This window comes from Centroberyx affinis, unplaced genomic scaffold (genome assembly GCF_046629955.1).
Source record: "Centroberyx affinis isolate AG114_WGS23_722 - 3 ecotype Tasmania unplaced genomic scaffold, CSIRO-AGI_Caff_v1 ptg001095l_1, whole genome shotgun sequence".
NCBI lineage: Eukaryota > Metazoa > Chordata > Actinopteri > Beryciformes > Berycidae > Centroberyx > Centroberyx affinis.
The window spans coordinates 860,565-973,176 of NW_027279640.1; the positions used below are offsets into that span (position 1 = coordinate 860,565).

Consider the following 112,612-nt stretch of genomic DNA (forward strand, 5'->3'; position numbering starts at 1 on the left):
TTAATGCAGAACTGTAGGTACAGTGCAGACAGAATGGTTGCACCCAGGAGTTTGTGGATGGAATGAAAATCATCTGAAAGGGGATCAGAGGGGACAGAGTGCAGTTAGAGTCAAATTCTTCCAGATAATCTAAAGCTCTGTGGGATGCTACAGATTGAGAGGAGAGCATGGGTATGTGAATCCATCTGAGATACTTTGAGCTGCAGTGTACAGCCAACATATACAACAGCAGTGTCTGTACAGCCCGCAAATGGCTGTGAAAGATTTTGCCAATATACAGAGAATATGGTGATCTCTGCTTTCTGCATCACCGCATTACTCATCCTAAGTGAATGTGAAAGCAGTAAAAACCTCATAGGAGATTGTCTTTGGTAATGAGATGATATTACATTTGCGTGCCTCCCTCTCCCCCATAAACACACTATTACTCTCTAACTCCCCTGAAGACACAATCACAAACTATTCTAAAAGCTCTGTGATTCTTGTCTGCACGCCCAGCAGCGCTTGTCACGCCAAAAATCAAACATACTTTTAATATAATTGAGTCATTTAGGCCTGCCCCGCTGTGCTGCACGATCTCTGTGTGGCTGTCCTCCTAATCAACATTGGATCTCCAGATGAGCGGTGCGGAGAGACGGATCATGACTGGGCTTGTCAGGAGTCAGAGGAGAATGCTCTGCTGGAAAACGTCTGACAGCTGGAGGACCTGTGTGATGAGAGAGCAGGATAGCAGAGTGGGGGGAAATAGGACAGTCACCGCACGACTCTGATGAATAAAACTGTTGACTCAAATACATGAGAGTGCAGGCTATTTAGTAGGGTGAATTCTGTCTGGAGGAAATGCATATTGCTATTGGGATTGACTGCATTGCATTGGACAGCGGATATTCAGTCAGATTCCTGCAGTGCACATTCAGTTCTTCCTCTCACACAGTTCTGGTGGCAACAGTGCTGTTTGCTATGCAGTCTCATACATTAAAAAGCAGCTATAGTGACTTTACTCCATTATGATATGTGCTCCAGGCAAAACTATGCACAGCTTGTCTGTCAGACAATGCAATGCAGACCCTGCTTGACATGAGAATCTCAGCATAGCCAGAGTTCAAAAGGAAAAAATATACCAGGAGAAACTGTGCATAGCATGCAAGATAGTGTATGAGTTGGTCCAGTAATGTATGGTGTGTGTGTGTGTGTGTGTGTGTGTGTGTGTGTGTGTGTGTGTGTGTGTGTGTGTGTGTGTGTGCGTGCGTGTGCGTGTGTGTGTGCAGGGCATCCTTCTTCCTCAGCGGGGAACACCACGAGAGGGAGCTGCAGACAAAGCTTGTCTGCATTTAGATTACACATCATATAACCTCTCCAGTATCATAGCTGTACATCTCATTCCTTTCCTTCATTGTTGGGAATAGCCTGATTTACGCTGCGGCATTCTTTGGTGAGGAAAATAATATAGATAATATAAATAAACAACATCTAACAGGTAAAACCGCTTTACACGGGTTCAACAAAGCAAATGCAGCATTATTTCCATTTAAGGACCGTCAGTCCAATCTGGTCAAAACAGGGAATATGTTTAAAATATGCCGTATGGCCAGGTAAAACATCATAATATTTATTTCTCCCCCACCACCTTATCCAACCTGCTGAAGTCCAACCCACGCGGTATCGTTTTGTCTCCGCAGAATGACACGAGCCACGTCCATTTAAAACCTGACAAACGCATTCCAACGGAGACATCAGCCAATCGCCTGAAAAGAGGGCGGACCTCTCCTTACTCCGGCTTTGCGGGAGTATGAAGTTTAGGTTATCAGTGTACAGCTGCTGCGAGAGAATGGTGCACCTCAGTACGCATAGGTGCGTGATATTTTCCAACTCCGATGGTATATTCCTACAACTTTAACCGCCGCACTTAGTTTATTAGGGTTTGTGCGCAAAGTTCAAAGCGTCTCCTCTGCGGCTTCACACTACAAATGGCTTGGATTACTCCCCCGCATCTGCATGGGACTGGCGCTGCTTTTATTCTGGTTGCGGTAATTCTGACAGGTGATGCAGTTGCGCAGGTTTTTGACAGCTATGGATTATCGTACGCCTTGAGGTCCGAGCTGTCAGAGGATGCGATATTGGTTGCCAACAATGGGATACGCGTGCCTTTCGGGAGATCAGTCTTCATTGATCCCATCAACGATTTGGTCATCCAAGTTCAGCCCGGCGATAGATGCAGCATAACAGTCCTGGACAATGATCCGTTGTCTCAAAGGCCTGGACACCTGTCTCCGAAAAAGTTTCCGTGTGAATTTGGTCCCAACGATGTTAAGTATTCCCACTTTGGCTCCAGGAGTCCTCCAAGGGACAGGGTGAGGTTACAACTCAGGTATGACACTCAAACGGACACCATTATAATACCTTTTATGATGGAGGTGGAAGTCATTTTCACCCAGTTGGAAGTGCTAACCAAAAACATGCCACTCACTGTTGAGAAACTGCTTGGCACAAGTAACCCCATCGACAGGAAAATTTTAGAGTTCACCTTTGATAGGAGCGCACAGCAGTGCAAAATAGCCTCTCTCTCCAGCGGCAGCGCGCTACCCAGGTACGGGAAACTTGTGGATGAGGGCAGTCTTGGAAAAATGGTGGACTGTGATGAATTTATTACAATGAATATCCGCTATCAGCACACTTTTGCTTTGAAATCACCAAACAGAGATTATATTCCAATGCTTGTGGAATTACAAGATAAGGAAGGCAATTTGCTCAAGCAGGAATTTTTCCAAATTTTAGTGCGAATTAGAGAGGGGGAGGAAAACACAGCTCCTAAACCCAGTTTTGTGGCAATGATGATGATGGAAGTGGACCAGTTTGTAATGACAGCGATTACCACTGATATGCTGGCTGCAGAGGATATTGAGTCTAATCTTGATGACTTAATTTTCAATATCACATCCCCCCTGTCGTTTGAGGAGGGGTACATAGTAAGCACTGACGACAGGAATTTGCCAATAACCTCATTTTACCAAGGAGACCTCAAAGACTTGAAAATAGCCTACAAACCCCCTGCTGTGGATTCAGACACTGAGCGGATTTTCCAGATTGAGTTTGAGGTTGTGGACACAGAGGGGGCTGTGTCAGACCCTTTTGCTTTCATGATTGTTGTTAAGCCTATGAACACGTTGGCCCCCGTGGTGACCAGGAATACAGGCCAGTTACTGTACGAGGGACAGTCCAGGCCTCTGTCCAGTTCACACAATCTGGAAATCAGTGACGAAGACAATTTAGACAAAGTTAGAGTCACTGTAATTGACGGGTTAAGACATGGAGATCTAACCGTTCTGGGCTCAAGAAGGAAGTTTTTCTCCCCAGCTGACCTCGATGCCGGACTAATCATTTATCAGCATGATGGAAGTGACACATACAGTGATAATATTATTTTCAGGATGACAGATGGCAAAAATGAGGTGGAGTTTCTGTTTCCCATCACTGTTGTGCCAACTGACGATGAGCCTCCCATTATCAATGCCAACACTGGGCTGGTTTTATTCAAAAACCAAATGATGCCAATCTCCTCTCTCATGCTCAGTGCAGCAGACATTGACTCAGAGGATTCTACTATTAAATTCACAATCGAGTCTCCCTTTTCCACTGTTGGGCAAGTGCTGCTGCGCCAGTCTGAGGCCCCGGAGGACCCATCAACCTGGAGGTTTAATGCAGAGGATGAAATGTATGAGAAAGTAGTAACTGAATGGCTGCAGCAGGACATTACTGACGGTAAACTGTTTTACAAGCACATTGGGCCTCACAGCACCAGCACAGTCATGGATCAGTTTGTGTTCAGAGTTCAAGATGACAACGACCCGCCTAACCAATCAGGTGAGAGCTCGTTCGTCATCAAGATTCTCCCCGTCGACGACCTCCCCCCCGAACTGTACGCTGGCACTACTCTGCAAATGACTGTGCACGAGTATCAGCTTACTTACTTCCGCAAGAAATTCCTCCGTTACACTGACCTGGACTCAGAAGATAGGGATCTCAAATACACAATCGTCCAGCCACCGACGGATACAGATGAGAATAGTCCTGTTGTGCTGGGAGCCCTCATATTAACTGAAAGGCCAGACACTGAAGTCACAACATTCACTCAGGCACAGATTAACCATCATAAAATATCTTACAAACCCCCTGACCTTGAGCTAGGAATTACTACTCACGTTTTGCAGTTTAAGTACACTGTGGAAGATATTTCTGGAAATAGCGTAGAGGGAGTTTTCACTATATTTTTGCAGCCTGTGGACAACAAGCCACCGCAGATAACCAACTCTGGATTCACTCTGTTTGAACGCGGCACACATATCATTACGAGTGCCGAGCTAGACACCTCAGACACAGACACTGACAGCAGACAGATATCCTTTACCATTACTCAGCCTCCACTACACGGCCATATGCAGTTTACCTTCACTGACATGACAAAAGGCGACACTTTCACTCTGGAAGATATTGGAAATGACAGAATTTCCTACATCCATAATGGAGATGAATCGACGGTCGATTCGATACAGATAGATGTCAGTGATGGCGTCCACGTTGTCCCAATTACTATCAAGATTACAGTGAAGCCCATCGATGATGAGACCCCAACTATCAGTCTCCCAGCTGGCACAATTGGCTCCTTTATAGATGTATTGGAAAATGGAGCAACAGAAATCACAAGTAATGTTATTCAGGGAAGAGATGAGGACACAGATGACCTTCGTTTGACGTTCATTGTGGAGGACCCGCCAGTTTTAGGTGAAATCCTGGTGAACGGAGTCCCATCAGGCCGGTTCACCCAGGCTGATATCATCAACGGCCTGGTGGTCTACGCACACACCAGTGGAGAGGTGGGCCTGGCCACAAAGGAGGACTTCTTCAATCTCACTCTGACTGATATGTCTGATGAGTGGACTGTAGGGGGAAATAAGATTACCGGGGTCAGAGTGCACGTTACTATTCTTCCCTTGGACAGCCAGGCCCCAGAGGTCTTTGTGGGGCCGCAGTTCGTTGTCGTTGAAGGAGAAAAGAATGCCATTGAAATCCTTCACATAAGCGCTGATGATGTTGACACTCCCAATGATGACCTCCTTTGTACAATCATAGTACAGCCAACGTCGGGCTATGTGGAAAATATCTCCCCGGCCCCAGGATCAGAGAAATCCAGGTCTGGCACAGCTATTAGTGCTTTCACCATAAAGGACATCAGACAGAATCACATTTACTATGTTCAGAGTATTCACAAAGGCGTAGAACGACTGGAAGACAGGTTTACGTTCAGGTGCTCTGACGGCATCAATTTCTCTGAAAGGCACTTTTTCCCCATCTCCATAATCCCCTCTAATGATGAAAAGCCTGAGATTTTCATGAGAGAGTTTGTGGTTATGGAGGGAATGAACATAGTCATCGACACACCCATTTTGAATGGTGCTGATGCAGATATCCCCTCCGATGAGCTGACATTCATTATCACCAGACCCCCCAAGCATGGATTTATTCTCAATCAGCTCACTAGCGGCACTGTCCCAGTCACTAACTTCACCTTGGATCAGATCAGGGAGGCCTCCAGCATTGTGTATGAGCACGATGACTCAGAGACCACAGAGGACAGCTTTGATATCGTTCTCACCGACGGAAAGTTCAGCGTAGAGAAAACAGTAATTGTTATGATTATCCCTGTGGATGACGAAACCCCGAGGATGGCAATCAATGACGGCCTTGAAATTGAGATAGGTGATGTGAAAATCATAAACAACGATGTTTTAAAAGCTACTGATCTGGACTCTGAGGATAGCACACTAACGTACATTATCCGCTATGGGCCTGGGCAGGGGTATTTGCAGAAGACGACACCTTATGGGACATTACAAAACATCACAGTTGGGATGAACTTCACACAGAATGAGGTGGACCAGGGTTTGATTGTGTACATCCATAACGGACAAGAAGGGATTCGCGACCTTATCAAATTTGACGTGACAGATGGCATCAACCCTTTGATTGACAGATACTTCTATGTGACAGTGGGTGGCATTGACATGGTTTTCCCTGATGTGGTCAATAAAGGTGTATCCCTAAAAGAGGGCGGCAGGGTGACCCTGACCACCGACCTGCTCAGCACCAGCGACCTCAACAGCCCAGATGAACATTTGGTCTTTACTATCACTAGAGCCCCAATGAGAGGACACCTGGAGTGTACGGACACTCCTGGGATGCCCATCACGTCCTTCACCCAGCTGCAGCTCGCCGGCAACAAAGTCTACTACATCCACACTGCGGACGACGAAGCGAAGATGGATAGCTTTGAATTTGAGGTGACTGACGGCTACAACCCGGTGTTCCGCACCTTCCGCATCTCCATCACTGATGTAGATAATAAAAAGCCTGTGGTGACAGTGCATGGCCTAGTGGTGACCGAGGGGCAGAACAAGCTCATCACGCCTTTTGAGCTAACAGTGGAGGATAGAGACACTGCAGACCACCTCCTGAAGTTCACGGTCACTCAAATCCCAGTTCACGGTCGCCTGCTCTTCAACAACACCCGGCCTGTCACCTCCTTCACTAAGCAGGATCTGAACGAGAACATGATCAGCTACAAGCATGACGGCACAGAGACTGCTGAGGACAGCTTCTCCTTCACTGTCACTGATGGCACTCACACAGACTTCTATGTGTTCCCCGATACAGTGTATGAGACTCGCAGGCCCCAAGTGATGAAGATTACTGTGCTGTCGGTGGATAATGGGGTACCGCAGATTGTGGTGAACAAGGGTGCGCCCACATTGCGGGTTTTGGAGAGTGGTCACCTGGGGTTCTTGATCACCAGTAAGACCCTAAAGGCAGAAGACAGAGACAGCCTACATGATTCTGTGACGTTTAAAATCACAGTGGGCCCAGAGCATGGCTACCTGATCAACCTTGGCAAAGGAAATGCCACTATCACCACCTTCACCCAAGGTAAGAGAAAACTGCATTTCAAATGGCTTTGTAATCCTGTTACATTATATTAGATTTGTAATGTGCTGCGCAGCCATATCACATTGAAGATCATTTTGAATTCCCAGAGGTTTCTGAGCCCTATAACTCTCAAAATCATTATACATTTACTCACTATGCTAATTGCACTACCCTCTGAGGTCTGAAAAAAGCTGAGTTCAAAGACAAAGGTTTTTGTTTTCACTCAGGAGACTGCCTATTTACAGAGATGAAGTATGCCAATGCCTCAGGCTGACCAGATTTCACAAGAGCAGTGCTTTTTCAAACGGCGCCTAATGTATTTCACTCTGAGAGAGAATTGATGGTGACTTGTGCACATCAGAGTAATATTTTCTAACATGCAGACAAGGGGATTATAGACGATGCGAACATGCAAACATGTCAGAATGAGGGAGATATGTTATTATGACTCAGAGCAGCTCACAGGCTTTGCAAAGAGAATTACAGTGTAGTTACATTCTAGTGCAAATGGACCAGAGGGGGGTCTCGGTAAACTCTAAGTATCTGGGTAGCAAGATCAGTGTACAGTCAATATCCATGTACTTCCTGTTTGTATTTACTGAGTCACTCTCTGAGCTGCTTCCCTCAGGAGGCCTGTTCAATATTTCAGGAGTTCTCACAGGGGTAAACAGACAGTAAATAAAGCCACTATCTCCTGGGCATTTGAAAATTGTGGCTATGCATTTTTATGCGTCGGCCTCCTTGAAGGGAAATGTTTTGACATCAAATATTGAAGACAGCGAGGGCTGTAAACTTCACAGTCCCCGAGATCCGGGGCTATAAAGAACGCACTCTTTACACCCCAGTATCAAGAAGGTAAGACAGGCCGCTGTGCTGTAGCTCCTGGAGTCTGGCTATTCTTTATGCTTAGTGTCATTTGTGAGCCCAATAGATATACAGCCCCTGTTACCGGGCAGTTCCTCTTCTCAAATTCCCGCTGATACTAAGCAGTTTACACAATTTATCAAGCAGCGTTGGCTCACTTCTGAAAGCAGGGCTCATGCGTAGTCATTGACATCTGGTCTGTCAGGACCAAATTGAACAAACATGACCATGTGCCATTTTTTAATAGTCAATTGAGGCAACTGAGCAGATGAGAATTTTTATGACCAAGTTATCATGGATGTTTATGTAAATATGGTTTTCTTTTTCAGCTGAAATTGATGACATGAAGATTTGCTATGTTCTGAGGGACGGGGACAACGCTACAAATGACATCTTCTATTTCTCCATTGAGGACTATGGTAAGTTACTTTGGTTAAATGATCAAGTATAGTTTACTATCAGGCTGTTTGGACAACATTATGTCATTCATTTTTTCAATCAAAAGCTAATGTGCACGACACAGTGGAGGATGCTGTTGACATACAGGAGTGAGTGATTGAAAAAAGTCTTGAACTTACCCTCTTGAAGTTGTTATGTAGCAAGCACACCATCGTGGTTGAAGTCGGTCCTTGTTGTGCCGACTTGACCTTTCTGTGTGGCAGAAATACTGAGTTGCTTTATCTTGTTTCGACTTGATCTTCACCAAACTAATCTTTTGCTAGGAAGATAGAGGAAGGTCTTGTATGTATTTGATAACGTGTCTAATGTAGCAGAATTACTATTCAAAATGTGTGTACACGGATAGGAGAGTTTTTCAGAGCCATAACTTATTTGCACAGTTTCTCATTTCAGCATGAAAAAAGGAGAAAATAGGCATGCAGTGAAAATGGGATAGGAAATATATGGGAAATAGTACAAAATAGGCAGAGGGGAAAAAATTGTTTATAGAGGTAACTTTTTCTTAACTTATTCTCCGTCATGCTTTATCTATCTCCCGCTTAGCCATTAGTTTAAAAAAAAACAAAAAAACATTTGGATGTCAGAGCTGCCACATTTATTATCCTTTTATCTGAGCATTCAGGATAGTACTGCTCATAGAGAAATCCTTGCAATACCACTAAGTTGATAATAGAGGGGCTTGTCTTCTGTCTTCACACACAAAGCGACAATCTATTTACTCTGCAATGTACTAGGCAGCTCAGGCCTCCCGACACCTCAACATGATGATCCATTATTTCTCCATGCAAGGGCCTCTTGATTTAGTAAAATTAGTAAAAGCATTAGTAAAGACTTTCACATCTCCACATGTGATCAATTAGAGGCTCGGTGAATGGCTGCTGGTGTTGGCGATTAGTTGAAGTAGCGTGCCTGACAGTGCGTCCTTTCTGCTACCCTTCGGTGGTGATGAGTGAACACAAAGGGCCTCTCTGATAGAGGCCCTCTTTTCCCACAATGCACCTCAGTGGGCCCCTAAACACATTTTCTCCCCTCATGACCTGGGACTAATGTGGCTACGGTGAAAGAATAGGCAGGTTAAGAGCAATGCCAACAGGTGGATAGAATGCTAATGAGAGTGTTGACTAAATTGCATGGGACAACTCTTTATCAAGGAGGTGATGCTGAATGCCAATACTTTATCGGAGCTGCTGGTTGACGGTCAAGCCCATTCAGACCTTTATTGTTGAGTCAGGTTCAGTCAATCCTCTTATTATTAGCTCAATTGGGTTATTTGTCATGGATCTCTCTCTGGGCTTCTCTCTCTTTCTCTCTCTCTCCCTCCCTCTCTCTCTCTCTCTCTCTCTCTCTCTCTGTTTTCATCCCCCTCTCTTTCTCTAGCACACACACACACACAAAGCTTGAAAATGCTCTTATATCCCACACTGGTAGTTTATCTTCCAGAATTGACAATTAGATTAGCTTGTCTCACCACTCCCTACAATCTTTCATGTCAATTTTAGACTTGACAATTGGATTAAAAACAACATATTTCTAATTCCTCTCCTCAATCCTGGTTGTGTACTCATTCATCAAAACAAAACAAATAAATATATAAAAACGGAACGGCCAGAGACATCACACATCTCGCACATCAGATGTCAAACATGCTTGTGAGTCATTCTCGTCTCTTTGGAAAGACAGCTGAAGTATAAAATGTAATTCTCTGACGTGGGATTCGTGTCACATAATGGCACCTGAACGACTTGACAAATTGATGGGGAGGCTCGTCGGAGGTGACCCATCCATAGGGGGGCTGCCCTGCACATACTGCACTGCAGCTTGTGAAGCAGTCACTGAGCTATTTTTTTTTTTTTTATTTCTTTAAGATTTGAGCAGTGCTGGTGGCTGCCCTAAATCCCCAGACAGAGCCTCCAACTCTTTGAACAGCCGTGTTGGGGAGGAGCTGAATGGTGTACACAGGCACACAGCTGCGCTCTGTCATGTTCAGAAGCGAAAAAAACATTCTCCTCCTCGATTCAGGTTCATTCGGATATTTACCAACTGCACTTGCAATTTTTTTTTATGGTGAACAGTTATTTTTTATGTCACAGCTGCTCAGTGTGATTCCTGGAGTTTGTTCAAATGGCCATGATGAACTATGAATGTGTGCATAGTTTTGAGTATATATGCATATTTACTGTAGACTACAAATTACTGCGGAAAACTCTAGTTTGTGTTTGTGTTTGTGTGTGTATCGTCTTGGCTTCCTGCTTTAGACATCAATAGGCAGGCTTTCAGGCTGGAAGCCCACACTATCTGTTGTCATTGTGGCCTCGCTGGCCTGTGCACTGTACTGGGACCAGCGCCCTGCACTGCTGATTGTTATAGGATTGATACTCTCAGCCTGCGCTCATTAGGGGGGAACGACAGCACTAATTTACTCTTTGCAAATTTTCCTCACAAGTTGTGGAATGCATGGAAAACGCCAAGCCGTTCATTATGCTCTATCCAAATACTTATGGCACTTTGGCATCTGACGACAAGCTTGTTCGCGCTGTTGAAGTTGAGATCTTAGTTTCTCTGATGGATGGATTGTCTTGATAAATGGCACAATGTTGGCCTACTTAGTGAGCTGCCATGGGCCGAGTTCTTCCTGGCAGCGATACACCTGCTGCTTGACGTGTTGTGTGATTTAAACTGTAAAGGGGGCGCTCATAAATAACCACAGGGCCCACATTTAAATCTATGTTGATACTGACATACTCTTGTCCAGTGTTTGGCACAGTTGTATGTGAAAAGCTGGTGCAAGAATGGCCTTCTTTGATTTGAGTGGGCAACGCATTGCTGATTCTTTTTTCTTGAAAAAGGGGGAAAAAAAGGATCTGCTGAGGAGAATGCTAAACCCTTGGTGGACTGTTTTGTTTAGCTTGATAAATTATGCTTATGTAATTTAGACTTGAAGAGAAGTTGCTGTTTCACTCAATTAAGTTGGCTACATAAAGAGACCAGATGGGCTTTTCACCACAAATGGCAATTAGGCTACATCCCAAAATGCTTATCATTTTTAATTGGTGTGTGTCACAATGAATGAAGCTTTCTCACTGTGGGACTAATGTACTGCTACTCTTAACGCCCTTGTAGTGGAACAAATGTCAGATACTTGCAAATACTGTACATTCTTGACATAATTTGTGTACTTGATGTGTCAGTGGAAAAAAGAAGACGACTGGCTGTTGAACCTCTCATTTGAATGAATTTCTCCTGTTATTTAATGAATCTGCCACCGTGTGTCGTTACATCTGCGTTTAAGGTGGTTGTGTCTTGTCAAAAGGAGATGACAACGGCTGTGTTTGTGTGTCTTGCTATTTGTCAAGCTTGTCAAGATTTTGAATGAATCCTCACGGAAGGCTGAAATTACACATATTTGTTTGTGGCTCTCTGTTTACTGTTTGAGAGAAACATCACACCTGGAACACTAGGAAGTCACGCACAGAGGCGTGGATCAAGAACCTCTTTAATTACTTAGAAAGTGCTTCTTTAGAGCAAGATTGGTATCTGTGTGTGTGTGTGTGTGTGTGTGTGTGTGTTGGGGAGGTGGGGATGGTGGGGTTTCTCCTGTCATTTTAAGTCAGTTAATTGTTGTGTTTCGATGGACTCCAGCCCTTGCCTCCTGTCTCCTGAGGACTCTGTTGCATTCAGGTGAGCTTACCTGAGCACACACAAGCCCCGGCATTCCCAGGCAGTTGTTTGTGGAGCTGAATCCCTGTCTGCCTCCAGCCTCTAATCCAGCCAGTCAGTCAGCATCAGGGATGTTCCCACTGACAGACAGACTGCCACTGCCTTTGTTTTTCATTCCAGGTAGACATCCCCCTCCTCCACTTTCTGCTGGAGAGCTAAGGAGGAAGGAAAAGATTGTTGATTGTTCGGTTCATAATAAAAAATGTGCTGCTTTTGAAGTTCAAACTCACACAGTTGCTTCCATTTCCCATTTGTAAAGCGAGAATTGTTTAGTGTCTAAAGGGCAAACTTGTGTAAATCAATAATTCAGATTTGGAGTGGAGGGTCTACAGTGTAGAGCAGAGAGCAAATTCCTGACTGGAACATTTTTTCTTACATGGCAGCACCTGAAACAGAGAGGAATGCTTTTCTGCTCTCCAGTTTCCAATGCATGTCTGCAGCGCCAAGCTCAGCGGGCTTGTTTTGTTTGTTGTTTCTGCCTCATGAAACAAGATAAGTTCAGGTCGCCGATGACTGCCTCGACCCGCCGAATTCTCTCCGAACCATCCGAGTGCTGCAGTAACATCTGCCGCGTGGAGCATCTGCATCTTGGATGTGATCGGTCGTAATCGCTTGTGACACTGAGTGCATACTTGAATCCATCTCCCTCTGCTCCCCTCCTCTCTAATCCCAGGTTAGGAGGGATTATCTTTCTCCCCATAGCGTGCCGGAGCACAGCGAAAGTAAGAGGGAGCATGCACTCACACGCAATTGTGAGGTTAGGATAGTCTTTGTGTATGGTATAATACCCCCATCACAGCCCAGGTGATGACTCTGCAGTTTTCTCAGTGTGTTTCTATCCCATTATTAATGAAATTGTAACTCCTACCCTTTACTTGGGAGGTATAACATTCCTCTGTCCTTGGGAACTATATGGCACAGGTACGGTATGTATCGTATGGTATGCTATAGGCCGCACTGCACGGCTCCAGGTAATTACACAGCCCATCCTGTTGTCCTGTTTTTAAAGAGATTTTTAGGATGTTAAGATTTCCTCACGGCCCATCTGTGCTGCGGCTAATAAAAATATTGGGTAGTCATTTTATTGTTGTGGAAAAGTGTTGTGATAAAACATCTGGGAGCTGATTACAGAGCTATTCCTGGGTAACAGCTGCTTCACTTTGGGGATGAAAACTGAATTACAGAGAGGATTTAGGCTAATCGGTTTAGATGGAGTATGATTTGCCTGGCTCACTGGTTCCTCGTCTCCTCAGTCACTAACTTTGGGAAATATATTTTTCTCACCAGTCTGCACTGCAGGCCTCGGCTGTGTTTATAAACTGGTACCAGTCTTCTCTCTTCAACACATCATAACTCAATGTCTTCGCAAGTTTTGTGTGTGTGTGTGTGTCTGCGTGTGTGCAATTTACATTTATCACACAGATCTTTTTTTTTTAAAAGTGGTATTTTATTTTGGTAGAATACTTACATTTTTTTTTTTTTTTACAAACAAAACTGATACCCTGTAGTAGGCCTCTCTGTCATTGTGTATTTTATATTTACCTCTTTTATAGATTTTTTTACCTTTTGTTTCATAACGAAGGTTGTAAGACTGAAATGTCATGGTTTTATTCTAATCAATAGATGACTATGTCTGTTAGTGTTACGCCTCTTCCTCTGCTTTTTCTACTGTGGTTTTTATTTAAGGTACGGCCTCTTGAAGTTGCTAGAGTGGAGATTATCCCTCCATTGATTTATTTTCCCCTGCAAACAAACAACCATGTTTTGCAGTTAAAAGCTCATCCTCTGCCTTCCACCATGTGCCATGCGCGGATCCTCTTGCTCTGATGGTGCCCTCATTTTCCCTCTTGAAAATATGGGGAAACCCTGCCTGATCTTTCATTCCTTCGGTCTCAGTATGCTGCCAAAATAAGCGTATGGAGCCACGGTTAACATAGCCACAGCAAATTCCCAAGTGTATGGAAACCCCAGGCCCAGGCTTGTTCTCTGGATGATGATGAGTGTCGTCATCTCTGCCTTAGGATGTCGCTCTAGCAGAACAGAGGTTGTTCAAGCACTGATAACCTGCGAAGCACACCGACAGACGCATTCCCTTGACTCACATGAAACCACAAAGGAGTTCGGAGAAAGTCCCCCTTCTCTTCTGTGAAAGAAACTATTTTTTCTATACCTGTTGAGATGATCTCAAAAGTAAACCTCGCAGGCACGACTGAAGTTTCTGTGATCAATTTTCAGGATAGTCAGGACTCCCACTGCTCAGGAAAACATTAAAAAAGGAAAAATGTATAAGCTATAGCTTTCTAGTAATGGCAGCAACAGAAAATGAGAAATGTAAAAAATCGAATGGGAAACTGAAATGACTAGGAAAATGAAAACGTTTCAGAATCCTTTCACAAAATGTAACAGAAATAATCATTTATAAGGCGTTTGGGAAAAAAAAAATCTCTTACGTAAGCATTCCCTTCACCCACTATTAATGTCTTAAAACCTATCCTATTTGGTTTTTGGCCCTAAAATATAGAATAATTTCATAATGGAAAATGATGGAAAATGATTTCTGAAAAGAGTGGGAACTCCGAGAGCCCATAGTGGTAGCGATAGACTCTCTTCTCTCTTCACAGTAGCAGGGCTTTTGCTCAATTTTGCTAAATCACTCTAGATAATGTGTTTTTGGCCCCTGAATCCCAGCAGTGGGCCTGCGCTGCCCCTCTCAGCCTCGCTCTATGAGAAGCTTCTGACAGCTGCAGCGTCACAGCTCTCTCCTGCCGAGCCTGGGTTTCGGGACTCGAGCCCGATGGGTTCAGGCTAGATCTCGACACACGTGCATGCACATACACACACACACATGCACAAACACGGACACACAGCTGCCTGATCCCACACTCACTGATGAAGCTGGCACTGCTAAAATGTTGCATCAAGGAGCTGGGCATCAAGCTGGGCTGCACTTTAATTGATAACTGCTTTGTCTTTGATTTCAAGCTGTTGTCTTTTTTGATTAGTGTGCTGTGATGTAGGCCAGGAAAAATCCATTACTATACCATCAGCTTTAGAGTATGCCAAGGAAATGCATGCAAGGGAAGCGAAAATGTTACACGTTTTGAAGCGAACTCTCTTGAGGAGGCTTTTTCGTTTCATACACTCCCAGTGAACGTGGTAGGAGTGTGTCTTGAGAGTATCAGGGCTCTCATCTCATAAAAGGTGCTGATGAAACCCTTTGGGGATTCAATGTGTGGCTCCAGCTTCCCCTCACCACCACCACCACCACCTGCTTCCTCCCTAAGTGGAGCCTGATAGGCAGGATATGAGAAGTCATCTAGCTGAGAAATGGGAGGGATGAGCAGTCAGAGGGAGATGAAAGGTAGGAGTGCTCTGTTGGTCCCAGGATTGGTGGGGGCAAGGCTTCAAGCTGCTTCCTGTCGCCTGGAGCGATGGCATTAATGCGCTGACGTGCCGCTCACTCTCTAAACACAGCCTGTGTTGACAAGTTTCTGAGGGCTCAAGTGCAGTAGGTAGACCCTGCGGATATGCAGCCTAATCTGCATATGAATGGAAATGATTTTGATATTTGTCACAGACTTGATTAGCTGTAAACAGCAAGTATGGTGTTGGCTGGTGTGTGGAGTGTTTTGCCTACTTCACCACATCTCAGCAAGCTCTAAAAATACACGGCAGCCTAAAACTGTATGGTTATTTAAGTCAGAGAACATTTCTGATTTTAACTTCATGTTCTCTTCAAGCATCTACAGTACATCTCTCAAAAGTCAACTTTTAACAAGGGGCTAAAAAAAGATGGTTTTCAGTTGCAGTGCTTGAGAGAGCTATCATCTGGTGACTAGTAATGCAAGTGAAAACCAGTCGTATTTTGTTGTAAAATCTAGGCAGCAGTCTGTAAATCAGTCAAAGTCATCTGGTCCCCTTTTATAGAGCTGTAGGCGGCACATATTTGACTAAAACAGAGTGTGCTTTTCAACTGTTCCAATTTCAAACTGCACACCACAGTTGATTTTTCAGTTACAGCATTCCAGGTATTTTCATTACAAGGTGTGAATGCTTAAAATGTTTTGTGTTTTCCATTCAAATTGCATTCTCTCTGTATTTTTGCCCTACACACCTCAGAGGGACTGAGGAAACTTGAGATATATATATATATCTATATGAAAGACCAGGGAAATGTCCAGAGCTCAGACCAACCCTTCCCCTATAAAGTATACCAAGGAATGTCTTGCTGTCTGAATTTAACAAGACCTTGGCTTATCTTAGTTTTCCAGGCCATGGGCTGGGAGTGAAGAGTTACATATTAGCAAGCAAATGGGGAGAGAGAAACAAAGAAAGACCATGAGGCACAGGTCTAGACAACTGGGCAATCTGATACAGCTGTTACATTTAGCTTCTCAAATCCCTAAGTAATTGGCTAAAGCCATTCCAATTACCACAAAATTGTTCTGTAATACTTTTAGGGTGATTACTGGTCAGTGAGTCATGTGCTAGGTCAGAAATTAATGGGTTTTTTTCTGCACATTGTGTTTCATTACAGGGCAAGTTTAGAGAGCTGCTGGAGCCCACTGAACCCTGGGGGATAGTTGACTTGTTGACTTAATTTGCAGTTAACTTACCTTCTAAAAGTAAACTGACCATTTTTTTTAAAGGGCATTCAATGTGCTTGAGTGCCTTGAGTTAAAATGTCACAGATAGGGCTGTGCAGTTCCTGCAGATTGTCTCTCATGTTTATGCCCTCTGACATTTAGCCTTTGTCCTGCAGACATGACAGTTTTCATTGTTGGTGAAATACGATTAATCAGATCTTATTACTTTATTTCTTTGCTCAGGGCTCCAGGTTTTGTGCTCCTTACACCAGGTCATGTATCTTTGTGTGTTGGCCTTGGAGACAGTGGTTTCCAAATGACCGCCCTGCCATAAATACATAAAAACACTTTGTGAAGTTCATGATATAAAGTTCTTGTTGAGAAGTTTTTACAGAAATATTAATTAATTTCTGTGGTAATGTTTAAAGCCGGAGTTTAGTGGTGTTTAGCAACTGTCCCGATTAAGTGTCCATCTATCTGTTTGTCTGTTTGGCATATGTTGTCATGATTTTTGAGACTCATTAAATCATTTTGCAGTTTTTGTAACTGATGCTCCTGCAATTTAGGTAGGCTATCGACTCTTCTTATTCTTATGAGTCACATATTGCATTGTTAGTGTTACTACATAATCAGTTACAAATATGCTACATCCCTAATGAGGTACTAATGGCCAGTTAATTTAATTATTACATTATCTGGGAATTTATAGCAGGTTTATTACATTTTCAATCCATTCAGATGAACATTTTAATTCATTTTGACATGTTATTACACTATCTGTCAGTATGAGTTGCTATAACTACATTGCCACACAGAACCATGAAAAAACATCTGACCTGCCAGCTGAGGATCTTTGCTAAGCCATTGCACCAGAGCAGCTTATTTTTTAAAAATTTGAACAATACATATGGAAAAATATAACCTAATTAGGTTTGTGTCCTAAGATTCTGTCAGCAAAGGGTGAAACATTAACAAATTACAAAGATGGTTATAAAAGTTGTTGAGTAAAACACACTGGCAATAGATTGTCCAAATGATAATAGTAATCATGGGTGGCAGTTGTTTTGCCTTGCTTGCTGAATGCCTAACCATTTTAACTAGCATGTACTACACTGTATCACACAGCATAATCCTACACCTTACCGTCAGTTAAATTTCCTGTGTTTTGATTACTTTTCTCATGTGGTTTACCAATTCTAATTCAGGCTATACCAGTAGCAGAAAAATAATGTAGAATTATTATTATTTCTGAATTATTATTAAATTTCATCCAGAATACCTTTCCATATGTATTATTTCAATATGTATTATTTCTGTGCTGTTATCTGCTAATTTCAGCCTGTGTCATGCTGTATACTCCCAGATAGGAGCCAATAGATTGTTTTTTTTTTCATACATCAGTCTGCATATGTCTAGTGAATTCCCTGTACTGTAACCATATGACAACCAGCAGAATGTGGAAATACAATACTTGAGTTTTTTTAATAGACACCCTCATTTTCTATTAATTATTGTATTAATTTTATGTCCACTAAAGTCAGTCAGAGTTTGATTTACATAAAAAAGAATCAATGTCATTATAAATGGATGTCACTGAAAAAAGCTAAAATATTAAATTAGCAAATAAATCACTGCTGTCATGTGAAAACCTTATAACTTCTAATTTCAGTTGAAGGATTACATATTTCGCTATGCATTGAGAATCTTCTACGATTCCTGGGCCTATGAAATGTTTTCAAAACCCATTGGAGAAACTAAAAATACATACAGACAATATAAATCTGAAAACAAAGGCTGGTTTTCTTAGTTGCTGAATAGTTGACATTTTGGAGATACAATGTTTTCAAAATATAAAATAGTTACACAGACACTGACCATTCCTTCACATTAACAGCAGTTCAGATCTTTAGATATATATATATAGATATATCCAAATTCAATATGTATCGTGTGGCAGAAGTGTAGTAATGACAAATGAGACAGCACACAATTTCACAAGCTCTCCATCCAAATTATAGGCTACTATTTGCACTTTGTAATGACAGTTTCAGATTGTTGCTTACATTCTAGCAAGCCAATGCCATTGCTATAAACATTCATGGCTCTGAAAGACTTTGTTGTCATTGAACTTTTATTTATTACATCGAATCGTGAAACCCCATATCGCGTATCGAATCATATTGTGAGATAAGCATATCGTTCCAGCCCTGGTGCCAAGATGGTTTTCTGTTGCACTGTGTAGAACATACAGACTATAAAGCTCTGTCATATAGAGTAGGAGCTTGTGAGCCAATGCATACACAAGCTGTAACTGTGAATGGTGGTGAATGGTCAGCCTATAAAGCACATTAAGATGGTTATTCTGTCAAAACACTTTTATCTCTCACTTCAGATCCAGCCTCCTGCCCTGCCGCCTCTCTCAGTCTACTGACTCAGCCTCACTCTCATTGGATTTGTCAAAATAGGGGGAAAAGTCAAAGAGACACATTACACATTAACCATATTCCCTACGTTAGCCCAATGTTGCTTTCAGTACTATGAATACACAGAAAACTGTTTCTTTAGAATGGCTGACCCCAATGAGAATTTAAGCACTCAAATACGTATGTATTTTTGCACCCTCGGATAATTTGCATTATTGAATATGCGCTATTATCCCCTGTTGAAAGAAATTAGATTCTGTCGGCTGACTCTGACCTCTAGTCTGATATCTCACAGATGTACAGCATGTAGCCCAACTGGGGCTGAATTAGAAAACAAGGAAAATTACTGTTAGAGAGTACTTCTCTAGGCATGTGGGTGTATTTTATCATTCAGTGTCATTGCTAGAAAATAAACATGAGAGCTAAAATGTCTCCAATTACAACAGAGTATGACCAGAGTATGTAGCATATCATTTTGTCTTTCAATTCCACAACACGTCAGTAACAATTTTAATGCTGACCCCTCCTCATTTTTCTGAAGACCTTCTAATACTTACGTTTCTGATGCGAGGACCCAAAAATAAATCTGTTTAGAATTTTGTCCTGTAAGATATTTAATTCTCTACATAAAGTCAGTCCCCCTGTTGATTGACTGTGAGCAGTAGATAACCATCTTGATCCTATCACAGACATTAGACTATCTGTTACAAGCCAGGGACTTGCACATATTCTCCAACGTTGAGTCTTGTGTCACAGAACAGCTAAACTGAAACTTCTCAAATCAAGTGGCAGGCCACATGTTGATGAAACACGAATTTCTATGTCGAAATGAATGATCAGTGAAACTTTGTTTTCTGGAAGGGACGTTAGCTAACACAACGTAAATCTAACTTTACCTCACAGCAAGACAGATGAGGAATTAAAGATGGTGGCTAAAGCTAGCATAGTGTGGAAGAAACATAAAAGTTTGTGACTCAACATAAACTTAAATCCCACTCCTTTTCTTCTAGCTAGCTAACGTTAGCAGGCTAATGCTTGCAGTTAGCCTAGCTAGGTTAACTACAACGACGTACAATCTACATTAGTCATTAGAAACCCAGCACAATGACAGTACTTTGGGTAGCAGATACTTTACTAAACACTATTTAGTGACATTATGACTCACCTGAGGGGATAACATAAAAATCATAACACAAAAAGCAACCAGCTGTTACTGCCCCATTCAATGAACAGTTAGCTAATGGTCAACTAATGGGAGCTGATGCTGCCAACTGTCTGTGTATGCCATGTAACAAGGAAGACCTGGGATGGATTTTCACACAAATAGACACTCTTACACAATACAAGTAACAGATTTAGAGGCTGCCAGGCTCTAGAGGCTCTGAAATTGGCTCAGACAGGCAGGCAATGTGAATATGGTCTGAAAAGGTATGGGGGAGGCAGATCTATAATGGTTCCTACACCCATGGCCTTGTTATATTACAGCTACACCTCTGCCTATGAGAGACCCGGCCAGGGTGTTTGCTGGAGGAAAAGGTGTGAGGACAGCCTTGAGCTAATATGAGATTAATACTATAACACAAGGAGATGCCTGACCACACAGAGCTATAATACAAGTTCTCAGTTCCAATTGTTGTGTTGTGTTCTTAAGGCAAACAGCAAAAAGGCATCACTTCAGAGCACTTGAGTCTTGTAAAAGTCCTTCCCGTCACTCTATGGGAGTCCAAAGGGCTCAAAAGGAAAGTTGCAGAATTCAAATAAATATTATTTGTGTTCTGCTGTTGTATGCCCAAAGAAAAGCAAAAAAAACTAAACAAATAACCACCAATAGCACTTTGACTTTGCACCAAAGTTCTTTGAATTCTCATCTTCAAATGCACATACAATTTCTTGCCTGAATTCATAACATAATCCCTCATTGGTGTCGTAGAAATAACAGACACTCAAGACGTCTTTACTGTGACTCAGCTGCCAGGTAAAATGTTTGCATTGCGACTATTTGAATTAAATTTTGCAAGCATCCTTAAAAGTAATCTTCCTCTAACATGCATATTTTCAAAGCCTTCAGCTTGTTCCAGTGTACAAGTAAAGTATTTTCATTCCATCATTCCCAGAATGGAGATATTAACAACATGAATTCTTCACATTTTCTCCCTGCTTTTTACATATAAGACTAACCATAGACTAGCCAAGCTTATCTTTAACATGCAGGTTTGCATGGTTCTACTTGAAGGCCGCTTTCCACCAGTGATACACAAAGAAGCTTGGGTCATTTACCACTTCTTTAGGAATTACAAATTCTGCTTTTCAGAGAGCATTTTCCTCTAAGGCAAAACCCCTTATATATGTGAGGATTTGCAAGTAACAACTGTGTAATGCAGCTGAAACACGCCGTTCTAAATGAAACCAATGGAGGCCGGCCCTGAGAACAGACTCAACAAACACCCGGCTCTATTAGTATGGAGCTCATGAGTCTGTGGGACCGGGATGGGGTTTTATATTCTATGGCCTCACACTGCTGCTTTCAGCAAACAGTCCACCATTATTCGGCCCGACAAGAGAGCAAACACTGTGCATTGAGAGGTCAAGAAAAAGCACGTCCCTCTCTCTTTGTCGAGTCCCTTTATCCTTCATCCTTACGTGGCTTTGTTTCCTCCCCCCATTTTCACACTTCCCCTTGTATCTCCTTGTTATATCCCTGCCTCTGTTCTTTTCTATTCAGTCATCCGAGTCACCAGCGCCATTGGAGAGTTGAGGTGTCTTTAACACTTGCGTTAGTCACAATGCAATGCCTTCTTCCCCTGGGATGGAGTCAGCTTTTTGTTTGGTGGGCCTAATGAGTACATTAAGCTCATCTTTACACTCTGGATGGTAACAAAGTGTCTGACATGACATGAAAAATGTTGTTTGTTTTCCAAGCAAACAATCTCCAAAGGAGCGGAACATGTTATTCTGTTCAAACGTAATATCTGGGTAAAGTTTGCCGTGTGTTTGTATCTAATGTGTTAAGTAGCTGTTCACAAATATATTATCCAGCTTCCCCCAGTCAGCAAGGCTTTTTATGCATTCTACTTTATTTCTCTCAGTGGGTCACAGAAGATTTGTTAATGTCACCTCAGTAACTGTGGCCTTGTGGCCGTCAGAGCGGTCATACATAATTGACTGGTAATGAGCGAGAAACTCTCAATATTTAATCCGCAATGACCTTTACATGTGAATGCTGAGGAAAGCCCCGCAGCTGCAGAAGCAGGCTTTTGTTGTTGTTCCCCCTGCTATTGAGAGTTCAGGCTTTTACTATCTAAACCATGAGGCTGCCTGTTAATTAAGACACTCAAGAAGCTGCATCCTCTTTGACAGACAGGAATGCCATTCAAGGGCAATCAAGAAATGCTTTGTCTGACCTCACTTACACAATCGAAACCAGAAGAAGCCCCCAGCAACACATTTTATTCCTATATTGGATGTGCTCCTAAACTAAAGATTGGCTAATTGATTTATTTCCTCACTTGTATAGACATGCTGCAGCCTTACACTTTTAATCTTTTCATTTTTCAGGTACAATAGCAGTCTTCGTCTTGCTGGTTGCCTAAAGAACAAAGCCAGAGAAATAAAGGTTTCTTACAATTTGAATGTTGGCAAAACCTTCAGATGCACCATATGTACTAAATAGTCAGTTGAGGATTTGCTCTTAATCTTTACAAATGCGATTGAGGGTGGTTTCACCTCCTTATCTTGCTAAGGATTGCTGCTTAACAAAAAGGAAGAAACTACTTTCGAATAACTTGTGCCCACCCAAGTCTGAACAGTCTGTTTTGCAGCCCTAACGATGTAGCCGTGACCAGGGATAAGTCCTGACCTTGGGTGCTTGGCAGGACACCCTGAGCCCCTGGTTGGAACCAGCAACTCATGACAGAGCCTATCTTCTGCAGTGTTGTGCATCCAGAGTGGCTCGCTCACTAATCCTAAAGGTGTTCTGAAAGATTCTGCTTGAACTAATATTCCCAGGCAAGACTAATAGGATTATACTTAAAACCCCAGGATTTTTGCATGTACATTATGCCAGTAATTTCCAGACACTGAAATATTGACCTCCTGCAAAGTATCCAAAGGGCACAGTATTGAGCTGTTTTGCTGTTTGGCTGTTTGGGATTTGTTTCACATCTGCACTCTGATGCATATCTTACTTTTCCGTCAAATTCATTTTGAAAGTTCCTCAAGGACAAGATACTCGGAAGAGCTTTAAAAATAGAGTCTCAGCGGCCAAAGCGTTCCCTTATGCTTTTTGTGTAGAGGGTTTTAGCTAGTGGATGAGAAATGGCGTCATCTGTGGCAGTGTGTGAGGGCGCTGGAGCATGGAGCAGACTCCCAGGACAGGACTGACCTTTCCCTACAATCACACTGTATTTCCTCTGCCACTCTCGTCTCCTGGGCCACAAATAAAGGAGCCCCATCTGAAATAAGAGCTCTGGGAATTCCTCACTCGCCTTTCCACACAAGCGTGGGGTTCCTGCTTTGTGATCCAGGAATGAAAGTCACTGAGCGGTTTCCACAACAACCTTTTTCTCCAATTTGGAATCAAAGAGAAAGAGACAAGAAGGTTGTTGCATGTGCTTAAAAGGTTGTTTACTGTCAATCATGCTATGTTAAGAGGAAAGACAAAGTTTATAAGGACACTGAAGCAGAATTTTTGATTCGCAGAGTGCAGCTCTAAGTCATAAACTATAAAGTGAAGTGCTGTACCTTGAATGACTTTCTGTGGGTGCTGGTTAGTGGCGCAGTATGCTGAAAATATGCCCTTGCTCTCATGTGCCTCTCAGTTTTTCTCTGCCCATCGAGCACTCACCATAATGTGTTGTCCTCTCTGTGCAGTGGTGGTTATAGTTTGTCAGTGCTAGTGTCAGCAGCAGCCTACATAAGGCTGAATAGAAGGAGAGGAATCTAGTATAAATGTATATCCACATCTGTAACATATGGTGAAAACCTTTGTTCATTGGAAGATGAGTAACTATGAAGCTTCAAAACATCAATGTCACCCGAATTCAACATAGCCAGCAAAAGAAAATAGCTATATTCCCATAGGAATGAACGGGGGAGTCATGTTTTTGAGCAGAGGTGTAATAAGTAAAGACCTTGCCTTGACATGCTTTCTAAACAGTTTTAACTGTGCCTCTCATTTGGAAAATGTTTCTTTATGATATGGAAAACCAATAAAGCTGACCACAGCCCCTTTGGTAATTGAGAATTTAAGGCAAGAAAGAAAACCCGGCCGTTGTTTTCCAAATTTGGAAAAGGCACTGAGGGTTAAATCACCTCTGTAATGGTGGTTCAGACGTTAAGCTCAAAGAGCTTTCCCTGCTGCGAGTAAAGCCTTGCCTGCTTTAAGCCTTGCATGGCTCTCTGACCCAGCACTTTTGTTCAGAGGAGCCTTTGGCCTTCCTTTCAGGCCCCTCAGATGTCCCTTTAGAGTGGCCGCAGTGTCAGAGCGGCGACAGAGGCCACAGCAGCCAGAATGGACCCTGCAGAGCGGCCAAATTTATGGCTGTCCAGTTCCCTGGAAGGCTGTGCTGGTAGAAAAGGGTTTAGGGCTTGTGAAATCATAACAGTTCTAAATCTTTCAACCCATGGCAACTCCCCACTCGTTACTGCTGATACAAGGCTTAGGGTGATTAGACCATATCGCTCTCTCTCTGCTCTGCCATGTGCTTTCCCTCCTTCAACAGGATTATCATATCCTTTTTCCCTTAATTGGAGAGGTGAAAAGTATGCTGGCATGGTCTGGTACATTGTACAACCCAAAGAACCCTCACTTACACAGTTAATGTAAGTTCTAATGATGGAATGTGTCTTTTTCCCCTCTCAAAACCCTGATCTTTGTAATAGATTTTCCTTGAAACAAAAGGTATGCTTTTTCCTCTCACTTAAATGTTAAGTCAGGTTGCAGTTTTGCCTTGTACTTTCTCTCCAGTAAGGGTCAAGGAGCTAAATGTGAACATCACAAAAGCACTCCAACCACCATAGCAAGAGTTAGATTATAAAAAAAGAACCCTATTTACACATTTTCAGACGACTTTCTGCACTTTACTTAAATGAATAATCACTGTTTGGTAAAGAATAAGGGGTACTCACAAATAATTTATTTATATGAGTGAGTAGGCCTAAATAAGGTGCATTAATGCGCTCCATAAAACAGTGTGGCTCCCAGTGCAGGTGCACAAAAGTCCCTCTCCAGCATTTTGTTATCCAAATTAGTAAATATTTGTATGCATGTGAACAAGTGTGAAGAAAATTAGCTGCTCTTTCACACTTTACGTCCTCTGCATTGATACAATGTTTCCAATTAATCATGGTTTGCTGTAAGCTCTTGCATTATACAGGCAAATCCAAACTTATTGTATTATGATTGGTTATTTTAACAAATCAGTAAGCTTACTGTCACTACAAAAAGACGTCTTATTTTTGCATTTCCCTGACATTTTAGTCTTCCCCAGAGCCTATTCTTTAATTAACTGGGCACACAAAATAACAAGAATAACAACAGGTTAGAATGGCACACATATCGTTAACTTTTCGGCAAATTCATAAAAGGATTGGAAGCTTCAGCCAGCTAACTTGAACAGCTTAAATGGCCACTAACGAGATGAGAGCGTTATAGTACAATCAAAACACACAGAAGACTCCACTCTACTTTCACCGTTGCCTTTAAAGAAGTATGGTAATGAATATGATAGAGAGAGGTTATGCCCGTCCACTGCTCAGATATCATACCTTTGTTATGAAATACAGAGATGGTAAATGGATGCAAATAATGAGATCCTGCAGTTGTGTCTTCCAGACTGGTCTGTTTTCAATGGTATTTGAAAGGAGTGCTTGAGTGTTACACACACAAGACTAAATGAACATCTCTGGCCTACTAGTATTTTGCTGGGTCTGTGCACAATTGTTCATGCCCATGGTATGTTGTCTGCTCGAGCTTTGGCATTTTACTGCTACAGTATGACTGAATCATGGATTACTGTTATTACAGATCGTGGAAACTGTTGGCACACAAAGCCATTTGCAGTACTATACGATCATTAAGTATTTTTAGATGTATTGTCCCCATTGAACAGGGTTCAGAGACCGGTCCCAATTTATCCCGCCTAATCAGTGTGGTGCTAGCTGTATGGGCAGAGGGCCGCCTGTCTGTCTGCCTGGCTGAATGAACAGGCGAGGGTCCATGGGGCATCCTGGCCCCACGGTCCTTGACGGTGACCAAATAAGGGCTGTCTGCAACATGTATGCAGGGAGGAGACTAGGGCACTAAGTTGGCACAGACCGGCCTCTCACATTCTTTGGCCACTCTCAAAAGGCTTCTGTCCCTCATCACACATCCCACTATGTTAGCTGACAGAGTGTCTGTTTAACCGTACGGCTACATGTACGAGGCTTTTTGTACTACCGAACACCTACATGTAAAATGCTTTGTTACGGTTAAAGTGGTTGATGTGATGGAGCACTCACTTACCCTTTTCATTTTGCATTTTACATTTTAGGCATTTAACTGGCACTCTTATCCAGACAGTAGAATGAGCTCCAGGATCAGGAACATTTTGAGCAACCATTACAAAGGAGTGCATGCAAGCAGTCAATTTATTCAGCAGATCAAATAAGACTAGCTATTTCTAGAATTTTTCATTACATTACCGTATGATTTTGATGAGAATAACTGAGGAAATGCATATCTTGTAGAATAAATAATCTAAGTCGATGTACCTATGATGAGCAGCATAATGTGATCCCATTTACTGTGTATGATGTATGGTACTGCATTGAATTTCACAGCAGTGCACATACCCGAATATATAAGATTCCAATATTGTTCACAAAATTCTGCCTCAGTGCTGTGAGCGCTGGTTAAAGATTAACTCTGGTGTTTTCCTTGGGGCCTCTTTGAAGTGGACTTACTTCAACCCCTGCTTATCTTAATTAGAAAGAAATCTGGAGGAGTGAAGTGGTCCTCTGGAAACAAGCACCTCCACTCCGCAGCTCCCCAAAGGCCACACTGCAGCTTTTTCAGGACTTTAAGGCTTCCTAAACCCAATATTTACACATGTCATGGTGGGAATGTATGTTGTATAAATTGTGAACATAAATTATTTTTCCTGACGTTTGAGGGCATTGCTTCGGCCTTTATCCGCCCCGGATCATGCTGGATATGAAAAATGAATAATTGATAGATCCACTTTATATTTGTGGACACTGTTGAAGGCAAACAGGTGTTTGACATGATTCATCTTGAAAGGGAGAGCAGCTTCTTTGAGGCTTAGCTTGATGTCTAGGGTGTCTCTTCAGTGTCATGTAAATAATTATGAAATACACGTCACCATGTGATGTTCTTACTGAAATGTATGGAGCACTTGGTGATAAAACGTACCTATAAATGGTCTTGGAATGTCCCTGCCTGGGTGTTTTGATTATAGAGAGATGATCACATATAATTTATTCTCCCATGTCCTAGAATTATGCTTTACATCAAGTTCGTATCAACAGTCTTATATTAACAGACTATACCAAAGTCAGTGCCACTGTACATCTTCAGATGAATAGCTCAGACGCTCTCTCTTTCCATTACCTCAGCAGAGGCGGGGCTCCTTCACGTCTCAGAGATCACACATGCGGTGTTTACCGGTGGCATGCGTGCCATGCTGCTGGCTCTCATCCAAATGGAGTAGGGAGGTCCTGTCATACACAGGTCCTCTGTCTGCACAGGAGTGATGTGGAACACACAGGAGGCACAAATCCTCCTCTCAGACAGACCCACTCAATGTACTGACTTATTAAATGGATTATTTGTGACATTTTTTAAACATATTTCCATTTTGCTACACTCAATTGCCGATTGATGTAACACAATTGTGACTCAAATTATATCCAAATAATGAAAGCATTTACATTTGTTAAATTTGCAGTTCTAAACATACAGTGTTGGGTAATTGTTTCCCGGTGTTGTGCCAAAATTTGTTTCCCCTAAAAAATAAAATGCATTTACCCTGGACACATCATTTAAATTTCTGTGGATGGTTTCCCTTTACTGGCTTTTCAAACAATGAAAGAACCGGTTTTCCAGAACATTTTTCAGGAATGAATGTAGCCAACCGAAAGTAACCTACCTACTGTAGTTGCCTCATAATAAACTGAGATCACGCTTGTTTGTGATCCTATTATCTCAAACCATAAGCCCCCATTGATTCTACAATAAAGTGTTCAGGCTATACAATAGTCTACTTGTCATTTATTAATTTGTCATGTCCCTCGTGTTAATTTCCTTAGGGGATACATTTTGGTGCAACACTGGGACAAACCCTCTGGTGCATAGGAAGTGATAAAGTGATGTGTTTTGCATTACCAGAAGCAGCAACAGCGGTTTGTTTGGAATAAATAGAAGAAGAGCTGGTTAGTTATCATGAGCAGCGAGCAGCATGACTGAACAGACAAAGAAAAGAGCATAAACCTACAGAAACTCAAATTCATCAACAGAAAATCCAAGGAAAAAGGCATCACACTGTTTGATTGACAAGTGATCTCTGCGAAGACCGGTACAAAAAACACCATAGCAACAACCGCACCAAAGATGTCACCAGATTAAAAAAAAAAAAAACAAGAATCTCAGGGATTTCCACTTTAAAGCCGATATTGAGATAAATTCTGCTCATAGTATGAATTGCAAAGAAAATACTACTTGAGGTTTAATGGGGTCAGTGATTCATGAACATTGTTGCACACAACTGTGTTGAAATGGTGAATGATGAAGTCAAATGATAATGCCTAATTTCACAGGGAGAAAGTAATTCTGTGTGTTCATGAGAATTTAATGAAATTTATCCATCTAACTGATTCAACTGATTTATTAATTTAGCAGCGGAGAGAAAAAAGAACAGTTTGCGCTCTCCTTTCTGCTCGTGCTTCACACCGCCTGTGCCCTTCCGTCCCAATTAGGGCTTCAGTATTGACGTCACCGAGTCTGTCTGAAGGCTGGCCTCAGAGCCAGATCTATAAGTTCAAGGAACATCAACGTCTGTCTTCTTCTTTTTCATTCCAACATTGTTGACAAAGCCCATTAGTGTGGACAACCAGAGCTGTACAGATAAACCAGAGGCAGACACATCCCTTTAGTATCTCCAGTCGAAGACGCTCAAAGTACCTTCATATGTGTTCATGATGAATTAATGAAATTTATCCAACTAAATGATTCAACCGAGTTAGTTTTCCACGAGCTGGGGAAAAAAAATGACGCTTTCTGGTCTCCTTCGTCCTTGCGCTTCACACTGACTTTGTCCTTTTGTCCCAGTTATGGCTCAGTATGCTCGAAAACCATAGATGTCATGGGTATTAAGACCCATTTTACTCTATGTAAGGAAATATGTAAAGTATTAGACCAAATGAAAAAGCTCTGAACAGGTGCAAAGGAGATCTCACACACACACACACACACACACACACACACGCACTCAGACACACATGCACACACTCGCAAATGCATGCGCCCTCACACATAATAAAACACCCAGGGTGAATGTGTATAGGTCTCTCCATGCTCATGAGCAAGGAAATGGGCACAGTGGAGCGCTCGGCTGGACGTGACAGATTTACTGACCGTAACAGCCGGGGTGGGGCGGGGCGGAGAGGAGTAGTAATGCCTAACACAAACAAAGGCGGCACTCTGAAACCCCCTGAACAATACCCCCGCAACCTCCCGGCTATTTCTCTTTTTATTCCGCCACTTTCACAACTGCCAGCTGTTTAGTGGGTCAGTCACCTGGATCTCTTCCCCTCGCCAGCCTCACCCAGTACAACAGCAGCTGCTCTCTGTGTGTGCAGTCTGGCTGATTCAGGCTGATTTTTTAGGACCCACTGGTTATGACTTGTGCTTTAGACTCCTTAGTTATGACTCTGCCAATTACTGCATTAACGTCTGGTGTGGTGTATGAGTCAATGTTTGCAGATTTTTTAAGTGTCAATATGTGTGTGTGTGTGTGTGTTTGATGTCTGTGTGTGGCTTTGCTCTCTCTCTCTCTCTCTCTCTCTCTCTCTGTGGTCAAACGGTAGCAGAGATGCCCTCCAGGACTATAGCCAATGCCTTTGAATCCAACTTCAAAAGGCGAGGATAAAATAAGCCAGTTCAGACAGGAAACAGACACCTTTTATCTTAATTAGAAATGAAGCAATTAGACTGCACGCTTCCTATGCGTTTTATGTCGGGGCTGTGCACCGCTCAAACCTCCCACTGACTGCTGGCAAGGAGTCTCAAAGTCACGTCCTAAAGGTATTCAGGAAAATCATTCTAATAAGGGGGTATTGAAAATTGCTGTGCTGCCCCAGAAACAAATAGCTATGTAAATCTTCACAGTACATTTTGAATAATAAAGTCTCAGTAAGGCTTTTGGACTCTTAAATTAAGTTACACTTGATCTGCATTATCGAAAAGCGCTGCTATTCCTTCTCCCGAGGTGTTTTGAATGCTGGTGTTGATTTAGCTGACTATCAAGGTTTCTCTAATGTTCTCGACTATACTTGCTTGCAGGAGGTAACAAACTGAAGAACCAGCAGTTTCGTCTGAACTGGGCCTGGATCTCCTTAGAGAAGGAGCGCTATGTGGTGGATGAAGAGGTCAAGTTCCTGGAGGTGGTGCTGAAACGCAGGGGCTACCTGGGGGAGACCTCCTTCATCAGTAAGTGGACTTTACCTCTCAGTTCATTAGGGCAGGCAAGTCACTCATGATAATCGTCCCGTACCAGGTGAGAGAGAATGTGCACAATGCTGTTTTTTTAATTTATTTTTTTTTACCTACTTTATTTTGCAGTTTAACAATAGACATACAGACATGTGACAAAATTAAAAAAAAGGAGGAAGGAAGGAGGAAGTAAACCAATAGACATGACGATACAAAAAAGAGAAAAACAAATGAGTGTGAGGCTGACAGACCAAATAGGTTGTGATTAGGTGTTTGCATGTGTATGTACACCAATATCTATCTATGCACAGACATACCAGTACCTATAGATACAAAAATATCATTGTGCCTTTCATATACATCTCATTCCAAAATATATATATGACATGGTAGAGTACAAGATTAAACACTGTAATATAATACAACATAACATATCATGCCCTAACACACAATGTAATACATTTTCTTTTATTTCTAAAAGTAAAAAGATATTCCTTGTCTGGAGAAGTCTCCCTCCGAGCTATTTTTGTGTCAAAACAATTTTTTTTTTTCAAACGTTTCAAATACCTTTGAATTGGATTCATGTTGTGGTTTTTACTTGACATATAGGGCCTTAACATAGATTAACCCCCACACTGTGCTGTCTTTTAAGACACCCCTAAGGGTGGCCCAGACACCCTCTAGGGTCACGCAGGTCCTGACCTCTCACCCTCCTCCTCGGGCCAGTATTTACATTCCAGTCACACAATAGGACAGGACAGTTCCCCCGGGGGCTGCATGTGCTCATGAGAAAGGTCACAAAGTTGGTGGCCATAGAAAGACGCCACTCCAAAAGTTAGTCAAGGTGATTTACTGGCCTGAACTAAATGAGCAATAACATTGTTACAAAGCGTTGTTACAAAAAGAGCTTCTGTAACAGTTTATGATTGGCTGGAATTCTCAGCACTGGCACAACCGCCATTGTTTCTCACCCCCATTTATTCCGCCTATAAAAATTAAGTGTGACAAAAATGACCCGATGTTAAAGGTCAAACCCTGTAGAGGATCATTTACTGTCGTCTGTATCTCTGCATGCCCCGGGGCCGCTGACTAATGAAACATCTCTGGTGAGATATGCAAATTGTGCTGACCTTTATAGTGCCTCAAGATTCACACTGCACAGTTTATCAGGCTGACTCAATGAGTCACTAAAATGTAAAAAAAATCATTTGTCTTAATAAAGGCAGATAGAGCTCTGATCTTCCTCCCAAGGACAGATGAGCAGATAATGATTCCCAGTAACGATTGGATTAAAGTAAATAACTTTATGGAGATGAGAATACACTCTTTATGGTTTCTTTTTGTTGTCTGTGTTGAAAAGAAAAATAGAGATTGAAAATGAAAAACCACTTAAGATACATATGTGTTGACTCCCTACAGATCCCTTTTTAATTAATGACAAGATCATATAATTTGTGTAAGGAGCTTGGTCAAACAATCAAATAAAGTCTTAGATCCCTTGTTTTGATTTCCTGTGGCATCGCTACTATTTTATTAATGGTTAGATTATAAATTAAAGAAGCAGTACTTTGAACTTTGGATGCACTCAGTATTTAATGCCCAAAGAAAGCATGTCTTATGTTTTCATAATGTCCAGAATTACTGTTATGTGTTCTTAACAACATTGCTCTGCACTGTGCAATATCTGTGGCTTTTTCCAAATGCAGAGGTGCTCAAACCTCTTATGCTACCTGTTTTCATTAGAGTAGACCAAGCTTATAGCAAACTGTATTGTATGATTCCTATTTGTTAATAATTTAAAAAGTATCTTTATTCTTATCACTTATTCTTAAGTGAGCACATATTTACATCTTCAGTCAGTGAATCTTTGATCACACTCCACCTCTGTTTATAATTTTTTATTGTCAGTCTTATGAAATAGCCAACTCAATAGTTTTCAATTCAAGAGAAACAAAACATTTTAATACCTGGCCAAAATGTAAACAATTGTCACGACAATAGACAGCTTTTGGTTTACTGCCACATAAATGTCTTTTTTTAATTCGCCTGTCAGAGTTATTGTCCTTCTCTTGCCATGTTTCATTTGGAGGACAAGCACAATCCAAATCACAGCTAGCACCAAAATCGCTTGCCAGGTTTTAGTAAATTAACTACGGTTTTAGGAAGAAACATGGCCCAAGAAATAATTATTGGTACACACTTAAAATAAAACATCAGTGCAAAGCTCCACAACAACAACCAGTGTACTCTCTTTGTACGAGCTACAGCAGGGTGTTATCCTTCGAGGTGAAAAATCAGGAACATTCATTAGTTCTTCTTCACAGTAGATCATTTGGAGTTTCCCTCTTTCTCTACTGTGGCGAGGATGGAAGAGGAATAAAGCAAACTTTTTTGATGAGCGGGCATAACAGGCCCTCGGAACAGCCTGACAATCCCAGCCAGCCATCTGCCTCGGTCCAGAGATGAGACAGCGACTGATCCTAGGCCAGTGCCTTCTCATGAAGACTGGGGGATATCTCCTCCGGCCCAGCCTTGGCTGAGTGAACACTGATCAGACGAGCCCGCTGACGGGCTGCTGCTTCACTGGTCAATGTGCACAGCGCAGGTGGCGCTAGTTTGGTCGCTATATGAAGCCCACCTGCCGCTAAAGCTCAGAATGACTGCTGTGATCAGGGCGATCCTATCCTCGCATTGTGAGGGAGACAGAGTTGGGAGCTAATCATACTCACTCCCTCTCCTAGCTGCTCTTTGAAGACTGGTGATTTTTCAGGCTCCATTGAGCTTGACCATTTTATCTCAGCACATATGTGCAGGGGCCTTTTCCTTCTCTCTGTTCTTGCATATCAAAGCCCACTTTTTCTTATTCTCATCAAAGAATGAAATGGTAATTTTCTCAAAACTCGCAAACTCATCAACTCTCAATCTGCAATCTACTGAAGCTCTCGTGTGTAGACCTGTTGTGATATTCAAGGGTTACTTTGTAGTTTTTCCTCCCTCTCTTTCTTTCTCTCTCTCTCAGTTGAGAACAAACAACCAGCATTTTTAAAATGTCCCTGTTACTTCAGCGGTTCATTTATTCATTGGTTTCTTGTTTATTCATTTCTAAATTCGTGGGAGTCTGCAGGATTGCCAGGGGGCAGGCAGCTATGTTTTATTTACTGCTGCCTCCCTGCTGTGTGTTGTGTGGCCCGTTAACAAAGAGGTGAAGAGGTTGTATGACATTTCACCTGCTCCAGTGCCCCTGCTGGACAGGAACCCTGCCAGCGCCGCAGCTATAGTGACTCCAGGCCCGATCAAACAGCTCTCATGCTGAAAGACACACAGCGCTAGTCTGCCAACCATCGCTGCTTAAGCCAGACAGACATGAGGAGGAACTGACCTTATTCCCACAGCGGACATTTTCGAACACTGGTGGGCGGGTGGGAGACTAGGAAACCCGGAAGATTGGCATATAGAGGCTGTGAGTGGAAGTCAGCGTTTTGTGCCATTTTGATAGATGAGCATCTCTGCCATTTGTAGTGTGTAGTCCAAAATCCCTGTGGAAAATATGAATGGGCTTTTAGAAAAATGACAGAAAAAAGGGCTGTGTTGAACGGACACCCACAAGATATGCTGTTTTGTTCCAGTTGTTAATATACCCCTGGAATCACCTTTGTGAATTTAGATTTTTTAGTTTTAATTTCAATTTTTGCTAATAAAAAAAAAAGAAAGTCTCCATCGGGGAAAGCGAAGTACAAAAGCACTACAAAAACAAAAGTATAAATAATTGAATCTTAATTGAATCTTTTTTAATCAAAAGATAAAATACAAAATCATTCATACGGTCAAATGCTGTAGAGTCACATAAAGCACAATTTCAGCCATGTAGCCCTATCTTGTCCAGTCATTTTAGAGCTTGTTTGTGCTTACTGGTGGTAGGGGTAATCACACATTTTTGAAGAAACAATGGAAGAGATAGGGAGTGGCGTATCTTCTGTTTAGGGAAGATAATCTTTGATATTACCTTAAAATATGAACCAATACCGCCGGATTCTTCATATCCTTTCGTTACTAATACGTTTTTTCTGTGAAGTGATAAATGTTTGCTCGATCCCAAAGGTTTGTATGCATCTTGGTTCACAACAGTAGGACATAGGATATGTAGCTGGGCTGTACTTCCCACCCTGAGTTTGACGTAAGTTCAAAATGGTCGCTGTGGGACTAAGGTCTGTAGAGTTTGCTGTCAAGATATGCTGATTATCATAGCCTCCCGGTACATGTCAAAGCCACTTTATAAACAAACACAACAGCCTCATGTCACAGGAGTCTCTCTGCTCTCACTTCAGTATGGGATGACATTTTACTGTATACTTCGCCAAGGTTATGTACAGTATATGGCTGAAGAATGGCATTTTCACAGGTTTTGCAGATGTCACCTAATTATGATAATAACCTGTTTTTTTCCCCCTCGTACTCCCTAAGGTATCGGCACTAAGGATGGCACGGCAGAAAGGGACAAAGATTTCCGAGGGAAGTCTCAGAAGCAGGTCCAGTTCAACCCGGGGCAGACCACGGCCTCCTGGAAAGTCCGGATCTTGTCTGACAGCGAGTATGAGGTGTCGGAGCATTTCCAGATCGTTCTGTCCGAGCCGGTGATGGCAGCCCTCGAATATCCAGAGGTTGCCACCGTGGAGATCTTGGACCCTGCTGATGGTCAGTAGAGTGTTATTTCAATTCTTAGCAGCATTCACAACTCTCCAAATATCACTGAAATTCTGATTCTGATTTGAACCATTGAATAGAAGCGGAATTAATGTTTTTTTTAATCTATGCTAAATGTCATTGCCATTTTTTTTGATAACTGCTGCCTTAAATGAAAGCACTTTAACACTTTAAAAACAGCTGTTGGTGATGTACCTTGCATTTCTGGGCCCATTTTGTGATTTAGTGGTGTATTCTTCTTGATAACTGGCCAAACACAGACGATGTGACATCATGTTGAGATATTTCCAGCCGCTACAATGGAGTTTAACAGCAGAACATTTTTCAGCTATCTGAAATATCAAAAGTAAACAAAGTGGGGTTTTGGTGTCAGTCCCTCAGTATCAAAGGGCAACGCACCATTTTGCACCGAAGTTCAACAATCATACAGTGAGAAATCCATCGTAGAAGAGGCCGAGATATCAATTTCTCCACCGACAGTAGATAGATAGATACACCCGAGATACACATCATAGATACACCCTAATGTTCACAAACTAGTCGGCTAGCTAGCTACATTTTGATTGATAGCAAAAAGTTCAGGCCAGTTCTCTGGGAGTTGTTGAAAGTAATTCTGGGAAATGTAGGAAACCACTAACTGAAGTAGAAGTGGACGAGGCATTTTGAGGGAAAGTGGGTACACCAGAAAAGAAAATTACAACAATTCATCACAAAATAACTCCTGGAATGGATTGGACATCACAAATTGATGAACTTATTTTCCAGCAGCAGACAGCTCAGAGCCTTTTGAGAGCAGTAAGTACTGCAGGCCCGGACAATTAATACAGGAAACGCTGTCTGCTCCCTCTTCGTCTTGGCTAAAGCACACCCAGGGCATCAGAGCGCATCATATTTTAAACATAGCATGAAATCACAACAAGACTGAAAGTAGAGCAGAACTGATAATGTCTGAATCCCAGCATGAGTATTAAAAGGGGGATGTAATGACCAAAATACAGACGGTCCACGGGAAGTTTTTCCTCTCCACAAGGGTAAATAAACAAGGTCAAAAGGATATTTAGAGCACCAAGTTAAAAAACTCTCATGCATCTCAAATGATCTTCTTATAAATATGGCAGTAGCTCTACTAGAACAGATGAACACTGTTTCTGAAAACAGCTGTTGCCTGTGATAGAGCTGAGACAGAGAACTGTATAATATAAATATGGATAATGCTGCTCCTTGTCCCATAGGGTTTCATGGGTGAAAAGGAAGAATTTGCCGTCAACAATTTATGCTAATTAACATGTTTAGTTGGAACTTTGTCTCACAAAACAGCAGTCTCCAGAGGGCAATTAGCATAACTGGCAGCTATCTCTCCACAAGATGTGAAAATATATATATATTTTTCCTTGTGCCTCGAACAGACCTTGTCTTCCTACAACCACTGCTCTGCCTCTGCTGATATACAAACATATGTGTCTATTAATATCATTATGTTGTTTATGAATTCTAGTCAAATGTGTTTTGGCCTCACAAGTTCAAATAAAGCTAAGACTTATGAAAATGTAAATGTTTTTTTAGTTGTGAGCAGAGAAATTGAATGGCTCAGGGATTGCCACCATGAAACTGTGGATATAGATTATTTAAGAGCAGATCGGATAAAGTTGCTCAGACTGGAGACCGCTGAGTATCAGGAGCCACAAGTGAAGAGTGCCCACAACATCCGATGCCATTGTTTGTTTGGTCCTCAGGGTGGGAAAGGACAGGTCAAGTCCTGCTGACTCACCGGCACCTTGTTAACGTAGGCGGCCATGAGTGGGATACAAATTCAGCCTCTCTCTGAACGCCGGATTTCATGGCTGAAGTATCGCAAGCTCTTTACCTCCCTGGCTGCCGTGCAAAGCCGAGGGAACAAGGGAGAGAAAGAGATGTGGGGGCCGGCAGTAAAACAGACTGGTAAAAAAAAAAGACGAATGGTTTTAACATGCCTCTGCTCGCTCGCAAACGGAATTAACACACATGCCTGGCTTATCCAGGCCAACTTATGTAGGCAAATATCAGCGGACTTCTCTCTAAATGAAATACGGCGCGTAAGACACAGAGCTTCTGCATGCATGTTTATTTTTAATTCTCCAAGGAATCCCACACTCCTCCTTTCCTAGATTGCATTCTCTCCCAGATAATATTTTCTGCGTCCGTCTTTGCCACATCCCGGGTGAATAACCGCTGCTGTCTCTTTGTGTTATGTTGTGTATCACTCTAAGCAGGATGGGGTTGGGAATATTTAGATAACTGAAAGGTGGATTGTGGGTTTTGATCAAAGACGATGGAAACACCACCGGTGGAGCTTTAATGAGAATTCCCATTGATCCCAGTGCATAAGCTGCAACACAGTCTATTAGGTCTCTGTGATGCAAACTAACTATCACCGATGATTTGATTCTCATTGGTTCTTTGCTTTTCTTGGTCCGCTTTCCCCGGTTGACCAGATCTTACCCAGAGTGCTGATCATACAGTACACAAGAGACTCCCTTGAACCAATCACCAGATAACATTTAACATAAAGCATTCAACACATTGGTATTGTGCATATTCCTCATTATGCATTCATAACCCTTACAAAAAAAATCACATGAGAAAACCTACGTGAACTACGTGAACATCTGAAATTTTCACCTGTGAATTGTCTCATTGCATTTGAAATTATACGTTTTCACATGTGAAACAAATATTGACATATCTAATGGCAGGGTAAAATGTGAAAAAAAAAGTTCACATGTGGGAAAAAATACACGTATTTCAGAATACAACGTGAGAAAAATTGTTCACATATGAAAACCAACATGTGTACAGAATGTGCTTTGTATTCACATATGGTTTTTCACATGTGACCTATTTGTAAGGGAAGTAAGAGTAATAATCTGAGGTGTTGATTTGTTTTTCCTGCAGAGTCGACAGTGTTCATCCCCTCAGCCGTCTACCACATAGAGGAGGATATTGGCGAGCTGCTAATCCCTGTGCGCAGGAGTGGAGATGTCAGTCAGGAGCTCATGGTCATCTGCTACACCCAGCAAGGTGAACAAGAATTCATTTTCAGGAATAGTTTATCATAATTAAAACCATAATAAGCAGCTTTTCTTGAGGGAGCAAAGTGTTTGCTAGTCCTGCTAGTCCTCCCCCTCTGTCGGTCAAGTTCACACTCCAGCACTTGTCACTCATCTTGATGGGCTGTCTGTCTTGAAATGGCATGTAGCCTGAGGCTGAGGTAACCGGCAGTAAAGCCCACCACCGGCACTGAAGGAGCAGACGGTGAAAAAAGCAATATGTTTTTTTGAACAGGTCATGTCTGCTGCGCATTTAGCTTTGTTGTTATTTCTTTTTTTGTCTGCTTTCCGCCGTTGTTCTTGTTGCTATAACTTCTCTGTTAGCCTTACCTTGAGAGCTACAAACCACTCCGCTCACTAGTAAAATGTAGTGTGGTGCTTGCACAGACAGCATAAACCAAAATGAAAGCCACATTCCACAGTAACCCATTTAAAATTTGAGTATGCCAGGCATCTTTACCAGGTTTCTCATAACTGGAGTATGAGCTTAACCAGGTATTTTTAAATGAGTTAAGACATTTACATACATTGACCAAGTTAGTGAGTAACCGGGTTAAGAATGGAATTTTTCGTGCATGTAAACGTAGCCATCGAGTACATTTATATGCACACCGAAACTTCACTTAAGGCAATATTTCAGTGGTTCAAAGTAATGTGATTCCTAACACGGTTTGCATGGATGCGTTTAATAATTGGTCCATAGGTCTAAAGGAACCGATGCAAGAACATTTCCCAGCTTCTGTCTTCCATCGCTCACCACTCCACTGCATCATGCTGTTTGCTTTGTAAATGCAACAAATGGGTTACTGGTGATCTTTGACATGCACAGTTTGAAAAAACCAAAAGAAATCTGACTAAGTTGTTTACAAGCCCCCCAAAAAATGAAGGATTTAGCAGGAATCTAGATGTGTTAACCGGGTTATGCTTTCTCTGATAATGAATGATAATCCGATAAAGGCATTCATGTGACAATTTCAAAAGTCGGGGTATTGCCTTAATCGTCTTAAAATCAAATTATTAGTGTGCATGTAAACATACTCTATTAAAAGCAAATTTGAGGAAAATGGGGGGAATTTAGGCCTCTACAGACAGTCACAGACTAATAATGTATAATATGTCCTGTTTACAGTTTTTATTGTTATTTAATGTGAAAAGTTGAATATTGCAGCTTTAACTTCAGATCAGTGACTCTATATTCCTGCTCTCTGTCCCCCCCAGTGTCGGCCACAGGCACGATCCCCACCACAGTGCTGTCCTACTCCGACTACATCTCCAGACCGGAGGAGCACCACAGCGTCCTGCGCTTCGACAAGGGCGAGGTGGAGAAGTCCTGCCGCATCGTGATCATCGACGACTCCCTGTACGAAGAAGAGGAGAGCTTCAATGTCACCCTCAGCATGCCCATGGGGGGCCGTCTGGGCCTGGAGTTCCCCACAGCCAGAATCACAATCATTCCTGATATGGATGATGGTAAGATGACCTTTCACCTCTCATAACTACGAAATGGAATGGAATAGTCTGCGCAATTATGTGGAATGAAAGGACTGGTATTATTGAATCACTGTGTGGCTGTCAGATCTTTCGTCTGTGAAATAATGGCATAGTCCTTGGCCATAACGAGGCAATTATTTATTGTGCTGCAAAAAGGCTTCTGTTTTTTTTTTTTTCACTTCAGATGATTCGTCAATTCTGATTCAAGCGTGAGGAAAAGGGAAACGTGAATTTATTACTTTGCTAGAAGGACTTTTATCGGATTTAGTTTTAGGTGTTACTGTATTTGTGCATTCTATTACTCTGTTCACTTTATGGATGAGCACCACCACTTTGTGGGTGATGCACAGAGCTTAAAATTAGTTTTTGAAAGATATAATTGTAGGTTGTATAAATTCAGTTGTTTCTTTTTTTTTAGCACAAACTGAACCAGACAGAGACGGTCAAACAGGTAGGCAGGCAGGCAGGCAGACAGACAGCAAACATGTGTTAGTGTGAATATCAAATGTGTGCGTGCATGTTTCTGTTTGTGTGTGTGTGTGTGTGTGTGTGTGTGTGTGTGTGTGTATGTGGCAAAGAGGGAGCATTTGAGTGTGTGAGCCCCCTTGCTGGAGGGGAAGCCCTTATCTGGTATCTGCAGGCTCAGACTGGAGTGCTGATAGTCTCCCATATCTCCCTGACGCCTCTTTGTTCCCCGGCACCTGACTGCCATTCCTCAGTTCCCTATCGCTCCGGCTATCTGGGGAAGCGCTGCTGTGAAGGTAGAGCCTGTGATCGCAGGCAGGCAACAGTGCAGCTGAAAACCCTGCCATAATTGCTGAACCGACTGTCTTTTTTCTTGAATCAAAACTCCCATTTGAAGCTAGATAATTGGGGTGATGCAATATTCAATTCAGTATTCCATAACCTAATTGCATGGTTTGAGTAGAGTCATAAAAGCATGGCCATTGGGATAGGAGATATTTATATGCAACTAATTAAAGTGAGTTAACTGCATTCAGATTTGTTTTAATCTTTCCAAACTGGGAATTACTCAAAATCCAAATCTTCCCGGTGTAGGAGACTCCTCCATTTTATGTCACACCTTACCTTATCCCTTAACGCTCCAACTGCTGCAATAATTTCAGGTAAACTAAATGAAAACTTCCAATACTCTAGTGATAAGACCATCTGGCAAAAGGCTCATATGTATTACCGTTTAGTAAAGGAGAGTTATATGCAAAAGCAGATTATGCATTCTCTCTTCAGTGGTCCACTTGGTTTTGGATAATTGAGTGGGAAATGTATGTGTGTAATAACACTAGCAATAGTTTTCAAGGTGTAATTATATTTGCGCGCTGTTTGATTTATTTTCTGGTCAGATGTACACATTTCAATGCATAGTCCTATTACACACAAGAGCAGTCAAATGAACAGACACCAAAATATTCAACACTTTATTTCTCCTTCCACATCTTGTATTAGAAACTCCTTTAGCCACTGAGGACTGTAAGATTTTTTTCTTTCCTTTTGCTCATAAAGCAAACCATGGTCCGAATCAGTGCTAATGAAGTGACATCATCTGCCCATGAACCTGTGGTAAAGAGGCCTTGTCTTTAAAGGCTCCTGCGGCAGCAATTTTCAGACTGTGCAGCAGGTTCTTTTCTCCTTGTATTCCCCCGGGTTTCAAGGCAGACAGACTTGAAGTGGATTTGTTTGACCTCCTTCAGGAAGAAGGAGGTTACGTGTTTGGAATGTTTTCTTACTGTAGCAGCGTCCGGTGTAACCTGAGAGTGAGCACGGCGCCTTTTGACCCCTACTGCTCCAGGGTATTGACTCCAGTCTGCCAAGACAGCTGCTGAGACAAACAAGTTTTTAATAGGATGTACAACGGTTGGTCCTAACGGCATTCAGCTCCCTCCCAAGTACTGTGGGCAGAGTGCCGCTGTTTTATTTCCAGTGGCTAAGTGTTAAGATCAGCAGGAAGTGTTTTACCACTGCAGCTATTGAGTTTCCAAACAATGTCACAGTCTTTATGGATGGGCAAGATGCTCTGATGGTGCAACTCATGCCTCTCTTTACAAATGTCTGAAAGCATGTGAATTGGAAACATTAATGATTCATGTCTTAGTATGACTGAGACTGAGACTGAGACTGAGACGTGAGCGAGACGTCGATGTTTAGCTTGAGGGTCAAGGATGTTTGAGAAAAAGGTAGGATGACAAATAAAGCTCATACATATTAGGAAGTACATTAAGATAAGATAAGCCAACTTTTGAGTTTGCTTTGGAAGTGGTCTCAGAAGAACAAAGGCAACGGGTCAATAGTTTAAGGTGTGTACAGAGAAAAAAGGACTCCTTTCGTCTGGACCAATTTCCCTGTCACTAAGAAACAACGTAAATGTTGCAATATTTTTTTTTTTATCTTTGGGACACAGTTGCTGAGACAAGGCAAACTGAGTATTTTATAATTGCCCCTGCTTTATAGAGCAGTAGGCACTATGCTTATCTCAGCTGTTATAAATAATGACATGTTTGACTAATCCAATTATTGTAGACTGGAAAGTAAATTGATTCTAAAATACATCAAGAAATGTTTCCACTGTATAGACTTGAGACTTCTTGGCACGCCTTTACTTACATTTAAAAAAAAAAATACTGGCATTGTTTACTCAATGTATTATCTCACCAGGTTTAGAAGAAGCAGAAAACAAGGTTCAGTGTATCATAGAATTAGTTTGACTCTGACTGACAACTAGCGTTAACAGTCTGCACTCAGGTTTATTCGTGCCTTATGTGCAATCATGATTTCTCAGCCTCGGGCTTTGTCAGGGTGGCTGAGTGACAATTGAAATCTTCTTATGCATATCGGTTGTCAGAGAGCGCCAAAGCTCACACGGGTGACTCTATACAGCATGAATGTTGGGGCCAGAATACAGCCCTCTTTTGTGCAAAACCTGCTTTGTATACGTTTTATTGTTATTCTCAAATCCTGATTCCGTCTGGTGTCAAGACTTTGAGTGTGAAGTGGAGAGGAACAATGCCCGAAGCTACTGTCTGACAACTCTGCTGATCCTTATTATAATGACGCGAGTGCCTGAAATCAGATAGACCGTCTGAACACACACACGCACACACACACACACACACACAGGCGCCTCTCAGGTATAATTTGGATTAGGTGCTGGAGGTGTTTAGGATGCCGCCATCCACTGAATAAATGGAACGTGAAGAGCGGAGAGAAATAAGGCGGTGTCAAGCCATCAGATCTCACTGAAGGAGGTGATAATGAAATGGTCTGAGCGCTGATGGAGGAGTAAATAGTAAATAGCTCAGAGGCGAGCAGAAGCAGCGCTGCCTTGAAGAGTAAAAAGGCGGCACTAGAATCATTGCCACTTTCAGTTTAGCTATCCCTCCTATAGGTGTTAAGTCTAAGTATGTAATCCTGGTGCCTTTCCTTTCACATGACTGAGTTAGTACACCAGTATATATGGTAGGGAGGTAAACGAGGGCATTACATCCTTCTTTGTCATCCCTCTTGTAGGAGTAGCTGTCCAGTGGGCGTCTGGTTTTGTGTGTGTGTGTGTGTTGTACATGGGGAGGAGGGAGTCGGTGCCTGGCCGAGCACCTGTCCCTGCCAGTGAGAGGTCGATGCTGGGGCTCCCCAGACAGGCTTTCAACGGGGTTGTGGGCTCAGATCGTTCTTAGCTACTACATAGTACTGGTATCAGCAAAAAAAAATGTGTATCAGAACAGTGTCTTCTTTCCAAGCCAGCAAACCAGTAGCACGATCTGATGAAATTAGAGGCCACTGGGCACCAATGTACGAACTCCCAGCAAACACACAACTCCCACCACCTACATACAAGCGCATGTGAGAAAACACACAAGTGCAGAGGGAGGTGCAGCCTGTGTAGCCTGCCACACAGAACCAAGACCTGAATCTGTGATGCCATCATGTTGGCTGGAGGCTGACTTTGTAATGTTGAAGAGCGTTTATATGTCCAGTTCTGTGCCATGGAAGAGTCTGCATGTTTTCATTCCAACCAAACACTACACCGTCTGATTTCACTAATTAGCACACCTTTAACCAGAGGGGTGAACTAATTACCAATTAGAATCAGCTTTGGTTGGAATGGAAACCTGCAGACTCTTCCATGGGATGGACACTACTGGCTTAGCACTGATGATAACTGATCTCAGACAGAGAATATACCCAAAACTCAAGAAGTTCTCACACTCGACTTTCCCATTTTTATCAGTTCTTTCTCAATGGAGATGTAGATTGGTGCAGTGAAACAGATTTGGTGTCAGGACATATTCTTCTCTCTTTATTTGGTGCAAGGAATAGCAGATGTTCATAAATACAAATAATCTTTCCTAGTGTGTATAAAACCATGTTTGAGTACTGAAATTCACTGGTATTTATTTTGACATTAGATATGGTTTTTAGTCTAAGTTTATTTGCGCAGTGATGAAACATAGGAGCAAAGTGATAAAACACAGTGCTAAAATAAAATGATAAAAAACACAGAAATAAGACATGCAGATTGCAAAGTTGTGAAGGTATACAGTGAAAAAAACAACAACAGGCTTATAGAAACATCTCACCTCAAAACAAACAAAGGAAATGAACAAACAAGTAAACAGCCAAAACAAACAACAACAACAAAAAATCCAAATGACAAGCAAGGACACAATTGGATCGGATAACAGAATTTAAATAACAGGACACAAAATCGTAGAAAACAGTAAACAGCAACAAGAGGATGCATAAAGTGTCAAGGGCAATAAAAAAATAAAAGTTAGTGCGGTAATTAGAGGGAAAGTTTATGTGTGCATGCATGCAAAAGGTTACTAGTTTATATTTTGCAGAGAGAGATGTAAGCACACAGCATAATAGCCTGACTCTCTGTGTCCCTGTGCGACTCTCTGTGTCCCTGTGCTCTTTTCAGTTCTCATTGCCACACACACACACACACGCGCGTACACACACACACACACACACAAGCACAAAAAAACACCCAATTCTACAGTGCGGTTGATAAATTTAATTTAGCCTAGCCTATTGCCAATGCTGACAATTCCCCAACTTTTGCCCTGGGACATGAATTAAGATAACTCTTCTATATGCAGAAATAAAGGTGCAGCAGCTGGCAACCTAGCATGAAGAAGTTGTAACACTTTTTACACCGTTCCCCAGCATGCACTGTTGCATGCACAGACAGCTATCCGCAGAATACCTGCTATTTTCCCAGGGGCGGACAGTCTGCACAAAACTGTCCACATCCTTCACACTTTGCCTTTTGCTTGTGATGACTATGGAAAAACTTGTCCTTTCATGCAGAGGTAATTGCTGTTTGATATTGACTCTCCATCCGGGGAAATGTTTTGGTGGTTGGGGCTGTAAAACATGAGAATGCTTGTACAGCAGGATTAGAGTCGTGTATTTATGGCTTGTGTCAGTTGCCTGTAAATTTCGCTCGGGTTTTGAAGGTATGATTATGAGCTGCTTTAAAGCGGGGCGGGTCCAGTGCGTCTACAGTATCCTGGATGGCCATGAATCGAGCGCCCATAAACCCTGTCATTATGCTCCACCTGGATCCCCATTCATTCTGATATGAACAGATGTCCAAAATATTTAAGCAAAAAGGATGTTGACTCGAATCCACAGTCTTGAGTCACTCACTTCACAATCCGACTTTGATGTGAAAATTCAAATGGTTCTCACAGTTGGCGACCGGTATCCTCACACAGATTATTCTCTATTGAATATGCCACTGCCACAGTATGCCTTTGCAGCCGAGGAGAGATTTGTCTACCACACAGTGGGCAGAGGAGCATTTACCAGGGCTCGATTGAACCTCACCATTAGAAAAGCCACTTAGCGCTGTGGGAATGCCTTGCAAAGTTCAAGTGTGATCAAGCAGTCAGTGGGAGTGTAACAGTCCCCTTAGGGATGCCTGTGTCTCTCCCTGTGCCTCCTTCTCTATTTTATATTCACACATATGCAACAGTAAAGACAATGTTTCCTTTGTTTGGTGTCATGTTATCAGGGCATATTTTACTATAAATTGCCTGGCACAACTGCTGTCCTGTTCATGCATACGGTGCTCTTAATTTCCATTTTTACATTGTATTTTTAATGCTTAAGGATGAAACCTAGTTGTTTTTTACATATATACAAATTTTACATAATTAGTAGGTCTGAATCTGGATAATCCTCCACTTCTCCTTTCCAGGTAACTCTAGATAGGCTGGGTGAGCATAGGCTTCGTCTTGGCTGGGCTGGAGGAGCCCAGGAGCCAGTGGTTTACCTTTCAGTTAATGGGCCGTAGCTCTTTGAAGCCCACTGTTTGTCTGCTGCACAAACCTTATCTGATTACTGGACCAGTACAACAGGGCCCGAGTTCCTGGCTGCCAACCTCAGGCTAGTAGATCTGATTACTCCTCCAACATGGGGATCCAGTGCAGGCAGCCAAAACCAGCTTTGTTTGGTTTGTCTGTGGGGACAAATGCTGGCAGCTGCAAGCCTCTTGATGCAGCACTCTTTGTCTTGGGTTTGTTCTCAGCACAGATTAAAGCATAGAAGTTTTTGTCCTTTGCTTGCACTTAGGGGGTAATATTATTTCAACCACAGAGATGGCTGCTCTGAGAACCACAAATCCCAAAGCTTTGCCTAAAAAGACTGTTTTACCTTTCAGAGCTTGTCTCATCTTGCTAATATGGAGATGCTCTTGCCAGTGCAGGTTGCATCAAAATACGCTATATCATTTGAGACTCCTTGGAAGAATACTATCATAGTTCAAAGGTATAAACACTTTTTTCTGATCAGTAATTGTGTCTGGCAGCACTGTTGACTGTCAATTCTACACAATTAATCTTTTTTCATGTGCTTGTATTTCAGTGTGATCTTATATTGTTTGCACAGAGAACATAATTTCCCTGCAGCTCAAGTTAGAAGAGTATAGTTGAATGCGTTTACTGCTTCGTTACACATCCTCACCATTCTTTTTTGCCTTATACCCTTGGATGAGGAAGAGAGCTAAGTACCGTTTTGTAGGTGCAGTGTTCCATTGTCATGGAAACCACATCTCTGCCCATGGCCATCGCCATTCACTTAATTTATTCATTATTTGGTCACAGTTTCTCTCAAAAGCACAAGGTTTTTGCTGCTCGGTAGTGGCTTGTCCCTATTAGTCATAACAGTGATGTATTTGATCAGTTAGGAGAATGTGTGCAATTCATAGCCAAAAATTGCTTCTTTGGATTGGTTTCAGCTTTTGGCCACTCAGTATATTTCCGTAGTGCTCTAATGGACCATGGCTGAATCCCTGCAGTTTAACTCCATAAACAGCCTGTTTTTTTTAGGCGGTTGTTACAGTATTATAGTAGCTGACTGCATTTCCCAAATGGAACATAAACTGAGGGTCGAACCCTCCAACAGCCATTTCATAAGCAGTGTGACGTTCTGTACATTGTTGAGAGGAAAGGGGTGTTGAAGGGGTTAAATAGAATAACAGTGGGTGAGTTTGGCTGCAGTGGAATCTCAGCTCATAGAAGCACTAATTGCAGTCAGGCAGGCCTGGGCTGGCACATCGAGCTCTACATCCCCCAGACCTCCTGTCAGGCCTCCTGTCTGCCTCTCAGACCCATCACTATCAAAGCCAGCTACACCAGGCTCCTCCAGAACAAGACCAGGAAATTCAGCTCTGCCTTCAGGTCCTTTTTAGTCTTTGAATACATGTTGCTGATGTAAAAATCCCCCAAATGCATAATTCCAGGAAGTTTGAAAGTATTGTTTAAGCGCCAGAATTATAGTGTTGACTCCCTGCTGGTGTTTCAATGGAAACACTCCCTCATTTTCTCCTGTAATCACTGGTAATCTCACTGAATATGCTAGCTATTACAGATTCAACTCAGCAATTACATCAGGCATTCTAGCATCCTGTTGTGAAACAGACAGCTACAAGATGATTATGCATTACGTCCTCCTGTGCGCTTTTGCTCATCTCCTCCATTTCTTCCTCTGTTGTTCTCCCCAGCTCCCGTCTTCTACTTTGGCAACACAGACTACCGCGTGGATGAGAGCGATGGCTTCGTGGAGGTGCAGGTGTGGCGGACGGGCACTGATCTTTCCAAAGGAGGAACCGTCACAGTGCGCTCCAGAAAGACAGATCCTGTCTCTGCTGAGGGTAGGTGTCTCTGCTTGACGTCCCTTCTCTCTTCTCTGACAGCTTAACCAGTTAGTGCTTAGAGAAATGTAAACCACGGAAAACAATAGACTTAAGTCGTCACCCTGTCACCCCTTGTTTTGTGAGCTCAAGAGCCCAAGGAGATGTTAACGCTGGATTTGTCGGGTGGGTACATGACCTGGGGAATGTAAACATTGCTTTAGGTGAGGGGGGAGTTGGGGCTGATGTTGGGGTTTCTTTGCTGGGCCCTTGCCTTGTTGGTATTGGAGATGCAATGTTATGAGCTTTGGGGATAACGGTGGTTTGAGTGAGGGCAGAGCTTTTGGAATGCATTATACTGATTGTTCCACACGCTGGTAAGAGCTTTGGACTATAAATCTGGATCCTATCTCCTCAAGCCTTCCCCACAGCCTCTATTATCTTCTTCCCCCAGGCAGTCCTCCCTCATTTGTACAGATTCTTAACGTCTTTAGTTCTGCCTGTATTATAACGTTAAATAACTAGCGTCTAATCATATGCAGCATGGTGGAAACGCAAGCCCACACTAACACACATAACTGGGTCATAAGTACATGGGAAAAGCCTGCGGGCAAAGGGTTAGAGCTCTCAATACCCAGACTCTTCAAAGCATGGCAAATGAATAACCTGTTTGCGCTTGGGGAGATATCCAGTTTCCCTCAGCGCCCCTTTAATCACGCAGCAAATTCCAACTGTTCATGGCTATCTACTATGAGTTAGAAAGTGTCATTTCGTCAACACGCAGGGTATATGCTTTCATCTCCTGCACTGCCTGACATTCTCAAATGAATTATGAAGTAACATGAGACCTCGAAATAAGATCGAGCACTGTAGTCCGTTTGTGTTATATCCACTATATCCCATAAGCGCTCGGTTCTTTGAAACACGGTTGACCTGTATTGTATTGGGGAGCAGCTGGTGTGGATTATGTGGGGATCAGCCGGAACCTCGACTTTGCGCCGGGGGTCACCATGCAGACATTTCGTGTGATCATCCTGGACGACCTGGGCCAGCCGGTGCTGGAAGGACCAGAGAAGTTTGAGCTGGTGCTCCGTATGCCCATGAACGGCATCCTGGGGGAACCGAGCAAGGCTACCATCCTCATCAACGACTCGGTCTCCGACTGTGAGTGAAAATCAACAAACAGCATGAGTAAAAGCATTCAAACTACTGGTTACATTCATTGCTTTGTGCTGATGTTGATTTATTGGTTTAATTATGTTGTTCTAGTGCCAAAGGTCCAATTCCGCGATGCTGTGTACATCGGGAATGAGAACTCGGGGCAGATCTCAGCTATCGTATACCGTAGTGGCGATATCAGCTACAAGTCCACAGTGCGCTGCTACAGCAGGCAGGGAACAGCCCAGGTCATGATGGACTTCAACGAGAGGCCCAACACGGATGCTTCCATTATCACCTTCTTACCAGGTGGTGTAGTGAAACCATGTGCATGTTTTTTTGTTTTTTCAGATCATTTGTTATGATGGATTAAAAGGATTTTTTTGCCCTTGCTTAATCCTTCCTTTTCCCCTCCTTTTTGCTCAGGGGAGATTGAAAAGCCTTGTGTTCTGGTGCTGGTTGATGACACAGAACATGAGGAAGAGGAGGAGCTTCGTCTTGTGTTGGGAAGCCCCAAGAGTGAATCTCCATTTGGAGCATCTATTGGGACTCAGAATGAGACACTCATTAAGATAAAAGATGATGCAGACAGTAAGAATGCTCTGTTTTCCTGTTACATCTCGCTAGTCATATTGGTTCCGTTCCATACATACATATTACATACTGTAATATCAAACTGCTTTGGTAGCATGACTTAAATGTATGCCATCCTTTCTCAGAGGCCATTATCAGGTTTGGAGAGACCAAATTCAGTGTGAATGAACCTAAGGAAAATGGCCAAGTGTCTGTGGTGAAGATCTCAGTGCTGCGTGTTGGAGACACCTCCAAGGTTTCTGTTGTCCGGGTTCACACCAAGGATGGATCAGCCACCTCTGGGGAAGACTACCATCCAATATCTGAGGGTCAGTAATGCTACTGGACAGTACATTAACCTCACTCTCATCAACTGCTTCGGTGACTCACAGCAATAATCTATAATGTGCTTGAGAAATGTTTGTGAACTCTCTTCTCTCTTTGTGAACTTTCTTCTCTGCAGAAATTGTGTTCAAAGAAGGTGACACAGAGCACTATGTGGAGGTGGAGATCTTATTCGACGGTGTCAGAGAAATGAGGGAGGCGTTCACTGTGCACCTGAAGCCTGATGAGAACATGGTGGCAGAAACAAAGGTGAATATTAAGCCAAATTAGCATATAATTTACCTGTCAAGCCTTCAACTGCCATCCCATTACGAGGCAGCAGCAATTCGCTCTCAATTAACATCACCTCATTGCCCTTGCTTGTCAATCAACAGATGAGCAAAGCCATAATCTATATCGAGGAGAGCAACAGCATGGCGGATGTCACCTTCCCCTCAGTGCCCCAAGTGGTTTCTCTGCTGCATTACGACGACACTGACAAGACCAGAGACTCGCTCCCTGTGGCTGGATACCCTGTCATCTGTGTCACTGTATGTCCCAGCTGCCAGAGCCATACAGACTAATGTTATACTTTTCACTCATTTCCCCTGCTAATGACTCATTCAGTGAAGCTTTTTTCTTTTATCAGCAATTTCGACACAGGTAAATGATGTTAATGAGATAGTGCTCGGTAATTGTGCACACTTGGCTCAATTATCAAACTACCGTGAGAGCTCATCAGCAGTGTGCGGAAACGACTTTGGCTGCCAGAGTGTTTTGTTGTTTCACTCACAAGCGCAATTTCTGTTCCCTTTCCAGGCCTGCAATCCCAAGTACTCAGACTACGACAAAACAGGCTCCATCTGTGTAAGTGAGAACATCAACAACACGCTGACCCGCTATCGCTGGCTAGTGAGCGCCCCCACCGGCCCCGACGGCGTCACCAGCCCTATGAGGGAGGTGGACTTTGATACCTTCTTCACCTCCTCCAAGCTCATCACTCTGGACTCAGTCTACTTCCAGGCTGGCTCCAGGGTCCAATGTGCTGCCAGGGCAGTGAACTCTAACGGGGATGAGGGTCTGGAGCTCAGTAGCCCCATAGTGTCCATCAGCGTGGAGGAGGGTAAGTGCTTCTCTCTCTCTCTAGCTTCAAACACTACGCTAATGGAAATGACTGAACACGATAAGCAGTTTTTGGCCGAGTTTTACTCTCCCACTACATTCTGTCCTTGCTCTGATGCAAAAACGAAAGATAAAAGAATGTTCTGTGGTATATTTAAGGACAACAAAAACGTTTGATGTGTGTTTATGGCATGATTGCAGGAATGTGCCAGCCTCGAGCTTTAGGCACAGTGGGGGCTGAGCCCTTCTCTGCCAAGCTGCGTTACACTGGAGCAGAAGACCCGGACCACCCCAACCTCATCAAGCTTACTGTCACCATGCCTCACATTGATGGTAAGGACAGCAGATTGCTATGAGAGAAGTGTTTCAACTGTTTTGACTGTCTGTCGCCTGCATGCCATTCATCAGTGAAAATACTGTCATATCAATTGGGGCAGGATGTCAGTTTCAATCCCCTGACCAGCTGAGGAAAATCTTGGTGGGAAAAGTGAATGAGTGTGGTGTTTTCACATGTCACTCATCAACCAAATTCTTTTAATATGAAGCTACTTCAGTCTATTTTTCCTTAATCGCTAATCTGTCATTCCTAGGCTTTCACTGTCCAAGTTCCCCTGTCTGACTGCCATGTGTATATCCTCTCTCAGGTATGTTGCCTGTAGTTTCCACCCGGCCCCTGTCTAACTTTGAGCTCACACTGAGTCCTGATGGTACCCGTGTTGGCAACCATCGTTGCTCCAACCTGTTAGACTACACCGAGGTGAAGACCCGCCACGGCTTCCTCACTGACGCCACCAAAAATCCAGAAGTGATCGGAGAGACGTCACCTTACCAATACAGCACCTCCCTCAGGGGATCCAGCACACTGCGATTCTACAGAAACCTCAACTTGGAGGCGTGCCTGTGGGAGTTCACTAACTACTATGACATGTCTGAGCTGCTCAGTGATTGTGGAGGCACTATTGGGACTGATGGACAGGTAAGTAGCCCCACCTCTGAGCTTCAGCTCACCTCTGACCCCGTTTGTCATCTCTGGAGATGAGGCGCCAGGAGTCAGTGCGTTAAAGCCTTAGAATTTGACCCCCCTGCTGATAGGAATGTAGAATTGGCAGTTACTGGTCAGTTCTCTCCTATAACAAGTAATGACCCTTTTCATTCCAAAATCCTCCACGATTTTCAGTCATAATTAATCATTTACAGGCATATTAAATCCCTGCTTGCCTAGTTGGTTTTCCTTTAAAGATCCCAAAGTAAATACTAGCCTGCAGAGAGGTAATTCATTCTTGTCTGGAGACCCATGTTAACCTCCATAGTAATGACTAACCCCAACACCTTGCTTGCCTTCAACTCCTGGCAGGACTAGTTATTTATCTTGTCAAAATGGCAAGTCAATAACCAGCAGCCTCATAAAAACTGCTCTTCGTCTGTTCCACACCAGCTGTTGTATGTGGAACTGGTAGGAGGAGGTCTTAAAGCCCTCTCTGTCCTCCTGGCACACATACCTCACAGACTCCAGCATTTGCATTCACCTTGGAAACCTACTGTTAGTTGACTTGCGGTTAATTAAGGTAGAGCGTTGATAAAAAAAAAAAAAGGGCCTGAAGAGTACAGGGGGCACATCATGGAAAAAGCCCCCACCCTGCTCCCCACTGAAGACCATTAATTAAACAAAGTCCTACAGCTCTCATGAATATGGTTTGTGCTATGTTTTAGCTCTAAAGGTATATGTGGGTGTATTCTGGGTTGCTAATGTAATTGAAGTTTCTCGTTGTGCATGGCTTTAGGTTTATTTAATAACAAAGGCATCACCCTGGTGATAGCAGCCCTTTCTCAACAACTGGGACTTTGTTGCCTTTAGCCACATGATCTGGATGTGGAAGTAACAAACATGCCTCGACAAGAAAGCAGGTTGCTGGCAGAATAAACTTTAATTTACCTCAGCCATTAGTAATACCTAGAGGTCAGAGCTCGATAATGCATGTACTTTGCAATAAATAATGAGAGAGACAGACTGCACCTCTTTCTTCATTGATTAGTGGCCGCATTGATCAGACACAATCCAATGATGAAAAAGGCAAGTTATGATAGAGACGAATGGTTTTGACCCTCTGTCTACTTCGACACCCTCTAAATCCTGAAAAATAGACACCCTGCAATAATAAACACTCTTTGGTCTTACTATTTTCTTTCCATCAAGGGAGAGAGTAGTATTCATTCAGCTCTTGTACTGTTCTGTATGTAGATTTTGTTGCTATGGTTACTGTTGAACGGAGCCATAGAGGGTATGTAGATGCATAGACTGTGGCATGATAGGTTCAGTTTCAGTATCAAGTGAGGCAAGATGAAGGGGGAAAACAGCCTGTGTCCGTGGGCACCCTGTGACCCGGGTGCTCTCCTAAGTGGGCAAACAGGGTGAGCAGAGCCGGCGAGGTGCAGGCCCGGGGCCAGTGTCCTGTCACAGCGCGGGGCTTAGTGCCCGGCTTAACGGGACCACAGGCATCCATTAAGGCCCAGCAGGCGGTGTCAGAAGGCCACTCTGCAAATCATTTGCCTGAGCTCTCAGCGCCAAAGGCCTAGGCACGTCTCCACATGAACACAGAGCCAGTGCAGGCAGGTTCCTCGCGCAGGTCACAGGAAAGTGCAGATACCTCAGAGAGCTCCCTCACCAGACTGTCATCGCTTGGGTCTCTGTCTCGCTCTAGGTTTTTGGGAGGTGAAGTTTAGAGCAATTCCAACAGCCTTGACAAATGTAGGTCATGCTAGCGTATTTTTGATTAAATATAAAAAAAATGTTGCTTCTATTGTTGACTAAAAACAAGTAATACCTCATGATTTGGACACAAGGGTGTGTAATTTCACTGTGAATTTCAATGAATTTTGTTGGAAAGATAATATACTTCTGGAATGTAGCCAAGTTAAATTTCAGTACTGGTGCTTAAACAGTAGTGGTTAAAGTCCATTAAGCATAGAAAATACAATAATCCTTCCAGCTATACACCATCAAGTGGATTTAAGTGCCTACTTAAAGTTACACTTGCATATAATCCCCAGTAAAGTTTATGTTAAATGCGATCTGTGTTGCCTAATCAATCCAATGAATCTGTGGAATAGATTAAGTGCTGTTCAGACCTGAAACCAGCTGACCTGATATCAGCTGAGTTTTGTCTTTATTTTCCACAGGTACTGTGTGTGTGCACTTTAATCAGGAATTCAGAATGTTTACATAATACTAACTGTGCCAAGTCTAAGGCCAGCTACTCTTAAGTACAAATTTGGTTCGCTCTCTGATAAACAACTGTGCTAACATCAGTGTTGGTTTTCACTACAGGTGTTGAATCTGGTCCAGTCCTATGTGACCCTCCGAGTCCCGCTACATGTGTCCTATGTGTTCCACTCTCCTGTGGGAGCAGGGGGATGGCAGCACTTTGACTTGCAGTCAGAGCTGAGGCTCACATTCGTGTACGACACTGCCATCTTATGGAGGGACGGCATCGGTAGCCCACCAGAGGCAGAGCTACAAGGCAAGGCTTCAGCAGTAGTTTGCATTGTAGAAATTATGTACATATGAAAGAGATTACTGAATGAATGTATCACGCTGATTGACTGAGGCATTGTACATTTATTAAGAAATTAATCAAGACTGTGAAGTTTCAAGTTTGAGATTTTTCTTGACTTGAGCAAAAAGAATAAGGTGAATTCAAGCTCTGTCTGACTGTTTTTCCCAGGAGCCCTTTACCCAACCAGCATGCGTATAAATGGCCATGGACGTCTAGTGGTCAACTTCCGCACTGAGGCTCGATTCAGAGGCCTGTTTGTCTTTTCACATGCAGGTATGTCACGGTATAGGAGTGTATAAGAGTGTTCATCTAATAGTTTGATTTGATTCAATGTATAGCCTAATACTCGTTTGATATTGTCACAACATCTTGTCTAAAAGTTGAAATTAAAACAAGTTGCCTACGATAGAATATGCCTAGTCTAGGAGAGTGGGTGGTCGATTCACTTTTTAGCGTTTTTATTATTTATTGAGACAGTGGGAAAGTAGAGAGGAAAACAGAGACGGGGAGACGTAGGAGAGAAAGCTTTGGTGGCATTGCAGTGGCAGCGTACTTAACTACTTGACTCCCTCTGGGCACAACTGTTCCTGCTCTAATAGAAGACATTAAATAGTCATCAAAGCCTGGTTACTATGGCAGTTACTTCTGATATTGATTTATAAATATTGTTACACGGTCGTAGGCATATCAGTCTATGGCTTTAACTTTTTTGCATTTTTGAGCACATTGGGACCTTTTTCATATCACAGTATGTTGTAACAGCATTATTTCCTCCCTAGTTTTCCATGTAATGAACAAAAATGTTGAATGATTCTGTAATACATTTTTCAAGCACATTAATTATTGATTACCATCATTAGTATTTGTGTCAATTTGTCAGTTGTGTCAGGTTTTAAATTAACTTGCAACTGAACATGCTGATTTTATTGGTCCTTATAATTTAATGACTGTATTTTCCCATCAGCCTCACCCCTCTCCTCCATGATCATGTGTCCGGACCACCCTGGTTTGACCTTTAACCTTAGTCTTGTGAGGAGCGAGCCCACCTACAACCAGCCCATCCAGCAGTGGACCTTTGTCTCTGACTTTGCTGTGAGGAAACAACACATTCTCTTTAGATCTGCTTATATGTTTCTTCTATTTTGCATGCCTAACTCTTACTGGGTATCATTTTACTCTTTCCCTCCCCCAGGTGCGTGACTACTCTGGGACGTACACGGTGAAGCTCGTCCCCTGTACATCCCCTCCCAGCCTGGAGTACACCATCCCCCCCGTCTGCAATCCCCGAGAGCCTGTTACCTTCGACCTCGACATCCGCTTCCAGCAGGTAACATTACTTTTTTTCTAAAATAACATAAACTGATGAAACTTGAATGATCCCTGTGGGGAGATTAGGCTGTTGCAGCAATAAAAGTAATAGGATTTAGCAGGAAAACAAACAAATAGAATATAAAATAAACAATAAAAAAGAGTAAAAGCTAATAAAAAACAATAAAGCGATAAAGTAGAATATAAACAACCGTTCTATAAATGCCTGCTGGTGTCAATTAAAACACATTATGTATTTAGGACTGTATTGGTGAGAAAAAAGGATTACTAACATGCGGATTGTTACATACAGATGTTACGACTTAATACTATTGAACTACTTAAACATGGATTAACAAATTAGGAATATGTACAAGATATATATAAATGCAACGATGTATAAACACAATGTAATAAAATAAAAACACTAATGATGAAAAATATCAGTATGTATACAGTATGAAATAGTGGAACCATAATGAAAATATCATTAAATTATGCAGAATATAACAATGAGAGATATATGAAAACTGAAGAAGTGAGTATGTGAATTTACAGCAATGAACATGGTGTGCCAATGTGCATCGTATTCACATTAACAAGTCTACAGAAGGTCATATACAGCATATATGCATAATGCATGGTGGTGTGTAGACTGGCATCAAAAAGACTATATGATTAACCTTGCTTGCTTTGATGGTTTTATCCTCGCTATCTCTAAATGATGTTTGCATGTGTACGTGTGTGTGTGTGTGTGTGTGTATGTGTGTGTGTTTGTGTCTGTCGGTCTGTCTGCTCTGTACTTCTAGGTGAGCGACCCAGTGGCTGCGGAGTTCAGTCTGAACACACAGATGATCATGCTTTCTAAACGGACTCTCTGGCTCTCAGACGGCTCCATGGGCTTCGGACAGGAGAGTGACACGGCCTTCTCACAGGGTAAGGCAGACAAAACAGGCATTGAGTTGCAGGGTTCCCACAGGCCTTGAAAATCCTTGAAAGTTTGTGGATTTGAGAAAAATATAATAAGGCCTTAAAACTTTTCGGGTACTTGATTTTTCATTAAAATATAGTGCCCAAATCCATCAATAGGTCTCAGCTCTCTGGATTTCTCTTCATCCTAGGATCAACATTCACATCCTGAGGAAAACCCTGTGATGGAGATTTCCGCTGATATAGCAGCAGTTTTAAAATTATTTCACCATGATTTCTTGAAAAATGAAGCCTCTATGATGTCCCATTTTGACCAATACCATGTCTTACCCCAAAACCCACTAATTTTGAACTTGAATTTCACCAAACAAGACCTTGAAAGCCATTGAATGTAGATCATGTACTTGAACCAAGAAAGTGCTTTTAATTGGTTTAAATATTGTCCTACATGTTGTAGATAAAGTAAAATAAATTTTGGGCGAACTGCACCAGTGCACATAATCCAGACTTTCTGAAGTGCTTTGACCTGAACCACGTTTATGTATGTGTGGTGTGTTATGTGTGTACTGCAGTGACTAAAACACACACACATTTCTCCATTCAGGGGATATAATCTATGGTCGGGTGATGGTGGATCCGGTGCAGAACTTGGGCGACTCCTTTATTTGTAACATTGAGAAAATATTCCTGTGTACCGGAGCCGATGGATACGTCCCTAAATACAACCCCAGCAACTTTGAGTTTGGCTGTCTGGCTGACGCTCCGTCCCTGCTCTATAGATTCAAGATCATTGTAAGTATAAATATGTCTCTCATCATGTTGTGTCTGCTTGATATTGCATCCGTTCAAACCTCAATATTCCTCCACACTTCAACCTCATTCCACAGGACAAGGCCCAGCCGGAGACCCAGGCCCGCTCGTTTGGTAATGTAGCTTTCAACGCGTTCCTGGCAGTGGATGACCCTGGGGCTTTGGCTCTGGTGAGACAACCTGGGTCAGATGGTTTCAGGATGGACTCCTCAGCCCTCTTCCAGGTCAGTAAGCCCAGTACAGGACACACACTCAGTACACACCTTAAAGGAAACATCCACCCTCGGATACTCTTACACTGTTATATATCCTCAATCTATGATGTTCAATGTGGTATTTTGTGATTAAGTGTTGTGATTTACTTTTTTAGTGTACCCACTTTCCCTCAGCCTGCCTTGTCTACTTCTTCTTTAGTTAGTGATTTCCTACATTTCCCAGAATGCCTTTCAACAATCCCTAGAGAACGGGTTTGCATTCAGCTGTGTAGAGAGTAAATGGAGAGAGCAATAGCGACAGCAGAGCAAGAGATTTCCAGTCAAGAAAAAGCAAGAGTCGTGACCCTTACTCAAAACGCAACATGTCTTGTGGCTGCATTGCATTCTGGTCTATTGACGCTACTGTCAGTGGAGAAATTAGTATCTCTGCTTCTTCTACGATGGATTTCTCTTCTCTTCTAGACTCTCAACTATTGTTGTGAGTCTAGAAAGAAGCCCTTGCTTTTTGATTTTGAGGGACTGACACCAGAACCTGACGTTTTCCGTTGATATTCCAGATTAAAAAAAAAAATTCTACTACAGTATCAAACACCATTGTCACTGCGCTTGAAATATCTTGATGTGATGTCACATTGTCTATGTTTGGCCAGTTTTCCACGGGAAAAGTAAAAATAAACCACCAACAAAAGAGGCACAGAAATGAAAGTTACATCTCCAATAGCAGATTTTTTTTTGTTTTTCTGCTGTGTCAAAGTGTTTCAGGGTGGAGTTTCCTTTAATAATGTATCTTGCAATGATGTAAGACTCAGCAAGAGCAGCAGGTGCTCTGCATGGTGCTCTACCATAAAAATGACCCACAGATATAATTTGTAAAAACACTAATGGCTAACACTGCTGCTCCTCTCTCCAGGTGTCTGCAGGAAGAGAATGGTACATCCACACCATCTACACCGTCCGGTCCCGGGACAACGCCAACCGCGGCATAGGGAAGAGGAGCGTGGAGTACCACCTGTTGAGCCAGCACACCGCTCTGGCTCCAGGAGGTCAGTCTCGCGCCAGGAGGTCGGCCAACGAGGTTCCGGACCTCGCGGAGGAGATCGGCGTGAACAACAACCGCGGCACCAACATCCTGCACATAGCGCTGGACCGCAGCAGCCAGCGGAGGACCAGCCCGGACAGGGAGATCTTCACCAGGGGGATCGTGCCCCGCGAGCTCAACCAGAGAGACGCCGGTGACGACGGACTGGTGTTGATCATCGGCGTCTTCGTCGGACTGCTCCTCACCGTCCTCATCGTCATCGTGGTGGTGCTGCTGGTCCGGTCCAAGCGGGAGAAGAAGGAGGCACCCAGAGTCTCCAGCAGCACGGAGCCCATGATGACGCAAGGCCTCGGCAACAGTGACAGCTCAGAGGTCTAACACACACACGCACACACTGACTGATCAAGATTTTAGTTACTGTTTTTGTTTTGCAAGTGCCTCATGTTTAGTAAAAATTGAAGAGGGGAGTGTGAAACAACACAAACTACAAGAGCTTTGGTTCTATTCAAAATCTACTTGAAATACAGCATCACTTCCACCGCTGGGGAGACGTCCGGAGTCCGGACGCAGGACAGGGATACTGACTGTGTGAGTATCTGTTATAAAGGCACTTGTCAAGTTGTCAGCACTCATTTATCGCTTTGCATTTCAATGCCAGTTGATCCAAAAAAAATGTGTATTACGTTCCCAAAGGTGCTACAGAAGATGCCTCTTAACTTGTACGGTATTCGGTGTTTTACGGAGTAGGTCAAGAGACGCTGTGTGAAAAGGATATTTTGCATAGTGTGTAGTAGTTGTTGACACCAGAACGTTATTGTTATGTTTATTTCGCTGCGTCAAGACACTGTCTGTAGTTTGCTTACACTGAGAAAACCCCCGCTTGTCTGTTCTTGAGTATAAAGAGATTCAGTACGTGCCTAAGAAATCACTGGATGTTAAGGTTTTAGGATGTATGTTATGACATTTTCACAAATTAACAATGTTTTTTAACATTGTTGAATTGTGCTCATGGTTACATTTTTTTTTTGCATGCAGTTATTTTTGTATTTTATGATTGTGTGAAATTGTATAAAAATGTCTAAATGCTGATTTGAATGGAATCGTGACAAACGTGTGTCTAATCTACTGTATTTCCAACAGTTTTACTATGTATTTTTACAGTATATCCCAGAAGAAACAGTATTTATCAGCAGTAGCTAATTGTTATTGTTCAGTAGTCCCCCCCCCAAACATTTGGTTGTTGAAACATGTTATGATTTTAAGACCCTATAATTGACGCATAGCACTGAATCAAATAAGAGAAGTGAAATTTATAGACCCTGTAGTATTGAGGTGACTTTCAAGACAGCTGGTCTGCAATGTACAGTGTAGTTTAGTAGCGGTTCCATTTCCACTATTTACAGCAGTGATTATTTTTGCTATTTACACAACTGGTACGCTCAGTTTGTAAGTGTTGACTACTGTAGCTTAGTAGAGATAGACGGGACTCCCAATCCCTCTCACAACAGGGCTAAGTGTTGACTGTGCTGTATCATTTTTTTTAAACCTTGTAATACCATTTAATAGGTTTATCAAATTTCAGTTAAAGGGAATTACATTTTTTTTACCCACAATCATCGCCTCAGAGATACTCTCCGTGATTCATTAGTTTTAGAATTATTTATTTATTTTTGATGCATCCTTGCTTAGTGCCGGCAAAAAAATGCGTAATTTCATTTTCTCTCCCTTTTCAATTGTAATTATTTTTGTCTGAAATAGTTTGACTGTTCATTTCGATACTGTATATGTGCCACATTTGCACTGAAACAATGTGCTGATAAGAAGAAACATCATACAAGCTATTTGAGTAACAGTGTTTTTTCAGATCCAGGCGCTGGATTGCCATAAAGTCTGGAGACCTGGACTATCTCTATATGGATTACCTCATACTATATCTTAAGATAGACACTAACTTCACACTCACTACTTTATAAATGTCAGGTTTATTTGCAATTTTGTTTTGAGGAAAAAAGTACTTTCTATGCAACCTATGATATCATACCTTCATGTAATGTTTACCCCATGTATGTTTTTTTAGTGCACAGTTTGCTTAATCTAGATTTTGACACTGTATCAATGTACTGTGGTTCTTTTATTCCACCCTAATGATTTGAGTGCATTTAAAGCCTTTTTTTATGCACTTGTATGTATGTATATACATATGTATTACTTATAAATATACCATTTGGATGTTTTGGGAATGGTTATTGTTCAAAAATGCATATGTGCTGTAAGTATTTGTAACATAGACCAGAAGCACAAGGTGGTCTGCAAATAAATAATTTTTTCCAGAAAATATTTTGAGATTCATGGTTATTTTGTTTCTCTCCCAGTGAACCATATTTGCATTTTATCACTTTAGGAGTAGGATTGTCAAATAAAGGAAAGGTTCAACATGTTTGCTGTGTTTTGCCTGTTGGTCACCAAGTGATTTTTCTGAAATAGTTTGACTAGTGACTCTCAAAATCACCATCACTTTCAAAATCACTTGAAAACCTTTCCATGTACTTCCACAGCTATTGTAATCATAAGGAGAAATAAAAGAATTGTTTGAAAGTTTGCAAATTTGAGAGCAATGGTTACAAACCCCACTGACCCTAATGTCTTTCATACTGACTTTTAACATAAATATACAAAAATGTGAATGTACCTATTGAACAAAATGACCATCAGTGGGATCCTTCATGTCCTCGATCAGATGAAGGGATTTTAGAGAAGTGAAAATGCAAGCGGCCACAAAGATTTGCACAATTACTGTACAAACTACTGAGGGATTTCATGGAGAATTGCTCACTATTTAACTGGGTTGTAGACCCACTAGGTCAACTGACCCTCTACACACAGTGACTGTAATGTACTAATATACACTACTACTATTATTTGAGGACAAGCATGCATAATGAATAGTCATATGCATACACAATATCTCCGTAAACCATGTGCTTTTATTACCAGTGCATATTCATAGAGAAAACAAAATGTGTTTGTATTGGTGTAACACAAACGGCATAGGGCTACAATAATAATGCTTCAAACACATCTCAAAAAAGTGAGCCTCTGACTCTGTAAAGATGTCTGGGCTCCTGTTTGGCAACAATTCAGACAGTGGATCAGGTGCAGAAAAAAAACAGCCTCCTGGATTGATGTTATTTGCTGCTCAACTTCCATTTCACAGTGCAACGCAAACTGGAAAGAGTGCATGTTGATGTTCGGGTGCTTTGCACGGTGTTATGGGTAATGACGTCAGACCAGGAGGCCGCCTTCTTTGTGCACCTGGTCGCTTTTTCTGCTGTGGCACCAGGTTCTCTATGACTTTACACAGAATGAACAGCAGGGGGAGTGAGAGCGGCGGTAGCTCTGCTAGTACAGAAAGTTTTCCTGGAGAGTCATGGCTTTATGTAGCACAGGCAGAAACTCAGATCTAACAGCGTTTTGTTAAATAATCTACAACTGTATCGTCATATGCAAGTGTATTCTAAAGTGTGGACTGAGTTATCCCAGATGTATTTGTTGGCAAACGTCATCTAATAAATTATCATCTACTAAATTCAACATTGTTTTCTATGTGAAAGGAAAAATACACTTTAAAACAGAATTCATATTCCATTCCATTAATTCCTATGATCTTGGATCCAGACTAGATTTGTATACATCAGCAAGTTTCTCACAAAGCTCCCAAAGTCTCTCACAAAGCTCCCAAAGTTTCTCACAAAGCTCCCAAAGTCTCCCACAAAATCTATGATACTATCAAAAAACACTATTTGGAGTTGTTCCATTTACATTGAATATGAGATCCAATTTTGGATGACTTTCCCGAGATATGCGTACATTTTCTGGTTTGGAATTGTTAGCAGTTTTATCAAATAAAGCTTATTTAAATGTAAAAGATCAGACAAGCAGCAAGTCTATGAGCCCGTATCATTATAGCCTCTCATTAGTTCAAAATGGAGAAGCTTCAAAAACATTTGTCTTTTGATGATCCCAGATTAAATCACAGATCTTGCCCTTTGAGTTTCTAACTTTGGAGAAAAGATGTTCATGCACACAAACACTGATCAAAGATTTAGGGAATAATGAATTCTGCTTTAAGGTGAATTTTTCCTTTTAGGGAAAAGGACAATGTGTGAGGCTCTAAAGAAAAAAAGCACATCAATTAGAAAAATAATTTGTAAATGCTGAGCTAGTGTATAAAATAAAATAAATTAGCAATTCCTTTTTTCATTTTGTATTTTTCTTTAAAACAACAGATATTAACAAAAAAAGGATTATTGTGCTGCTTACATTAGCAATAAATATGACACACTTCTTTTCAAGCATGTGCTGGGCTCGTTTCAAAAGCACACTTTTTAACAGCTGCCATACACACTTGTTTAAAATGCTGGAATCCTTGACTGCTGCTCTTTGAATGGCCAGAAGGCTGTGTGTTTCAAAATCATAGCACATGTAAATACGGAGTGATCTAATATACACAATATACATTTATGCATATACAGTACATACAGCAAATCAATGCACAGATGGTGGTGACATTTTTATGTAAGTTGTCAGTTCATAGAGAGGGAAAGTATATGTTTCATTGCTGGATAAGCGTAGCGCCGTTCATTTCACTGTAAGCACTAACTAGTTCATGATAAAAGCAACCAATGGGTAAACTCTGTGTTCTTGCCTAGGCATTTAAGATAAAATAAAACTTCATGCATTTGGACAAGTTATGGCTCATTATACTTCAATCTATCTCTCACCCTGGCCGGTCTCACAGGAGGTGTGGTTTTATAATACCATTAACAGTGTACTACACACAAAAACGCTTTACACACCCTCTAAAAATCAGTCCGTATCTTTACATCCATTACTTGTCCCAGCGGCGCTACGCCACCCAACTTTAAAAATAGCCTTCAATGCACATCATAAGGAGGGAAAAGTTGGGATCAGACACTTCATTAAATCCGGGAGATCAGTGATGGCTAATCAGATGATGTGCACATCAAAAGGCTGTATCGGAAAGGTCATTGCACCCTGTGTTAATACATTGGTTGTGTCGTTGCTCAGTGCTTGCGGCGGTGAAGTCGTATGTCTCGGGTTAAGGCCCGCTCTACTGCAGGTAGCGGTAGACCTTGAAGCAGTGGTTCCCAGAGTCCGCCACCGCCACATGGCCATCGGATGTGAGGGCGAGGCCCTGGGGGCCGTAAAGGGGGTCCGCTGACGTGTTGATGTAGGACAGGAAGGAGCCTGAGCTGTCAAACACCTGGGTGGAAACACAACAGAAAGAGCAGGTTTAGTATAAAAAAAACCCACTGAAAAACACTGAAAACCAAGTGACTGATACTAGAGCTGAAAAATTCATTGAAAAAAACTAAAAATCTAAATCGCAATATGAACTTTTGCAATTTCCAAATCGCAGAGGCTGCAATTAATTGCTTAAGAGAGATGGGTGTCCAAAATGGATTTCTAAACAAGGTGTTTCCATGAATCAAGTACAATATTGATGAAAACCTTTCATCATACTCATAATCCTGCACACTGACATCTATTTTTTTGTTTAAATCACTTCTTTAAACAATTTTAAAGTTCTAAAAAATGAATAACAAAAAAAACTTGAGATGATATTAATCGCAGTTTAAATTGCAGTTGCAATATTCTGTTAAATAATCACAATTAGATTTTTTGTCAATAACTTTCAGCCCTAACTGATACACTAACAGTTTTGCATGTTCCATTCAATGGACAGATTTTTCATAAGCCCACCTGTATCCGGCTGTTGCCCCAATCAGCAACAATAATATTTCCATTGGCGTCCACAGCCACTCCTGTTGGAGCATTGAACTGGCCGTTCCCCTCTCCATGGGAGCCAAATTTAAACAGGAACTCCCCATCTGCATTGTACACCTGCAGGAGAGATTCAAACAGCCAACAGTTATCCTACATGAGGAGAATGACACTCTGCTGTGACACATGATGTAAGTAAAGGATCTACGTTAGGACAAAATGGGACACAAAGGATATTACTTAAATTATTTAAAACAGCCCAGCAGGCCGGGCACAATGGCAGCTGTAACCGTTCACCAGCAGAATTATCAATCCATTCAAATTTGTAAACTTCTACATAAAAGATGTAGGTTCTACAAAAAGATGATGCATAATTAATCACCAATCATAATCCCCCAAAAAAAGACGCACAGCAGGGAAACTGGTGGAGAGGCCCGTTTCATCTTTGTCTTATTAAATCTATATGAATCTCAATGGTATTCCACATTTGCTCTGTAAACCATTTATTCACAGTACTTGTGATGCACGTTTGAAAATCTTCAGATATGTTGAAGTCACAGAAAGCAACCTGATGTACCTATTGCAATAAAGAATACACACATACTCCAAATGTCAACATCCACACAAGCCATACCTTGACTGAATGGTTATGGAAGTCTGTTACCACAATTTCATTTTTGTTGTTTATGGCCACAAAGTGAGGACCTGGGAGCAGCGGAGGGGGCAGAGTAGGAAAGAGAGGAAAGATGAGTCATCCTCTGCTTTGCAACATATGAGAGGAAGTTCCACACTATTTTTGGACTTTGAATGCAAGACACTTTGGAAACACTGGTCACAGAGAGACTGAGAGTGGAGACGGGACAACACGTTTGACTAGACAGAGCTGTTACATGTAAAAAGAGCAAAGGTAGAGTGAAAGAGTAAAGATTATTTTCTTAGTTCACACTCAGAGTGAATTCATTTACTTACTGAAAACAGGGCCAGATTTACTAAGCTTTTGTTCCAGTGCAATGTTTGCACCACTTTTTTCTAAAAGAAAAGAAAAAGGTCCATGTGAGAAATGAAATTGAAAGAATGGAGCAGTTTCAACGCAAATATTGTTTGTGACAAGCTGTCTGTGCAACAAGTGAAGCCATATCAATGAGGGATTATACTAATGCAAGCAAATCCTATTAGTTGCTCCCCCAAAATGCTGAGAGGCAACGGCATAAAGACAAGGATCATTGCATCTTTGTCATGCAACAGTGCAATTTTGCTTCATTATAATCTTATCTGGATTAATGTGATGATCAGGTGCATTTTGAAGGTATATGCTGATCAATGCATCTATACACTATAACTTAACCAACCCACAACTGTGAGTTAACTTTTATTAAATCAGAACAATCTCCTACACATGCAATGTCTTTACAAATACAAATGCAATATTAGTTAGATGCTAAAGTAAAGCATGTAAAGAAACATGCTGCTCACTGAATAGCTAACACATCAATGAAACGTGTACAAATGAACATTCCTGTAGAGTGTGAAGCATGAATAAATCTGTAAATCTGGCCCATGGAGCAGCACCTGGTACGCACCTCCACCCGCTGCTTTCAGAGACGTCAGTGTTAATGAAATGATCACTGGTGCTTGTAATCAGTAAATATTGCACAGTACCTGCAAACTGCCTGTCTGATGTTCCTCTGGCTCCAAACTTAGTCACCAGCTTCCCGTTGGACTGGAAGATGAAGACGCAGCAGGCCTTGTTGTCGACGGTGATGATGTGTCCATTCTTATCCACCGCCACACCTTTGGGTCCCATCAAACGACCGGCGCCGATTTTGTTCTGTGTGGGGGCGAGAGGGAAAGATTCGTAATTTGGCGCATTTTAAGTTTGAAGGAGGAAACGCAATTTTGTGTTTTTTTCCTAGCTGGGACCTTTCACCTTGAACTTGCCATCCGAGGAGAAGATGCTAATCCATCTGTTGTCGTAGTCGGCCACGATGATGTCACCATTCATGTCCACTGTGACCCCTGTGGGGCGCTGCAGCTGCCCCGGAGAACGACCTCTGACCCCAAACCTCATCTTGAACTGCCCGTCATTTGAGAATACCTGGAAAAGAGCTCTTCAGTTACTCCAATATCTAAACTATGAATTAAATTAATTTGTTTTTTAACATTGCAGCTAAGTGAGACACCGACCTGTATGCACTGGTTGTTGCTGTCGGCAACCACAATTCGCCCATTGCTGGAGGTGGAGATGCCTTGTAGGTTAGTGAACTCCGCTTTATCTCGCCCTCTTGTTCCTGTCAGATAATGATCAGATAATGATGATGATGATGATGATGATGATGATGATGATGATAATACTTTATTGTTAGATCCAGTCTGAAATTTTTCTTGCTTCAAGGCAGCTCCATTTGCAACATCACAGAAAAGACAAAAATTAAGACAGGACACAAAGATACATTCATTCAACATATCATTACAATCACAAAAGACAATATTCAAGGCCCTTCAACGTGCATTTGATGTGGGATTAAGCTCCATATTTAATTTTAGGATTGACTGTTGTACAAAGGGTGCTTCAGTCTAAATCGTGGAACCCTATATCTCCAATTTGATGGTAACAATTTGCATTCACTGTTCAGGACGTGGCTGGGATCAGAGACAATGTTGTTGGCCAGCCTTAATATGTTATTATGGTAGGTTGATTCATAGAGTTTCTGTAGTGATTGGCCTACAATCTTTGAGCAGATTTTTTTGAATAAAACATAAACAGAATTGAGGACAGGCTGCAAGCCATTTGGGAGACACTTTTATCTAAACCACCTTACAATTATTACGGTAATTAGGGGTAAGGGAGTACAGGCAAGAGCTGCCAAGACTCTACTGCAACCATTTGCAAGTAAATTCGATTCATTAGGATGTGTTGAAAAGAATTCATTATTAATTGTTCAGCTACACATGCACACACACTCGCAGAATACTCATAGGCAAAATCTGCTGTATGTAGCCAACAATAGGCCATATGCATTGTACATCCTGTGTGGATGCATGTGTGTACAAGGACACATACGTGGATGCATATGGAAGAGATTCCAGATGACTGGAATCCAGAGTGTGCTTAAATAAATAAATAAATAAATAAATAAATAAATAAATGAATGAATAAATGAGAAGAAGAAGAAATACTTTGTCCTTAAATAATAATAAACAAGATTTAAAGTATCTTTTATTTTGTAGAAAGCAATCATTTATACTACAATCTACACCGATTTCGGCTTATCCTATGGTGTTGTACCACCTTGATACTACTAAAAACTAAAATGGAGGACAATTTTTTTCTAGGGTTGAGGGCTAAAAGTGAATATTTTAGTCATAAATTATCAGGGAACCAGACTATCCAAAGATGAGATCAAACATGTTCTCTAGTGAAAAAGAGAGTTCATACAGCCTGGTCAGCGGTTATCATAATAGTCTGCAGTATTACAGCAGTCACAGTTATCACCTGGCTGACGCACTGGCAGCTGTACACCTACCCACTCTGTAGATGAGCTCATCCTCAATGGGATTTTCCTTCTTCTTGGTGGTGCTGTACATGCTGGAGGGCCTGCGCACAGCCTTCTGTCGAACATGACCTCCTCCTCCGCTGGGGGACTTCACTCTCCTCTTCACGTCGTCCGGTGACTGCAGGACGTCCGACGGCTTGACGGCGCGCAGACGGAACGGACTCCCCCTCACAGGCTGCTGGTACAGGAGCAGAGAGAAGGTGAACTCTCCCTCCGAGCGAATGGTATATCCGACCTCGTAGGTGCCGTTCTTGTTGTCCACCACCTCGGCCTCGGTGCACCCGCCGTCCGCGGAGGCGATCTGCGCCCTCAGAGCCGCGTTGCCGGTCTTCACCAGCTCTCCGTCCTTGTCCTTCGTGGTGACCGTGACGGACGTGTGCTGACCGACCAGCGCGTGCCGCAGGCCTTCGCCGGTGGCCACGCTCGTGTGGCCCACGGCTCCCGTCGTGATCAAGACTCCCAGGTTCTGGATGGAGCGCCGCAGGCCGTCCGTCTCTACCTGGCACTCCAGATGTCCGTTTTCGTGGGGGTGCTCGGGAAAGGTGTGTCTCGCCAGGGCGCTGACCCGCTCGCCCATCTGCTTCTGGACCAGCAGGACCTCGGTGGCACTGCCGTGGCTCAGGGCCTGTTCTGTGAAGTTGCAGCTGCTTTGGATGTTCTCTTTGCCTTGAAGCAAAGAGGTCAGCTGGGCCTGAAGCACCTGATGAACACACAGAGGCAGAGGCAGTCAGCGGTGTTGGCACTGAAATGTGGCATATTCACAGGAAATTAACAGCACTTTTCAACCCCTCCATACACAACACTGCAAAAACTGACCACCTTTTTCAGTTATTTTATCTTGTACCCAGACTTATCAAGCTTATTTTAGGATTTTTAGGTTAGGATTTTAGTGAAATCATCTTACTTCACTAGCAGATAATTTTACTGGTTTCAACAAATTAGATTAGTTTTTTTCAGGAGAATGTAACTTGTTTCAGGACATTTACTTGGTAAAAGTAAATAAAGAGTTTCTTGTTTCAAGATTTTCTTCATTTTTTTTTATCATTTCTTGAAAGAATTCATATTGGCTTGTAAGTGAAATGTATTGAAACCAGCAAAATTACATGCCAGTGCAGTGAGATAATTTGACTAAAAACATCATGAAATAAGCCTGATAGGTCTGGAAACAAGTTAAAATCACTGGACAGCTTTCCATTTTTTGCAGTGAAGGAAACAGTGGTGCATTCTGGGGAGCAGCCTGACCTTCTGCTTGGTGCTGCAGATGTTCTCCACCTCAGTGATGAGAGCCGTCTTACGCAGATGTAAGGCCTTCTCCAGCTCGTCAAAAGTGTTACTGATTTCAGTCACTGCATCGTTCTTACGCTCCGTAAGCTGCTTGGAGATTTCGTTCACAAGCTCGATGGCGGCCGTCAGCTGAGGTAGTCTGCCAGAAGGAAAGTGAAGAAAGAGAAGTTGAACACAGAGAAAAACTTTCACAAATAGCAAAATAACATCTTTAACATTTCCAGGAATACAAGTTCCGAGACTCTCCGGATGCAATAATATAATATAATAATAAAGAAAATCGGGGATGCAGCCTTTGTCAATTACGCCCCAAAGCTATGGAACACACTACCTATAGATATCAGGGAAGCCAGCTCACTAAATATTTTTAAAAGAAACCTAAAAACATATCTCTTCACTTCAGCCTTTAACTAGCTATGACTTTCCTGATACAGGCCTGAAACTCTTTTTTTTTGCACTTTGCTTCGCACTTATGTGCTGCTGCACTTCTTTTAAAATGTTGTATTTTACTTGATTTTATGCATTCTATGTACTCTATTTCTTAACTTTATTTTTATTATTATTCAGTGGGTTTTATTTTCCATCTTATGTTATGCTCATTCTATGTCTATTTTCATGCATGTAATTTCTTTGTTGTAAAGCACTTTGAGCTGCATTTCTTCTATGAAAGGTGCTATACAAATAAAGTTTATTATTATTATTATTATTATAATATTACTCATCGTATTACTCAACACTGTACCTGTTGCGCACAGCGTCCAGCTGATTTTTCAGCGCTGACTTATGCTGCTCCAACACGTCCCTCAGAGGAACCGTCACATGTTCTCTGTGTTCTCCTTCTGTGCACTCCAGACACATGGCCGTTTCACATGACTCGCAGTAGAACTCCATCACCTGCAGAGGGAGCAATGGAGCAAGAGACAACTGAACAGGATATTCATGGGGGGGTTAAGCCCTCAAAACACATAAGTAATAAATATTTCGATCAAATCTCATAACGGTGTTTTGTACTTAGGTTGTTGTTGATCTTTTATAAATCTGAACTACATAACCCTCTCAGTCCTGTTGTTATATCAAGAACCAGCTCACCTTGCCCTCATGGTTGGGGCAGGACAGGGGCTGGCAGGCTGCGGCCGCGCTGGCCGACTCGAGAACGTTGCAGGCCTCGGGTTGGCTGCACTCCGGGTCTCGCTGTAACACCTCCATTAGGTTAGTGATGAAGAAGTTGTTCTGCAGGGCAGCCACGCCCTTCTCAGGCAAGATGGACGTCTGCCGGCACACTGGGCAGGACAGCGTCAGAGACTGAGGAGGGATGTAGTTCTGTAAGCATCTACACAAAGACAAGAGGTAAAAAAAAACATGGATGAGACAGGGGGTTGAGGCTGTAACACTGCCATTTAGCACCAATTCCAGGGTCAACATGGTGTACAAATGCCAACAAAGATTTATTTTACACTTGGTTAGACGATAAGATGCTGGTGATACGAATTCGGACTGACTGGCATGGCAGACATGGGTGTAACACAGCGCACCAAAACACTTTGACTCAAGTGTCTGTGTCATGTGAGAGCAGAGGAGCTGTGGAAATCTCTGCTCGCTGCCAGCAGTGCTGTGCCATCAAGAATGCTCTCTGTTTTCCTGTGGCCAAGCTGGCTGGTGCCTTACATCATCCAGAAGCCACACCGATGAGAGAATCGCTGACTTGAGTCGCTGTGATTTTGTGCCATTACACATCATTTTGAAACTTCTGTAAACATCACATTAAGCTGTGACCCAGTTAGAGAACTTCCTGCTGCCGGTTAAAATTGTGCATCTTTGATCATCTCTAAAGAAAAACAATCCTGATTTCTCAACTTCTGAATTTAGCGTCAATGTGAAAAACTGTGCCGCGGTGACATATAAGAAGATAATTGTTTCGAATTCCGGTTTCTCCGGGCCGAAATGGCTGTTCAGTTGGTGAAACTTACTTCTCACAGAAGGTGTGCAGGCAAGGCAGGACCTTGGGGTTGTGATAATGGTCCAGACAGATGCTGCAGACCAGGAACTGTTTGTCTATCTGCCTGACCACAGGGCTGGTGCTGCCGGTCTCACGCTTGGCCATAGTGAGGGACATTCAAAGGGGGCGCAGGGACCACTTAACCTGTGCACAGGGTGAAAGAAATGGACAGAGGACAAGAGAGGCATGAGGAGACATCCACAGGGCGAGGAGGGCGTAATCACTTATCCACAGCATGAGCACAAGGAAAAAATGACTCATAATAACTGCTGAATATGAGTTGACGGCAAGAAGAGCAGAAACCACTGACAGAAACAGACCGCATTATAAAACTTGTTTTAAAGTGTATCTATACAGTATGTAGAGTGCTGTATCCGCTGGCATTTTATGTTTCCCCCACCCTCGATAAAACTGTGTTACTAGGATGAGCTTTTTTCTTGTTTCTTTTATTCACAAACATGCTAGCATTGCCAGAGGTTATTTGACTTTAGAACTGAAAATCCTAATAAAGCTAATGGCGTGGAAGAAAAATGAATAGATGTGATTAACACCGCAGGCCAGAACTCTCCGCCAAGGTAATTATACAGTCCAGGAGCAGTCATATCATATGTGTGGCCATTCGTCACATGCCTCAAGGGTATGAATGGTAAACATGGATTCCCAGGGTAAGTGGCACTCACTGTATGAGTATATGACTATAGTGTGCATAAAAAAGTAATCTCTTAGACATTATTGCTTCCTGCTTCCTGCCTCCATCTCTTATTTGATTCTTGGCAATCCTGCACTACACATGATGTCCCCCGTTTTATTATTTAACATTAGTCAGATCCCAGATCAGTGGATGCCCGAGGCTTTCAAGTGGAGATGGCAGAGATGCTATTACATGGAACTGTATCAGTGGGTCAAGCGCAGATTATCTGTGTATGCCAATGCAGTGCTGTACATCTGTCGTATTGCACACAAGCACATAAAGGATTAAATGCACAACTGCCAGAAACATTGACATACTGCTTTAACATGGTCAGTAAACACTGCTTGAAAAAACAGCATTAATCTGTATCCCACATTCCTGTTCAATTAGTCTGTGACTTTAGGCAAATTTCAGCCTATTGTCTGTTTTTGTGGCAATGTGGCAATGTGGCAATATTACTTTTTCTTTATCTCACAGAGGTTTTCTGTTTTCCAAGACATTTGTCCTGTTTGTCAGGGAACGGAGACACAACGTTGCCCGGAGCGCATCATTGTGACACAAACCACGAGCCACTAGCTCTCTATTCGTGGCGTTTTATTTCAGATGCTGCACTGAGGGGAATGAGCCTGCTACTACTGACCACGTCTGTCCCGCACCAGCCTCTGATAACCTTGAGACTTCACTGTGCTTTGTGAAATAAAAGCTCTCCATCCTCTTCACCTAGATTTCATTACAGATGGATGGAATTTGGAGGGGGAATATTTACATGAAAATGAACGCACTGATGTCTGATGAATTCTGTGTTTAATCAGTGACATTAAGGAAAAGCATATTCATGCAACATTAACTTACAAAATCAAGCAAAGTGCAAATGAATTCACTGTCATTTATATTGCAGTCATATTCAATATAAATGACAAGCCCTTAAAATCTGAATGTATTATAACTCTAATACTCTTCTGTGGATACTGTAGATGGCACGTTGGCCGATTTATATTGGAAACTGGCTTAAAGGAAAAATATGGTGTTTTTCACTTGTTGGCTCATTTCCTTCATAACACCACTGTATTACATTGTCTATAGGAAATTTCCCATTGCCTGGCTATGTTGTTATGATGTGGCCAAGGCTCCTTTAATGTTAGGTCATGTGATGCACAGTTATAAATACTCTTACAAACCAAGGAAGTTCCAGTTCGCTGGGTGGGTTTTGGTTGATTTAAAACATAACACAAATTCCATTGGAAGCTATTCTATTCCTGCTCAGCACACTGATTCAAACACCACTGGTAAACAATATCTGGAATACTGTGTCAAACATTGCCTGAACAAACAAACAAACACAAAAACATATTTCTATAGATATTTCTATATAGAATGTGAACAATGCTCAGTTCACATTTATGAATTATAGGTTCAGATAGATATGATACATGGAACTAGACAGAATTAAAATTAATGGGATCTGAGAGCTGGAAGCTAACAACTTAAATTATGGATTTCAAAACTGTCATGTCAGACTTGAGAAAATAGGAAAAACAAACCTAATAACAAATCTAAAAACAGACTCCATCTTACCCAGAGAACAACCTCATTCGCTTCAAAATACAGTAATCATCAGTAAGTGCAAAACATTACCTACAGTCTGTGACATACGCATTTTATAGAGTCTAGCTGGGTTTGATGTAGCAGAGCAATTATACTGGTGAACAAAAAACTTGATAATATTGCTATTTTCCTTGAAACAATGGATGACATTTGCACTCTTAGACAACACAAAGTAAGAAACATAAGAGGCCAATGTGCACACTGAGTAAAAATAGACCCACTCAGCTGAGGAAGCATCACTGGCAGCATTAAAATCACACAACTGCAATTGGTGATATCACAGCTAAAAGCCACGATGACCTAGATCTAACTAATCCTGAGAATACGCACGCAGAATTTGCCTTAGAAAGCCATGTCAACTCACCCATCACCTCTTCCCGCGTCACAGCCCCATAACTGTACGACGCCTCAGCCTCGCCTCATCTTTCATCCATCGCATTTGTAATCCCTCCTTCTAACCTTCGAGGTCGCTTCTACATAAGCTATCTCTCAATCTGCCCTTTGATGGGGCTGACTACCAGGCCTATGGGAGCTTTCCTGCTACATCCAGTAGCACCGGCGGTGAACTACAGCTTCACCACTCTTCTGTCTTTCAGTTCGTGCCTTGACAAACACAGCTAGGCGCCTCGTCCCTGAGAGGAAGGAGAGAAAAGAGGAAGCCCTAAAAAACACGCCACTCCCCAAATTCCTCCTAGTTCCTTCCCTTGACTCCCAGCTGGGCCGGGTTTAGGCACCACCTGTCTGTCTTCGGGGAGATGTGGGGGTGAAATGCACACAGTGATTTGAGGGAGCTGGGTCGCCTCTCTCACATGAACAAGCAGGGTTCAGACTGAGGCAGCTGTCCCTCTCTGCAGCACAGAGCGGCGAGCCCTATAACAATGGCATTCCAGGCCCGCTTTCAGCCACAGCTCCCGACTCACCACCCCACCTCTCTTCCCCTCCCTTCCTCCTTTTCTCCTTTTTCTTCTGTCTTGCTCTCTCTCTCTCTCTATTGTCTCCGTTCTTCTCTCTCAACCACACAAACCCTCACAGCATCAGCAGCCCTGATCTCAGCCATGGAAGACGTGCAGTTTTGTGGGTTTTCTGAGTCCCATTGTTGCTGCCTGCCGAGTGATTACAAGGCCTACTGACTAAGGAGCTGTGCGGATCCCTTTCACTGTCCACACACCCAGGCTGACTGTGAGTGTGCAGCCCTTCTCCGCCTCCCCTTCCCCTTGTCTCCCCCTCGAAAACGCCCCCCCTCCCTCAGCCGTCTTCCCCTTCACATGGACTCTGAATTGCAGCAGCTGAACAGTGACATCAGGAGGAAACTTGTGAAGCCAAAGCCCTCAGGCTCCTCCCCTCTATGCTGGCTAGCCTCTGCTCTAGGCCTGCAACAGCCCCCCCTCCTTCCTTCCCTCCCCCCCTCCCTCAGCAGTCATGCTCGGCTCAGTTCCTCCCACTCGCCTCACCACAGAAAGAGGATCTTTCTTTAAAAACACAGTCTCTCCCTAACTGCAGCTCTAGCTAGTCATGTACACCTAAACGGCTATATACAGGGCTGGAGAGAGACTGGATAGTGTCAGGCAAAAAAAAACAAGCATTGAACAATAAACAGGGGAAAAAAAGACAAATGCTCAATAAAGTGAACCTCAGAGAAATCCTTGCAGAGGCACACAGAGATTTACAAGCAACCTATTATGAATGTTTTCCGTGCCAAAAGAGGTTTCAGTTTACAATTTAATAATGTACAACAGAGGGTAGCCAGATGGTAATCTCTTGATACGTTATTCTTCCCTAGATTCGTAAATTTTAAAATAAAGGAGGTAATCCATCAGTTATAATATTAGGTATACTGGTGATTAGACATGATAGCCACAGTAAAGTACAGACTAGGGGCCTAAATCAGAGGTATACTGTAATATCTCTGACAGCATATGACTGACTATCCTCTTCGAGGCTTCTTCACACCAGGGAACTGCAAGTTCAGCACTTCATACAGATGCAGTCAATTTTCTGAGTAAATATGCAACGGTATTTCCTCTCTTCATCATATCTGTCACACAGGAGCACAATGCCCGCAGTAAAATCCACAGACACAGAGTGTTGTTGTGAATTCAGGCCTATAGGCTGTGTGGCTGCATACAGTAGCACTCTCACCCTGCATTAAGTGGCTTAATGGCCACCTGCAGGGTTCAGGCCCTGTCTACCATCTGGATTACTGTGTCTCCCAGTCTCTAATGACACCGTCAGCACACTTACACATGCCCAGTCAAGTCAAATCTGAGCTACAGCGACGCTTCATACAGACATAACTTGACCTGACACAATTTCTTACTCTCCCTGAATGATATTACCACCCGGTAGTAGTGAAAATGATTGCTAGTTTGTATGTCAGACTATAAAGAGGCGTCTGAACGACACTTGAAGTGAGTTGTTTGTGTATTACATCCCATTATAACACCTTTCTCCTGAGGACGGGCCTGTCTAGCAGAAACAGTTTAATTGGATTTCAGCAACATGGGCTTGCATTCAGAGAAAACATTGCGCACAGCCTAATCTGCTTGGGTTGAGTCTGCTGCGAGGGCAAGTAGCCATGCCCTGTTCTTCACCTCTCCTAAAAAAGTACTATTTGCTTTGGCGGCTGTAAGCTGTGTGCTGTACTACAGAGCCAACATGCACTCTGCAAATCGTCGCTCTCAGTCATTTCCATTCTCTATCATACAAAAAGTACTGACTCACTTCTGCTAGTCCAGCGTCATTCTACTTTGAAAAGTGTAATGAATAAAAGAAAGACATTTTTCCTCCCTCATGACTAATGGATGGTGTGAGTAATGTTATCTGTTGTGGATGAGGAAATGCTCCACTTAGAACCACCAAAAAATTGTCGGACTGAATGGAGGATCGACTTCTCTCACCCACAGTTTTCAATTATTTATGAGAGCCATTACATAAGATCCTGTGGAAAAACCCTACACAACCTGACCTCTTGGGAAGCCAGTCTCTCGGTAGCTGTGAGCAAAGCTGGCCAGGTTACTTCCAAAGCCTACTCTAATCTACTAAAGACTTCTGATTACAAACAGTAATATAATTCAAAGGATTACTCAAACTCAGTAACACAATCTGATCAATTTCAGTTACTTGGGAATTAGTTTGCTTCCAAAAATCTATATAATATGAAGTTAAACATGCAATTTAGTCCGGCAGGCTGTAATTTGTATATTGTCTGTATCATTATCTCCAACCACAACAATCCATGATTAAAGGATGTTTGCTCTTCCAGTGCCATAAGTGCATTTTTCCCTTCACTTCCCCTTCCATTGTTTCCAAGTAATCCAAGAGGTAATCACCTGTTCTTTCAACTGCTGTCAGTATTTTAAGTTTAAGTGTTTCAGCATTAATGTGATGATTGTTTTTAGTAACTGTAATGAATATGTATGTACCATTATTTGGAACTAGACTGTTGCAATCCTACATATTCTGTTTCTCCCCAGTCATAGCTACTGTATGAGTCACCGCAGCAGAGAGGACTTCAGACTGTTTTCCAAGAGTTTATTTCAGCAGTCGGCTGTGCGGTGGACTGGTAAACACGGGCGAGAGTCTTAGTGACCTGATGTAGGAAGTGTTGGCCCTTGGTGATGTGCTGTCAAGATTGTGTTTAAATATAGACCCTAGTTTATGTTTCCATCCACATCTGTTGTGTGCCTGCGCGCATGTCATCATGCAGTAATTGTTCCTCCATGCAGCGTCCCTGGGCAGAACTAGGCAAGATCTAATTTTGAATAAACTCTCCCTTTCCTGATAGATTTTGTTCAGTGCTACAGATGTGTGCAACATGAAATAGAGATTGGCTGTGTGTTTGACAGCGAGAGAGAGCAAGAGAGAGGAAGAGAGAGAGAAACAGAGTGAGAAATAAAGCGAGCTGAGTACTGTAGATTTTAACTGAGATTTACCACAAAGAGGCTTGTTACTAAGAAGCCCACAAATTACATAACAACAACACATTTTAACTATCATCTGCATCACTGTGACTATCTTATCTGCTTGATTTTGTACATTCAACAGATACCGCTAAGCTTTTATTTTAAAGTCTCCACATTATTTTCTTAAACAACATACTGCATTCAGGGCATCAGGTCATACCATGATGTGGGTCTAGGTAGTAAATTAAAAAAGGAATGGGAAACCTGCAACCATTATGTCAATTTGGGGAAATATCTGATGTAGGCTAATTCAGACATGGGCCATGCATGGCTGATTGCATTACTGAAATTGCCCCATTTGTACTAGCAATAAAAGTCTAAAGAGCCCATGTGGATAGATGGAGAACAATTTGGCTAATGCAAACCTGACCCTGAGACTCTTATGTCTAGAAAAACACATCTGAAAAAAAAGTATATTTCTGTGTTTTGCAGAGTGCCGGGGGTCTTTGTGGGGCCAGCATGGGTCCCTGGCTCTCAGATGACTCATCAATCATTATTCACACAAAATGCTAACACAGCCACCTCTCCTCCTCTAACAAGCTCTCCTTACACCTCACTGCATCAGATGAAGGAGTCTGTCTCTATGCATTACCCTCTGTCATATCATTAGACATTGGGCTGCACATAATGAGCAAAAAGCATTCTCCTGACATACAGTATAAGCAGTGCATACAGTCCTGTTCATTTCATATTGTATCTTTTTTAATGGATAGCTACTGGAGATAAGTGATTCCAACATTTCCTATCCATAACTGGGCTCACTGTATATTTACATACTGTATGCCTGTAATTGACCTGTAAGTCTGACGACCTATGTAAGGGCTTGAATGCAAAAAATTGAATGTAAAACTTTGTGGATGGATGGATGATAAAATCTGTTGGATGATAAAATCTGTGCAGAAGTTATTCCTCTTTCCTTACTATACTTCCTCAATGTTACTGTACTATAGCATCAAACAATGATTAATCACGAGAGCAGCCTTTGTCGGCGGACATTAGATGGATAAGATCTCATGACTTACGCGAGAAGACAAGAGAAGATGACCGCATCACGTCAAGTGGAGTAGTCAGCAGTGTTTTTAATCAACAGCGACACAGGAAGAAAGAGAGTCGGGAGACATCTGTGTCCCTCACTGAGAGCCCACTATCACACCGGCTGACAGAATACAATGCGGCATGTTAGAGTCTTCCCGCCTGCAGGCACAGCATGCACTGCAGATTTCATAAAGGTCGATCAACGCGTGGGCACGGGCCACCGCCCCGGCCCTCGTCCACCTCAGGGCTACAGAGGTGCTGTGGTCACTTAGATATTCACAACACATGTCCTGTGCATGTCATATGGAGTGTAACTCACTCTGCCAGGGTCAGTGCTTTGGTTACCTGTGGTCAGCCACACTAAACATGTACGCACTGTGAGGTGTTTTTAGAGTATCACAGCACATTATAAACATATTGCAATGACATTATAAGTGTTTGTTACTAGAATGCACTATGAGGCATAATTAGAGCATCACAAGCACATTATAAAGATATTTTAATGACAGCATAAGTGCATTTTAATCACATTTCAAAATGACAAGATACTTGATAATGGATGACAAATTTGGTGTGACTTTGTAATGAGGCTGTGTTGGGTTGTATAATACAAAGATTGTATTAAATGTATTAATGTCTGCTTTTTCTGAGGCCTTTAAATGGACAAGCTGAATAAATTGTGAAATGAATTGTTCCTCAGGCATCTTTCGTCTTCATTTATCTTTAGACTGTAACATGTTTTGATATGGTAAACATTAACCTTGCTTTGCAATTTTGTCTTTCCTGCAAGCAGCGCTGATATCAGGTCTCTTCAATATATTTTGATACATGGCTGAATACTCAAGAGAAAAATGAAATATACTGTATAGTATAGTATAAGGAAGGATGCCGTTTGAGTTCAGTTGCTGAGGTTTTAAAAAAGAAACAATCATTATCCTCCCACTACTTCATGTAATGATGGTGATGGAGAGAATGCTTACTTTTCTGAACTTAGTAGTATGAAGTATGAAGTATTCATGTAAAACTCCCATAGTCTCATCCCATATTAATTATGCACTGTAATACATTATATCATGTCTAATGTGACTCTGATGACATCATCATGAGGTTATAAAATGCAAATGATGCCTCATGATCAGAACTTTGAGTAAAGTGTTACCATGAAACCCTGACTTTAATGAAATTAGCCTAGCCATGACAAGTGCTTCAGAAAATGCATCTCAAAAGACAAGGCAACTTGATGACTCCAATGATTGGGTTTGATCAATCTAATATGTAGACACATATAATGGGCAGAATATAATCAATAATGATCACTGTTCACATGCAATTTGTGGTTCGAAAAAGAGAATGAAGCCCACTTTATTGAGGAAGTGATTTACAATGGACATTGTTGAAAAATTAAGTATTGTAGAAGCTGGTATCACTTAGACATACACTTATTCCAGTGAATTAGCCTATGGCCCATATAGAAAAGTATTTAAGTATTGTAAGCACAAATAATACTGTGGTAGAGGTAGATTTTCATTATGTGCTGCATTATTCTTTGCCTACAATACTTTTTCATAGGTTAATACCAAAGTCAATACAGTGGAATATGGTTAATATACTGAAACCTAGAGACCAAATCATGAAAGATCATATAACATCAGAGAATGATGTAAAGATTCAAACTAATGTAATATATAAGATCATTTTAGAAATATGAAAAGACTTCAGTATAATCAAGGAGCTAAACTTAATCATATTTGGTTGAGCTAATAATCTCAGCAAAAAATATCAAGACCACAATCCACAGTCCTAGACCATCATTTTCTTAAGGGTGATGTAACCTGGAGATGAAGTCATTAAATCACTGAATGCCTCACTGTCGCCAGAATCAAATGAATTTATGAAATGTGTCATCTATTCTTCGCCCTCTTGGTCTTAAACACAGTCATCCACAGCAATGAGTCACTATCCTCCATATATTTAACTATATCTAATATAAAAGACAGGATCTAAACTGTGGTCTACAGTATAGGTTGTCACTTCTTACAGTACCTGACAGGTTAAAGACTTTCTAACTCACAGTAGTTCAAATGTAACAGTTTCACAGTGGCAGACCAGTGACATCAGGTAAACAGGCCTTATCCATCATTATCCACCCATCATGTCTTCGTCTGGCATACAGGTTATTGATTTTGACAGGAATACCTTTTACAGACTGACAGACATGCCAGTAGAAGGCCTGCTGCTATAGGAAAGAAGGGTCCAGCTACATCTTCATTACTGCCACATGCCTGCCTTTGATCAAATTAGCATTCAAAGGTCGTATCCAATCACTTCTGAGCTACAATTTGTGCTCTGTTCTTGGCAGTCTACACCCAATAGTTCATTAGTTCAAGACTTGCAAGGGGAGTACAACTCTGTGTCTCGCATCCTCAATAGTAAAACATCTAAGATTTATTGCATTAGTTCAGAGTGCATTGCTATGGCCTGAAAAGCCCCATTTTGCCACTCTTCTCTTTTACATGCTGCCAGTCCCTGTATACCTGAAGAACACCAGACATAATCTGAGATCCACCACGCTCCCTCCATGCATATGAGCTGACTGCAGCCCTGAAGGCCAGAGTCAGACTCTCTGCCCTCAGGCACAGCATCCAGGACTGTCTGTAACCTCCCTCTGACCCGGTGTATGCAAAAACCAGAGCAAAACCAGTCCAAGCATTCCACCAGCTGCACCAATCAAACATGTGACTGTCTGAGATTGTTTTACACAAAGATGAGCCATCTCACAGAACAAAAGCCCAATCAATAAGGAATCACTGAACCATCTGCTCACAATCCAGGCCAGAGGTGTGAAAATTGATGCACTGGCTGCTGCTGCAGTACAATGCCACACAAGGAGTCAGAGTGACATAAGCAAACAAGCAGCTGATTCACGAGTGCCTCATAGGGCAGTCACTACAGTACACTCCTTACAAAATCAGATCAGAAAACAGCTGAAAGATCACTAATCCCCTAAACAAAAGAGCATGTATGCTTGATTAAAGAGCCCAGCCCTCAGACTGCAGCAAAGATGCCCACCTGCCACAGAGTCAGCAGCCGGGGCTGCCTAGGAGCTAAAATGGAGAAGTGTGTGGGTTGGTTGAGGAAGCAATAAAGATACAGAGCAGTAGGGGGAATAGTGCAACAGTTGCTCTAAAACAGGACTGGGCTAAAATGCCTGTATGTCTTTTTTATCACATTGATGAATCCAAAAAATCAGAGCATATCACAGCAGAAAGGGGGAAGTGGTCAATATTTAGTGCCACTCTCTGATTTACTGATGCACAGATGCTGGATGGGATGGAGCAATAAATTATTCATCTTCTCCCATCACAGTCATTGTATTGAAGGAAATCAAGGAAATGGCACCAACAAGATGAGAAAGCAGAAAAATGCCGCACGAAAAAAAAAAACAGTGAATGGCCAGATTGTACTCACATGAATTCCCAGCAGGAGGGAGTGGAGTGTCAGCATCGCAGGCCGTAAAGAAAGCTTCCCATTGTCAGAGTCCCACTCCTCTACGACAGAATCCAGAGACCGGGCGACAGAAAGGAAAGGGCAGGGTCTGTCTGGGAAAAGAAGGCACAGCGAGGAAGAAGAGAAGGGGAAGGAGGAGATGCGGGGAGTGGCTTGCACGCGGCATTGGTCAGGCGGCTCGTGGGAGGAGTTTAGGAACCCAATAACATATGGAGGGGGCAGGGAATATGCAAAATACTTGGACCCTCCTCAGGAACTGAGTGAGGGATAAAGTCTGTCTGGTGCAAAGGGGTGTGGCCTCCTTAGATACCGCCCACTTCCCATAAAAGGACAATGGATGCTGTTTATTACCTTTGGGGTTTGAATTATTAGGGTGTAAAGACATAAGGAATATACCACTGTTTGATAGAAATTAATTAGGCAAAAATGTCAAAATCTGCATTAACTAAGTTGCCTAAACAAGGAACACTCCTATTACAGATTTCATACTGTATCTTAGTGGAGTTTGTTTCATATCTTGTGTTTTTAAGTGTAAACAAATTGCTGCTTACTGCTATGTACAGTCTGTGATGGGAGGTGTGGGGGAGGGAAAGAAGAGCTGGGTATGTGAAAACAGCAGGGGAGCTCAGCTTGATATCTGGGTCTGTAAAGGGTGATACAGTGAGTTGGGTGGGGTTAGGTGGTGGCATGGGGGGTTGGGGTTGGGGTCTGGATGAGTCTAGTAGAATACACAGTACAGGCTGTCAGAGGAAGCTGAAAAATATGAAGATTCAGACTCAGAGGGGCCAGGAATGAGTCTCTGAAGAACAAAGCTTTTGTTGTCTTAATGATTCTTTTGTTCTCTGGGTGCAATGTGTTTCATTAGATATTTTGAGGCGTGGTGTGGGGGGAGGAGGTGTATAATATTGGTGTACTAAGCAGAGGCTAGTGAGAGGGAGAAAGAAAGAGAAAGGGATGAATGAAAAGATGGTGGAGAAGAGGGATACTGTAATGTGGCTGCACTGAGTGAGACTGGTGTGGTGGTGCGGGCGGTGGGGGGTTTGTGGGGGGTGGGGCTTGGTGGTGGTGGTGGTGGGGGGGGGGGGGGGGGGGCAGAGACAGTCATCTCTGGTTTTTATTCTGAGACGTGGAGTTGCCATGGAGACTGCATCCATCGTGGTTTAGCCAAGATGGCGGCGGCAGACTAGCAGCAGCAGCAGCAGCAGCAGCAGCAGCAGCAGCAGCAGGTCACACAGTACAGAGGTAACTCTCATTGTCAAGGCTGTACCTGCCAGTCATGAATGGCTTATAGCAGGTTTTGTAAGATATTCACAAATGGAGAATCAATATTTTTAACTACTTTATTACATATTTATGTACAAATACAACATGATTACAAGATTTCAAAAATAAACTGCCTTGGGTAAATGCAATTTCAATTTAATACGCCTATAGATTTACTTATATACATTAGTTATGGTTGCTTGTTGCAACTGATAATGTAATAAATGCCAGATCATCCAATAACCTGGTAATAAATTCCTAGATAACATAATACCTTCACATCATTAACAAGCTATTATTATCTTATAAGGGGTGTAACATATCAACTGATGATGTAATAATAATACTGCCTAATAAACTAATAAAACAATAAGAATGTAATAATGTATTATGTTGTTAGTCCAGATTACATCATCATTTAAAAAAAGCAATAATCACCAGCTGATGCAATAATGTGACGTTATTACAGCACCCATTTACTACATTATTTTCAGACCATTTAGAGGGAGTTTTTATTGCATTGTGAGTTATTACATTATCTGGCAGTTATTACATTAATTTATGTTGGAAAACAGAACAGGTTATGTCTTGAACTGCAAGGTGTTTGATGGCTGTATAATCAGGAATAAGGAATACCTGTGGGAGGAAACGCTGTGTTTCTATTGGCAAATTAATTAGACACACAAGCACACCTCAAGAGTGGAGGGGACAGCCATTGTTAGACGACTCTGAGGGTGAATCCACAAGAATTTTGTTTAAATTGTAGGAGTCATGGTCCAGGACCTTTTAATTTCAAAGTATGCTGTGTAATCATGCTATAGAAATATAGTATACAACTGTGTAAATAAGCAGTTATATTCATAATGTTGATGTACATCAAACATGCCTGTTATGAATATCTTATATAAATACCCTTATGCAGAAACTGTTACCTGGAGATACCAGCCATAAAAATGTTGCTCCTATCCTTATTCAGTGTTTTATACAATACCTGTTTCCAGTGCTAATCTTATATAGTGGAAACCATGTATTCATATATCTATCTACAATTCTCAGTGTTTAGGGAATCAGTTATAAACAAAGAAACCTTTTGGACAGCTCATGATTTATTGGGAATTTTCTTTGTTTTTCAGGACTCAGCCGTTGCCTGGCAGTGCCACAAGCAGCATAGCAGGGGCAAACGCAGGGGGCCGGGTGCTTTCCATCATAATAGGTCACCAGGTGTTGGCTCTCGACCACGATAAGCTCTCCTCAACTTTATTTGGGATTAACGGCCTTCATTTTGCCATGGAGCTGCCATGGTTCAGCTCTGCTGAAATACAGGCTGCCTTTGTAACACTGACCCATTTAAGACCAATACAATGGTTGAATTGAGCAAGACCCTGAAAGCATCCATAACATGCATATTTGTTGTGCTTCTCCGACAACAGAGGAGGAAAACAAAGAGGAGGAAAACAAAAAGATATTTATCATTGAAAAAATGAAAAATAACATTCTTGTATTTAAAGATACAAGTACCAATTCATCAAAGTATCAAAAATAACAATCAAACCAAAATTTTGATTCAGTTTGATTTCTATGATGCCATCTTACACTCACACTTAACTTTCATAGTCGTCAATCACATTCTTCAGCACATTACTTTCTGCAGGAAAGGGCATTTTAACTGTTAACCTGGAGAAAGCACATATAAAGTATAAGTCCTAATCCATTTATCAAATCGATGAGAACAATGTCCATATTCTTATGACAATATTATGATAAATTGAGAAAATGTTAGTTGTTGCATAGTTGTTTACAAGATGATATAATGATACCTGGAAAAATTGATAACAGTTCTCTATTTTCCTGCAACAGTTTACCATGTGTTACTGTTGCATTCTGCCACCTAGTGGTATAACATGTAAAATGCTCCTTCACCAACATTTTTCTTTCCTTCACATCCCCAGAACCTTCTCACGGTCCCTTCACAACCATTAAACCTCATTATAAATTTAAATGTGTAAAATTAAATTCTTTAATTTAAAGACAACACTTGACCATGAGGGCAATTATTTAGCTATCTCGTATATGCAGGTCTTTTATGAGTATTAATTAAATGAATAAACCAATACAAAATTTTTATGTGCTTCCCTCATATATAACTTTAAATTTCTTTGATTACTTTGAATGCAAAGGCCTATACAACAGAATCAGTGCCCCTACGGCCAGTTTCCTTGCTGTTAGGCAATTTGCTCATATCTCCGAGGCGTTTAAAAAAGCTAAAAAATCCAGAGGTCTCAGTCTTAAGCCATGGACTCTTGTGAGGGACGGTCTGGCCTTGTTTCTGAAGGTGGCTTTGTGCGGGCTCCACTGTTGTGGCCTCTTGGTTTTGCTCCCCAAGCTCTTCATCAGGAACAAGAGTTAAGGGAACACTTGGTTTACTTTTCTTCTCTGCTGATGGGGAACTCTGGTCCTGGGCACCAGATTTTTTAAAGTTGTTAGAGAAGTCAGTAAAATCAAACACTTGCTGTTTTGTGGAATATTGACCAGCATCCTCTGACATCATCTTCCCTATAGCTCTTAATGTAGGCTTAGTAGTTCTGTCTGGAGGCAGAACCCATAGATCATCTTCCTCTTCCTCACTCGTAGGGGCTTTATGAGGGAGATTAAGAGTGTGGCGCCGGCCAATGTGATTCTTGGAGGACAGCTGAGGACCAAGCAGAAATCTAGCCAATTCGTCATGTCTTTGTTTATCCTCATTGTCATTAAAGGTGCGTTGGCGAGGTGAGGTGCTAATCGAACCAGGAGATTTCTGATTATCCAGACCATGATCCCCTGATGAGACGCTGCTTCGACTGTTCTGAAAGTGCAAAACTTTCTTGGACGCTTCACGCAGTTTTTGGGCCTCCTCCTCGTTATTGTCTTCCAGCTCTTCCCCATCGTCCCCAGTGGTCACTGAGAAAGGTCGGCCTGAGGACGAACTGCTGCTGGTCCTATTGGTTGGTGGTGTAAAACCTCTATAGACCGGTTTTCTATGAGTTTTCATCTCTTCAGCATGTGGATCCCCATCGTTTTCCTTGCTTTCAGACTGGGCTTCTTTATGCGGAGAGTTCTCTGTCAGGTTGATGGCTGAATTCCATTCGTTTTTGCACACCTCCTTGGCCCGAACTGGGTCTCCCCCGCTGTGATTTCCAGTGGGGAGGTTTCCCTGAAGGATGATCTCTGATAGGCTCCCATTGTTGGGGCTGCCCCTGGTTGGGCTCCCATGGGCAGAGGAGGGCCTTCCCACCTTCCTCCTAGATGCAGGGTTGGTGAGGAAGTTATGTAGAATGGACTCGAGTGCTACACCATCCATCTCCTTGTCCCTCATGGAGCAAGTGGCTGTGGACCTGCGTTTGGCAGCACTCTGCAGTCTGTCTCTGTGTCTCCGCTTCACCTCTGCCATCTCTCGATCCCTGTTTTCCTGCAGAAAAACAGTCACAGAGTTGAGGGAACAAGCCAGAGAATTTCAAACAGCCCCTCAACTGGAGAAAACATGGGCCTACATAGGCTTACCTGGAAGGCCCGCTTGAATTTCTCACAGAAGGTGTTGAAAATGGAGCAACACTCCTCCAATTTGAACTTGCTGGGGTCCTCACAGAAGTACTCTGCCACAGAGTCGCTCACTGAGTGCAATGCCTGAAGATCGATCTCTGTATCAACCAGGCAGGCCTCAGCCTCCTAAATGGGACCCAACTCAAAACATCAGTACATGCAATCATCCACAGGTTACAGAATTAGACAAACTGGGCTGAATCTGACCAAGAAAAAGCTTCCTAACCTCTAGAAAATCCTCCATCTGTGCCTTTAGGTCTTCCTGCTTCCCGGTGTCCGCCTTGGCATCTTGTACTTTCTTTACCTCTCTTTCAAAGTCAGCTTCAATGTCACCTTTATTAATTCTAAAAGCGTGGAGAAAGATTCATTATGATTATGTTTATAAAAACCCAAGAAAAATCATTTATAAATACACTGCGTGTCTTACTAATTAAAAAGGGGAATGTTTACCTTGCTGCAGCACCAATGTGTTTTAGTTGTTCTGGAAATTTAAGCAGGGCCACATCAGCCTTCTGAGCTTGCTGTTGTAAATATGCAAGTTTGTACAGAGAGAACATTATACAGATATCCTTAGATACAAAAAAACAGTAACTATACATTGCAAGGGGATAAACAGTACTTGCCATCACTACGTAATGCATGAGATTCATGCCAGGTTTGTTTGCTTTGGTGTCCACTAACTTCAAGAGAGATGCCATTCGGAAGCCAATAGCACTGCCAGCATAGCCACCCTAAGATCAAATGAATAAAATGAGACACTGCGAGCTGGACAAAAACACTGGACAGCCATTCAAAGTTTCAAGATCAGATATTAAACACTCACAGCATTCATGTAATTTCCAGTCTTCAGCACCAGGCGGATGACAGAGTGGAGATGATCAGACTCCAACAGCTCTATGAGGAGATAAACACAGTTAATGGCAACGGGTCTAAATGGGATTATAAGTCTAATTTAGCTCCAAATGGGATATGAGTCCCATTATCATCTATTTCAAATCTAGGAAAATAGACAATACCCTTTCCAGCAGTTGTCAAAATGGCAATGGATTTTTTCATTTCATCCATGAGGGGGAAAAACTCCTCTTTGAGCACCAGGCAGTTGAGACGCTCCTCATAGCTAAAAGACACAAAGAGGACATTTTTTCCATTGTTAGTAAAACCACAGACATTAAACACTTGTAAAACACATGGAATGACATTCAGGTAACTCACCTGGGTATCTTGACCAGCATTGACATAAATAGATCTGCTTCAGGAAGACCAGACTGGTTGCCCTTAAATTTGACCAACTGACACACCTGCATCCATTCACAGAGCCAAAGAAATGATACAATAGCAAGATTATGTTATTATAATGGTTCAATTACAAGCAACAAGAAAGCATTACATAACAACAGCAGACCCATTAGAAAATGCTAAAAAAAAACAGCTGACACAAGTACCTCCCCTTCATCTGGCAGCAGCTTGCACAGCTCCTTCAGTTTCCCTGTACCAAAACTGAGACTGCATCCTGAACTAATTTCTCCGATCATGTCCCTTACAGGCCTGTGGAGGGAGACGGAGAGACAGATATGGTGCAATCACTTAGACGGTGTCCAATTGACTTGCTTCCACCTACAGTGGGGTGGTTATTTTTCTGTATTACTCATGCTTTGCTTTTTGGGTTGGGACATCTCATGAGCTATGTGTTTCCCTGCTCATGCAACACCCTCTCACATCTTCGGAAGGTTTGAGCTGCTAATACCAACAAGCCTCTGCCTGCTGAAATAGCTGAGTGAACAGCAACACTTCAGCTTTCAGTCCTCAGAAGCACAGACTATACTGTAGATGAGAATAGATAGAACAAGCTATGACACTGTGTAAGAAACACGTGTTTGGAAGACAACAGATGGTAGTATGGAACAGGATTTTTTGCTTGGTCATTTGTCTGTCAAATAAATTTGATGCAAATAAATTAGGTCATCATTATCTATACCATTTTTTTCCTCACTTCCTGTTGGATATGTTTCCTTTGCCAAAATGCCTTCAGCAATACATTTATTTCTCAATAGTTGATCTGTGGGTTACCTCAGGGCGGGAATACCTGTTCTAGCAGTCCAACCATGTAGGATTTGGCCTGTTGGGACATGCTGGATTTCCAAGATATGCGAATGTGAGGCAGCCATGTCGCAGACAACTCTGTCTGCCTCATCCCATGCGTTTTACACTGGAATACCAAGATATTATTGTGCAAACCCATTCACACCTTGAGTATATGACCACTGACTCACCGCTTGAACTGCTTTAGGAAAATCCCAATGTTCATGCTCCTCTTGGAACCCAGAATGGAAACCTGAACAGACACAGACATGGGTGCAATCAGCTTGTCAGTGGCAGTCGTCGAGATAATGGAGCTATTGGCTTGAACAGAGTCCTGAGTATTACAAATACCTCAGGTTTCCAAACAGACAATCGATTCCAAAGGTTAAGGATTCTTTGGGTTGATTGAATTGTAGTAATCAGGACAAAGATACATCATTGCACCAGTGATGAACACTGAGATGCATATTGTCAATGTCTTACTGGGGTACAAAGGCCAAAGTAAAAGTTTAGTAAAAGCTTTTAACCCACTTTCAGTAGCCACATTTGACCTCTATTGATCTGCAAAGGTGGTGACGTGGTTTCGCAAGTGAACGATATAAAGAGTAGATATGTAAAATAACTTTAGCTTCTCCGTCTCTGGGGAGAACCATTTCATAAGCCCATTGCTTTTAGATGAACGGCAATAAATGCAGTTTATTATATAGCTTACATACAGAATACAATTACATAATAGTACTGTATGAGGAGGACATAATTATGCCTTCCTTTAGCAAACAAATACAAAGAATAGTGTGACTCCACCCTTGTACTAAGTGATTCTAAAACAAGGCTATGCTCCTGAGAGAAATATCTCAGCAAAGCTACAACTGTGGTGGTAAAATGTACAAATAATCCATTATTTCCCTACAATTACAAGTTAAGAAGAAAAAATAGAATTCGTTTTTAAAATGATATTGTCTATCTTGCCAAATTACTATAGGAGGGAAGTTGCAAAAGTTTTACTATAGTCCCACTCAATCATATGGATTATTCAATGATAAGAGGAATGAGTGAGACAATGGAGATGATTATCTGCATCTTAGGTCCTACATAAGTGAGCTTGCTGCGATACCAAGGTTTCAGTCTAGGGAAATATCGTAGGGATGCTTCCTGTTTATCTCAGCTGCATGCCTGGAAAAAACAAGAAAATCAATCTTGGTCGAAAGAACATATCTCCATATCTCTGCATTACGTAACAATAAATACCACACATTTCAATCTATTGCTACAGTCCCTTGGGTTAAAGTGTCACTCTTTGATTAAACAAAGAGTGATGACACTTCAATTCCAATTCTATGCTAGTTGCACTCACCAGTTCCCCTCCTGAGGCAGCAGCTGGCAGGCCCCGCAGGCTCTGGCGGTTCAGGGCCTTAGGGTGCTGCTGGCCCTGCTTGCCGTGGCTAAACAGCTCCTCCATGTGATCCGTGTCCAGCTCATATTCCCCATGAGTCTTCTCCGCTGTCCAGATGTTGTGCTTGCCTATGACACTGTCTTTGGGAATGGTGTCCCAGTTGAAATTCCGCATCCTGGAGCGCCGGCGCACTGCCCTGGACATGAGGCCCAGGCCATTTAGAGGTGGAGGGAGGCCAGGGGCTGGAGGTGGAGGTGGAGGTGGCGGTGGAGGTGGCGGTGGAGGAGGTGGTGGTGGTGGAGGTGGAGGAGGAGGTGGAGGAGGGCATCCTGACATCCTGATCTTTAGCCGAGAAGCCGTCAGTAGGTGTGGGATGCAGTCATGGCCTCAGTCATACACGCTGCCAGGTTTGAGGGCCTGTTAAAGTCTTCACAGTCAAATTCAAGCTGTGCTGAATAAAGGTTTTATAGGACTGTGGTGTAGTCGTTACCCTTGAATGACTTTTCCAAAATGTCATCAGTTAGGATGATGCATTCAGGCTGAAATAAACAGAGCAGGGTGGGGACAGGGTTACATAAATTCCCATTTACAAAACAACTGTAAGCAGTGCATGGTAATGGATAGGCTGATATTCACTTTCTCCAAAGGATGGAATTACAGCATTATCATGATGAAAAGTTGGCAACTATTTGTAATCTATAATACATTTTAGAATGATACCATCACAGCAAACCTACCATAATATGCCTAAATTCCTATGGGAATATAATAGTGATACTATAGGAGATAGCATAAAGTATGATAAAGTCACTATAATCTCGCTATTAAGTCCCTATGGTGACTTTTCATCAAGGGTTAATCGTGAGAAAACGGCATACAATTTCAAATAAGAATGTCTAAATTTGAGTTTTCTAATGTCTAGGCTAATTTTCCATCCAGAGATAACTTAGTTATCTTAGCGTCAGTTATTAGGAGCATTATATTTCGTCGGACTCAGATCAGGAAATGAAATGACTCTTACCTTTGGTTTTGACTGACCAGTTGCCCCATTATCCAATTTCCAAACACTAAATTCAGACGTGTATTTGTTCTGCCCAGCTCCCCAGCGTGAAACTTCAACATCAAAAGCAGAGAATGGCAAGCAGGACAGTGGGAGAGAGTGTTGAAACTCTTACCTGCGTGTAAACGACACGCCCAGGTAACTCATTTACGTCCATGATACACCTTCCCTCCAGGAACTGCGGGATTAGACTGCAATTATTTGGCTTGGCAGGAGCTGTCTGAGGGACTGACAGTGATGAACTCCTTATTAGTCAGAGATCCCGCTGCTGGCCTTATAGACCCGCTCAGCACGGGGTCGGTTAATGTCCTACAGCTGATAGCGGAGGACAATTGATTTCAGTGTTTGTAGTAAATATCCTTACAACAAAACAGTGAAATATACAGGATCAAACTTTATTAATAAATAGTTAAAGTCACTCTCGCCTTTTAATAGCTAGTCTTTATTGTAGGGCTTGATTATTATTATTTTTTTTCAGCAGAAAAAAAAAAACTTGAAATCGTTAAAATAGTGACAAAGAAGCACATTCCAGTAATGACCAAGGACAAAACATGTAGCCTACACTATGAGCTCTTTTTAAACATCTGAGCTCATGAATAATTCCTGATGAAAAAAAACGTGTTCAAGCTCGAATAAGAGATGCTGTTTACATACATGCCTTGGTTAAGCATTAGGCCATCTGACATTCAATCTCATTTGTTTTGATGTAGGGGAGGGAGGGGTCAAACTCGTTTATACTGTTTGTAGGCCAGTCACTTAACAGCAATCAACTCTCTGTCACACACGATAAGCCCTAATGATGATAATGTAATTCCAGAGATGATACATTTGCATGCAAAGCATTTGATGCTGTTGTACTGCCATCACATTCAGTACTGAGGACTAACTCAAGAAAACAGTTTACTGCTTCTTATTGCTCTGCATTAACTCAAAGGTAGGCTGCATTTCTATACCATACATCTAGTCACTTTATTTCTTTGTTGATGATGATTTTTGCTATGTCAATTTTTTCATTACATCTTTTAAGTCAGCACTGTAAATTAGCAGACTGTACTCCGCAAGTAGGATCTGCTGTGTATCTTCAGTTTTTTCCCCTAAGAGAAGTCCTTAAGGAATGTGTTACTTTTTATTCCACAGTCACAAGATCTTTTGCAAAATCAGCCATGTTCTGCAAATATTGCAAGGGCTTGCAATTTTAAATTAGGTTACTCCAGTACCTTGACTACACATCAGTTAGGGGAAAAAAGACTTCCAGTCTTTAGAGAGTAATAGCCTACATTACATGCAATGGTATTAAAGAAAAATGGTTACAAAAAGTTGTAGCTGTTATCCATTCCTTAAAAAAAGGTTACTTGAAAAAACAGTGTAGTCTGATTTCAGAAACCATTTTGGATTGATAATGTATAGAATCAAACATTTTACACAATTTGAAATAAAAATTACACTGTAAATGGGACAATGTATGTTTAACTTTCTACAGATGTTGGAGGCAAAGTAATTGGAAGTAATCAGATTACTTTATTAACCTGAAGTAATCCAATTAATTACATTACTGATTACAATTTAAAGCAGGTAAATTACTTATTTGTAATTGATTACATTTATAAAGCCTGATAACCGCACTTTTCACCAACCACAACTTCAGATCATCACAATTTTTTAACAGACAGGTCATTTTGGCTCATGTTTGCATTTTCACTGCAAATTAGCACTGGGAGCAACGCAAACTATGTTTAATTTTAGAGAAGCCAAACTCCACAAAATACAGGAGTGACTGACAAATGACAGAACTCATGACTTAAGACGGCCAAACAAAACGTCTGCCAACACTGAGCTGTGTGTCAGATGAAGATAAGCTTAAAACTCAAGAAAACTCACACTTTTATACTAAAGTACACTTTAACATTAGGGGTTACTACACGCTTAGAGAATAAATACTGTTTTTTAATCTGATATTCAGATGGGTATTTGACCTGAGAGAAGTCATAAGATCTATCCAGATGGGATTAGATTTACAGGGGAAGACAGGATAATGAAATCATTACCAGGGCATGTCTGAGGTTTTAGTCCCATTAGAATCTGCTGTGTCAGGAACTTGTACGCGTCTGCGCAAAAAAAGACATCCAGCCTGTTTAACCCACAGTTAGTTGCCCTATAACAATAACATCAGGTCAAACTGGTCTAGTCTTCATCGACATCTATTTGTTTTTTGCAGTTGCATTGGCCTGTCCTGGTAGGAAAGGTAATTCAACTGACTAAAGATGTTTTCTTTTTCCATCAACATGAAGGCACTCAAGGAAACTTTTGTTGCTGTTCTCCTTGACCCGAGTCCAGTCCTCACCTATAGGCTTACCTCAACATCAAACAGACTGCCTGGAAACAGGGCCTATAAGTCACAGTTCCCTACATACAGAATGTGACAAGGATTTTTTAAGCCAATTAACAAATTTAATGTGTAAAAGAGTTATGAGTAAACTGGACAAGATCCAACTATCCACTCCAATCTCTGTAAATTTGGAGATAGTCAACAGAGATTTCTCATTCCCTGTGATAATGTAGGCCTACATCATATTGCCCTGAAAAATAATCTGGGCCGAGGTGAAGGTGAAACTGGAGAGCATGGTTCTTTGGCATTTGCCATGCAAACATCAGCAAAATATAACATAACTCTGCTGTTGGATGAAAACCTTGTCTCTCCAAAAATGAACCATCAGGAGTAAAGGAATGTAGCATCATTTTCAGCAATTATACATTTTGAAATTGTAAAATTGTAAAATGTGTCATGAAACTCAGCACATATGTTTTAATTTGTTACAAGGTTTTCATCTAACAACAAAAACTTGAATGAAACTCCATTTCATTCAGCATTTACAGTGGGTAAACGTAGCTGATGTCTGGTTAACTGCTACCAGAGAGTGAAATTGTCAATTAAACCATCTAAATATTACATGCAAAAAGAATTATCATTTCAAGGATGGGCTCAGGATCTTAAGAAGGATTTTTTATTCACCAACCAAGACTCCTTTTAGGAAACCCAAAATCTTTTGATAATGGCAAATCATTCTAAACAGTTCCATCATTTAATTTTACTCTTATGGAACTAAATGGAACAGGTGGTATATATATATATATTTTTTTTTTTTGGAGACAGAAATAGAGATATTTTTTTCTGGCATTGCTGGCATATCTCTGAACAAGTCAACTTGCCAGAAATTAAGAAAAGGACTGTTCTTTTCTGACATCCATGGGTTTATGGAAATATATTTTGGCTTTTGTATGGTTTTCACGGGCCCTTGAGTTATTTAACCTTTAATTTAAGTGTAATGTTCATGTAAATGAATCACAAAGTAAATGAAAAATGTCAAAATCAGGGTTACAATGTTTTCATACAACAGTAGTAATAACAAGTGCTGCTGCCAAATTCTCAAAAACGTTGTTAAAATGTTTCATGATCAATGGGCTTCCTAAAATCCTGAACCAGCCCGGTAGTGATTTGATGATTGTGAAATAACAATACTAACTCATGAGAAACATGTTAGAGATATATCAGACTGTATTGTCATGTACATAATCAAGGGTGCCATACATATTACACACATTGTGAATTTTCTGTACATATTCTCGGGGGACAGTCGGTGGAAGCCTCCAATATCAAACTGACAGATCTGTGTAAACTGCACAGTTTAGTTAAGTGGGACGTAACATATAGCAGTCTTTATCGGAAATGCAGAACAACACAAGGACAATCAGCTGATACTTAACTATGAAGGGACTTTGAAGAGATGTACTGTATGTAAAACACCATGTTGCAGAACAAACAGATTGGTAAATAAATAACACAAAACTGAAATAAGAAAAATTTACTCATACATTCTGTCGTTAAAGAGACACTGAACTTTGTAATCATAATCTACATGTGGCATTGTCTGTATCCAGTATTCCCATTCATGGTTTGTATTTTAAAATCTGTGAGATTGGAATCACATACAACTGCGATGTCATAAAGGCCGGCGCCTCCTGTTGAAACAAAGTCAACTAAACAGTGGATTTGTGTCTTGCATTATGATTTATTGGATTTGTTTATGATATTTATTCGATTTAACCCTGAAATGTATTATCTGAGCTTTTGATACAAGGACTGACATTATGTGACTGCTAAACAGGAGTGTTGTATTTGTAATGTCTGTAAACAGTAAATCAGACCCATAGTTTGTCATTATGCTGAATTAATAAAGTTCCCAAAACTTATTTTCCATCTGCAAGTCAAACTAAGAACATATTTGAATGTACCCAAAATTTAGATAGTCAAACTAATTCTCGATTGTATCTTTAAATAAAAGAAAATCAATATATTTCCCTCTCTATGCATGTAAACCGTAAACTGATCATCCAAGTGATATGCTCTGAAATGTTAAAGATAATGATTTTGACACCATTAAAAAAGAAGGAATTAATGCATGTGCAAAATTGCCCAGGGATTTCTCCACAATAGTATACTATACATAAATAAGAAGTGATATACATGTAAATGATTGTGCTACCTAAAGTATAAGAAAGTAACAAGAAAAGGTCATTTTGTGAATTAACAAAAAAATCCTAAATACAACTGACATAGTTGTACCATCTATGAAAAATGAGTGATATTGAAAAACATTATAAAAGTGATCTCTCATGTTTTTCATTATCACTGGTCTCTACTGATCCTACAATATACTTCTTGCTTATTCAAATTATTCTTGTCCATCTAATCACCCATCCACTGCTATTGTCAACTTCTTCACTGACCAGTGTGTCACTGTACCTTTGTGTCTCACAGCTGAACCCTGAGAACTCTTTACTGTTCCTCCAGCCAGGACGGCTTGTCTGATCCTGGGGGCTTTAACTTTACATTGAATTGTATAAGAGTTTGTTCCAACTGCTGCTGGTTGCCAGCAAAGTAAGCTGAGATAGCATTGTGGAAGAGAAGCAGCTGCTTGTGCATCACCTTCACCTAGAAGACAAAAGGAGATGAGAAAGGAAAAGCTTCCATTAAACAAATACAGTTTACAAGTGTTTAGAAAAGCACAGCCGGTGGAGGTCTGTCTAGATGTGATGTTTCTGACATTGGTACTGGCTACTCGTGGACCAACTTCCATGTAACCAACCTAAATACAAGCTGCCTAGCTGTAATTGGCTACATCCCTCAGAGAGGGACTGACAAGTCTCAAACTGTTTTTTTTTCATGACAATATCATACTATAAAGCAAGGAATCTCTGTCTGTCTGTCTGTCTGTCTGTCTGTCGGTGTGTCCATCGCATATCTCGAGAACCGTTTGTCCAATAGACTTCGCACTTGGCGGGTGTATTGCTGGGGACCCAAGGATGTGCAGTTTCGGATTTGGCGCAATTTGGACACGTGACATGTTCAATATTAATAAACTTTGAATAAACGAACAGCGCTCTGTGCAGCAGCGGGGCGAACGGGCACTGCACAAGTTTTAGAGACAATTCAAGGCATGAAAGTCTTACATACTGCATCTCATGATGTTGACTAAATAAATTTTGATTAAAAAACTTCTAAAAAGTTCCAAGCTTCCAAAACACAATTATCCCTTGTCATTGATTGATTACGGCTTTAATGGTGTGGGTCTCAGGTCTGCGCTAACTATGACAGAATTCAATAATTCTCTCCCTTTGCTGTAATTGCCTCCTGTGTGTGTGTGAGTGTGTGTGTGTGCACAAAAAAGTGTGCCTACTTCCTTGTGTGTGATCTGCTCTATCTCGCAAGATGCACAAAGGAAAGGAAGACAGTGCACTAAGGAAAATAAGCTCTATGCACTGTTGCAGAACATATTTGTTGAAAGTATTATTTAACACTGAATAAATTATTTATTCTGTGTTTTTTGCACTTTCAGATATACTCATTTAGATGAAATTTTGGTGTGAGCTGCCTTATGAATGGGTATCAGTTTCCTAATAGAAGATCCATGGGAGCCTCAACTACAAACCTTGTTTTCCTCCAGGAATTTGAGTTTGATGGTGACATCGCTACGCAGCCTTTCATATTTGTCTCTGTGGACCTGGTACTCCTGTTGGGCCATCTCAATGCGCACCATGGCAGCAGCATCCCTTGGGCCCAGGCTCATCTCCTCCAGATCAGAACGGTAGGCATCAAACTCAAGTCTGCACATAAAAATGGATAAACCTGTCAGTCACAGACTCTCAATTTCTAGGTGATGTTCCCCCTCCCCAGTGAAGCAAACAAATGCTTTAAGAACTGGCAAAAAATGTCAGGCTTTCTTACCTTGCGTTCTCATACAGCTTAATGGTCATCAGAGTGTCTTCCATAGTTTTGTTGACCAATGTGTTGATGCTGGACACAAAGAAGTTGATGGCACCAAGCAGAGACTCCCCATTCTTGCACAACAGCTTTTGTGTTTCTGCATTGTACCCAAACTCGTCCTGCAGAAAAAACACAGTGGTTCAACCTGCAAACTGCATCTCCAGGTCATATCAAAACATGAGCTTTAATGATAATACTGTACCTGCAACTCTGGGGACTTCTGGCTGAGGTCGGCAAAGGTGTCGCCTAGAGCCTGTTGTGTCTGCACCATGTTGTGAAAATGGCTGGTGAGTGCAGTGGCCAGTCTTAGGATGTTTTCATACTTGTTCTTAGTCTCTCTTAACACCTCAATCTGAGCCTCCAGTTCCAGGTCTACTGTTCGTGAGCCTCGGCCAAACCGCTCCGAGAACATCTGCTTGGTGCACTGCAATATAGTGGATATGGATGAGGGGATTACATTAAGCCTAGTGTAAAGCAACTTTGATGGAGTTAAGGGGAGGCAAAAATACATTACAAGAGAGTCACGAGATGTGCGTATGAGTGTCCACTAGTCAAATATTAAACCCACATATAACAATGGACACAGTTGATTTTTTTGAAGGAAAAGCAAGGCCAGATCTTCTGTATGAAATGATGAATCTTTGTGGTAGAATTAAGCAGGTAATAAACTTCATAATAACTACCTAATATAGGAACAATATGGATAAGCTTGGTACCAAATGATACCCAAGAATTTCCACCCAAGGATCTACTTTAAATATCCGTTTTAAATGTCATATACAACCATACATAACCGAGAAGTCTGTATGAATATATTGTGGTTAAAATCAGTTACTTTTCATGGACATACAGGTGGAAAAATCAATGGGAGGGAGGTGGGGGTGTTAAGGGGAAAGAGGGCCTAATGCAGCCCACGGGCCACCGATTTCCTAGGACTGACTTAGATACTTTTATCAGTCTTTGGAAATTGTTTCCAAAAATCCGGCAGCTATACATAGTGTACCTTGTATGTGTTGATGCCCCATTTCTTTACACTGTCCAGTTTCTCCACCGCCACGCCACGAGAGACTTCCTCAGCTGCCAAAGCTGAATTACTGGCGCTGTGGTGCATGGACCCTTGAACCAAAGAAGAACAATGTAAAACACTCAAACGCAAATGCATGTTCTCTTATCACAGTTTACGAGGCGGAGTTCTACACAAATGCTACAGCTATCATGAGAATGAGTGAGCAGTGAGGACATGGTGATGAGCCCAGTGATACCTGGATGCTGGTCTGTTTGTTTGGCAATTCGGCTGGCTGCAGACTGGCTGTTATGGATGCTAACACCCCTGGATTTCATGCGGATGTCTGAAATGAGCATGGCAATGATAAACAACGAGGGTGAGAGGAAGGGATGTGAGACAAAAGTTTGGCAGTGAATTATGCGTCTGGATAGCGGAGTACATAGACTGAAAGGAGAATGTTAGGTTCCCAAGATAGCAAAAGATGCGTATGGTGCAGGGTGAGGGAGATGCATGTATAATAAGTCGGTGCTAAAAAGGGATCTGAAATAATCCACCATGCAGGTTTCTCATGCAGAATGAGGGGGTTTAGAAAAAAGATGAAAATGGACTTCATGGGATGGAAGTTAGGCATCAGAAAACAACATGACAGTCATCCAAAGTGCATTTTACAGTACAGAAGAGGTCATCGTTATTAGAAACATTCACAAACACAGCATTTAAGGCGACTGCCCTGTAATATCTGGTTAGTGCATCGCTTATTCCGAAAGTTGTCAAAAAGAGTTTCTTGTTGTTGAAGAAACTTTAATTTTGTGAGTTCAAGAATCGCAGGCAAGGTTGCAGAGAATCCTGTTGGTCAAGCAACACCAAAACCCTTAGCTTTAACAAAAAAAAATGAAGGCTTGTCAGAATACACAGCCACCTGGTCCTGGGGCAGGGGCTCGTCTTCTGTCCAGATACTCAGGGTTGAAGCAAACTGCAGGCCCTATGGGATATGGACGTTTGTCATGAACCATAAGCCTAGAGGTCTGCAGCTCTCTACAGTGTGGCAGCATTCAAATAAAAAAGAGAATAAGCCACTGGGATGCAGCATAAGACTTCTTGAATGGTTGATTAAAGGGGCATTAAGTAATTTATCACTTTTATCGATCTCTGTCTATGACCAAGGAATTGCAACAACATTGTCAGGTCTCTGACACAGCTTACAGTAATGGACAATGGACAGAAACATTTAGTCACATTTTCACATGATGCAAAATAATAATGTTGTCATTTGATTTTTCGGGGCGAAATGTGCTGCGATGCCAGTCACTTGCTTGTAGCACCATCTATCTTTGAGCATGTGAGATGGGGAGGTGCGGGTGGGGGTGGGGGGGGGTGTTATCAAAAACAGAGTACAGACTGTAAAGTGAGTTTTTGAAAGCCAGACATCTCAGCATCTGGCAAAGTAATTGTTGAGTCATTTGTATTGATCAACAACCCTATCAAACCTCCGCATATATGGTCATTTTGTGCTATGGGACAGTAAAACTTACTTAATGCACCTTTAAATTCATAGTAGCAAAAAACATAAAGTTTCTGTATTGCGAAAATCAACAATAGGGCAAAAAGGGTTATTAGATTTAAGGGGAGCTGGCGGTACCTTTGATGGAGCTGGTGGGAATGATGCCCCCTGCTGGTCCTCCATAACCTCCTGACACGATGCTGGTTTCATTCAGGTTGGGCCCGGACACCATCACCTGCTGCAAATCCTGATGGGTTCAAAACAAAAGACTGGCAGTGTCATCCAGTAATACATAACAGCTGTAGTTTAGGATGCATGAATTATCATATGTTATTTAATCTCCATGGACTGTAGGGACCGATTTAAGAAATTATACCTCGAATTATGTCATGAGAAGAACAAGGTATTTTTGTGGGCATATATCAATAACACCTGACCAGCATTTCCCTCAATATCTGCATTGACTGAGTTTATATCCAGACAATTATATTGCTAGATTATGATAAAATCAGCATGGATTATACTAAAGCCCGGAATTAAAATTTGAATTGTGATGTTGATGTGTAAACAAGGAAGTTTTATGTTCAAATGTACAGAAATCACCCATCAGTTTCTTGCCATTTATTTGAAAGATCAAACTGAGTGATGCAAGGCAACCAGAAAATGTCTATACCTACAAATTGCTTATATGTGACTATGTGACGTTCCCTAAACTCTCATTTTAAATCACAAAATCCTCCATCAAGGCCTTATTATTTAAGGTCAGTATTAGCCCTAATGTTCATTTCCACACACACAGACAGACACAATCATGTAGGACCCCTGATACTACAGGTCCTCAACCATGGTTCATTCTATTTTCCCTACCTTCTCATCTATGCTCCATTGAACCTGTGCAGCCTGTGTGAGAGTGAGACATAAGACAACGCAGTACAGTAATGAAATATGTTATGTGATAGGTCATCTGACTAAAAAAAGAACACACTACTGAACAACAGCAAGTAAGGCATCCTCTCCTAATGAATGTTATGTTCAATCCCTCTGGGCACAGAAGTCATCATTCCAGGTTAAAGGTGGTGGTGTAGCTAACTACATAGCTGCAGGCCTATGTACGGTTAGGTAACAGTTAACCTAACAAGGTCTAAGCCTAGGCTGTCATATTACATGGGCCATGTATGGACACAGAAGCACCAACCGAATGCATTCATACTCCAGTTTAATGATGTGTTGTCAATACAAAGAGGACACTGCTGGTGAGAGGAGAGGAATATGACTCACCTGCTCCAGGCTGTCATCTTCTGGCAGGCTCCCTGTATCTCCATTGCTGTTAATGGGAATCTCCATGGTAGCAGCCTTACTCATGATACTGTCTGCCATAATGAAATCTCTGCAAGACAGCACAATAAATTGACACGTTAGGTAGCATCATTTCGGCATCTTGAAGAATTTGTTATCATGTTGCTTTCGACGTCTTTCTAATCCACAATCACACCATAATAGCTTCCTTACATTGATGCTAGCTACGGATAATCTGTCTGGCTAATAGCAGCGGTGCTGATGTGGCTAGTACTTGACAGCTAGCTCCCTAGCTGCTGTAGCAACCTGATATTGGAGGCAAGTCCAGTCGCCCAAAGAAGAAATACGCCGTCGTCTGTGCAGACAGTATTCGTGAAATGTTAAATAATGTCAACGGACAAGCACCGTTGTTTTTAATTTGCATTTGATGCTAAATCCATGATTATCCAGGAGCGTTCACGTTATCTGTCCGCTTCCATTCCTGGACTATTCGGCCAGAAAATCCCTGCATCCAGCCAGCAGCTTTGGTCACATCACTTCAAAATAAAAGTTTGTGTTATTGCTAAATCATTGTAGGCAAATAGTCAAGCATTAAAAAAGCAAAGTAAGATGAGAAATTGTGTTATATGTGCTATTTTATATGTGTTTATATACCATTGAAAGACTGGCACTACATACCATGAAGGGACACTGTTATTTTGAAGGATAATACCTTTCAACGTCAAACCACCTCCCACGCTCCATCTTCCACGTCGTACAGTGCTGACGTAGCTTTATCCCTAAACTGTAGTATTATCCTTCTCCTGTGGATGGCGCTAACAGCTCACTAAACAATATAAAGAAAACCCGGCATGTTACACATTATGTCACTCGCAGGGAAACTGAAACTTCCAGTTTTGTGAATATAGTTCATTAAAAGTAAGGATGACACGCCCTGAACGTTATATTGATTTCACTATTTCTTGAAATCAAACTCTGTAAATACGGTTGTAGATTTTGAGCTGTGAAGCACCTCATGACAGACCTTGCCTTGTAGTAAACTGACCACACTTTCAATTATTTGCCTCATTTGTTTCAATCAGGGGTGCATGGGAATTGCACATGGCCTCCAAATGTGGAACCTTCTCTGTGATTACTCCAGTTCTGCATAAAAAGCCCCCCAACTCCCAATTTATTCCTAAGGCGAAATGGTTAGTTTCCCTTGATGCGCTGATTTCCTGTGACATATTTTCACTTCAAATAACTCATGTTGAGAAATCTTATACACTTATATATATCATTCTCCCTCTTCTATCCAGCCTTGCCTATAGGCTCCTGCAGACCTGCACATGCTTGAAGTTCGACTGCTGCTGCCCCAGGGCCCCAGGGAAAACAAAATGGCATATAACGAAGTGGGTAGGAAGTTTCAGCCTTAATCAAGGATTCTACTTGTCAGAGAAGAATCTGCGTGGGAAGACACCTGCAGAACACCATGTGTTCTGCTTTTGATCTGCCTGCTATGCCCACTGAACTTTACTTGCCCTCACCCAAATTCACATACATACAGTAGATGTTTTGAGGATTACACTGGACAAGGTAGGTGCTGTTATGAACAAACATGATGTAAATACTATATTTACACTATGTCCACTCAACAATTTCAGGGTACATGCTTAGCAATGAGTGTATACTGTAGGAAAGTACTCACTATTTGCCCTTATTGTTAGCATGTGTTGACATTTTTTGTTGAGAACACCAGTCCACCTCATAAAATTCCTGGTAGGCTACTTGGCAATAAAGGTGATGCTGACAAAGTTTGACACCTACTCCTCTGAGGATACATGATAGCGTAATAGAAAAGTATCTATCCCTTTGCTCAAATAAATAAGGCTACAGTACAGAAAGACTACAGTATTTGAATATTTATTGGGCCATAATAAATATGCAAGACAACCCAGTCTAGATTAGTTAATGAACGACTGCATCAATATGTATTTTTACACAAGACAGAAACTGAAGTCAGAGAAATCTGAAGTTAACCAGCCTGTTGTTAAAATCATGTCAAAGCTGAATATTTGAATGGTTAGCAAACTACTTCAGTTTCATTCTAGCGACTGAATAATTGAAAGAGTATGTTTTGACTTAACATTGGAAGAGAGCGACTAACTCAACATCCTTTAGCCCGGTACCTTTGACCTCCACATTATTCATGGACCACAAACAGCCTGCTGTTACTGCGGCTTGAATTTTAAAACCAGTTGTTTTGTTTTCTTGGAGTGGAAGAAAAGGAAATTATGTGCAGCAGTTAGGTACCAGTATTGCACAAGACCACAAGCTGCAACAGGCCACTTAAGTCTCATTAAATCAGAGTTTAATCACCAATTCACTCATGTTTCAATGTATTAATAAGAAACATCACAGATCGACCTTCACAACAGCCGTCGAGCTCCCTTTACTCTGACCCTCTGGATAGAAATTTTAAGACATCAAACTTTCACACAGGAGAATGTAAATTTAGAGGCAGCTATAAATTTAGAACAAGACCGAGTTAAATTTTTTAAAGGTTTCAGGCTGGGGCTGTTCTGAGAGTTTATGTCACAAAACCAATGCAGCCTATGCATGTGAGGGGAGCGTGAGACCTAAACCACAGCGTGCCCCTCCCCCTGTCATTTTAGAGAACAGTTCATCTTGTTTTTTAATGATCATTAAGCACGCTTCCAGATGTTGGGAGGGAATTCATCCTCACACAGTCCCCTGTGCTCCTAAACAGCAAACACAGTACCGGAGTGAAAAAGAAGAATCCAGAAAAAAAAACACGGCAAAGAGGCATTTTTATTTTTTTGTTTCTTTGCCGGCTATGTCGTTACTCCATGGGAAAACAATTACAAACAGTACTCAGTTTTTACATGATATAGCATATGGAGCTGATCTTTTTATAGGGTCTTTAATGTGCCATTTCAAACAAACTGACAACCTTTTTTTTCCAATTAGTGGTTAAATCAATGCTCGTTCAGAGAAACAGCAATTCATCATCATAATGGATCCTTGTTATCTGCGCCTGTGAACGTCAAGTTCAAACGTTTGAAAAGGCAGTATTAACAAAGAAATGATTGATCAAGACAACAATGAATATTTATACACTTTTCCTTCCTTGGATATTGTTCTAAGCATTATTATAATTAACACAATCTTTTCAAGGATTGTTAAACAGGAGATTACAATACACAGCATGTCTTAAAGGCTCTGTTTGATATGGTAGCTTCAGAAGTGTACATCAAATCCTTAATGTCAAGAAATATTTTGCTTGATGGTTTTATTTTTATATCAATCACTGCTGATCTAGACTCTTGGCTCAATTTTTTCTTTTTTTCTTTGCTATCCTCTTCATTTTGAAGGATTTCTCTTGAGAATAGAGAGCTGTCAAGAGGAATTTTGTTATTTAAATGAAGTCCCAGAGCAACTGAGAAAAGTAATATCTTAAATACATTAAAAGAAAAATAAACTTCAGAGCATTCTTTAGTGACTTTTAAACCATTTCAAAATATATGAGTCTGCTTTCTGTTTTCATTTTCCCTTATCTATGCAAAGCACCTCTGTGGCAGCACACTGACCCTGGGTATGGCGTGAGAGCAAGGGCACCCATAAAACACAGGCTATACCATTGCTCTGATGTTTCCAATTAAATTCACCTGCATAATCAGAGGGACAACCAGTCAGAGGCCGCAAATAAACTGAGGGGGCAATTTAAGAATCGTAAATCCCACAAGGGGTTGTTGGCATTTTCACTGAAGTGTTAAAGCAGTTGTTAATTTTGTTTTCGTGAACACTACCTTTGGTTTGTTGCACAGAGGCTGCGGTCAGGGCCTGCACGAAAGGGTAGTTGTTTAGTTCCTTTACCCTGTTTACTTACTTTGTCATGGAGTTTATCTGTTGTGCAGGTCTCCAATTTTGTAATTTCATTCATTTCATACTTCTTCTCAAACCGTCAATTAGGCCAACTGCTAAATTAAGGGATTTGCACTCCCAGTTATGTAAATTTAACTCATTCACAACAACCTTTTCACCCACTGCCCGTTATAATGATTTCAGTACTTCTAGAAATCAAACTGTGTAAATAAAGTGCTTGATTTTCAGCCGTGAAAGACCTCTTCACAGACCTCACCTTAGTAAACTGAGCACACGTTCAATTACTTGCTTCATTTGTTTCAATCAGGGGTGCAAGGGAATTGCACATGGCCTCCAAATGTGGAACCCTGTCTGTGATTACTACATTTCAGACTCCAAAAAGATTCTTCCCAATTTATTCCTGTGGAAAAATTTATATTTTTCTTCACAGTTACATATCTACCCATGAGCTAGCACAGCCATATAACACATGGAGAAAATTTTGGGTTTATCAGATTCTTCTTTTTCTATTGAGAGTTGCTCAGGCTACTGCATATGCCTGAGTGTAGTATTGCAGCCTCCCCAAGGGTGGACAGCAGTAATTGCTGCTACACTTGGGTCAGAGAAAACAATATGGTAAATGAGGAAGTGTGGGTGTCTGAGAATCACAAAACTACTGAGTAAAAAAATGGAGGGTTATTCATGGCCAAAGCCTTAGCCTATCATGTTTTTTGTTGGTCAAAGAGGAGAACCTGGCATATAAATTGGCACATATCACTGAAATGTTATGAATGACTGACACAGTCTCATACAATTTTGTGAAATGAGCACAATCTCTGAAATGCAGATTACATGTTGTGGACACAAATTATATGAACACTACGTTCCTCCCACATCCATTCCTCCCAAATCCAGTTGAAATATGTGACAATACGATGAATAGGATTATGTGACAATAGAATGACATAGTGCATGGGTTACTCAATTCATTGTGTCCAATAATCTTCACATTATTTGGGCTGAATACTGTTGTTGCAAGCTTGTCCCACCAGATAATTTGAAATTAACCTCAACTTTTCCATTATTATTGTGCCACATATTTGTAATGGTTTGTTGACAAACTAGAAACAAGACTCTGATTTTAGTTGGCTATACAGTATTTCTTGTATAGCCTTACGTAGCCCATTAATATTGTATTTATTCATATCTAGAATACCAGCGATGATGGCTTTGCGCCTGTGTGGCCAACAGTTTGACTCTTATGGCTTCTCACCAAGTGGGAGACATCATAGCTGTCAGAAATCCAGACATCTCAGACTATAAATTACGGTCAAGAGACTGACACTAACAGTTTTTCTCTATAGGGTCAACATATGGCCAAGGTGCACCAGCTTCTTTCCCCTCGTCTCAACCTCAACCCTGTCATCTTCATCAGAAGTGGAAAGGAAGATGAAAAAGAAGAACAAAATGAGGAAGCAATGCAAGAAAAACAAAGAAATAAAGAATTCAATGCTATTTGTTCCTCGAAGGTTTATAATTTATTTTGAAAGAAGAAGTATGTTAAATAAAGGCTTTAAGTTAAGGATGTAAGATTTGTTTTTAATATGATACAAGGCGTACAATGTACACTTAAGATTACAGCCGGCATATCCTGTAGTTACCCTGTAACTAAATGTAACAAAGGGAGAACTAACTGTGCTTTAGATTACAGCCCGCACACCCAGTAGTTACCCTGTAAGTACATGTACACCACATACACCACGACCACATATAACCTATGCATTGTGATTCATACGTTGTGTTTTATCTTGCTATATTTGTATTTATTTCCTGGGATGAAAGGAGGCCATGCACAGAGCTGAAAAAAAAGGTAAGCTTGCACCTTGTGGAGCCGTAATGCCGGTCGAACACAATTGTCAGGGAGAAGACTTTCAACATTTTAATGACTTCAAAATTGTCAACATGTGTTTACACCGAAGCACAAGTGAGTGACATCTAGGGTGGGTGAATTCTGTCTGCCGATGTCTGCCAATATTAAAAATAAAAAAGCAAAGTTCGGGGAGATAACTATGCCGGAAATCTATATAAATCTCTTCCAGAAGGTTTTGAGCAGAAATAAACACTTCATAAATAATAATAATAAAAGATAGTTTGTTCCTTGTATTTCCTCATTCTCTCTTGTGCCCGCATATAATCCCAAAATCATGAAGTTTCTTGGGACTGCCAGCTCCCATACACTGAAGTGGGAGGCCAACACCAGCCTTATAATCAGCAAGGCCCATCACAGACTTTTCTTCCTGCATCAGCTCAGTTAATTTGCTGTGACCCTGGAAGCTATGGTTCACTTCTACAGGGCTGTCACTGAGACTGTGCTAACCCCCTCTCCATCACAACATGGTATTCCAATACAACAGCTCAAGAGAGGAAGCAGCTGGAGAGAGTTACAAGCACATCATCTAAGATCACTGGCTGTGAGCTCCATATGCCACCTGTATTCACAGGGAGAAACTGTCCACCAACCCATCACACCCTGCCAGTTCTTTCTTCAAACCCCTTCCTTCTAGGAAGAGGTACCAGAGCATTAGCTGTCCAACCTCACGCCTCCATATGGCTCCTACACAGAGACTGTTTGTCACCTGAATGTGCAGGCTAGGTGATTTTTAATGGAAGTATTAGAAGTCAGGTAAATGAAGGGCCTTTGTAAGGCATTAGGTCACTTTATTAAAGGGTGGGCGCTCTTATTTTACTCAGTAGTTCTTATATTGCATAGTGTAAGGATAACGTGTAGGTGTGGATTTGGCACATGTGTTTTTGTATGTATGGTATGCTGTATGACTGTTATCTCAATTGTCATCTGTGTCTGTGTCTTTGTTTTTAATGGAGCGGCATCAAGGCAAATCCTCTGCCTCCACTGACCCAACCTATTGTTTTCCCTGTTTTCTGGCCCAGAAATAATATAAAATACAATAAAATAAAATAAAATAAATACACTGAGCAATAAAAATAGACCATTTCCATTTTAGCAGCATCTCTTCAACATTGAACTGTGATGTCACAGGGCACAATGGAGAGTTGTGGAGTTTAGAATCTATGGAATCAGAGTTTCAGGTCCAAGATGCGCCTTGTGTGTCAGTTTACACGGATTCCCTCTGCGTACACACCACGTCTTCACGACTGCGTTTGACTGTGTTTTCACCTTGTTGTCTGCTGTTGCTTTGAGCGTGCATTCACCACTTACTTATCAGTAACCACCTTCTCCAAGACCCTGCAAAGGTATGATTTTTTTCACTCACTTATCTAATTTCACTGCTTAACCTGTAGTATCCTAAGTGTCAGTGAAATGTTACATGTTACAGTTCATTATATTGTCACCAAATGAAACACTATGGCTAGACTTACACTGCAAAGCTCAAATTTGACACTTTTCCCGCTTGTAACACAAATTTGATGTTGTAAGAGGGAAAAACAGGTGAAATCGGATAATTCTCTGTGTAGATAGCAATGTATTGGGATCAGGATCCCAAAAGCATCCTAGCAGCAAGATGCTCTTGGTTAATACTAAAATGCTTTTGGGGAAACAGGCCCTGATCAGCCTCACATGGGGGAGTTACGGCTTTAATATGAGTCTGTCTGCTGTCAAGGCTCCTGCTACATTTCTTTGAGGCCTCAAACATTTCATTGAGCTATTGGGTCTTTCTCTGTAGTAATATTATACTATAAATGAATAACTTGAATAAATGCTGTATCATACCATGCTGTATGTTATTTTCCATGGTGTTCAGGTTGCCTTGTCGAGATCATGGACTCTGGTCCCTCTGAGGTGGAGAAAGCTGAGGCCCAGCCCCACACCAGGATCCAGACCTGGACGGCGCTGGTCCACAGCTACTCCCTCAAACAAGTCATCTCCCAGCTGACAGTTCAGGTACATTATCATGGATGTGTGTTCAATGTGATATGAAATGAGAACCTTTGAATCCAAAGATAATCACAAGATGCTCCAGTAGTTACAGTTCAGGCTTCTGCAGAATTATTTTATTAAGTTATGCTCCAACTATTAAACTTATTGACTTATATTACATGTATAGTTGATCAAATCTCACCTTATATTTTTGCTCCCTCCCTTGATGAGTTATACAGTACATGCATGCTTCCCCTACATTAAATCTTCATGGTTGAAACTCAAGTTGTCTCATGTTGGTCTTCTGTGCTCTCCAGATCAGCCCTTGTGCCCTTGAGCCTGTGGATTGTCTGCAGGCCCATGGCTTTCTGAACACACAGCGCCTCCTCTCTCCCTCCTTCCCCTGGGTCCAGGTGACGGAGGAGAAGCAGGAGGCCAACTGTCTGCTCCAGCCCACTGCGCACTACCAGGTGACTACTGTACTGCCGGCATGTTCAAATGTTGCAAGTGCAGGAGGAATCCCCTTTAATGTGTTGAAAATATTATGTCAAAATACACTGAATGACTTGTTAACACAAAAATAAAATGCATTGTAAGATCAACAGTAGGCCTATGTGTTGCCACCATATTATATCTAAGGTGTATATTTGCAGGTGGCCGAGTGCGTCCTGGGCAGCTTGGAGGAGGTTTTAGGGCCCAGAGCCGTGCTGGAGAAAGCTCTGTTGGGCTCTTCACCCATCCTCCAGCAATCTGTTGCTCACCTGGTGGCTCTGAACATAGCCCAGCTGGTCCCAGATCAGCTGTCACCTAACCAGGACAGACTGGTGAGTGAGACGAGTTAAACTTACTTTCAATTAAACTTAATCCTGTCTAGATTCGTTTATGTTTTTATTGTATTCTATTTTAATTTTGTTCAGCTACACATTTTAAAATGCATGACATGAATAACATAAAACTGTCAAGTATGATGACAAAAATGATTCAGAATTGTTTTCAGAGTGACAGTTTTGCAGTGGAAGCACTGTGTTTGCAGTCACGTATAATTTCAGTAAAGTTCATATAAAAAAATTTTTTTAAAAGTAGGTAACATTTTTAGACATTTTCAAGACTTAAAGTGTTTGCAACAGTAACATAAGCTTAAATTCCTACATCACCAACAAGCAACCAATAGTGAGAGTTCAAAGGTCAGAGCCATGGTGTCCTGACAATGGCTACCAAACTATTCCTGTGATCTTAGAATGATGATCTAAGATAGAGAAGAGGGAGGAAAGCTATGAAAAGAAATCAGAGAAATGCAAGCTGAGGAAAAGTTGAGAAAAGTTGAAAAGATTTTGAAGTCAGTTAGTTGTAACATAAAAGCTGATGAAGTAAATGCAAACACTTACCAGCTTGTGATTTGACAGGTGGTGTCGGCAGCAGACTGCCTCCCTCTCCCTGCTACACTCACTGTCAGCAGTGAGCTAGTGGAAGATCTGCTGATCCAGCTGATGCTGAAGCTCCACCCACTGAACGGCTTTGGTGTCGGACGGCTGGATCAGCAACAACTGCTGGCCTTGTGCCTCCATGTAGGTGTACTACTAATACTACTATTATTACTACTACTACTAATACTGCTGCTTCTACTGCTACTACCCTTACTAAAACTACTACTATCTAACTCTTCTCTTCTCTTCTCTTTTCTTCTCTTCTCTTCTCTTCTCTTCTCTTCTCTTCTCTTCTCTTCTCTTCTTCATTGTGATCACCTCTCCTGTCCTTGTCCAGATGAGTGCTGTGACTCTGGAGACCCTGCGGAGAGTTCCAGGCGTTGCCTTGGATACCAGTCTCCCTCCTCCACTGTGTAACATCAGGAGAGCCGCCGTGTTGCTCCAGAGCCGCCTCATGAAGAGCTTTGGATCATCTATTCAGGTACAACTGGATATCAGTGACAATCGCACCCCATTTGTTGGATATGTTTTTCATGCAATACTGTGAGCACATGCATTTTCAGAATGGATTGTCCCAGTGGGAGTTGAACCCCTAACACCCTATCTTGACAAAATACTCCTAAAAATTGTCCTTGGTCCAAATCTTTCTGGACTGCCTCTCACAAAAATGCCTGGTCTGTTGCTGTAGGTGAAGAAACTGCTGGCGATGAGAGACCCTGCTCTCCTCTGCTCAATCCCGCATGTAATCATCGAGGCCGTCCTGACTATGTACCAGCCAGGCAGGCAGGCCGAGCTGTCAGGTGCTTCGAACCAAGGTGATCAAATGGAAGAAGCTATGGTCATTTATTGCAATACATCCCACAATACCTTGCACTTCATGCAATAGGTGTTCTCGACACAACCAGATTCATGTTGCGGGGAGGAATGGAGGTCTGGCCGGTCCCATGATTTTTTTTTACTTTAGAAATACTCTCCACTATGACACTGTTTCACCCCTCCTTGTGCTCTGCTCCCAGTATTATGACACTGCTTGACCGATCCTTCTTTTCTGCTCTTAGCACCCAGGGAGAGAGATGAGATGGAGACCAGGCTGTTCTCTCAGCTTCTCCCTGAATCTCTGCGGGAGAAAATGTTCCAGCAGTACGGAACTTGGATCCGGTGCACCAAGGTCTTCCAGAAGGCTCTGCGCAGGATCACTGACCAGGACATCCTGGAATACCGGAGCAGAGTCACCAAGCCCCGCTCGTCCAACAGAGATGTCGTGTGGGTGGACGGCACTTTCTTTGTTGGT

General features: G+C 41.8%; 4 protein-coding genes across 4 annotated transcripts; 1 reads left to right on the forward strand and 3 right to left on the reverse strand.

Annotated features, from left to right (window-relative positions):
* Positions 1-1,967: 1,967 nt before the first annotated feature.
* On the forward strand, positions 1,968-61,526 carry frem2b (FRAS1 related extracellular matrix 2b). The gene is made up of 24 exons (XM_071523608.1): positions 1,968-6,978; positions 8,172-8,261; positions 30,588-30,734; positions 35,199-35,429; positions 38,370-38,495; positions 39,743-39,994; positions 48,039-48,188; positions 49,122-49,331; positions 49,437-49,634; positions 49,752-49,916; positions 50,045-50,227; positions 50,362-50,492; positions 50,618-50,773; positions 51,042-51,345; positions 51,546-51,677; positions 51,989-52,320; positions 54,670-54,862; positions 55,067-55,171; positions 55,863-55,990; positions 56,091-56,225; positions 57,016-57,142; positions 57,741-57,928; positions 58,024-58,170; positions 59,072-61,526. The coding sequence occupies exons 1-24, from the start codon at positions 1,968-1,970 to the stop codon at positions 59,576-59,578; spliced, it is 9,348 nt and encodes a 3,115-aa protein (XP_071379709.1). The 3' UTR covers positions 59,579-61,526.
* A 646-nt stretch (positions 61,527-62,172) lies between these two features.
* On the reverse strand, positions 62,173-82,705 carry LOC139647660 (tripartite motif-containing protein 3-like). Its single transcript, XM_071523595.1, has 13 exons — positions 82,601-82,705; positions 71,811-71,983; positions 70,933-71,173; positions 70,586-70,737; positions 69,802-69,982; positions 68,530-69,259; positions 67,190-67,293; positions 66,933-67,100; positions 66,665-66,833; positions 65,975-66,034; positions 65,640-65,710; positions 64,985-65,125; positions 62,173-64,484 (listed from the first exon to the last, which is right to left on the reverse strand). The coding sequence occupies exons 2-13, from the start codon at positions 71,954-71,956 to the stop codon at positions 64,332-64,334; spliced, it is 2,316 nt and encodes a 771-aa protein (XP_071379696.1). The 5' UTR covers positions 71,957-71,983; positions 82,601-82,705; the 3' UTR covers positions 62,173-64,331.
* Positions 82,706-84,013: 1,308 nt separating this feature from the next.
* LOC139647664 (FH2 domain-containing protein 1-like) lies at positions 84,014-92,070 on the reverse strand. Its single transcript, XM_071523604.1, has 12 exons — positions 91,972-92,070; positions 90,912-91,489; positions 89,749-89,810; positions 88,921-89,023; positions 88,691-88,776; positions 88,495-88,595; positions 88,302-88,372; positions 88,102-88,209; positions 87,929-87,999; positions 87,705-87,822; positions 87,440-87,604; positions 84,014-87,347 (listed from the first exon to the last, which is right to left on the reverse strand). The coding sequence occupies exons 2-12, from the start codon at positions 91,284-91,286 to the stop codon at positions 86,082-86,084; spliced, it is 2,526 nt and encodes an 841-aa protein (XP_071379705.1). The 5' UTR covers positions 91,287-91,489; positions 91,972-92,070; the 3' UTR covers positions 84,014-86,081.
* Positions 92,071-95,480: 3,410 nt separating this feature from the next.
* On the reverse strand, positions 95,481-102,602 carry LOC139647665 (arfaptin-2-like). The gene is made up of 11 exons (XM_071523605.1): positions 102,442-102,602; positions 102,118-102,226; positions 101,707-101,739; positions 100,978-101,086; positions 100,258-100,320; positions 99,595-99,681; positions 99,336-99,448; positions 98,535-98,756; positions 98,294-98,451; positions 97,998-98,172; positions 95,481-97,000 (listed from the first exon to the last, which is right to left on the reverse strand). Exons 2-11 carry the CDS (start codon positions 102,214-102,216, stop codon positions 96,845-96,847), a joined length of 1,215 nt encoding a protein of 404 aa, XP_071379706.1. The 5' UTR covers positions 102,217-102,226; positions 102,442-102,602; the 3' UTR covers positions 95,481-96,844.
* Between the last annotated feature and the right edge of the window lie 10,010 nt (positions 102,603-112,612).

Excerpts from the sequence above, each read along its gene's own strand:
- frem2b (XM_071523608.1), top strand. The coding sequence starts at position 1,968 with ATGGCTTGGATTACTCCCCCGCATCTGCATGGGACTGGCGCTGCTTTT. Across the intron at positions 6,979-8,171 it reads TATCACCACCTTCACCCAAG|CTGAAATTGATGACATGAAG; the intron begins GTAAGAGAAAAC and ends TTTCTTTTTCAG. Across the intron at positions 56,226-57,015 it reads TCGACATCCGCTTCCAGCAG|GTGAGCGACCCAGTGGCTGC; the intron begins GTAACATTACTT and ends CTGTACTTCTAG.
- LOC139647665 (XM_071523605.1), bottom strand. The coding sequence starts at position 102,216 with ATGGCAGACAGTATCATGAGTAAGGCTGCTACCATGGAGATTCCCATT. Across the intron at positions 98,757-99,335 it reads GGGGCATCAACACATACAAG|TGCACCAAGCAGATGTTCTC; the intron begins GTACACTATGTA and ends ACTATATTGCAG. Across the intron at positions 98,173-98,293 it reads AAGCTGTATGAGAACGCAAG|ACTTGAGTTTGATGCCTACC; the intron begins GTAAGAAAGCCT and ends TTTTATGTGCAG.
- LOC139647660 (XM_071523595.1), bottom strand. The coding sequence starts at position 71,956 with ATGTCCCTCACTATGGCCAAGCGTGAGACCGGCAGCACCAGCCCTGTG. Across the intron at positions 71,174-71,810 it reads CTGCACACCTTCTGTGAGAA|ATGCTTACAGAACTACATCC; the intron begins GTAAGTTTCACC and ends GTCTTTGTGTAG. Across the intron at positions 66,035-66,664 it reads ATCAGACAGGCAGTTTGCAG|AAAAAAGTGGTGCAAACATT; the intron begins GTACTGTGCAAT and ends CTTTTCTTTTAG.
- LOC139647664 (XM_071523604.1), bottom strand. The coding sequence starts at position 91,286 with ATGTCAGGATGCCCTCCTCCACCTCCTCCTCCACCTCCACCACCACCA. Across the intron at positions 89,811-90,911 it reads CTGCCTCAGGAGGGGAACTG|GTTTCCATTCTGGGTTCCAA; the intron begins GTGAGTGCAACT and ends GTGTCTGTTCAG. Across the intron at positions 87,605-87,704 it reads AGATGGAGGATTTTCTAGAG|GAGGCTGAGGCCTGCCTGGT; the intron begins GTTAGGAAGCTT and ends GGTCCCATTTAG.